Genomic DNA, 144,179 nt, shown 5'->3' with positions numbered 1-144,179 from the left:
TTCTCTGGCAGCTGAAGCCAGACTACGAACAGCAAGTGAATGATGGGAGAGGCAGCTGGGTGGGGGTAAGGAAGAGGGTGGGTCAGGTAAGGGGAGGGATAGCAGGGTAACAGGGGAATGGTAAAGTGCTGCTGCAGGAGTATGCAGGGATGAGGTGGAGAGAGGGTAGAACAGTTAGATCCAGTTGGGGGGTGAGACGGTGGGTGGCGGAGAGGGGGGGGGGGGGGGGGGGGAGCAGAAAAGTACGGAAGTGCAGGGTCCAGCAATAAAACATCACTCATTCCTCATTTTAACGATTTGTCACAGAAAAACTAAATATGATGGAGAAAAATTACTTTTATTTATGAAAAATACATACTTTGCCATTTTGGAGTATTCGGTTTTAAAAATTATATCTACTAAATGACATCCTCCTTTGCTGGCACAGTGATGAAGTCTGTCCCAAAAGTTCTCGATACAGCTTCATGTCATTTTTCTTGGATCGGCTGCCACTTCTTGGGTAATGGCCTCTTTAAGTGCTTGCAGTGTTGTGGGACGATGTTTGTACACTTATCCCCAAAGAAAAATTCACGAGGTGATAAATCAGGCGGCCTTGAGGGCCACATGATGTCTCCTCCTAAAGCAACAAGATGACCAGGAACCAATTCGTGCAACACTTCCATAGAATGCCTAGAGGTGTGGGATGTTGTTCCATTTTGCTGGAAACACACTTCTTGATCTTGATGATCTGCAATAAACTGGTTTAGCCTAGGTTGGAGGCAGTTGTCCAGCATGTGACTATAATGGTTCAAATAACTGTTACCATGTGGCCACCTTTTTCAAAAAAATATTATCCCCACACAAAACATTCAGCAATGGCACACCAAACTGTCACATGAGAGCTGTTTAGTGGCCGCTGATGAGGGTCTTCAGTAACCCAGTAGTGGAAATTCTGTTTGTTTACAGTTCCTGATAAGTGGAAATGGGCCTCATCCGAAAAAATAAATGAAGTGTCAGGTGGAATGTTTTGAAGAATTTCTTCACATGCAGCTCTGTGAGTTTCAAAATCTCTTTTGCTTAGTTCCTGGGCAACCATCATTTTGAAGGGGTGCATATGAAGTTCTCTATGAAGAATTCTTCTTACACTCCTATCAGATAATCCCAGGGCAGCTGCATGTTTAAGTGCTGAATGAGTTGGTGATTGTTGCACAGACACTCTCACACGCACATTTTCTGGCATTGTTGCAGTCCAAGGATGGCCAATAGGTTTTCTTTTCAGTGCTGAACCAGTCTTTCAAAAGTTTGACACCCACAGTTGAATAGTTTTTCTATCCAGGACACGATCATGTTGACTAAGTTCAAATCGTCTCCAAAGTGCACACTGAGTACTAATCACAGAACCACCATTACGAATAAATTCCTCCACAAAAAACGCTTGATGCTCACCAAGCCACAGTATGGTGCACACTGAAAATGGCATGTACGCTGCTTTCAAACAACATACACTCCACATCAGTATCCTCACTACAACTCACACGCTGGCTACATCAAATGCAGGAGGTTTTATTGCTGGACCCTGTAAAAAGACTGGATGTGTTGGTGGAATAGAGGGCTGTGTAGTGCTGGAATGGGAACGGGGAAGAAGCTAGATGGGTAAGGACAATGACTAACAAAGGTTGAGGCCTGCACGGTTGTGGGAACATAGGTTATGGGAACATAAGATATATGGCAGAGAGAGTTCCCACCTGCACAATTCAGAAAAGCTTTTCTGAATTCAACGTTTGTTAGTCATTGTCCTTACCTATGTATCTTCTTCCCTGTTCCCATTCCAGCACGAAACAGCCCTATATTCCACCAACGCACCCAGTCTTTTTACTTCTGTCCTTTTCTGCTGCCCCCCATCCTCTCTCCCCTATCCCCAGTCTAACCTCCTGACTGCACTTAGCTGCCCTACCCTCTCTCCTCCTCATCCCTGCATGCTCCCACAGCAGCACTTTGCCATCCCCCACCCTTACCCTGCTATCTCTCGCCCACCCCACCCTTGCCTCTTCCTTATCCCCACCCAGTTGCCTCTCCCATAATGCACTGCTTTTCATAGTCTGGCTCCAGCTGCCAGAGGCCATGGTCTTGTGTGTGTGAGTTGTGTCTTCATGAATGTGTGTGTGTGTGTGTGTGTGTGTGTGTGTGTGTGTGCATGTGTGTGTGTGTGTGTGTGGTGTCGTTTTTTGACAAAGGCTTTGTTAGCTGAAAGCTTATTGTGTGACAGTGTTTTTGTTGCGCCTATCTGCAACTCAGCATCTCCAGTATATAGCGAGTAGCAACTATCCTTATCATAACATTGTCACATTCCATCCTGGATGTTCCTGTTGGCTGGATGTTTTTCCCATTTACAACCTTCAGCACAATCCCTTTCATATCATGTAACGTAGCCTGCTTTAGCTAACATCGATAAACGTTTGACATTACAGAAAAGGAAGCCCAAGAGACAACTAGGTTGTGGACAGATTGGCTGTTGATGATGACATCAAAAAGTTTTCTTGGCATCTTGGTGACTTTTGTTCATGGAGCATTTTCATCTGTAGCAGCTTCACATCCATAGATGGTCACCTCATCCTGATTTCAGTGGCTAGGTGACGTGCTGGTACCTCTGTGTGGTGGTATGGAATGGCTATAGCATGCCAGAGCATGGCAATTGGCTTCATCCAACAGCTGACTATAATTGTCCAAAGTTAACCGGTGTGGATACAGCTGATGTAATGGTTGATGTTGTGTGGTATAACAGGCAATGAACACATGTCTTCTCTCTCTCCAGTAGTGTACATTTTGTTGGATTCTGTACAATTCAGTTTCACATTGTGGCATAGGGCCAAAACATTCTGTGTGTAGGACTGTGTCATTTACCAATCACACTGGGCACTGTTCTTCAGTTGATCTGCTAAGTGGACTTGGTGCTGATTGTCATCAAACTTTTCTTCTGCTTGGCCTGGTATTTGTTGCAGTGATTGAGCTTCACTTTTTTGTTCTAAAATCACTGCTGGGCTGTGCCATCCAAGTAAAAGTACACGTTTGCCAAACACATCATGTCATCCCATCCATTGTATTTGGCAACTTGGTCAAGACAGAACCATTGTCTCTGCAATACAGTGATGGATGTCTAATTTGCAGCTGACTTACTGCTGTTTTAGAATCCACTTGTCTCCTGAACATACTGATATTAAGAATAATGTACTTTTTGTACTTCAGTTCCTGTCCATGTAGGTTATCGCTTTTACATTATGTAGTTGGAGCCGTGGTGATGTAGATACTTTGAAATACCTGGCGTCCCCACCAAAGAATGTCCCATTGAAACCACACTCAAGTCCATGTCTGAAAGGGCCATCAATGAGATACAACACTTAGCACTGAAAGCATGTTTGATAGACCACCACCTCATACTCATCACAGAACTGAACTGCTGGGCTGAGGATGCAGCTATTTAGACAAACATAAAATATCCCAAGATGCTAGTGTGCATACAAAAATCAAATGTTGCAGGATATACAAACACTATGTACTTCAAGAACCTCCTAGGAATGGCAAATACAGAATCAAAAAATGATTGCTGGTGGTTGGGTTTATACTACCAACTCTCATCACACCAACCAATTGTGCTAACAACTCCACCACACTGCATGCACCATTGGTTGCAGCACTATTCCAAGATTCCTCATTTAAAACTTGTTCTTGAAACTTTTGCAAGTAAATTTTTATGGTATAGTGTCCACCTATCTTCAAATATCTGCCAGTTCAGTTGTTTTAGCATCTCTGTGGTTCTCTTCCAGAGGTCAAACAAATGATCATTCGTGCTGTGCTTCTTTGTAACTGTTCAGTATCCCCTGCTAGACCTATTTGACATGGGTACCATGCACTTGAACAATATTCTGGGATGGGTTGCACAAGTTCTTTGTGAGCTATCTATTCTGCAGACTGATTCCATTTCCCAAGTATTCTGCTTTACTTATGACAGCCTGATGTGATTGTGCCATGTAATATCACAACAGACTGTTGTGCCCAGGTATTTGTATGAGCTGGCAATTCCAATTGTGACTCATTGATATTGCAGTCATCAGATACAGCATTTTTTTTCTTTTTTTTGTGAAATGCACAGTTTTATATTTCTGAACAATTAAATGAACTTGCAGTTCTTCACACCACTTTGAAATTTTATCAAGATTTGACTCGATATTTGTCCAAGGTTTTTCTGACAGTATTTTATTATATATTACAGCACTATGTGTGAAAAGTCTGAGGTTGCTGTTAACCCTGTCTCCATCATACAACATGCACAACAAGTGTCCCAGCACACTTTCCTGGAGCATGCCTCTAAATAATTCTCCATCTGTTAATGAATCTCCATGAAATATAACATGCTACTTCCTTTCTAAAACTAAATCCTCAATCCAGTCACCGATTTTGGTTGATATCCCACACTGCTTTTATATATTCATGTCTGTAACTCATTTATCTGTGTCTACCTTTTAATGAATCACCAAATCATCTTTTTACATTTTAACTTATGCAACTGACAATCTGACTTTTTATTGCACAAAATGTATCCAGCTTTTATATTATGTCTTCAAAATTGATGCGTGGCAAATTGCACCCCCTGACAGCATATCCCCTGCCCATACAGGACAGAGAGGATGAAATAACAAAAAGGAAACTGTCAGATTAAAGCTTCCTATTTTGTAAGAAATGCATTCATGCCTTACCGTTTGGGCAGATACTGTGTTCATATAGTTTTGTCTTTGTGATGCCGGTGTCCCTTCTGTTACCACTATACATAAAGCAATGGTATAGATCATTTTTTACATGGATGCATCTGATCCAGTTGTAGATCATCCCTTCCTTTGGGTTCACCTACCTCTTCACTTTGCTACAATCATAATATGGTACAGACCATTATTTCCATGGATCCACCTGACCACGGATTAGACCATTCCCTTTCTACAGGTCCACCTATCCCCTACTGTCCAACACCTAATAGCTGGTTAAAGTCAGTAGGCTAATGGAAAACTTGGTCAGGCAAATTTGTAAGAACAAGAGTGTTAAGCTGTGCATACAGTTTCAAAGATTTTAGATAGGATGGACCTAATTTTATGCAAGTGGATGGAGTTCATGGTCAGGCCAGGGAAGGTGATTAAAGTTTCATTGGGAGAGGATGTGAAAGGAGTGGAGGTCTATTGTTGTGGGAATGTGAAAGTATAGTTGTGGTAGAGTACTGGAATCAGTGAGCAGGGGGAGAACTAGGGGGTGGGTAGTGTCAAGTTTATGGATATGTAGGATTTTCAGAAGTGTTCAAGGTGGAAGCGTAGGCTGAGAAATTTTATAGGTTGGTAGAGGATGTGGGTGGGGAAGGGTAAGCAGATCCAAAAGGCTAGGTGAAGTTCATGGCATTGAGGATCTGTAGGTTATGATAAAAGGGGGGTGGAGCAGAAGTCCATGCCACATTGTCACAGCAGAGGATGGTCCGAATCAGGGCTTTATTGATGTGGAGAATTGTGGAACTGTGCAGTCCTCATGTTTGGCTGGTTGGTGGGTCTAGTACTTTTAGTCTATTGTGGACTTTTTGTTGAATTTGAATGGTTAGTAGACGGGGCTTCTACATTAGTCAGCAATCAAATATTAGTCTGAGGTATATAGTGTGTTAGTTAACTGGATAGGATGGTCATAAATGGTAAGGCAATGGTGATGGGGGAGGGGGGGGGGGGGTGGTTTGGGTGGCTCAACCTGTAATTATTGCCTTGGTTTTGCTTTTGGCAGGGTTGATTTTGGGGAGCCACTGGTTCCACCAGGAAGTGAAGTGATTCAGGTGCAACTGGAGGGATTGTTGGGATTTCTGGAGGATAGGTAGAGGAAGGCAGTGTCATTGGCATACTGGATGAGATGACCAGGAGGAAGGGGCTTTGACGTATCGGCACTGTTGAGGAAATACAGGTGAGGTGAGAGGACAGAAACATTGGGGCATACCTATAGTGGGCTGCTAGGTATTGGAGTTGGTGTTGTTGATAGTGACATAAGATGGGCAGTTAGAGAGAAAGCATGTGATGAGGTGGACATAATTTTTGGGAGTTGCATAGATCTGGAGCTTAAAGAGGAGCCCAGAATGCCATATATGGTCATAAGCTTTCTCAAAATCTAGGGAGACAAAAATGATGGATTTCCAGTTGTTGATTCGGTGGGACAGGATATGAGTAAGGCACAGGAGCTGATAATCAGAGTAAAAATTGAGATGGAAGCCACATGATGGACAGGAATGGGTAGCCATTGTTGTAGGAATTAATTGATACGTCAGGATAGGGTAGACTCAAAGATATTGTTAAACACAGAAGTGAGTCTGATGAAATGGTAGGTGAAAATGTCAGTGGCAGGTTTATTAGGTTTGAGGAAGAGGAGGATTTGAGAGGTTTTCCATGGCTCAGGATAGAAACTCGTGTGAAGGATTATATTGTAAGTGGTAGGTAGGATTTCCAGGAACGACAGAGAACAGTCTTTCAGGTTTTCCATAGGTTATGCAGTTGAGCTGTGCTGAATTTGTGATGTAGTATACATTGAACGCCTTGTGTTATTATTAGAGAACTGAGTTCTGTCTGTGGGATATTGTTAAGGTACTGGAAGCTAGGAGTGAGGGGTGGGATGGCATACTGGTAAGCTCATGGACTGTCGGGAATAAGGCGTAATCAAAGGGGGGGGAGGGGTCTTCGGGGAGTCTTCTGTGATGGTGAAGGTGTCAGTGTCAGAAGAGAGGTGAGATGCAAAGTGTGGTCTGACGCCATATTTGTTTACAAATGTAACAGTATACATGTGATGTGTTACGACAGCGAAAGGAACCTGTGACCACTGGAGGCAGTGCCACTAAGTTCCTCCAAAAAATCATAACACAACACACATACAAATGTCATACTAACTAATGTAAATCCACCCAATGATGGAGGTTTAAACCTTTGAAATGCATCATGGAAATAAATAAAACGGTGACTGGTAGCAGTAATCTTGTTGTTTCGTTTAGTATTAACTTTTCAAAAATTGAATAACTTTAGGAATTCAAGTGTATAAGAGAACAAATCATTTATCCTATTATTTTCTGCATCCACATTAAATTTTGCTCTTTGTTGAGTGTTAGTTTTAGTCTAGTTACCCCTAATGCATTAATATTTACTTCACAGTTTTGTCTTAGTATAAGTACGAGAGCAGTTCAATAAGTAATGCAACACATTTCTTTTCTCGGCCAATTTTGGTTGAAAAAACCGGAAATTTCTTGTGGAATATTTTCAAACATTCCCGCTTCGTCTCGTATAGTTTCATTGACTTCCAACAGGTGGCAGCGCTGTACGGAGCTGTTAAAATGGCGTCTGTAACGGATGTGCGTTGCAAACAACGGGCAGTGATCGAGTTTCTTTTGGCGGAAAACCAGGGCATCTCAGATATTCGTAGGCGCTTGCAGAATGTCTACGGTCATCTGGCAGTGGACAAAAGCACAGTGAGTCGTTGGGCAAAGCGTGTGTCATCATCGCCGCAAGGTCAAGCAAGACTGTCTGATCTCCCGCGTGCGGGCCGGCCGTGCACAGCTGTGACTCCTGCAATGGCGGAGCGTGCGAACACACTCGTTCGAGATGATCGACGGATCACCGTCAAACAACTCAGTGCTCAACTTGACATCTCTGTTGGTAGTGCTGTCACAATTGTTCACCAGTTGGGATATTCAAAGGTTTGTTCCTGCTGGGTCCCTCGTTGTCTAACCGAACACCATAAAGAGCAAAGGAGAACCATCTGTGCGGTATTGCTTGCTCGTCATGTGGCTGAGGGTGACAATTTCTTGTCAAAGATTGTTACAGGCGATGAAACATGGGTTCATCACTTCGAACCTGAAACAAAACGGCAATCAATGGAGTGGCGCCACACCCACTCCCCTACCAAGAAAAAGTTTAAAGCCATACCCTCAACCGGTAAAGTCATGGTTACAGTCTTCTGGGACGCTGAAGGGGTTATTCTGTTCGATGTCCTTCCCCATGGTCAAACGATCAACTCTGAAGTGTATTGTGCTACTCTTCAGAAATTGAAGAAACGACTTCAGCGTGTTCATAGGCACAAAAATCTGAACGAACTTCTCCTTCTTCATGACAACGCAAGACCTCACACAAGTCTTCGCACCCGAGAGGAGCTCACAAAACTTCAGTGGACTGTTCTTCCTCATGCACCCTACAGCCCCGATCTCGCACCGTCGGATTTCCATATGTTTGGCCCAATGAAGGACGCAATCCGTGGGAGGCACTACGCGGATGATGAAGAGGTTATTGATGCAGTAAGACGTTGGCTCTGACATCGACCAGTGGAATGGTACCATGCAGGCATACAGGCCCTCATTTCAAGGTGGCTTGAAGGGACAAGAAACTTAGGGTTAAAAAGGTTTTGAAGGAAGGAAAGGAAAGATGTTGGGAAATATTCACCCAAAGCCTAGAGGAGGAGAGAAGTGGAAACAAGAAAATGCTATATGGATTGGTAAAAAGCAAAAGATCAGATAGAAAATGCATTAACATGATAGAAAGAAAAAATCTGAGTATAGTCCAGGATGCAGAAGGGATCAGAGAAGAGATGAAAAAATACGTCAACACATTACTGATTGGGGCAGAGATAATAGAAGAGAAACAGTAAATAAAATATTTACCAGAACCTTAAATGATAAAACCACCTTACAATGCCTTGAAGCAAATGTAAGGAAACATGTCAACTGGGTCAGATGAACCATGGTGCAGGGAAACAGTAGCACAACATAGACAACATATTTATTCATTTTTCATTATTAGACGGGCATTTTGTTAGAAAAGGGTGTATGGCCTTTCAGACCACGATTCACAGATGTTAACACTAAAGATTTTTGTACTCAAACAAATGTTATGTACAGTTACAGACTATATAGAAAAGCTAATCCAATAGCAATAGAGAGTGTTTTAAACCTCATTAAGGAATAAGAGCAGCAGGACATTTACAGTGCCAATAACATACGTGGATCATTCAATAATTAAAGAGACAAATTGGTCTGGGGAAAAAACTCTTAGTAGGGCAAGTTTTGTACCTCTATTGCTTTAAGTTGGCATCACTGTGCTAAACCCTGATCAGCTGATGTATCAACATTGTTACGTTAATAACCTCAAAAATACATTTCAAGACGACAAGTCCGCTTGAAGCGTTCACATTAGTTCAAAAATGTTCAGCTATTTGTTTTTTATTCGCTGAGTGTGAGAAACCAGTGACTGTATACTGTAGAATGTCTAATGTTTATGGTGAAGGTTGTATGAATTGTGCAAATTTTTACAAGTGGGTAGAGCAGTTCAAAAATGGTCACGACTCAGTGACTGACGAACACTGTTATGGCCGACCAGTTGCAGTTTCAACTCCCTCACTTGAAAGGCAAATTGATGACATTATTTATGCTGACTGCCATGTGACTGTGGAAATAATAGTTGATAAGGTTCAAGTTAGTACTGGTTCAGTTCGTAACATTATTTCTAACAAGCTGAAGTACTGTAAAACATGTGCAAGATGAGTCCCAAAGGAGTTGACACAGCTACACAAGGAAACTGGGTTGAGAGTGTGCACAGAGCCAAAGGAAAGAGAATGTGAGAACTTCCTCAACAAAATTTTAACTTGTTATGAAACTTTGGTTCACTATTATGAGCCAGAATCAAAAAGACAAAGCATGGAGTGGAAACACAGATGAACCAGGGTGCAGGGAAACACTACCACACACATATACAACATATGTATTCATTGTTCATTACTAGATGGGCATTTTGTTACAAAAGGGTTTATGGTCTTTCAGACCATGATGCACAGATTTTAACACTAAAGGTTTTTGTACTCAAACAAATTTTATATACAGTTAAAAAAAATTCAAATCCCAAGCCTCAGCAGGAAAAGTCATGTTGACAGGGTTTGGGGAGGCTGAAGGACCAGTTTGTTGTGATTATCTCTGAGAGCTTTTAAACAAGTTGAAGGCATCCATGAGAGAGAGGTGTGACTCCTTAGCAAGACAACGCACATCCTCATATTGCTCAACTAACCCATGAAACCGTCGACAAAGTAGGCTAAGAAGTACTGCCTCATCCTACTTACAGTCCTGATTTAGCGCCTAGTGATTTCCACTTGTTCGGTGCACTGAAGGAGGCATTACATGGGAGGAAATTCCAGGACAACGAGGACATGAAAAAGTTTGTGGGAAATTGGTTCAAACATCAAGATAAAGAGTTATTTGCACCCAGAATAAGAAAGCTTGTAGCCCATTGGAATGAGTGTATAAATGTTCAAGGGGATTATGTTGAAACGCAGAAAAAGTATTGTTTTATAAAAATAAATGGTTTTTTCTCCAGACCAATTCATCTCTTTACTTATTGAATGACCCTCGTAGATAACAAATATAAATCTTTCCTTAACACATTTCATATGCTCTTTGAGAGTTGCTTTCCATTAGAACATTTTAAACAGGGTACTAGCAGTAAAAGGCAGCCCATGTGGCTGACTAGTGGGATAAGGATATCATGTAGAACAAAGTGGGAATTTTATCAAACTGTTAGAAGTAGTCACAATTAAGCTACAGTGGCCCATTACAAACAGTACTGTAAGGTGCTGAGAAATGTTATGAGGAAGGCAAAGAGTATGTGGTATGCAAAGAAAATAGTAAATTCACAGGATAAAATTACAACCATATGGTCAGTTGGGAAGGGAGTGTCTGGTACGCAGCACAAGGTCGATGATATAAAGTCAGTTCATGGTAAAAATATTTCTTTTACTGATAAATCAGATATATGTACAGCATTTAACGATCATTTTCTAAGCATTGCTGGTGAATTAAATAAAAATTTAGTTTCTACAGGGAATCATATAACTCCCTTGGCAAATGTCTTTCTGAGATTGATGTCTAAAATGTCTGTGATACAGACAAGGGGGAGATTGAGTCAATAATTAAATCACTGAAGACTAAGGACCCTCATGGTTATGATGGAGTGCCTAGCAGAATATTAAAGTACTGTGCTGCACATGTTAGCTCAGTATTTAGCCATATTTGTAATGTTTCCTTTAAGAATGGTCAGTCTCCTGAACGATTAAAGTACTCAGTAGTAAAGTCATCTTATAAAAATGGAGAAAGAGATAATGCAGACAATTTTAGACCTATTTTTATGCCATCAGTGTTTGACAAAGTTATTGAAAAGGCTGTGTACATGAGAATAATTAATAATTTTATTTAACATAATTTGCTATCAAATGTACAATTCAGTTTTAGAAGAAATCCTATATTCTCTTTTCTCTGTGAAGTATTGGATGGATTAAACAAAAGGTTTCAAATGCTAGGCATCCTTTTTTGATTTAACTAAGGTGTTTGGTTGTGCTGATCACAAAATATTGCTCCAGAATTTGATCCATGTGGAATACGGGGAATAGCTCACAATTGGTTCACCTCTTACTTTAATAACAGACAGAAAAACATCATTCTCCACATAATGGCTATAATGTGAGGTTTGAGTGGGGTACGGTTAAATGGGGGAGGGGGAGGGGTTGCCGTAGGGATCATTGCTGGGGTCACTTCTGTTCCTTATTTATACAAATGATATGCCCTCTAGTATTTCAGATGATTCTAAAATATTTCTATTTGCTGATAACACTAGCTTAGTAGTAAAGGATGTTGTGTGCAAGATTGGCTTGGTTTCAAATAGTGCAGTTCATGACAAGTTCATGGCTTGTAGAAAATAAACTCAACTAAATCACAATAAAACTCAGTTTTTACACTCAACTCAACATAACCTGATATTTTAATTTTACAGAATGGGCATATTATTAGTGAAATTGAATAGTTCAGATTTCTAGGTGTTCAGGTATATAGTAAACTGTTGTGGAAAGCCCACATTCAGGATTTTGTTCAGAGACTTAATTCTGCCATTTTTGCTATTCGAATGTTGTCTGAAATAAGTGATAGTTCAACAAAAAAGTGTTCTTCATTTTCATTCACTTGTGACATATGGTATTATATTTTGGCATAACTCTTCCCATTCTCAGAGGATATTTTTGGCTCAGAAACAGACAGTTCATCCTGTAAGTGGTGTAAGTTCATGAACTTCTTGTTGACACCTGTTCATTAATCTAGGTAATCTGACAGTGGCCTCTCAATATATACATTCTTTACTATCATTTCTTGTTAACAATATCATCTTATTCCCATGAATTAGCAGATGTCACTCAGTTAATATGAGGCAGAAATCCAATTTGCATTTGGATCGCACTTCCTTGATTCTTGTGCAGAAAACCGTGCAGTATACCGCCTGCATCCATAATCAGTAAACTACCACAAGAATTCAAAAATAGTAGCAGTAATCCATTAACATTCAAATTGAAACTGAAGAGTTTCCTTGTGTGTCACTCCTTCTATTCCATCAAGGAGTTCTGTGAAAAATTAAGCTGATTCCTGTGTTAGATTGTTCATTGTGTTTACATAAATTTATGGATTGTTTTTTTAAGTTCATAAACATTTTATTAGATCTGTTATTACTCTTATGTTGTATTTTCATGTGCTGACACTTTCCATGCCCTTGGAGATTTACTCCTCAATTTGGTCCTGCAGAGCTAGATGTGAAAAGTAAAAAACATGATCAAGGTAGCAGGCATCCAAGGAATACAGTAACTACCTCTAACAGTGGGAGTCATTTGGAAGGAAATAAAGTCTCAAATGACTGGAACAAGGGGCTTGTAAAAACACTGATCATGAAAGGAAGTAGGAAAAGTGTTTTAATTACAGAGGAATCACCCTGTTATGACACTGTCTTAAGATAGTGGAAAAAATGATTGAAAAAAGATTAATTTTGTTGTTAGAAAACCAATTTGAAGAGGAACAACATGGATTCAGAACTACAGGAACAACAGACCTCATATTTGTACTGAGACAGTTAATGGAAAAGTATTGGGAAAAGAGTAAAGAGCCCTGGATTTGGAAGAAGCATATGACAGTGTGTTAAGGTGTTAAATCTGGGAGTGTTTAGAAAAACTAATGGTTCCAACTTCCTAACAAGGGAGATGAAACTGCTATATGAAGGCAAAAAAGTTGTGTGCAAGTGGGTACTGACAGAGCAAACTGGTTCAGGTCAGAGAGAGGAGTCCAACAGGCTAATGTACTTTCCCATTACTTTAATCCTCTTATGGATGTGATTATAAAGGAAATTGAGGAGATAGGAAATGGTGTTGTTGGTGTTTTACACTTTGCTGATGATGTAGCTATTTGGGGAGAAACAGGACTAGAGGTACCAGTACAGGGAAGATGATATGAATGGAACTCCAAGTTTAAAGAGTAGCAGCTGACAGAAAGCAAGAGCAAACATCTAGCAATGATTATGCACTGGACATATACCCAGGCAGCCTGATTCTGGATGGAGAGAAAATTGTATGGGTGGAAGCTTTCGATTACCTGTGAGACAGAATATCAATGAATGGAAATGGTGTATTAGAGGTACAAAACAAAGTAAGAAAGGTATCTAATTTTTTCATTAACTGGGGAACCTTGTGGGGGACAAGGGAGTTTCTGCTAGAGAAAATGTTTGAAACATACCTCCTGCCAATTATGCCATACAACTTGAGCATGCTGCAAAGTTAGCAAGACAGATTTGAGCAATTTACAAGTATGTGAAATGCAATTTCTGTGATCAGCCTTGCAGAAGATTAGGAGAGACAAAATTAGGAACGAAGACCTCTTTCAGTGAGAGACTGAGAACTGCATGGTTCAAGTGGTTAGGACATCTGAAGAGGATGAAGGATAACCACCTGCCAAAAAATACCTAGATAGAAATGTGCAAGGGAAAAGACCAATAGGGTGACCCAGAAAAAGTTGGCTGGATCAGATTAAGAAACATCTGAAGACTAGAGGAGGAAACTGGGAAACAATATCAAGACAACAAGTGTATCAAGATAGAGTAAAATGGAAGCAAATTGTTCCTAAATACCCTATCCTGCCCACTAGAAGGGTAAAAAGAAATAGAAGGATCTGAGTAGTGATTCTGTAGAGAAGTAGTAGAAAAGTGTAGTTTTAAGACTTTTCTAATAAATTTGCTTTAACTGTTCCGGTATATTTTATTTATGGTCTCATAGAAGTTACTTTCCAGTAATCCCTTATGTACTACGTATTTACAACCAGGATAATACATGATTAAAACTTCATTATAATGGACCTGTTGCTCCAGATTATCTTTCATTTTCTATTACTGTGTTTGTCATATGGTCTGTATATAACATTAAGCCAGTCTTTAAAAGTATATAGAAAGTGCATAGTGCTGTGATGGTGAAACTGGCTTGTTTGAAAGACCCAGTCAATTTCCCCTCCCAATCTGCGCTTGTGCTCCATCTCTGAAGACCTCATTATCAGCAGTATCAACAGGATACTGCTTCTCGCCTTACAGAATGTAAAGTCTGTGGTAGAGCCATGGGTGTCCAGCAGAAATTTGTCAAATGTGGGACAAGATTCTAAAATTGCCATTGTTTATATAACTGATTTAGTGAGTTTGAAGATGTGTCTTTACTGCAAAAATTAAGTTTGACAGAAAGTACACAAAACTTATTGTATCTCAAGTGCTGAGATTGATTCACACAATATGTTTTTGAAGGTTGACTACTGTCGTATCTGAAAAGTAAGCACATTTCATTATGTGACTCTTCAAGCTTTCCTGGCAGATGTGGTGTAAATGGTCTTCACATGTTTGCCACTGGATCATGTTGTGCAAATTCCACAATATTTTCTTGGAGCAACTGACGTCAGTCGTACCTAGCCACCAGCAAGGTTGAACCACCTGAAGATGTCGGAGGATACTTGCTCCGAGGAAATATTGTGCAATTTGCACAACATGATCCAGTAGTGAACCCGTGAAGACTATTTACCACATTTCATTAGTTTATGCAAGGTACACAAAAGCGTGTACAGTATTTGAGCTAGTGGTGAGAGGAAATCAAATTAGTTCCATGATGACTGGTGAAATAGTTTTAAGATTTCATGACACATAGTTCTGGGTACACTTACTGTTAGTCAGTATCCTCAACAGGTTGATGCTATTTTGCTCATGCTGTATACACTTATCAAAGTACATCTTTTTACATTATCAGTATCATTAAAGAAGGCACTTCTTTCAGATAATAATCTGAAATTACTTTCTCATCTGCTTATGTCCGATACATCATTTGAGCTAGGAAACGAAAGTTATGAATATTCAAAAAGATATTTTTATTCATATACTGGTCCAAATAGCCCGCCCAGTTGGCTGTGCAGTCTAACGCATGGCCTTCCAGGCGGGAAGGAGCGCCAGTCCCCGGCACGAATCTGCCTGGCGGATTTGTGTCGAGGCCCAGTGAGCCGGCAAGTCTGTGGATGGTTTTTAGGCAGTTTTCCATCTGCCTTGGCAAATGTGGACTAGTTCCCCTCATTCTGCCTCAGCTACAATATGTCATCAATTGCTGTGAAAACAAGTTCTTCACATACTCATACACTACCATAACAAACATAGGGGTTACACTTGTCTGGTGTGAGACGTTCCCCGGGGGGTCCACCGGGGGCTGAACCATACAATAACCCTGGGTTCGACGTGGGGCGGCGGAGAGGTGAAGTGGACTGCCGTAGCCATCGTGGGGTTGCGGACCACTGCGGCTGCGGCAGGGATGGAGTCTCTCCATCATTTCTAGGTCCCCGGTTAAAATAACATAACATAACTGGTCCAAATAATGTTACCTGAAATATTAAAAATATGAATGACCCAGAAAACACTGTTAAACATCAACAAGAAATGTGGAAAAGGTTCCTTTGATTAATATTTTTAAAAATTGTTAGGGGAAAAATGCTTATTCAACTATGCTGCCAAACTTCATTTGCTTACAAAACTACTCATCTGATCTTTTTACTGTTGACTGAAATATTGTAAGTTAAATATATATGTTATTTAACAGGATAAGGCTATATCATGATAGTCCTCCTGTCTACAATTTTGACACTTTACCACTCTGACTGTGTACAAGAATGACATATGTTAAACATTTAGCAAACTCATTAGCAAAGTATTTTCAGATTTTCAATGCTTTAACATGCTTCTAAGTTTCCTTCACACTACAATAACAACAAAAAACTTAACACACATAATTAAGACCTACTTTGTCAGTGGTCTTACAACACCATATGCTTGAGCAATGCAGACAAGGACTGTTGAGCCTACATCTGTGTATACAAGGATTCAACATAGATGAGCAGTATATAGCTCTTTATAAGCACAATAACTAACAACTCATGGCTTATTGGTGAATTATTTATTTTCACGGTAGATCTAAGCATCTGAAACTTGGGAGCAGCAAAAGTACTGGGTGGAGGGTGTAATGTAATAGATCAAGATGAATGAATAATGGGACACAACACATTTGATTTATAAACTGAATGATAAACTCTTTGTAACACATGTAAATGTTAATGAACACATTTTTATTTCCAAGTAACTTGTAAGTGACATTTTATGAACACAGCACAAAAAGGACTAAGTTCAGCATAATGTAGATTCGGATAGATACAACTGAAATGGATCCTCCTGATCTAGTATGAATGTGGTAAAGCAAGAGTCTGTTGTGATGAGGATCATGATGAAGTCATGATGTAGATAAAGACAGTAGTCTGCCATGACATAGGTCGTGACAGTAGGTGATGGATACAGGTTCACATAGAAGAATACCAGTTGTAGAAACACCAAATCGGGGGAAGGCCAGCGTCACAGGAGGCAAAGCCTTTGAGGGTGATAGCTAACTGATTAGTGCAGATTGTTCTGTGTATTTTTGATGGATGCCCACTGAGATGCCAAGAATGGTGAAGGCCATTGTCAAAGGAGGGAAAGGCTCCAATGGTGATACCTGGCAAGTTAGCATGACATGCCTAGTGTGAACTCTGGAAGAGCAGGCTGCTGGGTGCAACCAGAGATGCTCCCATGGATGGGCTACTGCTCACAGCTGGCACAAAGTGTGGAGTATGAGCCTGAGCTTATGCTGCCTGCTTGTTGTAAGTAGTGTCTCAAACAGGCAGCAGGTGGAAGGATGTGTGTGCAGCATTTGATGAGCATGTGCCCCGCAGGTGTAACATAGTGCAGTAATTGCAAAGCCATTATTGCCAGTGTGCACACTGATTGTCACTGAGGTTGGCACCTCTGGTGATGCCTTGAGTGGTTAATTTGTTAATAGCTGTGCTTATTTTTGTGGCCTGTGTGGTGCCAAACATGCTGTGTAATTGTGTTGCTCAGCATTTGTCCTGTCTCTAGTGCAGAATCACCAGAGGCTCTGGAGCAGACTACATGCTGATCACAAGTGTTGTGCCAGTAACAGAGGAGGAGGAGATTCGTGTTTTATGTCCCATCGACAATGAGACCATTACAGATGGGCCACTAACAGAAGTGGCCAGCTGTAGCTGGATATATAGCAATCCTTCCTGCTTAAGGAAAAGCTGGTGATGCCATCTTGGAATTAGCCACAGATCTTACGTCCCCTCCACCATGGGGGGAGGTGGAGGGGGAGGGGGGGGGGGGGAGAAAAGACTGCCAACCCAATGATGAGGAATGAGGAGCAGTGTTGATAGGCATCCACAAGAAAGCGTTGCCTGCCCACATCAATGTGGTGGATGGCAAAGTGTGTGGGGTCCTCTTCATGGCTGTAACCCTTTTCCTGAAATATGGGTTCCAGAGTTATGAAGCGGTTGTGGTTGTAGAGGAACCAGGTGTGGCTACAGAGGATATTGGTAAGATGCCTGAAATGAGAACAAAAATGCAGGAGTGTGGTTGCAGTGATGAGAATATGACATGCTGTGCCATCCTTGTGAAGAAGGCTGGCCATGGCTGCACCATTTTAATGAAGGCACGATGCTGTGGGAAGAGGATTGGATGCAGCTGGAGGAGGTGACAGGAGAATGATGGTGCTGGCAAGCTGGGTCTACCTGTGGTGTCCTGTACATCTTTTATGGACTGTGTGAACTGCCTGTCCAACATGTGAGAGGCCACATTGACATACATGCACTCCGTCTTTAGGCCACAAGCGGCCCATCGGGACCATCCAGCCGCTGTGTCATCCTCGGCTGAGGATGCAGATAGGAAGGGCTCTCCCAGTCGTTACGATGGTTTTCTTTGATCGGAGAAACTACTATTTGGTTGAGTAGCTCCTCAATTGGCATCATGAGGCTGAGTGCTCCCCAAAAAATTGCAACATCATCACATGGTGGCCCGGATGGTCACCCATCCAAGTGCCGGCCACGCCCAACAGCACTTAACTTCGGTGATCTGACAGGAACCGGATTATCCACTGCGACAAGGCCGTTACCCACATTCGCATGGATTCTTGTAAAGTCCATCCTTCCAGAGCATCAAATCATTTTTAGTGAAAACCAACAGTGCACTGTCTTTGGTGGAGGATGAAAAATCACATTTACTTAGTACTTGCTGAAGATTCATCCTATTTTGATGATAACCTTCCCACATATGGCAGGAAAGCAATGTATTTAAATCTTTTAGTACATTGCTTATGGCCACCTTTGGTTTCATTCATAGTGCCTTGTGTGTCTGCTGTGACAAATCTCCTTTGGCTTCAAAACACTCTCTTTAAGTATAGGAGTTTGTCCTGCAGACTGTTCTCATCAGAACAATGTATGCATTGTGAACTAAAGTTCTGAGAACACTCATTGTCTGCAGAGGATGGTGGCAGCTGTTTGCATGTAAATATAAATCTGTATGCATCAGATTCCAATACACTTATGTCCCAAGGTGCCATCATCTTTGTACTGAAGGAAAACATTTAAAAATGGAAGGCATCCCTCCTTTTTAATTTCCATTGTAAACTAGATTTGTGCATGGATAGAATTCAGATGTTTTAAAAATTCTTGTAATGTTTCTTCACCATGGGGCCACACTACAAATATGTCATCAAATTTGTCCAAAATATTGAGGGCTTTAAATAGCCTTTTCCTCAGTGTCTTCCCTAAATAAATCAGCCACCAAAGGAATAAGGGACTATGCATGGTGATACCACCATTCTGTTCAAAAATTCATTATTAAATAAAAAGTATGTTGAGGTCATTACATGTCTAAACAAAGCTCAAATACCTTTATTAGTACTTCTGTGATAATGATTCTAAAAGAAGAATCTTTGTGAACAAAAACATCACATCACAGCTGACTAATAAATCAGAACTGTTCAGTTTCAATGATTTTAGCTTGCCAATGAATTCCCAGAGTTCTGCAAGTGATTATTACATATTTCCATAAGAGGCCTTTATAACAGCGCCAAGTGTGTAACGCTTATAGTTTGGAGAGCCAATGTTACTCACTACTGGATGCGTAGGAACTTCTTTCTTATGGATGAAAATGAATGTGTGTTTGCATTGTTTGTCTTGTGCACTGTCTTAGGGGGAGAAGCACTGGAGGCTCTTGAGCAGACTGGATACTGTTCACTGGTATTGTGCCAGAAGTTGAAGTGGCTGGCCTATGACGGGATATATGCCACATTGATTGTTTATCATATAAATACATGTTGTATGCTTAATCTTTTTTATAATTTGAAGTAGAACAAAACACATGAAATGACAGTATACAAGGTGTGATTGGAAAGTTTTAAGAACAGATCTGCTACTGCTTACAGGTTTGGCGGACAGGTACACGGAGGGTGGGGAGTGAGTCATTGCCTTGTCCTTGAAACGCCCTCTGACAGGAAACTGTATTTCCTTTATTCAGTTCACTGTGGCAGCTGTTAAGGTGCGGGTCTGTTAGGGCTTGTTGCCAGATAGTGTCTTCATGAAAATGGACATAAAAATGGAGCAACGAGTTTGTGTGAAATTTTGTTTTAAAACTGGGAAGTCAGCTTCTGAAACTTACAAACTATTAAAAACAGATTTTGGAGATAATTGTATGAGCCCATCAAATGTTTTTGTCTATTTCAACAGATTTAAAAATGGCTGTGAATCATTTGAAGATGAACCACAGTCTGGTCGTCCTTCCACCTCAAAAACGAATGAAAATGTTGTAAAAGTTCGCCACTTAGTGCACTATGATCATAGACTTACAATTAGGGAGTTGGCTGATGAACTTAATTTAAGTTTCTATGGAGTTCAGTCAATTTTAACTGAAGATCTGAACATGCATCAAGCATCCACAAAATTCGTTTCAAAAGTGTTGTCAAGTGACTAGAGACAATACCGACTTGAAGTGTGCCAAGAATTGATTAATCAGACTAAAAACGACGCAGATTTGTTAAATAGGGTAATTACAGATGATGAATCATGGGCATATGGATATGATCCTGAAACCAAAGTGCAGTCTTCGCAGTGGAAGACTCTAGGTTCACGACAAAGTCACGACAAAGTCAGTCGACAGTGAAGACAGTGTTGGTGATTTTTTTTTTTTTTTTTTTTTTTTTTTTATTCACTGGTATTGTGCATCATGAATTTACCCCTGGAGGACAGACAATTAACCAGCAATACTACAGATGTGTCCTTGAGTGTTTGCACGAAAAGGTGCGGAAAGCCTACATTGTGGAAAGACAGGAGTTGGGTGCTACACCATGACAATGCTCTGGCTCATCATGCCTTCTCCATCATTGAATTTTTGACCAAATTCAAAATCCCTGTGCTTCCACAACCGCCATATTCCACTAATTTGGCCCCTGTGGACTTCTACCTGTTTCCTAAACCGAAATTTTCACTGAAAGGGAAGTGATTTGACTCGATTGAAGACATCCAGGCAAATACAGAGAGCGTCCTTAACACACTTCAGGAAAAAAATTTCCAGGAATGTTTCCAAAAGTGGAAACACCATTGGAGTCAGTGTGTTTAGTCAGAAGGGGACTATTTTGAAGGAGATGCATCACAGTAGCATGTAAGTACCACCATTGTAAAGTTACAAGCCCATTCTTAAAACTTTCCAGTCATACCTCGTATGATTGGAATTTCAGATACAAATGTTAGAAAAATGAAAGCTTAAATAATTATATCCCTAATTAAGAATTTATAATTTTAGTTATTAGAAAAACAATGTAAGAATTGATGAAATGCAAACTTATTAGATCTCACTAACATTCTATTATTTTAATTGTTAGTGATACACACAATGTGAGTTTTGGTTTGAAGAAATGCAAACTTACTAGATCTTATTATGGAAATTTTAATTTTTTATTACTATTTGTAATTATAAGAAAATTTAAATGTTTTTGTCAATAAAGCATGTACTTATTCACAGTGTTAAAATATTTTTATACTTCTGAGAGTGCATCTACCAACCAGTACCAGTATTTGCAGAAGAGTACAAGTCAATATAGGGCAGTGAATATCAGGTTGCATCTGTGTAATCTTTGTTTCACAGAAATGTGCTTAAAATTTTATGAAATGAGCATGTGAACTTATTTGAGATGTATAAGTCTTTATTTAAAAATTATCCAGTCACAAGTGACAAGTAGAGTGGTGGCAAAATTCAACAGGAATGGCTTCAGACCTATCTTATTGCAACAAACAGATACAAACAACTAATTTTCTCAACAACTGGATATACAAGTTAGTATTATTTTACTGGCTGCTTGAAGAGACTAACATTGCACAAAGTTTAATAATAATTTTGGAGCAACAGCAATTAATATGCTGATTTCATCCGTATTGTAAGCAGGGGATGTTACAAAAGACAAGTAAATTACATAGCCTCTCCAGCCTTTTTGCTTGTTTCCTCCATTGTCATGTCTTGCTCCACTTCTCTGTCAGCAGAAACCAGTAAAAATCAAAAGATTTTGGTCAAATAGGATATGTGCTTCAGGATCTGCTATCCAATCTCAGAGATCCTACAATACCATAGCAAAATAGCAGCAAGAATTTTATATTTTATTGTTGAATGTTAGTGAACTGTGTAGATGGCAGCTGCCTGAACTGAGAGCACTGCTGCCACACAAACCACATTAGCAATAGATCTCTGTTCAGAAGCAGAAGTTTCCTTAGGATGCTACTTGGACAAAATGACATTGTGACAACAGAATGCAGTTACATAGTCCAGGGAAAGGGTTGTTCTTATAGACAGAATATAGAAACATGAGAATAGAACTCCTGTACCTCTCCTGGTTGATTTTTAAACCATCTCTTTCTCCTGGTCAGTTTTTGCACCACCTCTTTGCCTTTGCCTCTGGCCAGGGGTCTATCCTCCTACCCATTTGATGCATCTACTCTCATGAGTCAGTTCTCTAGCTGTTTGAGGTAAGTTTAAGAAAAGATGTTCTGTACAATCTCATGCAAATATTTCTCCCTAGCCTCTATTTAATAACATGAATGTATAGCTGGCAAGTGGAAACCTCCTCCTATTAGTATAGCATGATTGGGAAGTTTACCTGCAATATTCTTCAGGTTTCTCTGAATCATTCTGCCACTGTAGCTGCTGAGACATATGTCTACAAAAACCCATATGCAATGTTTATCCTCACATTATTTGCATTCAAAAATTTGTAATAACTTCCCCACTTACTACTAAGTTTCCTACATCAAAAAATACATACCTTTGGTGTACAGCATAGCTTTGCAATACATTTTTCAATTAGAGTTTAAGATTTCACTATTATTTATTTCTGGTTTCTGTCAGCTTTCTATTCCTAATCTATATGGTTATTATTACTGTCAATAAATAGGAGTATTTATAATACCTTACCACAGACGCTCTTGCAGTTAAGTAATGCAATGCAAAAATTTTCTCTTTCTGATCTGTAAGGAGAAACCTTTTCATTTGCATGTAATTTGGCTCACCTACACCTTTCTTTGATTACAAAAGTTCATCATTGACATGTTGACTGCTGCACACACAGTGATGGGCTTTTCATCAGCGGGCTAGGCCAGGCTATGGCAACAGGCACGGAGCAGTACTGTGGCAGCTGGAGATTCCTCTAGACCAAAAAAGCAACCATGTGTAGACAACACACACTTTTGTATCTGAATAATCAGTTCCTTATCTAGTAAAGAGGGCCTTACAATTCTCCACATGATTTTAGATTGTCACAGAACTATCTGAGATTCTAATGTAAACCCTACATTAGGCTCAAAGCCAGTGGACCACAATAAAGTCTGAGTGTGATACTGCAATTTGAAGGTGGTGCTTCCATCTGTATGCAATGCTAGCTGCCTTGACTTATTAAGCCAGTGGTATAAAGGTATCAAGAATTGTCCTTGAATGCAGGTTGCAGGGGTCATGTGTGTCAACATGAGGTACTATGTCCAGTTGGTTGCACCGAGTGTATTCAATAGCTACCAACAGAGCCCCCCTCCCCTTATCATCTGAGGTGGGGTCTCTTAGCAGACAAGTGTCCAATGTCCTTCCTCTTCAACCAGTCAAATATTTTTCGGAAGTGCTCCTTTAGCCAACTAAAATTATAGATCCTCAGTGCTTGTCCAAACTTTACATGAAATTCACCCACAGGCCCTACAGACAAAGAATTTTGTGCTCAGTCTGATGTGCTTCTGTAAGTGAGCAGCTGTGGGTTTTCTCAGCCAACAATACCATACAACATTTATACCTTATATCTTTTGCTAAGGAATATGGGACATTAGTGCCACCAGTACCCTCATTTGCTTTCCACCCAGATATTTGTGAAGTTAGCATAGTCCAACATTTCCAGGAATGCTGAAGGTGCCATAGCTTTTGCCACTGTAACTTACGGGTATCTTGAACATGTTGATCTTGATCATCCCTGCTTTTAGTTGTTTCCAAACAGTGGACAACTATCCTTGTGTTAGCACATCAAAAGTACAGTATCTATCCATTCCTCACTGTTCAGAACCATGTGATTACATGAGATTTTGTGCTAATCAAAGCAATTAGAGAGTAACAGAGAAACTTCAAAAGCTCTACTTTGTGGTCCAGATGGGCCAGTTGGGGCCAACCAACTGCTGTGTCACCTTCTGCAAGCACCATCATTTGGACTGAGTATTGAGGGGCACAGGGTTACCATACTGCTCTCTTGGCCGTTGTTGGCTTTCTTGACCTCAAGCCACTACTTTCAGTAAAGTATCTTCTCAAATGGCATCATGGGGCTGAGTGTACCCTGTTCTATTCCTCCCACCAAGGACAAATCCCTGACAGTACCAGGAATTGAATCCAGATCCCCTGCATACAGCCAGACAAGTTGATCACTGAACTATGGAGTCATTCAGAGAAACTACAAGGAGACTGTTATAAGTAGAGATCAGACTGCAGGGCTGTTGCACTGTATGCAGTGCAAAGCTACACTGCTAAAATCATGATCTACAAAGAATTAATACAAGAAAATGGAAATGAACCATGATGCTTCTAGACAGCAGTAATGATAACACACTAAGTTCTTCTTTGAGAACTGAACCTGAAGTTACTGAGAATGACACTGACACTACTGCAATGCACACTGACTGTGCAGCTCTGTAGATTTCAGAAAAAAACTAGGTAAGAGTTTTCTGTTGCTTGCAGTATTTTTGGGGTGAATACAGGCAACTATCTTGAAGGAGTTTCATCGAATTTACAAAATTTCAGGTGAAATTTCAGTTAATGTGCAGTGTTGCTTATGTTACATTGCACACTAAAAGTCTGATTGTGTGCCCTCTGGTATGAGAAGGTGAATATTCTGAATGAATAGTATGTATGTAACTCTTTGAGCCGAGAGAACTAAAGTAAAAGAAATGAAGATTCTTGCAACCATCATTTCTACATCTACATCTGCATCTATCCTCTGAAAACCACTGCTGGAGGGTAAAATTCATTCTACCATTCCTGTATGGAGCATGGGAGGAATGCTTATCTGAATGCCTCTGCATGTGTAGTAATTATTCTAATCTTATCCTCATGGTCCCTGTGTGAGCAACACATAGGGGGTTGTAGTATAGGCCTAGAGTAATCATTTAAAGATGGTTCTTGAAACTTTGTTAATAGACTTTCTCAGTGTAGTTTATGCCTGTCTTCGAGAGTCCTCCAGTTCAGTTCCTTCAGTATCTCTGTGACACTCTCCCACAGATTAAATAAATCTATCATTCATGCTGCCCCTCTCTGTATACATTCAGTACCCCTGTTAGTCCTATCTGGTATGGGTTCCAGAATCAGTTGCACCAGTGATTTATAAGTAATCTCTTTTGTAGACTGATTGCACTTCCCCAGTTTTCTACCAATAAATTAAAGTCTACCACCTACTTTTTTCATGACTGAACCTATGTGCTCATTCCATTTCATATCCTTACGAAGTGTTATACCCAGGTATTAATATGAGTTGGCTGATTCCAACAGTGTCTTGTCGATATTTTAGTCATAGGATGCTACATTTTTTTCATGTTGTGAGGTATGAAATTTTAGATTTCTGAACATTTAGACAAGTTGCCAATCTCTGCACCCCATTTAAATCTTATCAAAATATTTATGCAGCTGCTTTCAGATAGTACTTGATTACAGATAACTGCATCATTTGCAAAAAGCATGATTTTTACTATTAATATTGTCTGCAAGGTCATTAATATACAACATGAACAGCAAGGGTCACAACACACTTCCCTGGGGCACATCTGAAGTTACTTCTACATCTGATGATGACTCTCCATTTCACTAAATTCCAATTACTCTGCTTCATCACATAAGACAACACACTCAACTTAAATATAATTAGCCTTTTTTTTTTTTTTTTTTTACCTCTAAAGCAGATTCATTTCCTGGATTTATCTTAGATGTCATTTTGTACTGCGTGCTGAGCATTTTTTATCTTTGGAGATGACTTTTGTTTTCTTAGAAATTTTGTAATGTACGTGAACTCTTGACCACCACTGTTTCTTGATATTATATGTAGTCTTCTCTTGGCTGTATAAAATATTTTTAGCTCTTAAACCCAAGGTTTGGACACAGTTAAAATACTTACCTGGCTGATTATTTACCATATCAACTTTTAAGTCCTCATATAACTTTAAGCTATGCATACACACACACACACACACACACACACACACACACACACACACATATATATATATATATATATATATATATATATATATATACAGTTCATTTTTTATACTTGCCATTTTAGCATCATAACTTGTAATAACTTGTTTGGCAAACAAGCTGATCAATATATTAATACTGATTCTGTTTGTTTCAACAGTGAATTGTAGGGAAAATGTGGTTAGCTATAATGCTTTGGATGTTTCACAAACTCAGTTACTTCATAAGCTAAGTCAACAAATAAGACTTCGCTCATTAAGTATGAGGGCCATTTGGAAAGTAAGGAACAATAGGTCACAAAATGGAAATCACAGCGAAAATCAAAACTGTTTTATTTGCAATGGTTAGCTACACTTTCCAGCTACTTCTCTACACAGTCGCCACTCAGACTTAGACATCTGTTGTAGCATTGTACCAGCTTTTCAATTCCCTCATTATAGAAGATAGTCACCAGTGCTTTTTGACAATTTTCTACTCTGGACTGCAGCTCGTTGTCTGTGTCAAAATATTGTCTTCATAGCCAGTGGTTCATTAAAGCAGATATGCACCTCAGGGGTAGCCAATCTGTGCAAAGCTTCATCAGATCGTTCCTTACTTTCTGAATAACCTTCGTATTTTTAAGGCCATATATAGACTTGTATGACAAATATGACTACATGATCTTTTAGATGTGTGAGTCCTCTACTGCTTATGACAGTATTGTGGGTGATCAAACACTTCCCATCGAAAACACTGCAGGAGCATCTTCATTGCCCCTATAGAGTACGGCCGAGAATTGTCATATAGAATGAACCGCATGACAGTTATGTTATGTGGATGGCATAGCTTCAGGTGAAATCTTTCGCCAGGCCCTCATACATGACAGGAGACACTAATTTCTAGCCATATTTATGTTCTCACTGTGAGTTCAGAATGGAAAAGAGTGACACGAAGCAATCGATGGGTGTACTAGACACAGTGTCCAATGCATCTGTGCTAAGCTTTATCAGATTTTCACTGTATTTTCCATTTCGTTACCAATTTTTCCTTACTTTCCGAATAACCTTCATTATTTTTAAGGCCTTATATAGACTTGTATGACAAATATGACTAAATGATCTTTTAGATGTGTGAATTCTCTTCTGCTGATGACAGTATTAAGTTATCTTCCAGTTTTATTTAACTAAGAAATAGTTTACAAAATTGATACTGAATTTTCTTAACATTTATTGTAGACTCTTGCCTGATATAAATTACAATATTTGCCAGATACAAATTATCATGGCATTTGCAACTAGTAATAGAGGAATTCATCAATCCACAGTTGAACGATGGCATTCTAGAGGAGAATGATAGTGCATGGGGAGCAGCCATTGTTATCATGCCAAAGAAATCTGATGATGACGGGGGTGAAGAAATATAGGTTTTGTTGCAATTACCAACAACTGAATGCAAGAACAGTGGCAGGTGCATATCCTACATTGAATATAATGGAAACATTGGACAACCTAGGTCAATTTAAATACTTCTCCATGATGAATTTAAAAAGTGAATATCGACAGTTGAAAGTTGTTCCAGAAGACTGGGTGAAGACTGTGTATACCAGTCCATGGGGTCACTATCAGTGTTGACAGATGTTTGGACTTAAGGATACACCAGCTATCTTTCAAAGATTATCAGACAGAGTGCTAAGGTGATTAAAGCCTTGTCAGTGTATGATCTACTTAGATAATATTATTATGTTTTTTAAAGATTTAGAGGAACACACACAATGGCTGGAAGAAGTTTTTAAGAGATTTTGTTTGGCATATTTAAGTTATATGTAGAAGAGTGTCATTTCATGTCCACAAAGTTAAACCATGTAGGTCAAGCGATTAGCCAAGACAGTGTGAAGACTGACATAAGATTAATATGGGCTGTCCATCATTTCTTATGTCTGCAAATAATGAAACAACTCAAATCATTTTAGGTCTATGTAATTATTATAGAAAACTTGTCAAGGGATTTTCTGAAATCTTTAAACTGTTAATTTCCTTGTTAAAAAAGGTCTGAAATTCTAATGGACAACCAAATGCCAAACTGCATTCAAGAAATTGAAAGAGATGCTAACAACTAGCCTGGTATTAACATTTCCAATTTATGGAAACAAATTTAGCCTATCCTGTGATGCAAGTAACAGATAATTGAATGTATTCTGAGTCTGGACATAAATGGCAAGGAAAATCCAGTAGCATATGCATCAAGGCAGCTGAATAAAGCTAAACAGAATTACTCAACCACAGAGAAAGATATGTTGAGTGTCATATATGGTATTACCTATTACTGTTGTTATCTGTACAGTAGGGAATTCAAAGTTATAAGAGATCAGGCAGCATTAAAGCAAACCACAACAGGCATACATTTTCAGGAAAATCTATGTGTTTCTCCATTTACTTGTCAATAGTTATAAACATGTTTGCCCTAATAATTAAATTTAATTAAAATTAGTAAGTAGTCAAATAACATGAAATTCACTAAAACTTCTTGCAAATACAGATGGTTTTTCAAAATTGTATTATCTCTCAAATGTCATATAAAAATACGATCAGTGATAAAAAACAAGAAAAGAAAAAAAAAAATTGCAGCAGGAGCCAAGCCGTCACCTAACAAATGTTTGTCTTACTATGCTCGAACCCTTATCGCTTGACCTCCAGAAAAGCTGACCAATGGCCTTCACTCCTTTCGTGACAACACCACCGTACCTAACATGAATAAAAGTCTAATTCTTTGAGGGATGTCTTACTAGTGGTCTGCTGCTTGATTCCAGTCACCATCACCACTATCAGTGCACATTGAGGAAAAGGACCTTCTTACAGTTGTTTCTTCCCTCACTGACGAGGTTCGCCTACCAGCCCCAACAATGTTAACATGCTTCTCTTTTTCAGAAAAGAATTTATTGTTGTTGCAAGTCTGTGTATTTTATGTACTGTACATCTGCTACCATCAGTTATTTTGCTGTTCAAATACTAAATCTCATCTACTACTTTTAGTGTCTCTTCTCTAACCTAATTTCCTTATAGCTATAGAATTAAAATGCCTGATTTATTTTGTCTGTATCCAATATCCTTGTTTCACTTTTCTTGATATTCATCCTATTATCTATTTTAAAAATGATACCCAGTCTAAACATCCTGTGAATGTTGAAGTTCTTTTTATTACTGTGCGTTGTTAATATAAATTGGAGGGAAATTTCATTTTATGCAAGACACAATAATTTTATAGTTTTTCCTTCACTCATACATGTTTCACCATTATTTGTGCTATCTTCAGTGGGTTTATTTGTTTATTTCCTTTCTGAAAAATTGGTGTTTCATGTTAACCTTTACAGAAACTTCTGATACAAAATATTTACATTTGTAAAATGAGCTCTTATTATCAAGTATTTTAAAGTAGTGCACATACAGTACTGAGTTGAGACATATATAAATCAGCCAAGGCATTCTATACTGTTATTTTACAACAAGACTAAATGTTCTAGTTTTATAGTAAATTTTGAAATCAAGTAGGTGTATGCATTTCTTTACACACCACACATGAAACTGTTGGTTGTTTATGCTGGTAATTTTAGATCGGCTACACAATTTACAGCTTGTCATCTGCAAACAAACATGCTGCAAGACAAATGGACACCACACAACCATAAACATAACAACATGTAATGGTGGCAGAAACTCTATGCTTGGTGAACAAAAGCATATATAATGACAGCAGCAAAAGAAATAAGCATACTACTTTGGCACAAATACAAGAAAACACACCACAACATCAAAAAAATGTAAGCAACATGCTAAAGAATCTGATATATAACAATTCTCAGTTTTAAATGCATAAAAACAGAAAATAAACAAAATATTTTGCTGTTTGCAGATGACAAGCTGTAAATTGTGCAGTGGATCTAAAGCTACCAGCATGAACAACCAGTAGCTTTGTGTGAAGTGTGTAAAAATATATATAGATTCACTTCATTTTGAAATTTAGTGTAAGAATAGAACCTTTAGACATACCATAAATGAACACCATAGATTGACTCAACTCACCGATACATATCTCAGCTGTGTACTGTATACAGATTAATGTAAAATATTTGACAATAGTCACTCGTGTTACAAATGTAAATATTTTATACAAGTTTCTTTAGAGGTTAACATGTAACAAAAGTTTTGCAGAAAGAAAATGAACAATAAACCCATAGGAGACAGCAATAAAGTGTTGAAACAAGTCTGGGTGAAAGCAAAAACTACAGAATGGGTTCCCATCTAAGATGGAATTCCTCTCCAGTTTCACTAAGCAGTTTGTTTGTTCTATTGATTTTCCAACCATTTTACCATCTCTGACAGTACTACAATGTCATTGGAAAATCTCAAAGTTTTTATTTCTTCTAACTGAAAAAAATTCTTATTCCAGATTTCCCCCTGATGTCTTGTAGTGTTTGCTCAATGCACAGATTGAATAACATGGGAGATAGGCTACAAAAGTATGACTTTTAATATGTCTGTTCATCCTAAATATGTAATGATGAGCTTTATGTAGTTTAACATCCATATGTACCAAACTTTTAAAGTGTTTTAAATGTCAGGATTGCGAACATGTTGCACTAGCATGGAAGGGTCAGACAAATTGTGGTGAAGCCACCCACGAATTTGGCAGTACACACAAATTTCCACTATCATCTATAAATTTTGGGGAGTCACCCAGTCTGGAGGTGAGATTTTTCTATTTACTTGAAGGAGAAGACAACTCAGGAAATTAGTGTGACCAAATGAGCACCATGTAGTGAAGCAGAAAAGACTTAAAAGGCACACCAGACACATATCTTTACAACATCAAATGCTGACACAGGAAGTTAGCAAGCTGACAGACTGAGACCAGTGATGGAGAAGAAAATGCACTTGATGAGGCACAAAGCAAATTACTTCCTTGAAGCAAATGCCAAAGGTCACAAACAGTGTACTGCAAACTGCTCCTAAGGAATGAACAAAGACTGAATAATCATCATATGTACAATAGTTAAATATCCATCCCATCTTTGAAAGTTATGAATGGTGCAAAAAGCAGTACATCTAAAAGACTGAACCCACAGGTACGAAATTTCTCATTCCAATTTTGTCTGACAACTGAACAGGTGCTGTGGAATATAAAGTTTGTCTCTTGGACCACTGAGCTCTTCATTCAACCCATCATCTGGTTTAGGTTCCCAAACACAGTGGAAGGATAAAGTGAAAGACAAAGAAAAAGCTCTCCACTATGATGGCTCCCATACTGCAGTGGAACAGAAATGATTCAGGTCCCATGTAGACGGACTGAAACTCCTAGCTAAGCTTGTGTTTCCAAGAAACAATTTTTAGCTCACTGACATGCCTTGCTAAAGGGATTTCCACCCACAACAGTAATGGCCTTACTGGTGAAAGGGCCAAAGAGGGGGAGGGGGGGTGGTTGTGTTTGTGAGTAACACATATCACTCCTCTAATAAACTGATAGTTACTGACCTCTAAGCAGTTACTGTTGAAAATCATGGGGCTCTTTACTTACCGCTATAAGAGACACAGGATTACAAAGCTCTCAAAGATAATACAACTCCCCCAATCATTCATCATATGTTATGGAGTTCATCCTCTACCTGTCCAAGGGTTTTAGTTTTAGAAGGTCTCATAATTTACCAGAAGCTGCGTATCCTCAATAATGTCAACCACATATATTTGTCCTTTTTGAATGTCTCCAGCCTAATGGCCTGACATCTAGATTAGATAAATGTAGTTTCCTTGAGGCAAAAGTGCTGCATATAGGTAATATATTAAGCAAAGAAGCTCACTAGTCTATGCTGGTACATATAGATACTGTAGATGGTCTACCACCTCTCAAAACTGTCAAAGAATTGGAATAATTTCCAGGCAGATTCAATTACTACACAAAATTCATCCTCAATGAAGCTGACATTGTGCATCCAATTAACTATCTGTGGGAGAAAGGTGTCAAATGTTGTTAGTCAGCAGCCTGCCAGACATCTTTTCTGCATCTAAAGCAGTGACTGAAATCTGTGATACTGGTACAGTCTTGACATATTAAAATGCCAGCAGTTAAATTGTTACCTAAGTTGCTATAAGGGGCTCAGGTAAACTACTCCAGATAGAGAAAAAAGTCTTAGCTGTAGTTTATTGAGTCAGGAAATACCATGTATATATCTTTACAGTGCCCATTTTCTACTGACAAGAAACTGCTAAACATGTCGTTCAGTTGGAAAGACTGGGCAGCACTTACAACAGTCACCTTATGCCTCACCAATTACCATTATGATATTTACTAAAGACTCATCTATCAGTATGCCAGTGCTAGTTACCAATGTGTTCAGATGATGAATTCAACATGAATGAGGCCACATATTTGTCACAGACAAATTTCCAATCACTGACCATAAACTAGCCCCAATAATGCATTGGATACATCTTTGGCCATGTATTGTTCAGTTTCTCCATCAAAGGCACAGTGGAATGTCACACATTTAGGCACTAACTCATCACAATGTGTGTAGGTGAGGTACTGACACTGACATTGAATGGATGTTGTGGACCTGCTATGCATTCACAAAATACCCTGTCCTAAACCTGAGTACCCTTTGCAACCTGTTCAAGGGTGGAATGAGACTGCTGATTATAATAACAGTGCCAAGATGTACTACAATTCAGGCAATTTCAGTTATCTTTACACTTGGGAGAACATTCCACACAATAACATCTGACAACAAGCATTAATTTATTAGCATACTGTTCAGGTACTCCTGTCAGTGCAAAGGCACCCAACATCCAAACACTTCTCCTTCCTTTGCAGTTTGTATAGTATCTAATTCCAAGATGAAATGGTGGTTCACAAGATTTCAGATAAAATCTTGATGAAAATGTTCTTTACATGGCTTTACAATCACTTTTTTCTGTTTGCAACACTTCAATTGTAACAAATAGATAGGAAATGTATACCTTTGGCACAACAGGTAACTTTTCGAACTAAAGGATAGTTACACTGTGGGAAGAATTTGTAGAAGTGAATCATTCAAAGAGATGAGTAGAGAAGAAAATATTTTTATAAAATCTGCCTCATAATTAATATCCCATCCCCATGTTTGTATGTGGTTGCTCTCTTGATTCAGAGCTCTCTTCCTCCCTTCTCTGTCTGCCATCACCATTTTATAAATTAACCTACACATCCAATACATCAAAATTGATCTGTTGCTGTTGTATCCACCCACTTTGCTTCCTTTCGGCTTGTATTGTAAGTAACATTTAACTACTGTATCTCAGTAAGATGTATATACACTATATATTTATTTACATCTAATTGCATTTACATTGCAAAATAATTTATTGTTTAATAAGACAGTTAGTTACATAAATGAAACACACATTGCAGCTGTTTCTCAATATATTTGCTTTCAGTAAGAATGTTAGCTATGTAACAGTGATATTTAAATAAAATGAAAAATATGATGCAAAAGCTGAATGATTGTAGATGATATGTTAGTGATTCGATGAACAGTTTCCACCAAGCTACTTCTTGCCAGTGGCATCATCATATTGTTTCTTAAATAGCATAACGTGTTGACGATAATTTTCTTCATATGACTTCACTGCTGTCTTTGCTCGTTTGAACCATGCATCAACATTAGGATATTTCTTGATGTTAAAACCAACAGCCTGTAAACAGTAAACTCAAATTAATTAGTTAATGCATTTGTATAACTAAAAAAGGATACCTTGCAGATATACTAATGAGCAATCAACTAAATTTCAAAAATTTCTGCTCAGATTTATGTTTTGAACAGACTGCTTTACAGTTTTTAGACTAAATATAATTATTATTTCTGTATACCACTTGGCACATAGAAATTTTGAAAACATTATCGCACAAACAGAATATTGTTTATGTAACCTGGCACTTCTCATGCCAACAGTACCATTCTGAGATGATTTTAGTGTACATGTAGAGGACAGAAGGACAAAAGGGAGAGTTCCTTGAATTTAGTAAACACTTATGAGCTACTTCCAACAACTGGTGATCCCTATCTGAAACCATTATCACAAACATAGATAGCAGGAATTTACAAATTAAGTGTAGCTATTCAAAGTTAGCAGATTACAGTGCACTAATTATGGAACTACACACAAAGGCTATGAGCAATCAGCAGTGAAATATACGGCAATCAAATTATGAGTTCCACAGAAGAGTTGTTACAAAGGGAAAACTAGTTGCACTCAGCACTGCACAGTCTGAGATTGACTGTGGACAGAAAATTGAAGAAATGGTACCTAATGAAACATTAAATTGCTGTTCCAGAGACTTGAAAACCTAGTTAATGATGTGTTTGCACTGATACCTAAAAAAGTCATATGGTCAAATCAAAAGAAAGACAGAAAATTATCAAAGAAAATATGGGATGACTATAATTAAAGTGCAACTGCTCACATAGGTCCGGTGTGGGCTGTAATTATCATATGACAATGAAATTAGGTAGACATCTACCGTGTTCGAGTGGAACTAACTGCAGATCTGGCACTGTGCGCTGTCTGTATGACAGTATGACATCTATACTCTCAGTTGACAAGCCATAGTGTGAGTGAACAGCATGGCTGATGAGAAGAGGGACTGTGCACTGTTAGTGAAACTACACACATCAAAAAGTTTTGCATCACCCTGGTTCCCAGAACTCCTGAAGGTAGACATTGACTGTCGATATTGTATCACAGACACAGTCCCTTTGACTGTCCAGAGATGTCACTAAAACCACCCAAAGATGTAAACAACCATGCATGAGCAGCGGCTATTAGACGGAGGGGGTCCGACAGCTGATCAGTTCCAGTCATTCCAACAGGAAGGAAGTACACGGCTCCTGTTGTCTGTAGTTCAACCATGCCTAGATAGTCAATACTGTGGTTTGATCATGTCTGCACTGTTACTTTGTGCAACGAAACGCGCTCAACAAGGGAAGTGTTCAGTTATCTCATAGTGAATCAAAGCGATGTTGTTCGGACGTGGAGATGATACATAGAGACAGGTACTATCGATGACATGCCTTGCTCAGGCCACCCAAGAGCTACTACTGCAGTGGATGACCACTACCTATGGATTATGGCTTGAATGAACCGCGACAGCAATGCTACCATGGTGAATAACACTTTTCGTGCAGCCACAGGACATCAAGTTACGACTCAAACTGTGCGAAATAGGCTGCATGATGCACAACTTCACTCCCTATGTCCACGGCAAGGGACATGTTTGGAGGCAACCTGCTCAGGCTGAACGCCTTAGACATGCTGTCCAGTGAGTGCAGCAAGGTCAAGGTTCCCTGTTGTTTTGGGATGGCATTATGTGGGACCGACGTATGCCGCTGGTGGTCATGGAAGGCACCGTAATGGCTGTACGACACATAAATGCCATACTCCAACCAACAATGCATTCATATCAGCAGCATATTGCCATGGCATTTGTCTTCATGGATGACAATTCACACCCCCATTGTGTACATCTTAAGAATGACTTCCTTCAGGATAAAAACATCACTCGACTAGAGTAGCCAGCATGTTCTTCAGACTTGAACCCTATCGAACATGCCTGGGATGGATTGAAAAGGGCTGTTTATGGAACAACGTGACCCACCAACCACTTTGAGGGATCTATGCTGAATTGCCATTGAGGAGTGGGACAATCTGGACCAACATTGCCTTGATGAACTTGTGGATAGTATGCCATGACGAATACAGGCATGCATCAAAGCAAGAGGACGTGCTGCTGGGTATTACAGGTACCAGTGTGTACAGCAGTCTGGACCACCACCTCTGAAGGTCTCACTGTATGGTAGTATAACATGCAATGTGTGGTTTTCATGAGCAATATAAAGGGCAGAAATAAAGTTTATGTTGATCTTGATTCCAATTTTCTGTACAGGTTGCGGACCTCTCAGAACCAAGGCAACACAAAACTTTTTTTTGATGTGTGTATTTTATGTGAACAGCAGCAGTTGCATTATTAGATTGAGAAAGATCACCAAATGAAATGTATGAAGAGAAACATGATGTCATTATTGGGTTTAAACAAGACAATAATGAAATTTGAGAACACAGGTGAGCGTAGTGTAGAGGAAGGCACTCTATCCCAGTGGAAGTTATGGACAAGGCTGCTGTTGCTGTAACTGATCGTACAGTAGGTGCTGCAGGTACTACTAGTGTTCAAGCAGTGTCAGGAGGTTGTCCATCCAATGGTCAACAGCACAGAAAGTTTTCTGGTCTATTTTACACTGGTACCCATACAAAATCCAGACAGTCTGGCAACTGAAAACTCAGGACTCTTAGCAGCATTCTGAATTTCCTCTTTGGTTGCCACTTTAACAATATGGATCTTCATTATATTAACATTAATTATTATAGACGTAATATTTCTTTAAAAATACTGAAACTATAAAGATATATCTAAAAACAAAGATGATGTGACTTACCAAACGAAAGCACTGGCACGTTGATAGACACACAAACAAACACAAACATACACACAAAATTCTAGCTTTCGCAACCAACGGTTGCTTCATCAGGAAAGAGGGAAGGAGAGGGAAAGATGAAAGGATGTGGGTTTTAAGGGAGAGGGTAAGGAGTCATTCCAATCCCGGGAGCGGAAAGACTTACCTTAGGGGGAAAAAAGGACGGGTATACACTCGCACACACACATATCCATCCACACATATACAGGTGTCTGTATATGTGTGGATGGATATGTGTGTGTGTGTGCAAGTGTATACCCATCCTTTCTTGAACCAAGTGTTGGCGATGATTAAGTGGTGCTCTGTGCAAAATTCTACCAGGTGGCTTCCTCTTTCATTTCTTACCCCCAATCCATATTCACCTACTATGTTTCCTTCTCCCCCTTTCCCTACTACCGAATTCCAGTCACCCATGACTATTAAATTTTCGTCTCCCTTCACTATCTGAATAATTTCTTTTTTTTCGTCATACATTTCTTCAATTTCTTCATCATATGCAGAGCTAGTTGGCATATAAACTTGTACTACTGTAGTAGGCGTGGGTTTTGTGTCTATCTTGGCCACAATAATGTGTTCATTATGCTGTTTGTAGTAGCTTACCCGCATTCCTATTTTTTTATTCATTATTAAACCTACTCCTGCATTACCTCTATTTGACTTTTTATTTATAACCCTGTATTTGCCTGACCAAAAGTCTTGTTCCTCCTGCCACCAAACTTCACTAATTCCCACTATATCTTGTTTTAACCTATCCATTTCCCTTTTTAAATTTTCTAACCTACCTGCCCGATTAAGGGATCTGACATTCCACGCTCCGATCCGTAGAACGCCAGTTTTCTTTCTCCTGATAATGATGTCCTCTTGAGTAGTCCCCGCCGTAGATCCGAATGGGGGACTATTTTACCTCTGGAATATTTTACCCAAGAGGACGCCATCATCATTTGTCCATACAGTAAAGCTGCATGCCCTCGGGAAAAATTACGGCTGTAGTTTCCCCTTGCTTTCAGCCGTTCGCAGTACCAGCACAGCAAGGCTGTTTTGGTTACTGTTACAAGGCCAGATCAGTCAATCATCCAGACTGTTGCCCCTGCAACTACTGAAAAGGCTGCTGCCCCTCTTCAGGAACCACACATTTGTCTGACCTCTCAACAGATACCCCTCCATTGTGGTTGCACCTACGGTATGGCTATTCATTTAGCCAATTTCCAAAACATGGTAGAAACATCAACATTTGATTAGTTTCCAGATAACTTACACTTTTGTGGGTGGTGTTGTTTAGTTAGCTATTTTTGCAGTTTTCATCATCAAGGCTTACTTCAGTCGAAACTCTTATTGTAACATAAAGTTCACACCAAAACCAATTTTTCTGCACTACTCAATTAATTTCTAATTGTATTATTGAAATTGTTTATTTAACAATGTGAAACTTTAGTAGCCATTTTTGCAAAGCTATATAAGCACTGGACCTGAAGCCATTTTTAAAGTCAGTCTGTTCTGAGAGTGGAATCTGTGTCAGCCACAACAGCAATAAGGTAATGATGCAATGACATGTTGTTATGAATAAGAAGACAGACAGTGACAGGGATAATAAACAATGACTGCTGATTAACTGTAATATAAAAGTGCTGCATGTATTGTTCATTGGAGTGAGACTGCTGTTGGTTGGTTAGGTTATAATGCATAGTGACTATTGATGTGTAATTAGAAGGTGCAGTATGTGCATGCTTTGTAAACTAGATCTACCTGCATAATTAAGACACAGACTGGCCATAATTATTTTAGTGAAGGGTCTGACATATATGGAAGTAAAACTGGTAGAACCAAATGTGTGTGTGTTGATCACATTATTGGATACAGACAGTGCTGTACCCAACCATAATTACAGCCAATTTCTCACCATGACTGCTGCCACCAAGGAATTACAAGCTGATTTTTGACCAGGTATGTTGCAAACTGTCCTCAGATACAGAAGAAGAGCTTAGATCATGCATAGCTACAAAAATACTAGCACCAATGATCCACATAACAATCCTCCATTATCAGTCATCTTTATCTGTACCAGTATTACACATCATACTCTGAGTACAGACATAACGGCCAATATGAAAATAGTGATGATCACTGTCAAAACCTCTACTGATTCTGTAAACATAAATCACGTAAAGCCAGCTTGCATTCTTCACGCTTGATGCCTTAAGTGCTAAGGATAGAGGTATGAAGGTGGGTTTGTTATTTCTGCTCTCTCAGAGCTTGTGATGCAACACCACGCAAGTGCCTAATAAATGAAACATAATGCATAGTGCTGGATGGAGAGCCATCCACCAACACAGAAGTAATATCTGGTGTGGTTCAGGGATTTGTAACAGGACAGTCCTGTTCAGGTAATAATACTTGCAGTCCCAGACTCCTTGCAGATGATTGGTTGTCTGTAAGGATGAATTATTTAATAAGAGTTGTGGCATTGTACAGTTATTTCTTGAGAAAATATCAGCTGGATGTAAAAGCTGCCATCTATCTATAAATGTGGAGAAATGTAAACTTCTGCAGTTTACAAAATATAAAAATTGTAGCAGCCTTATATTATGTGATTAATGAATGTCATTTAGTCTGACATATTATAAAAGTAGCTGGGAATAGCAATATATAAAGGTATTATCAAAACCAGTAAATAAATTTAGTTTTGTTAGACGTGGGATTACTTGTAAGATACTGAAAAAAGAACAGTTTGTCTATAAACAAGGTTTATTATAGAACAGTTATATGCCTTATACAGAATACTGCTCAAGTGTGCAGTATCTACTTTAGTTCAGATTAAAAGGTGACCTCAAACATATACAATGTAGGATGGGGCAAATAGTCACAGACATGTTTGAATAGTGTGAGAGAACAGAAATATTGACAAATTGCAGCTGAGAGATGTTAGAAGAATGTACAGTGAGTATCAAGAAAACCTCCTTACAAATTCAAAGAATGAGGTTTTGGGATGGAAACTATGAATACTGAATGTACGGTTCTTGGGTCTGACACTAGATCACTTTTTGTGGATTTGATAGTATTTATCTGAGGCAATTGGTTGACATACTTAGATGGTTGCTGCTGATTAACCATCAAGGGAATATAGTGGAATTTATATAGTGTGCTCCAGCAACTGTTCTAAGAGCAGTATATTCAACAGAAGTGTCACAAAATACAAATTTTCTTCAGCTCCCTTTGCATTTATCTACTAGAGGTATGCTGACAAAACAGGAGTAATAACGGCTTGATCAGAGGTACACAAGCAGCTGTTCTGGCACTAGTCATAGTATTATTCATCTGAAGATCACGTTTGCAAGAACAGCAGTAATAGAGTGTGCACTGAAAGTTGCCTTCAAAGCATTGTGGCACATGATACAGCAATATTGAAACTGCATGCATTGCCATAGCCCAAGGGTGGTACTGAAATGAAATGATTGCATGGCATTGTTGGCCAGTATGTCCCAGTTAGGTTCGGCTGTCAAATGTAAGTCTTATTTCAGTCGGCACCACAATGGGTGACTTGCGGCCAATGATGAGGATTAATTGATGATGAGGACAACACAACACCCAGTCCCTGAATGGAGAAAATCTCCAACCTGGCTGGGAATTGAACCTGGGCCCAATGCATGGGAGGCAAGCATGTAACCACCCAGCTAAGCAGGCGAATTAAGGGTGGTACTTATCATGTACGAATCCTTTTACTAAAGAAGAGGCATAAAGGACATCAATAGATGTTGTGTGATGCCTTCACATAGCAATTCAACTTGCACAGTGACTCATATTACTACAGACCAGACAACTCAGTATGAGTAATGCATCCCATTGGCCATTGCTTGACAAGCATCAGCTGGAGACCAGAATCATACTTGCTAGGGTGTGTGGGTTGAAATCCTTTAACCTAGAGTGTCCCATGAATGTTTAATTGGATGTAAGTTTGGAAAGCAAGATAGTCAGTCTAGATACATGATGTCTTCATGGATACAGGTGCTTTTCCTTTGGGTCGATGCTGTGTTATCTGTCAGGAAAAACGTGCTGTGGCACACATGCTCATAATGTGATTTTGAAGCTGTCATATCTGTCCATATGACTTAAATACTGGTATGCCAAACACAAACAATATACAGTCACAACCAGTTGATCAAGACATCTGTGCACACATACTGTTGTCTGCACTCATAAGTCTGGCTTCAGCTGCCAGAGACTCTGGTGATGTGTGTGAGAGTTGTGTCTGCATTTATGTGTATGTGTGTTTTTTGTCTGTTTTTGACAAAGGCCTTGTTGGTTGAAAGGTCATTAAGTGACAGTATTTTTGTTGTGCTTATCTGTGACTCAGCAGCTCCAGTATATGGTGAGTAGCAATTAACCTTTTCATAATATTGTTACATTCCATCCTGGTTTTTCCATTGTTTGATATAGTAATGGTAGATGTTTGTAGGAGAAGTGGCTTATCATCCATATGAGATAGCTGAGTGTATTATGTGAAATGTTAACACTATTGTATGTGTAAGAGCAGTGCAATACATGTTATGGCATGTAGTTTCTTTAGCAACCTGTCAGTATTTAGATTTCACCTTAGTTTACAATCGCTGTGATTATAAAAGAATTCATTTAAATGATAAACTCTAGAACACATAGTATTATTCACAATGTTTTCACAAACAGTACTTACATCTGCAGTACTAACTGATGTCAAAATTGCATAATCAGCAATGGTCATTGATGTACCAGCTACCCACTGCTGTCCCTCAAGAAATGTATTCAAGAATTCATAGGCTGTCTCCAATTCCTTTAGTTTCACAGGATCAAATTGTTTTGCTCCCCAGAACATTACAGGATACTGTTAACAAAATGATTTGTATTATTCCAAATGAAGAATAATTTAAATTAGAGACAAATACACTATAAAAACTCTACACCATCATCATCATCATAATAAGTCATTTGTCATCTTACTGGGGTCATTCTGTTAGTTTTCAACACTTTATTTCTAATGTACTAAAACAATAAATATAATAACTTTTGAACTGATTATGTGACTTAGTTGTTAAATTTGTTCAGTTTTCTTTCTGATGGGTTGATTATACATTATTACGATCTTCAAATCAAGTTTGACTCCTTCTTTCGCTACTAAGCTCTTCCATTAGTTGTACTTGTTTGACTGAAGCAGAGGCAAATAGTGCAGTGCCATCAGCAAACTGAAGGTGATTCAAGTATACTGCTTTGAAATGTATTTGTTTTTTGTTTTTTTTTTTCAATTTATGGGTGTGAAGACATCCCCTAGGTCTATTGACAATATGTTTCATTATATGGAATATCCTCACCTGACTATTCCATCTTCTGAATTTCCTATTATAATTATGAAATCTGATGGAAACCATAACAGCACTGATCAGTTTTGGGGTAATTGTGTACCTCTAACAACATTGTGTACATAATTTTATAAACTCCTTTTGTATCACTTTGCCTTCAGCTTTAATCATTTCTAGTGAAACACCATCCTCTTGAGGCACCTTCATCTCATGATATCTCCAATAGTTTTCTACATTTCACTTTAATTACTAATTGCCTTTGTCCCTTGATTACCTCTTGAGCTTTAAAAACATTTACAGAAATCTTCAAATTCTTGTTCAGATTTCCCTCTGTTGGTGGCTTCTGTGACATTTCCCACATTAACTCTTTGAACATGATGTCTATCCAAAATAGTTTTCTGTTTTTAGTTTTAATTCTCTAAATGTTTTCAGTTGGTCCTCTAATCAAAGTTGCCTTACACCTTTTCATACCATCTTGAAGATACTATACAATTTTTTTAAATTTAATTCTCCATATTCTATGTCAGTATTATCACTTGTGTGTAATTCTTGTCACCTCTTTAATAGGTACCTTGTTACATTTGAGATTTTCTTTTGTTTAACCTTCTTGCTACTTGCCAACTCTTTTGCTATGTGCCTAAGTAACTCTGTTAAATAATATCACATACATCTCTATTATCTTTTAAATTATGAGACAAAACTGATGGCCACTACTTAAAGAGGCAATATTTGTAGTACTGCTGATAGACACATACAAAAGTAAAGGTGATAACAGTACACTAGCTTTTAGAATTATTAGTGCTGCCCTCAGGGAGGGGAGGGGGTGGTTTGGGCAAGATAAATAAGGGAACACATACCAATGAGAGCAAGGAGCAAAAGAACACACCCATAGTGAAAAGGAAGATAGGCCAATAAACTGCATTTTCCAAGATGATGGAGTTGTCATTTAATGTAGTCTAATATATCTCCCTATTTTTATTGTAAATTTTCATAATCTACATTTCTCATTTTCTGCCTGATGATATATTTTCTATCCAGCTTTTTATGTAATTTCATTGTGCATCTAACTAGTCTATGATCATTTGGAAATTGAAATAGTTTCAGTTGACTTGAGTGGACTACGTTACATTATTTTTGTAATAATCAGTCAATGATTCAGGACATATCTTTTTGGCATTCTTAAAGATGCTGTACTAAACCTACATAAAAACTGCAGAAAAGTGAATCACCTTTAAGTAGAGCCCTCTTCACTTCTCTTGGTGTTTTCAAAAGTTTTTGAGGGATTGTTCTAGAATATTGACTCATGTTTCTGAGCATAACTTGTTAATTGCTTCTCTCTTTGGTTTCTGTGAAGAATTCTCTATGGAGGAAGTCATATAGTAACTAACATACAAAGTCCGGGTAGAGATAAACAAGAAAAAATATCCTGTTAGGATGCTCTGTGATTTTGCCAAAGCCATTGATTGCAAGGAGCACAAAATTCTATTTGGAAATAGTAAAATATTGTGTTATCAAAGGCATCCTTCTAGCATCAAGAAGTATTACCTTAAATGTAGAAAGCAGAAGGCTGTATTTGTAGACTGTCACATACATGGAACTGACAGCAGAAAAGGAAACAAAAATATACATTGGACCACATGGGACAGTACTGAGTACACTCTTTTACTTAATCTTTACAATCAGTCATCCAGTGATTTTAAAAAAATGTCCAACTGTAATGTTTGTTGGTAGCATAAGCATGTGACTCAGAGATCCATACTGAAACTTAGCTCTCAAGTGCTAGTCCCATAATGACTTGCAATGTGTAATTCTAAACATGCAAAAATTGATCTGCAAACACCAGAAATAGACACTAATGTCCATATATTAAATGATACACCATAAGTAATGTTTCTTTGATGTCCAGTTGGATAACAAGGGAAAATAGTCAACACATAGAAAAACTAATCAAAAAGCCCAGTTCACCAAGTTTCTCTGTTGTGGAAGTAGTCTATCTCTCACTCAATTGATGTAAAGGCAAGGGTGTTGGCCCATTTTGTATATTTTAATTTTTTGTTGTTCCATGGAAGTATTTTCTGGTGCAGTGCACCTCCAGCAAATACAGTATGTATTCATCAGAAGTGAACAGTGAGAATATTGTGTAAAGTGCACAAATGTTCATCTTGCAGAGATCATTTCAATGATATTGGTATTCGTACATTCACTTCCCAGTACATTTACTTTGCAATAGTTTCTGCTGTTGAAAATAAAAATAAGTTTCAACCAAAATGTGATTTCACCGTTAGAATAGAAGACACAGTACAGCAGTGGTATTCTAGTGTAAAAGAATCCAGCAAACTATTATCTAACATAAAGCATGAAGCCAAATATCCCCACCAATTCAAAATAAATTTAAAAATGTGCCTCATAAATGAAAATTCTTATTAACTACTCTTCTCATTGATAGTACCTAAACAGAAGCTTTTAGAAATGTTTGCATTCCTAAGGTCACTATTATTTCTGTTTTAACCTAAGACACTCTTTCTCATACCAGCCTGTAAGTCTTTCCTGACTCAGGGTTCTGGGTGATTTTTCCATAACTCTCTCAATTTTCTAAATGTCACCAGTCCTTTTCCTTTATCCATCGTCCTTCTCATTCAACCCTTCTGCCAAAACAAGGAGCCACTGGCTCCAAAAGCTTGCACATTTCCTTAACTTCTGTATGTTTCTGCTCCTCATTGTAAATGTGGTGAAGGGAAGTCCTGGGAGAAATACAAAAAGTGGAAGGAGTAAAGGTAACAACTCACTGTTTAGTTAAGGGGTGAGCAGTCAAAAATCACATGAAAAAGATGGGAAACTTTCAACCAATATCTTCCGTTGGAGTTAACTAAATCAGAAAACTCTCTCTCTCTCTCTCTCTCTCTCTCTGACACACACACAGACCTATATCGTCCCATCTAACTACGAGGTGCATTCAAGTTCTAAGGCCTCCGATTTTTTTTCTCCAGACTGGAAAGAGATAGAAACATGCGCATTGTTTTAAAATGAGGTCGTGTTCATTGTCAATACATCCCAGAGATGGCAGCACCATATGGCAGATCGAATTTTACCGCCAGCGGCGAGAATGAGAACTGTTTTAAATACTTAAAATGGCGACGTTTTCCTTACTTGAACAGCATGCAATCATTTGTTTTCTGAATTTGCATGGTGTGAAACCAATTGAAATTCATGGACAGTTGAAGGAGACATGTGGTGATGGAGTTATGGATGTGTCAAAAGTGTGTTCATGGGTGCGACAGTTTAATGAAGGCAGAACATCGTGTGACAACAAACCGAAACAACCTCGGGCTCACACAAACCGGTCTGACGACATGATCGAGAAAGTGGAGAGAATTGTTTTGGGGGATTGCCGAATGACTGTTGAACAGATCGCCTCCAGAGTTGGCATTTCTGAGGATTCTGTGCACACAATCCTGCATGACGACCTGAAAATGCGAAAAGTGTCATCCAGGTGGGTGCCATGAATGCTGACGGATGACCACATGGCTGCCTGTGTGGCATGTTGCCAAGCAATGTTGATGCGCAATGACAGCATGAATGGGACTTTCTTTTCGTCGGTTGTGACAATGGATGAGACATGGATGCCATTTTTCAATCCCAAAACAAAGCGCCAGTCAGCTCAATGGAAGCACACAGATTCACCGCCACCAAAAACATTTCGGGTAACCGCCAATGCTGAAAAAATGATGGTGTCCATGTTCTAGGACAGCGAGGGCGTAATCCTTACCCATTGCATACCAAAGGGCACTACGGTAACAGGTGCATCCTACGAAAATGTTTTGAAGAACAAATTCCTTCCTGCACTGCAACAAAAACGTCCGGGAAGGGCTGCGCGTGTGCTGTTTCACCAAGACAACGCACCCGCACATCGAGCTAACGTTACGCAACTGTTTCTTCATGATAACAACTTTGAAGCAATTCCTCATGCTCCCTACTCACCTGACCTGGCTCCTAGTGACTTTTGCCTTTTTCCAACAATGAAAGACACTCTCCATGGCCGCACATTCACCAGCCGTGCTGCTATTGCCTCAGCAATTTTCCAGTGGTCAAAACAGACTCCTAAAGAAGCCTTCGCTGCTTCCATGGAATCATGGCGTCAGCGTTGTGAAAAATGTGTACATCTGCAGGGCGATTACATCGAGAAGTAACACCAGTTTCATCGATTTCGGGTGAGTAGTTAATTAGAAAAAAAATCGGAGGCCTTAGAACTTGAATGCACCTTGTACATTGCACTGATAATGCAGCTTGACTGCAGTGAGGCATTGTTTCTGGTGGAATGCGTGAGAGGAGAAAAGAGGTGGGGGAAGGGGGAGGGGCACAAGGGTGGTGACAAAGATAGCTGATGGATGAGAGAGTGAGATAGCCGGAAGATGGATAGAAATGTGGCATGGTGAACTCGCTCTGGCACAGGCATGAAGGGAGCTGTGTGTGGCACATAGAAAGTATAGAAATGTAGCTCTGCATGTGTGTGTGTGGTTTTTTTTCTGCATCAGTTAGCACTAAAGAAGGGGTTTTCTTCTGGAGGTTGAAGTGCCTATGTTTACTTACAAATATGTTGTTTTTGGATGGGCTCCAACTTGAGCAAACACAATTTTTTCTTATTTTACCAAGCCATATTTCATTGTAGTTACAGCATTGTCAGTGGATTTCATTTTCTTTCTATTAACAGAGAAATTGTTCTTTGAAGCAGGAGACTGTCTGATAGCTTAGCAACATTTTTGACCTTGTTTATGTGCTTCTTGATTGCTTGATACCTCAAATATGAGGGGTGCTCATAAGTCATATGTTTGAAAAAAATTAATCCTGCTTTTCTGTTTGGGTCCATATGACCCAAAATGGTTATACATTTCATTTCTTATTATTTAAGTATCAAAATAACTTTATGAAATTTGGTGATTTTGTCTGAAAGTGCAAGGACACTATGTAGTTAAATAAGATTTAAAATATTTTAAGTCATCTGGTCATAAACCTAAAGAGTTATATATGTAATGTTTGGGTCAATAAGACACAATATTAAAATGGCTATTCTAAAGTTAAATACTTTCTGGTTGCCTTATATTTTTATAGTAGTAATGACTTTCATTGTTCATACTTAGTCTCAACATTCAACAAGTTAACAAAGGCGCTGCATCTACTACAATGGACTAGTTATTATGACTTTTCAACTCATCGAATTATCCATTGTTTCTGCTCAGGTTGTGTTCTCTATTGTTTGTGATCAGTCTGAATTGTGACATTGTGGCGATTACATCATTGACTGATGCTGAGTTGGAAGAATTAGTAAATAGCTCAACAGACAAAGGATCACTTTCCAAGTTCGAAGATCATGTCAGTAATGCATCTGAAAGTGAGTGTTCTGATGACATTGACGAAAGTCCACAGCCTATTCAAAGTAGTGTACAGGCTCTATTTCTAAAAACAGGAATACAGAATGGCAGTTGCAACCACTAGCACAACACGACTGCCTACCTGCTTTGAATGTCATCAGGAGTACCCCAGGAGTTATCCAGGTATGCAAGCAGTAGAATAAATGATGTAAAAAGTTCATTTGAAGTATTATTTTCTACAGCACTTCAGAGTGAAATAACAGATATGTCAAATATTGAGGGGCAATGAGTTTATGGTAAACAGTCAACAAACATTGATGATTCCCTTTTTCACGCATACTTTTAGGGCTCCTATTCCTTGCAGGTGTGTATCATCACTTGAGGCATCCACAAAAAGTTTGTGGGATAAGGATACTGGGCAGAACGTATTGTAAGCCACCATGTCCCTACAAACATTCTGTAAAATATTACACATCTTGCGATTTGATAAGAAATCTGCAAGAGAGGGAAGATGACATACTGAAAAACTCACTGCAATTCACAGTGTCTGGCAGAAGTGGTTAGAAGTCTTTCCTAAACTGTACAATCCAGGGGAAAATTTCATCATCAACGAGCAGCTGGTAGCATTTAGAGGCTGCTGTCCATTCAAGCAGTAAATCCCAAGCAAATGGGCAAAATATGGGAAAAGGATATGGACTTTGTGTGACAGCAAATCTTCATATGTACTGAAAGCCCAGATTTATACAGGAAAGGAGAGTGGAGTGGCACCAGAAAAAAATCAGGGAATGAGAGTAGTTGCTGATCTTATCTCTGATTTGCAAGGTCAAAATGTAACATGTGACAATTTTTCACATCATACAAGTTGGGACAGTTGCTTCTGAAAAGGAAACTGACAATGTTAGCAACCATACATAAAAATAAGCCAGAGCTTCTACAAAATATGGCCAACAAGGAATTTCACAAATGACACTATGGCACTCAATTATATTCCTAAGAGAAATAAGAAAGTTGTACTAATGAGCACTCTCCACCATGGTGGGCAAATAAGTGACAGGGCTGATAACAAGTCAGAAATGATTTTAGATTATAATTCAACCAAAGAGGCTGTAGACACTTTCAATCAGCTAAAAGGTACATATACATGCAAATGAAAAATCAATAGATGGTCCATTATAGTTTTCTACAATATTCTTGATGTTGCTGCTGATAATGCATGTCTCTTGTGGACTTCAATTGACCCTAACTGGAGTGCTTGAAAACTGACTAGAAGGAGAATATTTTTGGAGGTAGGTGGAAAGTTACTGATTCCAGAGCACATTGCATTGAGGAAGCATTGTCCAAGAACAGAAGGTTCTTTGAGAATGGTCAGGAGCATCCAGAATCCTGAAGGAATGGCAGATGTGTCTAAATCAGTAACAACAAGAAACTCTACTAAATCTGCACACTGTAAGTTCTGTCCTTCAAGCAATAACAATAAAAATAACATGTTGTGCGGAAAGTGTAATAAACATGTATGCAAAACACGTCCTCTACTTGTGTCCAAACTGCAGTGAATAAGAAGGAAAGAAAGTGATATGGGCCAACAGGAAGATGGTTGTTGAGAATGATTTTTTGGTGGAATGTCTGTTGATCCTAATATACCTTGCATGAATATTAAAATAATAGATTTTCTTAGTGACATTCTGTGTATTATTAATATTCTTTCCTTTCTCAGATGTTAAAAATGGCAAGTGACACGGACCTTGATCAAGCATGACTTCCTTTTAATTGTACGGTATATGTTACATTGCATTTAGGAACTTTCAGGTAATTGAACATGTATCAATAATTACAGATTTCTGTAGTTGTATACATATGTTTTGATGTAGCTGTATTGTGTTGATGTACTGGTGGATATTGTGTGGTATGACTCCAGTAGTTGATAGTATAGCTCGTATAACGTCAACTTTATCCTGATGCCACATGTCCTTGACTTCCTCAGCCAGTTGGATGTATTTTTCAATTTTTTATCCTATTATCTTCTGTATATTTGTTGTATTGGGTATGGATATTTCAATTATTGGTGAGTATGATGTTTTATCTGCTATAATGGTTCTGTTCCAGTATAATTTATATTCATCATTCACCAGTACAGTGTTGCATACTTGTATGTGGGAACATGTTGTTTTATTAGTTTATGTTGTATGGCAAGCTGTTGATGTATTATTTTTGCTACATTGTCATGTCTTCTGGGGTATTCTGTATTTGCTAGTATTGTACATCCGCTTGTGATGTGATTTACTGTTTCTATTTGTGGTTTGCAAAGTCTGCATTTATCTGTTGTGGTATTGGGATCTTTAATAATATGCTTGCTGTAATATCTGGTGTTTATTGTTTGATCCTGTATTGCAATCATGAATCCTTCCGTCTCACTGTGTATATTGCCTTTTCTTAGCCATGTGTTGGATGCATCTTGATCAATGTGTGGCTGTGTTAGATGATATGTGTGCTTGCCATGTAGTGTTTTCTTTTTCCAATTTACTTTCTTCGTATCTGTTGATGTTATGTGATCTAAAGGGTTGTAGAAGTGGTTATGAACTTGCAGTGGTGTAGCCAATGTATTTATATGAGTGATTGCTTTGTGTGTTTTGCTAGTTTCTGCTCATTCTATGAAGAATTTTCTTAAATTGTCTACCTGTCCATAATGTAGGTTTTTTATGTCAATAAATCCCCTTCCTCCTTCCTTTCTGCTTAATGTGAATCCATCTGTTGCTGAATGTATGTGATGTATTCTATATTTATGGCACTGTGATCGAATAAGTGTATTGAGTACTTCTAGGTCTGTGTTACTCCATTTGATTACTCCAAATGAGTAGGTCAATGTTGGTATAGCATAGGTATTTATAGCTTTTGTCTTGTTTCTTGCTGTCAATTCTGTTTTCAGTATTTTTGTTAGTCTTTGTCTATATTTTTCTTTTAGTTCTTCTTTAATATTTGTATTATCTATTCCTATTTTTTGTCTGTATCCTAGATATTTATAGGCATCTGTTTTTTCCATCGCTTCTATGCAGTCGTTGTGGTTATCCAATATGCAATCTTCTTGTTTAGTGTGTTTTCCCTTGACTATGCTATTTTCTTACATTTGTCTGTTCCAAAAGCCATATTTATATCATTGCTGAATACTTCTGTTATCTTTAGTAATTGGTTGAGTTGTTGATTTGTTGCTGCCAGTAGTTTTAGATCATCCATGTATAGCAAATGTGTGATTTTGTGTTGGTATGTTCCAGTAATATTGTATCCATAATTTGTATTATTTAGCATGTTGGATAGTGGGTTCAGAGCAAGGCAGAACCAGAAAGGACTTAATGAGTCTCCTTGGTATATTCCACGCTTAATCTGTATTGGCTGTGATGTGATATTATTTGAATTTGTTTGGATATTAAGTGTGGTTTTGCAATTTTTCATTACTATGTTTAGGAACTGTATCAATTTAGGATCTACTTTGTATATTTCCAATATTTGTAGTAACCATGAGTGGGGTACACTATCAAAAGCTTTTTGGTAATCAATGTATGTGTAGTGTAGCGACCTTTGTTTAGTTTTAGCTTGATATGTCACCTCTGCATCTATTATCAGTTGCTCTTTACATCCTCGTGCTGCTTTGCAACAGCCTTTTTGTTCTTCATTTATAATTTTGTTCTGTGTTGTATGTGTTATTAATTTCTGTGTAATGACTGAAGTTAATATTTTGTATATTGTTGGTAGGCATGTTATGGGGCGATATTTAGCTGGGTTTGCTTTGTCTGCTTGATCTTTAGGTTTCAGATAAGTTATTCCATGTGTAAGTGTATCAGGGAATGTGTATGGGTCTGCAATGTAACAGTTAAATAATTTAGTTGGATGTGAATGTGTTGAGGTGAACTTCTTTAGCCAGAAATTTGCTATTTTATCTTTTCCAGGGGCTTTCCAATTGTGCGTAGAATTAATTGCTCGGGTGACTTCATGTTGCAAAATTATCACTTCAGGAATTTGTGGTATCATCTTGTATGTGTCTGTTTCTGCTTGTATCCACTGTGCATGCCTGTTATGTTGTACCAGGTTTGACCATATGTCGCTCCAGAAGTGTTCCATGTCTGTTATGTTTGGTGGGTTGTCTATTTTAATGTGTGTGTTATCTATTGTCTGATAAAATTTCTTTTGGTTTGTGTTGAATGTTTGGTTTTGTTTCCTTCTATTTTCACTTTTTTTGTATCTTCTAAGTTGTTTGGCCAATGCTGGTAATTTCTGCTTCTTTTCATCTAATTGCTCTATCGCTTTTTGTTGTGAGATTTTACCTAACCTTTTTTGTTTTTTTTCTGACATTTCATTCCTTATAAATTGTGTTAGCTGTCAGATGTATTTTCTCAGCTTTTCTATTCTGATCTGTAGCCTGTGTTGCCATGCTGGTTTTGTGGGTTTCTTCTGTGTGTTGGTTGGTTCTCATCTCTGCCTAGTGTGTATATTTAGTGTAGTGAGTGCTTCTATATAAACCAGTAGTTGTAACTTTTCCATAGTTGTATTTTCATTTATTTTGTTGTGTATGATTGTGTTGATAGTTTTTATTGTTGTTTCGACTTGTGGGTTATATGGTGGTCTATGCAAGAATGGCCTAATGTCTGTATTTGTGTCTTTGTATTCTATATATGTCAGCTGAAATTTCTCTTCTGTATCTAACATGTGCGTCACTTTGTGTTCTTTTTGTGCTTGTACTGGTGGCTGTCTTAAGATTTCGTTTTCCTCTGATTGTTTAATTGATGCGTGTTGGTCTTTGTTTGTTTGCTCTGGGATGTTTGAGTCCATTACTGTATTTTCTTCTTTTTCTGATTGCACATTATTTTGTTCCAGTATTTGTTGTACTTGTTGTTTGATGTTTTCTAATTCTGACTGGGGTATCCTGTTATTTTTGATTATTACACTGATCTGATCAGCTAGTCGCTGTTCTGTTAAAAATTTTAATTCTGGGTATCTGGTAATAAATGTTGTGTATACTTGTGATCTGTATCCAGTTGTGTTGGTTCCTAGGTTTGTTGCTTGGTAATAACAGAACATGAGGTGTTGATTAACTTCATCTGACCATCTCATCCTCTGTCTTTTTTTCCTTCTAGGGTGGTTGCAGGAAGCATATCCTGCAAAACACCTCTATTAGGATTTAAATCATTTTCCAGTTGGCTAGCAGTGTCGTTACCATTGTGGGCGGGCATAGGGTTCAAGCGTCATCCCCGACCATGACGGCGCTTGTCTGAGGCTTCTTTAGTTCTGTCCTGAACCAAATAATCACCCTAAAAGGGGGGTTAGCCCTATTAGTGGTTTGTTCTTTTCGTCGCCTTTTACAACTGGCAGAACATACCGGAGGCCTATTCTTTTCCCGGGCCTCCACAGGGTTTATTATTATTATTATTATTATTATTATTATTATTACTATTATTATTATTATTGCTTTGATCATTAACAACGTACTGTAATATAACAACAATGCCTTTGGCATATAACAGTATGGAAAATACATGTGAGTAGAAGTTTTTTTCAGCTTTTTATTATGTCGGGTCGTATTGACCCAAACAGTACATTTGTTTAGTAAATGTGAAGAGAACAGCGGAGTTAAATACTCAATGGATTTCTTGTTGAGCTGAACACATTTGTGGCATCTTTCTTCCAGCATCATTAACCCACCTAAAAGTCTTACAGAAACAAGATTTTATTCTCAACTTTCCTTTGCATTTGGAGATCAGTTATTGCTTGAATTTGTTGAGAAGTTGTACTTTGCCATTATGGTTTTATCATGTTGTAAGTAATCAATAAGCAGGATTCCATCTCTATCCCAAGAGGCACATGAGAGCATCTCGCCTACTGATCTTAGTGTTCTGAACTTCTTTGGATGTTGTTAGCCACTGTGTCTCTCCATTATACAGGCTTTCTTTGGTCTCTGGATCATTCTTGTATATCCAAGTTTCATCCACTGTGATGAGAAAATCCAAAAACCCCACAGGATCCCGGTAAAACTTGACAACATGGACTGTGAAGCAACCATTCATTCAAGCTTTTGGTCTGTATTGAAACATTGTGGAACCCATTTGGCTGAGAGCTTTCTCATATCCAAAATGTCACAAATAATATGACCCCCATATTCTCAGGATATTCCCAGGGTCTCTTCTATCTTTTTAGCCATTATCCTCTGGACATCCAGGATCACAGAATTAACAGCATCTACAGTTTCCAGAACTGTGACTTGAGTTGGCCTTCCAGGATGCTTATCCTCTTCACTTTTCAAATGCCCTGTTTTATAAGTAGCAACCCAATTCTTGATAGCAGAGTAAGAAGGGCAGTTGCTGCCCAATGTACCAGACATATCATCATAAATTTGTTTGGCCATATCCCCTTTTAAATAAGATGATCACAGCATGACTCTCTTTCACTGTGAATTCTCTATTTTCTTGCAACATATTTATTTCAAACCTGCACAGGAAGAGAGAGAGAGAGAGAGAGAGGGGGGGGGGGGGGGGGATCGTTACTGCTATGCAATTACTGTCACATGTAATGTAAAAAACAACATTTAACACAAAAACATTGGAATGAGCCTATACCTATTTTAGCTAGGAAAAGCCAAAGACTTATCAGCACCCACTCATAATCTCTGTGTGTTCTGAGAGTAAATCATCATCAGTGTACTCATTGCTGAGTGTCATGATCCCATTATCCAAGTGTCTCCATCTTGGGTGGTTACCCACTTTCTCTTAGATTCTGCTGAAGATGTAGATTGAAGAGCTTCTTGATATGATCCATCATCCCGCTCTTCCCTTCAGTCTTGTGTTGTCAGTCTTTCCTTCCATAAGTATTTTTTCTAGACTTTCTGCATTTCTTCTCAGAGTATAGCCAAAGAACTGGAGAATATTTTGGTTCAATGAGTGGAAAGCCACCAGGAGATTAAGTTACTTAATAGTGTACATATTAGTTCTTATTTTTTTCTGTTTTATATGCAGCATCCTGCACCAGCACCAAAGCTAAAATCTGTCAATATGCTGCTTGTCTTTGCCCTTGAGGGTACACGTTTCATATCCATAAAAAAAGACAGAAAAAAACAAGTATTTTGACAAGCTGGATCTTTGTAATGTTCCTTGTCACTGTCCTGCCAGATATCGGAGAACTTCTTCATAGCCCTCACCCTAGCATAATCAACCATCTTTATCATCATTGCAATTTCCTGTATGGTAGGTGGCTGTTGCAAAACAGCTCCAAGAATGTCCAGCATCCAAATCCTTTAACTAACCTGTAAGTTGAAGAGGGGCAGCAGCCTTTTCAGTAGTTGCAGGGGCAACAGTCTGGATGATTGACTGACCTGGCCTTCCAACATTAACCAAAACAGCCTTTCTGTGCTGGTACTGCGAACGGCTGAAAGCAAGGGGAAACTACAGCCGTAATTTTTCCTGATGGCATGCAGCTTTACTGTATGGACAAATGATGATGGCGTCCTCTTGGGTAAAATATTCCAGAGGTAAAATAGTCCCCCATTCGGATCTACGGTGGGGACTACTCAAGAGGACATCATTATCAGGAACAAGAAAACTGGCGTTCTACGGATCGGAGCGTGGAATGTCAGATCCCTTAACGGTTAAAGTTAGATATAGTGGGAATTACTGAAGTTCGATGGCAGGAGGAACAAGAATTTTGGTCAGGTGAATACAGGGTTATAAATACAAAATCAAATAGGGGTAATGCAGGAGTAGGTTTAATAATGAATAAAAAAATAGGAATGCGGGTAAGCTACTACAAACAGCATAGTGAACGCATTATTGTGGCCAAGATAGACACAAAGCCCATGCCTACTACAGTAGTACAAGTTTATATGCCAACTAGCACTGCAGATGATGAAGAAATTGATGAAATGTATGATGAGATAAAAGAAATTATTCAGGTAGTGAAGGGAGACGAAAATTTAATAGTCATGGGTGACTGGAATTCGAGAGTAGGAAAAGGGAGAGAAGGAAACATAGTAGGTGAATATGGATTGGGGTTAAGAAATGAAAGAGGAAGCCGCCTGGTAGAGTTTTACACAGAGCATAACTTAATCATAACTAACACTTGGTTCAAGAATCATGAAAGAAGGTTGTATACATGGAAGAATCCTGGAGATACTAGAAGTTATCAGATAGATTATATAATGGTAAGACAGAGATTTAGGGACCAGATTTTAAATTGTAAGACATTTCCAAGGGCAGATGTGGACTCTGACCACAATCTATTGGTTATGAACTGTAGATTAAAACTGAAGAAGCTGCAAAAAGGTGGGAATTTAAGGATATGGGACCTGGATAAACTGATTAAACCAGAGGTTGTACAGAGTTTCAGGGAGAGCATAAGGGAACAATTGACAGGAATGGGGGAAAGAAGTACAGTAGAAGAAGAATGGGGAGCTCTGAGGGATGAAGTAGTGAAGGCAGCAGAGAATCAAGTAGGTAAAAAGATGAGGGCTAGTAGAACTCCTTGGGTAACAGAAGAAATATTGAATTTAATTGATGAAAGGAGAAAATATAAAAATGCAGTAAATGAAGCAGGCAAAAAGGAATACAGATGTCTCAAAAATGAGATCGACAGGAAGTGCAAAATGGCTAAGCAGGGATGGCTAGAGGACAAATGTAAGGATGTAGAGGCTTATCTCACTAGGGGTAATATAGATACTGCCTACAGGAAAATTAAAGGGACCTTTGGAGAAAAGAGAACCACTTGCATGAATATCAAGAGCTCAGATGAAAACCCAGTTCTAAGCAAAGAAGGGAAAGCAGAAAGGTGGAAGGAGTATATAGAGGGTCTATACAAGGGCGATGTACTTGGGGACAATATTATGGAAATGGAAGAGGATGTAGATGAAGATGAAATGGGAGATACGATACTGCGTGAAGAGTTCGACAGAGCACTGAAAGACCTGAGTCGAAACAAGGCCCCGGGAGTAGACAACATTCCATTAGAATTACTGATGGCCTTGAGAGAGCCAGTCCTGACAAAACTCTACCATCTGGTGAGCAAGATGTACGAGACAGGCAAAATACCTTCAGACTTCAAGAAGAATATAATAATTCCAATCCCAAAGAAAGCAGGTGTTGACAGATGTGAAAATTATCGAACTATCAGTTTAATAAGTCACGGCTGCAAAATACTAATGCGAATTCCTTACAGACGAATGGAAAAACTGGTAGAAGCCGACCTCGGGGAAGATCAGTTTGGATTCCGTAGAAATACTGGAACATGTGAGGCAATACTGACCTTATGACTTATCTTAGAAGAAAGATTAAGGAACGGCAAACCTACGTTTCTTGCATTTGTAGACTTAGAGAAAGCCTTTGACAATGTTGACTGGAATACTCTCTTTCAAATTCTAAAGGTGGCAGGGGTAAAATACAGGGAGTAAAAGGCTATTTACAATTTGTACAGAAAGCAGATGGCAGTTATAAGAGTCGAGGGGTATGGAAGGGAAGCAGTGGTTGGGAAGGGAGTGAGACAGGGTTGTAGCCTCTCCCTGATGTTATTCAATCTGTATATTGAGCAAGCACTAAAGGAAACAAAAGAAAAATTTGGAGTAGGTATTAAAATCCATGTAGAAGAAATAAAAACTTTGAGGTTTGCCGATGACATTGTAATTCTATCAGAGACAGCAAAGGGCTTGGAAGAGCAGTTGAATGGAATGGACAGTGTCTTGAAAGGAGGATATAAGATGAACAGCAACAAAAGCAAAACGAGGATAATGGAATGTAGTCGAATTAAGTCAGGTGATGCTGAGAGAATTAGATTAGGAAATGAGACACTTAAAGTAGTAAAGGAGTTTTGCTATTTGGGGAGCAAAATAACTGATGATGGTCGAAGTAGAGAAGACATAAAATGTAGACTGGCAATGGCGAGGAAAGAGTTTCTGAAGAAGAGAAATTTGTTAACATCGAGTATAGATTTAAGTGTCAGGAAGTCGTTTCTGAAAGTATTTGTATGGAGTGTAGCCATGTATGGAAGTGAAACGTGGATGATAAATAGTTTGGACAGGAAGAGAATAGAAGCTTTTGAAATGTGGTGCTACAGGAGAATGCTGAAGATTAGATGGGTAGATCACATAACTAATGATGAAGTATTGAATAAAATTGGGGAGAAGATGAGTATGTGGCACAACTTGACAAAAAGAAGGGACCGGTTAGTAGGACATGTTCTGAGGCATCAAGGGATCACAAATTTAGCATTGGAGGGCAGCGTGGAGGGTAAAAATCGTAGAGGGAGACAAAGAGATGAATACACTAAGCAGATTCAGAAGGATGTGGGTTGCAGCAAGTACTGGGAGATGAAGAAGCTTGCACAGGATAGGGTAGCATGGAGAGCTGCATCAAACCAGTCTCAGGACTGAAGACCACAACGAACAAAGTTGTAATCATGCTCCTCAATAATTATCTTGGATTTGGACATGATGAGATTGATGTCTAATCCCCATGATAGACTAACCCCCTTTACTTTTGTCAGTAGCCTAGTAAGTTCACCTTCGCTGCTTACTAAAGGCATGGTGTCATATGCAAATCAGAGTTTGTTAACAGTTCTTCCACCAACTGACACATTTTAGAGCTTCCCTAATGAGTTTCTGGCATATATGTTGTACTGTTAGGTGATATGACACTTTTAGATACTTTGGAGAAATCAAATGTTTCAGCACTGGAGCACTGGTCTTCACAGTTGTGAGGCTATCAGTGTATGGAATTCTGACCAGTGCTATCAAGTGCAGTGGGACATTGAATATTCTTAGATGTCTTTGTCACCTTTATGTGTGTATATGAGAGAGAAAGTAAGTCACAAAATTAACAGACTCAGACCCTTGCTTTAGAAATGTCATACACAACAATGAGCAGACTTACTAAAATCATTGTAACAATGAGAGGAATTCATTGCCACTAATACAATAACTGTAGAATTATTATTATGGAAATTCATATTGCCAAATATTATACTGTTATTGACATATACAGTTTTACTACTGCATTTACATAATATGCAGAAAAACGTCCATAAAGTGTTGACACATTAAAGAAGAGTCGCTGGTTCACTAGAGCCCGTTTCTTAGCATCTTTAGGATACAGAGAGTCATCTTTTGCATACTGATCCACCAAGTATGCAATAATAACATGGCTGTTAAAGTAATGGAGTGTTATTAGAATTATTTTAATAACATAGAAAAAGTTAAATATTCATCAAAATCACACAAAAAATAGACAAAATGGGTGACAGAACGAGACTGAATGAACAGTTCATTTCAATTTTATTTTAAACAGTACATAAAAAAATCCTTATCATTCTAGGTACATCTCAAGTAACTAAAGTATGATATTATTCAGAAGAGGGGAGCAAACAGTACATTGCATAAAATAGATAATCACACTTCTTACAGTGGTCTCTCTAAGGATTTTGGAATACTTACATACTTCTCAGTACACTTTCTTCTGAAAATTCTTTGTTGCCAACAACAAATATCAGTTTTAGCTAAACTATGATTTACAAATTATAATACCAACCAAAAAAATGATTTTCTTACAGGCTTCACCATTTGTGTAAGATTTAGACTGGAGTTATTAACTCTGCTGCAAAGGTGTTCAACAAGCTCTCAACTCACATGAAGCAAGAAACTGGGAGTCAATATAACACGTATCATTAGCCACTTAGTATAAAAATTATATGATTATCTGCATTCAAGGAGTAAAATTTCGAGGTAGCTACATGGCAAGTCGCAATGTTTATTCTAAAGTAGTAGTCTTTTTTAAACATACCTTTGCAGTTAAAATACAGTGTTTATTTTCATTGAAAAATACCAGTACAATCCAGTAAATATTATGCTATCAATCGATAAAAAATAATATTTATTTAATACAAGTTAGGAAGCAGATGCTTTAACAAAAATAGTGGCTTTCTCTCTAATTTACTAGGTTACATTTAGCTGATGTGATCAAATTCACATATAGTATTAATGCAGTGTACAGATTAAGTTTCTATGAACTTTGTACAGTAGGAACCAACTGAATGAGGCAGTGTAGTTGTTAAGACACTGACTCCATATGTGGGAGGATAGAGTTTGGTCTGACTCGGCATCCTGATTTAGGTTTCCTGAATCATTTTGGACAAATATCATAATTATTATTTCAGTAAGGTATCAGCTGACCACTTGTTCTATCCTCATATATATACTTATATATTCTGTAAGTTGATGATACCTCCCAAGGGGATCACAACACTTCGGTGAGTTCATATTTGGCTACCATGGGGGCCCAGCTTTTGCAGCACGTCTTCTCTTTCTGCGCTACATGTCTACCTTCTTGCTATTCTTTTTTCCCTTGGGAAACATGTCTTGCATTTTTTCAGGAATGTGTGTTGCAGCTTGATAGCCCAGCATTGTAACCTGTTTTTCTTTCTTTCTTCATTCTCCATCTCCTCTCCTTCCTTCCTTTTGGCATTTGAGGTTTCTCTTCGTTTCTTCTTCCTCCCTGTGAGCTGGCTGCTACGTCTGATGTGTAACAGGTGACTGTGTGTGATGTGTGATTTCCAGCCCAGGTTGCACATACCCCCTGGTACAGGTCAGGCCGAGGGAGGGGTGATAGCCTGTGCTGTTACCTTCCCAACTGCCAATTGGTCCCTCTGTCAGGAGTTCGAAAAGTGTGACCTTCTGAGGTGTAACAATCAACTAAGACTTGTGAGTCCCTCTCTGAGGGAGGCCCCCAGTTGGAAGGAGCTTGCCATCAGAGATGCTGGCAATCATGGTGGCTATTTTTGCAATGAGCCAATAACAATCTCAGTCTATGTCTGCTAAATTTAAACAGAATGAGGCTAAAGATCCAAAGACTCTCCCAGCTGCATGTTGCTTCCTCACAGTATGACGTACTGAAGATAGTCCTTATCTGTAGTTAATACGTTTATTACTCAGGAAGGTGTTGATGCAGTTGCAGGCTGTGTGAAATCCTGTTCTCACTTAGGTAATGGGACTTTGCTTCTGGAGACCAATTGTGATTCTGAAGCCCAACAGCTTCACTTGTCCATGGCTATCTGGTTCGTGTAGAGGCCCAGCAAACACTGATTTCTTCACATGGTGTTATTTACATTTGGCTGCTTGATGGCCTGACAGAGGGAGAAATCCAAACTTACTCTTTGATCAGTGTGTCACTGTGCTCCATGGAAAATGTTAATGCAACCTTGGTTCCTACATGCACTGTTTTTCGTATGATTGATCGAGTAGTGCTTTCATCAGAGAGCAAAGCAGGCTATGAAGTTATCACAGTCTGATTATACTTTCCAAACTTGAGTTTCCCACCAGAGTCAGCGTTACTACCACACTCATGTGTCCTGTCAAAACATGGTCAAATTTGTTACTTGTGGTAGGGACACTCTCGAGGGTGAGGGCCCACTTCCTACTCCCTGCTGTATCAATTGTAATGGTGACCATACCACCTCATCCGTTGAATGTCCCATATGTCTTAATGAACGAGCCATCTATGAGATCTGGATAAAGGAAAAAGTACCTTACCCTGTCACTAGCAAGTTATTGCTATTCGAAATACCTGCATTTTATCATCCGGCAATTTTAGTACTGTTCTTGCTATGCCTTGCCTGCTGAAGGATGTGGTCAGCCAGGTTTACAACTTCCATTTCAGCACTGCAGTTGTCAAATCACTCAGTATCATGGTAGCATCCCCACCTCCTTCTGCAGTTGCACAAAAAGCCACCAAATCTTTGCCCCCAGTAGCAAAAACAGCTGCTACACAACTGGAAGGACAGAAAGGATAAAAGGAATGCTCCTGCAATGACTTTTTACATCCCTCCAGCCAAAAACTATCTGAATCTTTGTCTGCCAACCAGGAAGGCTTTAAGAAATCGAATAAAGTCAAATGGTCATCTCCTTCCTTGACTCAGAGATCCTTTTCAATGGTGTCACCGCATGATACCCTCACCCGGCTGCTCTCCATTTTGCCAGTAAGCACTGCCTATCATTTTTCTTCCCTGGAATCCGCAGTCTGACCCAGAGAGAAAGCCAATGCCTCTGCAAATTTCTTGGAACAGGGTCCTCCAGCCTCTGAATTCTGTAGCAATGCATCTTCGATGGCTGGCTCTTGGCAGCCCTTTCCTTTGTTCCCTCCTCCCCATTCCCCTTTGTGACTCCTCTCCAATGGAATGTTTGTGGCATTATATCCAACAAGGAGGAATTATGGCTGCTCTTGGAATCACAGCATCTGGTTGTTTTCTGTCTCCAAGGAACAAAATCACATCTTCGCAACCACTTTGATCTCCCATGTTTCTTTCCAGTTTGCTTTGACCTTCCTCCCAATGACAACATTCCATCTCATGGGGGAGTTATGCTGCTCATCCAGGATGATCTCCATAGCCAAACCATCTCACTGAACACTGACTGCAAACTGTTGCAGTCTGCATTTTCCTTTCTTGCTTCAACTTTTTTCTTTGAAATGTCTACATCCCTCTGTCATTCACTGTCACTAGGGCAGACTTCCTCCAGATTATTGGTCGACTTCCTCAACCCTTTTTTGCCCCCTGGTGACTTTAACATGCACCATCCCCTCTGGGGCTCTTCAAGATCCTGTTTGAGAGGTGCCTTCTTGGCTGACCTTTCTAATCAACTCAACCTCATCTGTCTTAGCACTGGAGCTCCCACATTCTCTCCAGACTCCATGTACACTTATTCCAATCTGGACCTCTCATTCTGCCCTGCCCAGCTTGCCTGTCATCTCAAGTGGCCCATTCTCTCTGACACGTACTCAAGTGACCATTTTGCCATGTGCTCTCCATTTGCTGACTCCTACCACACCTATGTACAAATCAAACCGACAGCTTTCTAAGGCCAACTAGGGCTTCACTCCTGTCTCGCGACCTTCAATGAACAACAAAATGGTTCAAATAGCTCTGAGCACTATGGGACCTAACTTCTGAGGTCATCAGTCCCCTAGAACGTAGAACTACTTAAACCTAACTAACCTAAGGACATCACACACATCCATGCCTGAGGCAGGATTCGAACCTGCGACCGTAGCAGTCATGTGGTTCCAGACTGTAGCACCTAGAACCGCTTGGCCACACTGTCCGGCTCAACGAACAACATTCTCCCAGCATTCATGACTAGGTAGAGTACCTTACGAACATTATCCTTAATGCCGCGGAGCATTCCATACCTGGCACTTCATCTTTACCGCCCCTTGTCCCGCTCCCCTGGTGGACTAAGGAGTTCCGTGATGCGATTTGCATGTGGAGATGTGCTCTCTGCATTTTTTATTGTCATCCTATGATAGCAAACTGTATTTGATATAAAGAGTTGCGTGGACAGTGTCATCACATTCTTTGGGATAACGAAGAAGCTCGCTGGATTTCATTTACTAATTCCTTTAACAGTTTCACTCTCTCTTCTATCATGTGGGGCAATCTCCATTGGCTATCTGTGATCAAGTTCATTCTCTGATTTCTGGCCTGACCATAGCAGATAATGACATTGTGGACACTATTGCTTTCCCAAACACCTTAGACCGCTATTTTGCGGAGATTTCAAGCTCCACACACTAACACCTCACCTTCCTTCCTCAGAAAGGTGTGCAGGGGGCTCAGGTGATACCATTCTCCTCCCAGAATCGTGAATGTACAAAGCTGCCTTTACTTTGAGGGAGTTAGTCATTGTCTCCTTCTTGTTGTACCTACAGTAGAAGCACCTTTTTGCCACCATCCCTGACAATCAGACTCAACCAAAGACCAATGCTGAATCCTGCCTGACTCAGTTCACTACTTCATCCAACTGTGATCCACCCCCACTGCCCCCTAAATGCTGCCATTAACTTTCCACATTTCTTAAACTCAAACCTTGCCTCATCATCAATCCCTAAATCCCTTGACATGCAAGCTAACCTTACACTGTTCTGAACCACAGAGATTACTTGGCAGAAGGACTCCGCCAGCTGTCATTAAGCCATCTACAAATCCTGCCATAGTGAGCTCATTTGAGAAGTCCAGTGGGATCTTCAGTCTTTCCTCAAATCCTAAGGCCCATCCCAGGACCTCTCCCAGGAGTACATCTCTCTCCTCACTCCTATCAGTCCCCTCACTCCTTTTACATGCTTCTTAAAGTCCATACATGCAACCACCCAGGATGCCCCATGGCAGCTGGTTACTGTGCCCCAAATGAGAGAATTTCTTCAGCCTGTCATCCACAACCTACTCTCCTACATAAAAGATACCAACCATTCCCTCCACTGACTCTCCGCAGTTCCTGTTCCTTTACCACAAGCTGCCCTACTTGTCATTATTGATGCCACCTCTCTTTACACTAACATCCCTAATGACCATTGCCTTGCTGCTGTTGAATATTACCTCTCACAGTGCCCAATGGATTCCAAACCTACAAATTCTTTCCTAGCCATGATCAACTACCATATATCATCACCCTAATTACTTTTACCTTGACAGCATCACCTACAATGAAATCCAGGGTACAGCAATGGACACTCGTATGGCATCATCCTATGCCAACCTATTCATGGGCCATCTAGAGGAATCCTTTCTAACCACCCAGAACCTGAAACCCTCACATGGTTCAGATTCATTGATGACACCTTTGTGATCTGAATTGAGGGTACGGACACCATATCCACAGTCTTCCAGAACCTCAATGCCTTCTCCCCAATATGCTTCACCTGGTCCTCTTTAACCCAACAAGCCATCTTCCTTGATGTTGATTTCTACCCCAAAGACAGTTACATCAGTACCTCTGTCCATATCAAACCTACCAACCACCAGTAATACCTCCACTTCAACAGCTTTCACCCATTCCATACCAAGATGCCCCTTCCATGCAGCCATGGTCATTGCATCTGCAGTGACAATCAGTCCCATTTGAAATACATTGAAGGTCTCACTGGGACCTTCACAGACCGTAATTACCCTGACAAACTTGTAGAGAAACAGATCCCCCATGTCCAATGCTTTATATCTCCAGCCACCACCCCCACTTCCCAAAGTACCACTGTCTGCCCATAGATAGTGGGAATTCCCATCATGACTCAGCACCACCCAGGACTGGAGCAACTAAATCACATTCTCCACCAGGGTTTCAACTAACTCTGAAATGAGGAATGTTCTACTCAGTATCCTTCCCACCCCTCCCACAGTGGTATTGTGTCGCCTACCAAACCTACACAATATCCTTGTACAACCCTACCCTGCTTCCAGACCCCTTGCCTCATGGCTCATATCCTTGTAATAGAAGTAGATGCAAGACCTGTCACTTACATCCTCACACCAGCACCTACTCCAGTCTTGTCACAAGCATCACATATCCTACCTGTACCTGTGAGATGAGTCATGTGATCGACAAGCTAAGCTGCAACCACTGTACTGAATTCCATCTGGGCAGGACAACCAACAAACTGTCTGTCTGCATGAATGGCCACCAACATACTGTGGTCAAGAAACAGCTGGACCACCCAGTTGCTAAGCACCTTGGCCAACCCAGTGTTCTCCATTTTAATGACTGCTTCACAGCCTGCACCATCTGGATCCTTCATATCAACACCAACTTTCCTGAACTTCAAGGTGGAAACTCTCCCTGCAGTATATCCTACGTCCCTACAACCTTCCTGGCCTCAACTTTTGCTAGTATTGTCATACACCCACCTATCCCATTCCTGTTCACACTCTGGCACTACACAGTCCTCTATTCCATCTGCATATCAGTTTTGTGACAAAGCTGCCTGACTTATGACTGTGGAAGACAACTAGAAAACCATTATGGAACTCAACCTCCAGGTATTGATTGTACCTCACAATCCACCAACCTATGAAGGGAGGGTCAGAGCAATGTCAAATGTTGATGTCACTTTACCAAATATGCAGCAGCATGCTGTGTGAAAGGCTGGAAGGATGCGAGTGGAATGACATTGAGTGACCACAATATCATACACTATACCATCACTGGAATGGAAATCCAAGACTCCACAGAAAACACGCTTAAAAGGCCCACATAAAAGCTCGAGGACACTAACTGGGAAGAACTAAGAAGAATTTTTCAGTGTCCAGGAAGTATATCACTGGGTGATAACGTAGACGTTAAAGCCCAAGAATTGACACTGGCTCTTCATAGAGTGATGGAGGCATCGATAACTGTCAGCAGAGGTCTTCTAAAGGAGTACTTTGCATCTGGACCGAGGTGCTGCATAAATTAAGATGCTAAACATGAAGAGTCAGGGAGCTATAACAGAACACCATAACCCAAGAAGAAAAAGTCCAAAGGTTGCATAGATACACATATGTCAAACAAGATTTTAAGGAATATTTGTGGAAAACAAAAAATGGAGTGATGGAAGCAATTTGTGGAGGCTAACTTAGAAATCGATCCCTGGGTGTACAATATAACATAGTCTGGGAGAAAGTACAATCACCAACAGTCTCATCCATGCTCGGAAGGAATGATGGGCTGATATCAGAAAGTTGGGAAGTCAGCTGCCCTGCTAGGGGAAACACTACTTCCTGATGATGAAGAAGAAGGCAATAGCGTAAGTTACAGAAAATGTTGTGGGAAGAATATAGAAACAATAAACTTGTGTACCCCTTTGCACAAGAAAAAATTAGATAAATAATTTTAAGACTGAAAAAGGCAAAATTTCCAGGACCAGACAGCATCCCTGCCGAAGTAATACTAGTCTTATGTGACCAATTAGATAGTTACCTCTGTGATATGACAATGAGTGTCTCTGGCAAGGAAGGGTCCCTACACCATGGAAGAATGCTGAAGTGGTAATGATTAGTAAAGGGAAAAATAAGGATCCAATGAAATCCGAATCCTACATACCAATTTGTCTTTTGAATGTTCTTGGCAAGATATTTGAAAAACTATTATGCGAAAGATTACACTACGGGTCTAGAAGAGGCAAGTGAACTGAAGACAGAATTAGTAAGTCAATTTCACTAGTGACAGGCACTCATTCTATGTGTGCTCTAGAGATAACCTACAATGGCCGTCCTTCTTTGGTCGCCCTAGAGATTTGGAGTGTCCAGAAGCGCCGTATAATTGCCTGAGAGATTACTGCCACAGATGATATGCTTCTTTAGCATGCCCAGGAAAGAAAGTAACGATGACAATAACAAAAGGCTGCCCACAGGATCAGTGTGCGGTCCAGAGTTTTGGGATGTAGCACTGGAGTCTGCACTGCAGAAGTTACATGACAGCTGTAACATAAGTGGACTGGTGGCATTAGCAGATGACGTGCTGTTCATTGTAAGTGGTGACTCTGCAAGAATCATAGAAGACAAATGTAATGCGGCGCTCCACGAACTTGGAGGCTGGTGTTAAAGTGTTAAATTGTCACTAGTACCACATAAAATAACGTAACTCTTGCTGAAAGGGAACTTAATAAGAAACCCTAAAATAAAATTAAATGATGTAACCGCTAGGAGAAGCGCAGCAATGAGATATCTAGGGGTATTTCTGGATGAACGTTGTAACTTTGCACATCTTGTAGAAGAAGCAGGCAGAAAAGGTACAAACATGATGAATAAAATTATATCCATTGCAAATACGCAATTTCGGCTACCCTTGAAGACAGAGTATACCACCAGACCTGTATATGTTAGCATCAGTCATGGGGTATGGTGAGAGCGTTTGGGCTCATAGATTGAAGCTAGTGAAGCCAGCCTCAGTAGTGAGAATAGTTGAATGAGGTGTGCTACTAAGATTAACGGCCGCCTACTGCAAAAGACGCTTTGTTAGTAATTCTGGGAATATGCCCACTGGACTTGGAAATTAGGAAAAGGGGAGCCTTCAACTGGCTAAAGAATGGTAATCAAATGGAAGTATGAAGGGTGCTTTGAACTGAGGCCAGTTCAAAAAAGGCAATTAAAGATTACGAATTACAACTGTGGCAGGGATGAATGGGACACTTCAGGCACAGGCAGGAGAATTTAAAATTTCTCCCTAACTTCAGGGTGAGATTAAAAGCGATATTTCTTAATCCATAGAGTGTTTGATACATTACCTGACTGCCCATGGCCCTTAAGTCATGTATCTATCGAAAATCATAAGACAAATGAATGATAGCTGTGCCTGCGCCAGTGTTGGGACACCAGAACACACACTGTGGAACTGCATTCTCTATGAAGATGCAAAGGGTATTAAGGATGTTGGATCCCATAGCAGCACCAAGGAGGGAGTCGACCTGATGCATCTTGGATGATATTGCAGCCGCAGTATCCAGGAAAGCCAAGGAAGACTTCACGAGGCGTCCAACCACAAGTTATCATACTGCCATCCGGCTAGACACATACTCTGCAGATAGAGGGAAGATAATTGATGTCGGCGACCACCGACTTAAATACTGTCCCAAGAATGAATACTGTATCATGGAAGTGTGGACTTTAAGAAGTAACAGTGATGGTGGTTTGCTTGCAGTAGTGGAAGCGGTGCTGACATGCTGCCTGAATCCCACGGAATCCGGCAGACTATGGTAGTTGACTGGGACAGTATGAAAGCAGATCCAGTAGTGGAGACAACCATCTATAAGCTAAATGCACCAAAATAAATGAACAAACAGAGAAAAAATTTTGTAGTCAGAATGAAATTTTCACTCTGCAGCCGCGAGTGCACAGATATGAGACTTCCTGGCAGATTAAAACTGTGTGCCGCATTGAGACTCGAACTTGGGACCTTTTCCTTTAGTGGGCAAGTACTCTACCAACTGAGCTATCCCAGCACAACTCACGACCCATCATCAGGCCTTCAATTCTGCCAGTACTTTGTCTCCTACCTTCCAAATTTCACAGAAGCTCTTCTGTGAACCTTGCAGAACTAGCACTTCTGGAAGAAAGGATATTGCGGGGGCATTGCTTAGCCAAAGCATTGGGGGGTGTTTCCAGACTGAAATTTTCACTCTGAAGCCGAGTGTGTGCTGATGTGAAACTTCCTGGCAGATTAAAACTGCCTGCCACACTGAGACTCGAACTCGGGACCTTTTCCTTTAGCGGGCAAGTACTCTACCAACTGACCTATCCAAGCACGACTCACGACCCATCATCAGAGCTCCAGTTCCGCCAGCACCTTGTCTCCTACCTTCCAAACTGCACAGAAGCTCTTCTGCGAACCTTGCACTCCCCTAAGAAAGGATACTGCAGAGACACGGCTTAGCCACAGCCTGGAGGATGTTTCCAAATTGGAATTTTTACTCTGTAGCGGAGTGTGCACTGATATGAAACTTCCTGACAGATTGAAACTGTGAGCCAGACTGAAACTCGAACTCGGGACTTTGCCTTTCAGAGGGCAAGTGCTCTACCAATTGAGCTACCCAAGCAAGTTTCATATCTGCACACACTCCACAGAAGAATGAAAATTTCATTCTGGAAACATCCCCTAGGCTATGACTAAGCCATGTGCACACAATATCCTTTCTTCCAGGAGTGCTAGTTCTGCAAGGTTCGCAGGAGAGCTTCTGTGAAGTTTCGAAGGTAGAAGACGAGGTACTGGCAGAACTGAAGCTGTGATGGCGGGTCGTGTGTCGTGCTTGGGTAGCTCGGTTGGTAGAGCACTTGTCTGCGAAATGCAAAGGTCCTGAGTTTGAGTCTAGGTCTGACACACAGTTTTAATTTGCAAGGAAGTTTCAAATTCTGTAGTGCTTGTAGTAGATTAGTAACTAGGTAATTGGTTAAGGGTTTTAACGTAGTTTTGTAGTAGTAGAAGTAGTATTTTTTAAACTAATTTGTTACCATCCAAGGAAATGTGATTTGTATGACCTATTTTAGCTTTTCAGATAATAGGCTGTAATTATGAAGAATAAATAAATAACTAATACACACCCACAGTCTTTTTACTTCTCTCCTTTTCCATCTGATGAAGCTCTAGCATACTTCTTTGCTTTGTACATATACAACTCCATACACAGTCAGCCTATCTGAAATGGGGCATGGACAGTGGTATGGTACCATTATTGATCTCCTGGGGTTACCCAGTGATCTCTGTAGTGGACACTCACACTTATGACATACACTGGAGTGTACTCTAGTAGTCATCACTGGTAGGAGTGGACATATAATTTTTGAAATAGCAACCATACAAGAGCACTTCATGTGACACTGCAGTCAGCTCAGGGTGCACTAGCTAACTGATATTCGCTCACTATCTGAGCTCACCTTGGCCTAAGTAATCACCCAAGACTGCCACCATTGCCAACTAAACCTCCCAGTCAGCCCAGCTCCTGACTCTATTTCCCAGACTTCCACATGCTGCTCACCAGCAATCTTCTACTTTGTGCCCAGCTTGGTTTAGGTGTGACTTCTGCACACACCAACATCCATCATGACAAGACCACAACTGCCAATGGACTTTATGGCACTTATAGAGTCTGAGCCACTGCTAACAATTGTGAAAGTTGACACGTCGCAGGAGGAAGATATCCCTGAGGTCCTGCCATTGTCACTAGTTGTTAACGAGCCATTGGTTGGGATGCCCGTCTCCTCTGCTCCCTGCATAGTTGTTCATGAATCCAACCTAGGCACCCCTGTTCCTATGGATGAGTAAAACGAGAAGGTATTTAATACCATATCACTCCAATAATGTGGAGAGGAACACAAAGAATGACCACAATATTATCTGTATGGCTCTCAGTTCTGCCTTTGGCAACCAAACGTTTAGGAGACATGGCAGACATATCACGCAGAGATGACTATTAGCCCTCTATGAGAAACAAGTACCATGCACAGTGGGTGATCTTACAGATCATATTTCACTACTGGAGCTACTGTTACACCAATTCTCAAATACAGATTTGACCTTGCTTTCTGTACCTGGACTTTGATTTGGATCACTGTGTGGTGTTGTGTAAGACAAATCTGATTTTCATTCATCAGAGCTGAGTTGGACTTGTGACAGTCATTTGTTATCAGTCAGAGAGAGAAGTCTGATTGTGGGATGTGGTTCAAGGCCACCCGCATGGCAGCCGGTGAGGCCGGCGGCGGAAGATGGTGAGCATTTGGTCAGCGGCAGATCGCTCCACGTGGACCACTCAGTTTCAAGCGGCTGGCAGTTCCGTGACTTCATGAGGGTTTACCCCATTCCAGCACATGGCTTGAAGACAATGCTTAATCCACGCTTGCATTGACTGCACACAAACGCAAACTAGTACAACAAAGTACGATACGGGAAATGAAAGGGGAATTGAGACGAATCATCCACAATGCTGATATGATTTATACGAATTTTACATCAAAAGATATTAAGTAAACAAGTCTGCAACATGTTTTGTTTATGTTTTGAATCAGTGTAGGTACAGAGTAAAGTGGGCACTCGTTTTAAAGATCTTGTCGAAACGCAACAATTGACAGACATGTATAATTTGCAGCATTAATACATCACTGGTAAAACACCAATTATATTAATTTGCTGCTAATAATTAATTAAAACAAATAATACAAGACAGATACACGAACAACAAGGTAGTGTATGGTAGCGGGTGTCATTATACACATTTCAACATGATTCGTTTATGATATTTGCAATTACTATGATGTGTTGCCCTTTTTATTAATAAATCTTGCATAGTTTTGGCCATTTTTGTTTAACCTTTGGATACATGTAAATTATGATCAGCATTCAGAAAGAGTGCTTAGAATCCATGCAGAAGAATAATATTGTTTAGTGGCGCAAATGGGCAAAAACTATTTTCGCACTCTGCAAAGATAATTGCAAAACATTAAAACATTAATTCTGGGCAAACTATTGCAGCTACAAATTTCTGTAACATGTGTTTAGTGATGGGAATTTGAGGAGGCATATAATGGTGCAAACATAATTAAGATTGCTCTTCTATGTAAAATATTATGCAAAGAAGTGGTGATCAATGGAAAGCAGTTAGGTGACGTAGCTTGAGGAATTTCGGATTGAGGGTATTTAATCGGAGCTGAGACAAATCTCCAGGTCAGAGCCCTGCGCACACTGCACACCTTTGCTGACGTCGGACCTGTGTTGCTCGACACGACAGTATGGTGACGCTTTTAGGATTCCAGAAGTGTTGAACTTAGCTGAATTTCGCGTGTGCAACCAAATGGGAGATATAATTATCACAAAGAATCTGGATTTAGGATATTTTCAATATAGAGTACAGTAGGGACTGGATTTTTTCATGCGATGTGTCTTTTGGTGATTGTTTTTGTAGGCAAATGGAACTTTGCTCCAAAATCGTACCTGTGGGACTCTGTTTACATTCGATTGCTGAAGCGCTACTGTAGGACTCTATTTTTGAGGATTTCGAATTGTGTTTTGGGATACCAACGGGACTTAGTTTCCACGTTAGACTCTAATTATTTTCACCAGGTTTAGGTGGTGGATTCTGAAATAGTACCATTGGACTTTAACGGTGTTTAAACGAGTCGCATCTTTGAATATTTTGTGGCATCCGACACTTATGCTTTTGGGCCAATGTCAAGTGAATTTTAAATCATCGGCATTAGGCCATGTTTGAGTGAACTGATCGTTTGCTAAATTTCAATCGACGTTATTCAGCATTCAGCAATTTTTATTGAAATAAGCTTGTTCAGTATCGCTATTAGAAGATCGAGCAATAGTTGAAATGGCACGTATCAGTTTGGAAGATACCACAAGTGAAGGTAACACATTCGTTCGATTCGTCATTCGACTTCAGTCTCATTTGCTTACAAAAACAATCACCAAAAGACACAATGCATGAAAAAACCCTGTCTCCAGGACCTATTGAAATAAGCTTGTTCAGTATCACTATTAGAAGATTGAGCAATAGTTAAAATGGCACGTATCAGTTTGGGAGATACCAACAGTGAACGTAACACATGCGTTCGATTCATCATTCGACTTCAGTCTCCAAGACTTGTACATTTGTACTTGTCAGACAGCAGAGATCATACCTGAGTTGCATGACAAGAGTCAGAGAGAAAAAGCATTTACAGCCCCATTCCCACTCCGCCAACTATCTCAGTTGGGGGCTCATCCCATATTGAAGCATTTGCAACCCTAGTCCCATTCCACCGACCATCGTAGACTCAAGCTACTTCTGATCTTAACATTCACTTTTGATTGTATTTTTGGTTATCAATGTATAGTTGCTCTTTGTGGCCGAGCGGTTCTAGGTGCTTCAGTCTGGAACCGCGCTGCTGCTATGGTCGCAGGTTCGATTCCTTTCTTGGGCATGGATGTGTACGATGTCCTTAGGTTAGTTAGGTTTAAGTAGTTCTAAGTCTAGGGGACTGATGACTTCAGATGTTAAGTCCTATAGTGCTCAGAGCCATTTAAACCATTTTTTTATAGTCGCTCTTGGATTCCATGTCATAAATGTTTTATAGCTGCTATTTGCCTAGTTATCATAGGACTATGACACATAAATAATCATTTTGTTACTTACCATATACCCTCATCTATAACTCAAAGTGTTGTCTGTAATGACTAGTACTATTAATCACATAGCTAATATGAAGGAAGACCTCAGCGGACTGGCAGTTGTCGCAAATGGTAAATAAATGTATTTTTTTTCTTGCAAATAGGTGGAAAGACCATTTCTTATTCAGTTATATGACCGGTAAATAAATACTGAAAATATAATACTTGTAAAATGTCTACAAATATGTGTCCAGAGTGACATAAAGTAGAATGTCTAGCTGCAGGAAAAGCACATACGGGACACTGATTCAGTGGAAAAATCCTAAGAAAATGAAATCCACACATCAAAGAGGTAGCTTAGTTAAAATAGCCCTGCTTAACCAATTCCTCAGTATTGCTCAGCAGTCTTGAACTTTACCAGGCAAGATTAGATGAGAGGATACAGGAGATCCAAAGAAGAGTCATGATTTTGTCGACGGTTCATTTAGTCAGCACAAAAGTATCATGATGAAGCTCATCAAACTCAAGTGGTAGCACTAGAAGAGCGGTGTTTTATATTGTAGAAAAGTATATGAGTAAAATTCCAATAACATTTGTTTGTGATTATGAATGATAGTTACAGTGGTGACATATACCAGAATAACAGTGTTATTTATCTACAAATCCTTGGTAAAAGCCTTCTGATATGGCCTGACTCATACAGTTTACTGGCTCATTTTGACTACTTTCCAGTCACATCACCACAACATGTTAATAGCTATCAGTATGTCAAAGGTAGTTTGTTAATAATTAAATTTTGCCAGAAGTGTGCTCTATCTCTATATACATTCTCGCATAACATGATAAGTTGTCTTTATTGGTTAATTCAAACATAGAATTCAAACAAGAGACAAGCCTGGCAACTTTTCTCCCACTGGTATGAATCATATGAAATTAAGATCATTGCAATTTGGCATTGAAATTTACAACACCCATTTTGCTGTATTTCCACATACTGTAATATTTTACACATGCACAATCAAATACAGAATATCTCAGTGAAGTGCAAATTATCTCACCTCTCTGAAAGACAGAAACCATTATCATTTAATGTTGGGACTGTATGTTGAGGATTCATTTTCAAAAACTCTGGTTTCAGATGGTCACCTGCTCGAAGATTGGTGAACTTTATGTTCAGCTTCACACCTATATCCTGAGCCACCATTTGAACTGCCATGCAAGGAGCACTGCCTGGCCAGTAGTAAAAGTCCATGGATGCCATTGTGAGTCTGTAAAAGTGAAAAAAAGACTTCAAAGAACATAAAACTATGACGAAGCTGCTAATAGTTTTTGTACTGGGAAGACATGTGTGAGATCAATTTGGAGAGTGGACTTCTTCATAAATTGAATCTTTTCTAGAAAATTGTTGCAGGAGTATTTTTCATCCCAAAAAATCAGAGTGTTTTCATGCATCGCTCATTTATTCATTGTGTTCCATAGGTTCAATAAAGAATGATAACCTTCAGGGATGGGGTCACTCTTTGCTGCTTTGGATCACGTTCAGATTCCATCATATTGTTTCAAACGGTCCCTAGTGGTTCCATCCTTTACACAAGGGCAAAGGTTTTGGTCATACTACACTCCAGAGGACAATCAATTTGAATAGATGGCAGGTTCATCGTGTCCTTAGAGAATGGATGAATCATCCAGAGTGTGTCATCAATGTCAACATTTTCCAACACAATCGGCCCATTGTTCATTGCACTCTAAACCGTCATTTTCATCTGTGAAATATGTGTGAGAATCAAAGCCCCAAGGGAAGGGATGGTTTATTAACATCTTTGATGCCACCCCCTGAGGCCTTTTTGTGTTGATTCTGGGTGGTGGTGTGTCTGAAATGTTTTTCTCCTCTCCCTCCCCCCCCCCCCCCCCCCTCCTCCCATTAAGAAAACCACGTGATTTCAAAGCTGGGCATCACGGTTCTGACTTCTATCACAAAGGAATCAAGAGAAGGGGTGAAATATAGGTAAGAAGGATTGTGACAACCTTCCCATCAAGTGACATAGCCACAGTGCTGTTGGACAAACTTTGATGAAATTTGATGCTATGTGAGATTAGTAAGCCACCTCACATGAAATTCTGATCTCTGGTGTCTTTTTCTGTATGTGTCAACACACTGCTGTCCAAAGCATTGTCAAGCTGGAGGGTGATGTTGTATGGCACCACACCTTTGCACGATTGTGGAGAAAGGTTGTAGACACCTTTGATACAAATTTCAACCTTCCGCATTGCAATGGGAGACAAGTATGGGGTTTCTATAAACTGACACTTTAATTCTGTTGCACATTGTATATGATCAAACAATTTGTGGCAGTGGCTAATAAAGTATATTTTTAATTCACTTGTGAATGGCTTAGAATTACCAATTTCATGTTTTGTATTACTTGGTAGTTTGTTGAATATCTTTGTACCAGACTACTTAATTCCACTTTGAAACCAACATAATTAGCTGAAGATCACATGAAACTTCTTTGTCTCTTATTCCAATTGTAGAAATTACATTTTGGCCAAAACTGATGTTTATTATCAGTTTCAGTAATAGAAAGTTATAAGGAGTAAAACTTCTGGGAAGTGGGTGTAAGAATTCCAAGATAGTTAAAGAGACCTCTGCAAGATGTCCACTTATCTACTTTACACAATATTCTCATAATTGCTCATTTCTGTTGAATAAACACTATTCTTGCTTTATGTTCCCTACACCAGAAGACAATTCCATAAGACAATGTGGAGTAAAAATAAACATAGTGAGCCAAAACCTTCATCTTTACATCAATACAATGAGAGATAATTCTTAGTGTAAAAGATGCTGAACTGAGTTTCTTCTTTAGTTTCCATTTTAGCTTTTCCTCCATTTGGACTCTTAAGAAAATTTACACAAAATTGTAATGTGGCTCATCAACAATTCTAATCTGAAATTCTTTTTTAGCTTTAGTAAATGGTATAGTACATGATGATACAAATTTTCAGTGAATTATCTGACAGTGAAAAAATTTACAGTACTGGTATTCAGTAAGTATTTATTTTTTGAACCACACTGACATGTTGATCAATTTGCACTTCAAAATAGTACATTGTTGGTTAAAAAATAGATGCCCAGTAGCATATGAGGGGGTACCCCAAAAAAATGGAATTACTTATAAAAACAAATTATTTTCAAATTGTGTACAAAACAACTTTATCCTTTTCAAAATACTCTCCATTACAACTAATAGATTTGTCCCGGATCTTGGGCATATCTTCCTCAATCGACTTCGAAGCTCTTGCTCGAGCGCAAACAAATGGTGACTCCTTGGCGAGCCTTTTATCTGAGAATAATCACTCTCTGCGCCTGGCGCACAAGATGATCACCGGCACATGCTCGGAGCTATGATGTAACACTTCCACTGGCGTGCCACGCCCCCTCGTCCCCTCCTCTTTGTATGGCTCGGTGTTTGACGCACTGCACAGTCTCGGCCACCCGAGCATTTGCGCAACTACGCACATCATCATCATCAGCGTTTCGTAGGGCCTTCGCTTCGCAAAGACTGTCGCGACTGGTGTCACACTTGTTTTTCGTGCCAGTGGTCCAAAGTCGGACGCCACTCCACACCCCCCCCTCAGGCGTCTTCCACTCTCCTTCTGGAAGACTCCATCATATCCACATCGACATTGTCGGCCCCCTTCCCCAGGTGGATGGTTACCGATACTTGCTTACTTTTATCGACAGAACAACTAGATGGTTCAGGGAACCCCTCTAGCCGATATTTCGGCCGAAACAGTTGCCAACGCTGTCCTCTCCACATGGGTCACACGTTTTGGCTGCCCCAAAACCATTACTACATACCAAGGTCGTCAATTCGAGGCTGTCCTCTTCACAAAAATATGCGAGCTCTTCGGCGTTGGCCGCATTCGCACGTCAGCCTACCACCCCAAATCAAATGGCTTAGTGGAGCGATGGCACCGCACATTAAAGACAGCGCTAATGTGCCACGAGGAACGGTGGTTACAGGCTCTCCCGTGGGTACTACTAGGCCTCCGTTCTGTATATAAAGTTGGCCTGCAGTGCTCAGTGGCCGAACTGCTCTATGGCGAGCCGTTGACCCTACCAGCCGAGTTTGTCGAGCCTTCACCACTCCAAGATACCATCGAATACCCAGTGCTAATCTAGAACATACAGCAGACGATATGAGCACAGAGAGCACCCACTCCGAAAGCACATACTCCGCCTAAAACATTTGTGCACGCCAATGCTTAGGGACGATACAGTGCATATCGCTCTGCAACCCCCATACACAGGCCCTTACAGGGTACTTAGGCACTCGTTGAATACATTTGACATCTGTATCAAAGGCAAACCCTCGATAGTGTCAGTGTCTCGACTAAAGCCGCCGTGGGTCACTGCAGACAACACCTCCAGCGACCCGATGCCACCGACCACGACGGACGATGACCTCCACACCGCCGCCTCCTCAAGGGACGACACGCCGGCCATGGCCCCTTCCCCAACGCCGGGAACCCTCACTGGGCAGAGATCAGGGTCCACACCCTTCACCCCACCCTCTCCTGCTATGCCCGTCACACACTTCTCACCAGACATTCAACAACCCACTATCATCCCCATCGACATCTCACACTTTGCACCATCTGACATCTGTGACATCTGTATAACTACCACAAATGATTTTCTCTTAAACATCCACGCTCCCCCCCCCCCCCCCCCCCTCCCTTCCGCCGATGATGAGACACCAACTTTCCGTTCTCCACTCCTCACCAATCCCCAATTCCTTAGATCCTTCCTTCCCACATTCAACCTTTCATTGAAGCCATGGGGACACTGTACGTGTTGTACCCCGTGTCTCCGTCTATTCTCCCCACCCCCTCTGTCATCACCTCACGAACCGGTCGCCACATACTCCCACTGGTGTGGCACCGTGATTACATTTTTCCACCCAAACGGCTCGAAGCCCGGCCCCGGCCCGCCCGTTTCCCCCTCCGGACGAAGACAGCGCAACACGTGCACCATCCCCCCACCACAACCCCCACAAGAGCCAGAGCCTCGTGCTCCGCACTGCAAGGGGGGGGGGGGGGGGGGCTCTGTGGCAACACTGATGTGCCATAACATCTCTGGCGCACAAAAACTCTTCGGGCCAAGGCAGCCATTATGTTCTGTCTATGTGATACTTTCGATGTATATCTGAAGTGTGACAATAAATATGCTCATTGTTTTAACAAGTGGATCAACGGGTTGTTATTTATAGCGATAAGGACCCAAAATTCCACAGGCTGATTTCCAAAACAACTCAGTTTTTTAATCACAAATACGGAAGAACGAAAAGAGGAGCTTCAAATCTTAGTGAAATGAGTATATAAAGAACCAATTACAAAAAGGTTATGTGCATGCCTTATTCTATGTACAGTAGTATAAGCTTTAAACGTACATCAGTGATCAAATTTGTGCTAATAAGTGTATGTTTCAACATTTAAACCATTTATATACACATGTGGCGTCTCTGGTGCAGAGTGCTCTATCTTTGGCACCTTCCTTTTTTGGACTGGTTGTTCTTGTGTAAACTTTCAGCATGTAGATGTGTAACAGCCATTCTTTGTTATATGTACAAGTGACCAGTAAATGTGGATTCAATATTAAGTGTGTTATCTCTCAACTAATCTTCCGTGATAATCACAGTGGTGGCCCTGGCATGATCATCGTCTCGTGTTATTTGTGCTTGTTTTCGTCATTCTCAAACATCATGTACCAGACTGCATTTTTTCCACCACAATGGATGTACCAATGTCTTTCAGTGCAAGGGTAATGGGTCCCATCAACTATGCCGCTTGCGACCATGAGTGGACAAGTGTACCACCTGCTTCGAACTCGGTTAAAAGTAAATAGTTATCTATCCCTGGCCACGCCAGCAGCCACCTAACCTTACCCAGTTCAACATGGCCACCGCCTGGTGTGGCAGCACAACAGCCACAACATGGACAGTGCCTGCCACCTAACCACAATATGAACGACCTTCCAGTTAAAGACACTGTGGTTTATCCTTCACATACATCATTACCTTTGGGATGGCTTGACGCGCCAACAAAGTTCCAGGACTGTGAATCGAACATTTCTATACATGGTGTAGCACATTCTAATTTACATAGTATCACAGCACCTCCCCCCGCACACTGTTTCAGTGACGACGGTTGTCTTGACTGTATTGGTTTCTGTGACTGTCACATCGTGGTTGCACCACGACTGCCTTCCGCTCACTTCCGTAACAGCACCAGCCATTCCACCCATGCTGGTTACCGGGTCCGCCACCCCATTACTCCACCATAACTGCCCCCCCCTCTCTCTGTTGCATTGGTCCTGGCTGTTACACCTGCACTGTGTTCTTTGTCAGACTTGCCAATTGGACACACCTTGCCAGTTTATATGCCCACTCCCTCCATATCATGTGCTGCATATGGCCACTACCCCACCCAGACCTCAGGCAATGCACTGTTCACCACTACTGCACTCCCAGTGTCAGAGGCATCCTGCTCTGCCCGCATCAATCATCTGCCAGAGCTGCCTCAACATGTGTTACCAGGCAGGTTCCCTAAGCTTCCTGCATTGCAAAAAGACAACCCAAAAACTTGGTTCGCCTTGGTAGACCACCACCTGGACATCCATAGCATTTCCAATGACGGCGCAAGTTTTGTCTGCCTGGTGAGCCATCTCCATGCACATACGGACTCATCAGCGACTTGCTCCTCTCACAGCGCACCTCGCACAAATATTCGATGGCTAAATCACTGCTTATTGAATGCCTTTCCTGCCCTCCAGCAGTGGCTATCCATCACATCATCCAAGAGGAGCATCTCAATTACCGCACTCCTTCACAATTTTGGCAGCACCTATGTGCATTAATCGACGACCAAGCATTGTTTGACACTGCCCTTTGGACGTTGTGGATGGTCAAAATGCCTTTGGATCTGCAGCTTCATCTACTGTCTCACATCACTGATCCACTCAAGGTTTGGTTACACAAGGCGGATCAGGCTTATGCCATCATTCGTCAATGATGCTGCCTGTCACTACCGACATCTTGTCCACCCTCAATTGGCTCACCTGTGCCTCTGGTTCTGCACTCTGCTGGCAGATGCTGGTGCGCTCACCTTGGCGCCTCAGATGCCCTTCAGGAGCTGCCACCTAGCAGCCTACAGGATCTACTGTCAGTGGCCTCCTGACAGCCTCCGACCTCGCCCGAGCAGTGGCCCAATCGGCTACTGGCCCCACTGCAGTCAGCTGCAACCCCCACCTACACTGCATCGTCTTCCAAACTGGCCTACCCACTGTGCTGGTTCCACGCTACTTACGGGGATGCCGCTTGCAACTGCCGTGCGCCCTGCACCTATCCAAACAAGACTAGCAGGCACGTTTAAGTGCCACATCCCACCATGTACCTTCACGGTGCCTATCTTCTGACGCTGCACCACTCACTTCAGCGACTTCACGCCTCTATGCCACAGATGTCTCGACTGGCATCCGCGTTCTCGTCAACACTGGTGGGTGACGTTAACATCATACCACCCAAGCACGATGTCGACGCGCTGTCCCCCTCTACCCTCACCTTGATCGCCGCCATCCATTCTCCTACTGCATTCCAAGCCTCCATCAAGATGTCACTCCACCTCTCACCAGTTCACGCCTTACCTTGGACCTTCCACACTGCCGATGTCGATAAACTGGTGATTGGGTTGGCCTTTCTACACCATTACGAACTTTCACCAGACCTGCAGGCCACTGCACTCCACCACGTGTCTGGCTCTACAGTTCCATGCACACCTGAGTTCAGCACCACTCCACTCTCTGCCTCCTTGGCTACACTTTCCATGTGTAGGGACCGATGACCGTTGCAGTCTGGTCCCTTCAATCCCACAAACCAACCAACCTTTCCATGTGTGGTTCCCTGGTCAAGTGCATAACCACACAGCTCTCTGATTTGTTGTATGTGCACTCCCAGATTGATGAACTCTGCACCCAGAAAGATGACTTAATTGTCCTCATCACCTCTGACAAATTGTCACATGCACAGCATACCATACATCGCCTATCTGCAGGCCCACAGTGAGGCGGCCCTGCACATGCCTCTGCAGCGTCTTCTCGCCAACCTGCTCCAATGTCGAGCATTCCACTGACTGTTGTTTTCTTCGCATCACTGTGGATGAATCTCCAAGATGCTCCTGTGTGCGCCCCTCCAGATCCTTCACACTGCTTCACTCCTGCATCGCGCCTTCTGTTGCCAACTGGAGCTGACGCCCTGCCTATGTCACCCTGATTCATCAAGGAGAGTGAACTAATGTTGCCTGTGGGTACCTTCTTGGTCCCTCATGTTGACTTCCCTACGCGATTATCGGCCATCAATAATGGCACTTGCTGTAAGATATGCACCACTGCCACTGATGGCCGACCTGTTCGTTATAAGGCCAGGTGCCTTAACACTTCCAAACTTTTGCACACTATGGAGATCATTCGGGCATCCTCCATTCCCCCGATAGCAACTGGTCTTCCCATGTTCACCTTGTTCCCAAAAACGACGGCTCCTTATGCATGTGTGGGGACTACAAGTCCCTTAATGTCAGCACCATTATCAATAACTACCCCATACCATACATCCAAGATTTCGCACAGTTGCTTCATGGTTCTACCTTTTTCTCTGTATTAGATTGTTCCAAAGCATATCACCAGATTCCTGTGCGTTCACCGAATATTCTGAAGATGGCCATCACCACACCCTTCGGCCTATTTGAATACTGTTACATGCCTTATGGATTGAAAAATGTTGCGCTCCCTCTGTATTTTGCTTACGCTTACTTAGACAACATCCTTACCTTTTCCTCCTCTGCTGAGGAGCATCAAGTTCACCTCGCTTCAGTCCGTTCGGACCTCACTGCCAATGGCGTGGTGATCAACCATGATAAATCTTAACTATGTTCCGCATCTGTTACCTTCATTGGCCATTCCATCTCTGCCGACGGCCTCCAACTGACGAGTTCTCGTGTCGAATTCCCTCTCCCTGACAGCTCTATCATTTTCTGAGTATGGCAAACTTTTACCACCGCCATATTCCTGAAACTGCCTTCGTCCAAATGGCCCTCACCGACACTCTCTCTGCCAAGCACACCACTGGAAAATGGAAGTTGGAGTGGACACAGCCTATGTTTGACGCTTTTGGTAACCTTAAAACTGCCCTAGCCAAATCCGTAACACTCACCCACCCTGACCCTGAGGCCCGTGTCTCGATCATGACTAATGCCACTGTCTCAGCTGTGGGTGCTTTTTTTACAGCAGCACACTGCCAACTCCACCCAGCCCCTCCGCTTCTTTTCCAAGAAACTGACTAAGAGCCTGTGCAAGTGGTCAGCATTTGACCGTGAGCTGCTCACAGTGTATGAGGCTATTAAACATTTTCATAGTGACCTTGAGAAGCGACCCTATACCGATCACAAGCCACTCGTGGATGCTGCTTCTAATCCTGTTGAAGACCTTCCACCCAGGCGTTTCCGCCATTTGAACTAAATCTGTCAGCACTCTTCTGACGCATGATATATCTGTGACATGGAGAACATTGTGGCAGACTACCTTTCCTGCATCTGCGTGTTGATCGCATCACTGGACCTAGAGGAGCTCGCCTGACTACAAGCTGATGACGACGATATACAGCAACTAAGGTCAGACAATGGCTCATCTCTCTCTGTCCAGCCCCATATATTGTTACCTGATTCAGCAATCCCTGTCCTTTGTGACACATCTATAGGCGCATTTCGCCCCCTGGTCCCCACCACCCTTTGTCACTGGGTCTTTACCACCTTGCATGGCTTAACTTACTCTGGGACACAGGCCATGATGTGGCTGGTTACGGAGTGCTTTGCCTGGCCTGGTGTGAAGCAAGACTGTTTCACTTGGAGCCATGCATGCGTTCCGTGCCAGTGCAGCAAGGTTGGCAGGCGAGCCCAACCTCCTCTGGACATGTTTAACATCTTGAACAGGCATTTTCAACATGTCCATATTGACGTCATTGGTCCCCTTCCTCTGTCTGAGGGCTACAGATATATCCTATCAGTTATCAACCGTGTGACCCGTTGGGTTGAGGTGGTCCCCCCTTACTGACATCACGGCCGAGTCTGTCGCCCATTCCTTCAACAACGTGGGTTGCTCACTTCGGCTGTCCCCTATCTCTTACCAATTTGAGTCCACCCTGTTTGCACGACTCTGTGTACTCTGTGGCATCGCCAAGTTTCATACCACAGCTTACCACCAGCAGGCGAACGGCCTTTTTGAGTGGTGGCACCGAAGACTACCCTAATGTGCCACGGGGGCCTATGGTCAGAAGCATACTCTTAGGAACTTTCAAGCACCTAAAACAAATAAGGTAGTTCTAATTAAACACATATTTTCGGTGGACAAGTATTTGTTCCACATATTTACGTGATGTTGTTGATCAGCTTTAACATCAAACTGTCTAAGTTACAATGTAGTATTGTATGAAAGCTATGAGAGAAGACATTATAGAGCAGAAAGATCTTGGGTCTCTTATAGCACTGCTGCTGATAAATAGCTTATAACACCATTTCCGTCTATTAAACAAATGAAACTCCAGGTAAGAATATCAACAATATAGGAAAAGAGAGATTACTACTTACTGTAAAGAAGACACATTAAGTTGCAGACAGGAACAATTAAAAGACACTTGCATAAAGCTTTTGGGCACAGCCTTCATCAGCAAAAAAGAAACACATGCCACCCATACAAACAAGCAAGCACATCTCATGCACACAGGACCGGGCATTCTGAGCTGAGGTGCTGGAGTTGGTGCTCATGTGTGCAAGATGTGTACTTTCTTATTTATGTCAATTCCAATTCCTTCAGATATATTCCAAATTTAACACTGTTTCAAGAAATTTTTATTAATTTACGTCTTTTGAACAAGATTTTTTGTTATGAGATCTCAGGCTCTGGATACAAGATTTTTTGTATTTTTAAACTATGTTCAGTGTAAAGCGTGCAGTAATTACTGATGCCATTGGTTAGTTCACACTATTATCACACATGTGTGGTTTAGTTAGTCACCTTATTTGTTTTGTGTACATAAGCTTTTAAAACTATAAAATAATAAATAAAATGACAAAGCATATGAATTATAAAATAAAGTTAATACATGTTGTTAGTCCATCTGACATGTAATCCATCATACTAGATTAGTATGTCATACACTGAAACCAGCTCCACTATGCCTATTTATAGATTCATGTAGGATAGTATTAAAAAATTATTCACAAAATAATAAAATACAGGTCACTTACGTTAAAAAAACACAAGAAATTAATTACAAACTGATGTTATTTTGTTTGACTGTTTTGTCGATTTCTTAGTGAGGTTTTGTACTGGGTTGTACATGTATGGGTGGTTTTTAAACACTGAAATTTCTCATATGTTTCCTATCAAAGCCCACCAAAATACTCCCAGAAACAATTTTTTTCAGTTGAAATATTTGGTTAAAACATAACCTTACAGCAATAATATACCTCTTTAGACATTGAAACATCAGAGAAAGAGTAATGAGACTACTGAGTTTCTGAAGACTTATGGTATAATTGCAATCTCATTTTTCTTACAATACGTTTTTGAACAGCAATATTTCCTAATTTGCAACATTTTGGGAGAAGATAAAGTGCTCTTTTTATTGGGAACTTTAAAATGCAGCATATTATTTCTGTGACATATACTTATTAGTCAGGTCAAAATATTGAGTGTATGTGGTCTTATAAATCTGAATATTTATTCGAATACAACATTTGTGTGAAAATTTTTGTATCGTGGTAATCAAAGAAATGTTAATTTTATTTTAACCTAGAAGAACAAGAAAAATACATTTTGAAGGTTGCTCTTCCAATTTCATGTAACTATTGTGATAGACTAGAGAGTAAAGGGACAAAAATGCGTTTGTGTTAGGAGTGATACTGAAGCAAGTGCGTTGTTGCACCTTGTTTCACCATGTTCCATTTAGTGCACTTTCGCACTGACACCTGTTTCTGAGACAGGCATTATGCACTGCCCCCTCTCCCCCCCCCCCCCCCTCCCCGCGTGCTCCAAATAACATTTTCACAAAAGCATGTACATTTTTACAAGTACAAAGCAAACACACAGAACATTATCAAGCCCTATATTCCCTACCTAAGAAAGGAACAATATACTTTGCAGAAGCCACCACAATCAGAGAAGCACCAAAAAAAAGTAAAAAGAAAGCCAGCTTCCTGCCTTCTGCCTGCGAAAGGAAGGCTTTCCTCAACTGTGAATATGCGTTATTGGCAAAGTGTCATTTCTACAGTTGTATTTCATCCTAGTAGCAAAGTCAATTACGGAACAGTTGTGTATTGTCAAAATCGCTCAGGTGGCGACATTACGTTTGAATCACACAAGGACTGCTGATATTTTTAAAAACATCAGGAATCCGATATATAGATTTTCAAGAAAATATCGCTACTAGCCCTCGATGTCTCGGAAGAAGCTTCGATATATTTCGTTAAATCAATGTACCATCTTATGAAAATATCGGCGCGCATTGTAAATATACGTCCGAGTTTAGAGCTGTATATTTATGTATTGCATTATTATTATATGTTCCTTACATCAAACAGCTAGCAGCCTGTTTATCCCCCTCAGAGCAAGGATTTCAAGGAAACCGGTGCACGTTCACGCTTAGTGATAACCACTTTGCTAACAGTGGTAACTGCATCAAAGTGGCACAATAAAAGTTGTCCGATGTATATGTCGTTTGGTTTCGCCACGTATCGGATTTACCCAGAACACCTCATGTCGACTTCCCTGTTTTATCATTTCTGTAAATTCTGGCGACCTAGCAGTCGTAACGTCAAAATGGCATGAATGTTGCAGTTTCTGCCAGTAGCGCCAAGTGCGGATTGCATCAGCATTTCCCCTCACACGTCTCGCCCCATCGCAAAGACCAATCCTGTCATTTAGATTTTTGTTCATCATTTTCAGCAAGTGTTTCTGGTCGGCCTTCAGCGTTGGTAGCATCCATCTGTAGGACAATTTTCGCATTTTGAAGCCTTCGTGCAGGATTGTGTACACAGATCAAACGGAATATCAGCTTTGGAGGCGGTTTGTATCACATTCATTCGGCGATCCTCCAAAGCAACTTTCTCCACTTGCTAAATCATGTCGTCACACTGGGTGGTGCGACCTCGAGATTGTCTTGGTTTGTTGTCACATGACGTTCTGCTTTCTTTGAACTATCACATCCGTCAATACACATTAGACACATCCATTTATGACCCAACTGGTGGGAAATTTCAGTCGGTGTCACACTACACAAATGGAGAAAAAGATTTATTACACACTTTTCTTGTAATGAAAACGTTACCATCTTCGACAGAAAAACCAGTCATCACTCTCGCCACTGTCCCTAGTTTCCCTCCCTGCTCACTGATCCTTGTCCTCTGCCGCTCCTCCACCACCATATTGCCCTGTCAGGGCTCTCTTCCCCTTCCAATTCTCTCCATACATTCCCTAAGTCTTGATTCGAAACTGGATCCCACTCCACTCTTCCCCCATCCATCATCGAAACATTCGCCCAAACACACCATCTCTCACATACTACCTTTAAATGCTACGTTCTCATGATACCCTTCCCCCTGGCATTCTATACCCACTCATCTTCAGTCATCTATGTATCTCTTTTAATTAGTCACTCATCGACCTTCCTGATTAATTTCCTGCCACTGTCTACCGTTTTTTTATCTTTGTGTACGACTCTCATTTTCATTCATGTGTATCCATATTTAAATTCATCACTGAGTCAATCTTCTACGTTTTAACTGATGTAACTGGCGTTCTGTCTTGTCAAATGCCATGTCCAACTCTTTTTTTTTTTTTTAATTTTCGTCTCATGTGGCTGAAGAGCGGAAAATTGTATCCATTAGCAGCCTCCCTCCCCGCCCTGCCCATATGGCGACAATAAGGAAAAAAAATCTCGCCACTGTTGCTAGAGTTTTGTGTGCCATACAGTGCTGCAATCTGCGTCACGCATTCACAAAGATTGTGTACGTATTGTAAAACAAACCACATGTTTCTATCTGAGAAAAATCAGAGGTTTTATAACTGGAATGCAAATCGTATATGTTCTGTACCCATTAGTCATATTTGGTACTGGTTCCACGCACTTGCAGGGATTCGAAAATGGGATGCAAAAATTATTTGTAAGCCATCTCCTTTGCAGACTGACTATTTTCCCTCTATCCTGCCAATGCACCGATGACTCCAACATGCTTTACGTATGACTGAGGCTATGGGACCATTCCACTTCATGTTTCTACGAATTATTAAGCTCATGTGTTTATATAAGTTGACTGATTACAATTGTGAATACACTGATATTTCTGTCCTAGAATACTTTGATTTTACATTCCGAAAAGCCTCAGTTTTGAATTTCTGGCCATTTGAAATAAACTGGTAGTCTCTGCGTCACGTTGAAGTCTTATCAAGATCTGACAGAAATTTTTTGCTGTTTTATTCAGATACGAGGGTAAGTCCATTATTATCCGCAATTTAGTTATATTTTTGTTTATTTTGGTAGTACTGTCGTTTTACGTTGATAAGCATGCATATTTGTTGTTAATCTTTGCAATTTTCAAGCTGCTTGGTTAGTTTCGTTACCGCTGTCGTGCTGTTAATCATGACTACTCCTCTGTCTATTTGCACCAAAGAAGAGCAACGTTCAGTGATGCGTTTTTTGTGGTCGGAAGGCGTATCAGGGGCCGAAATTCATCGCAGACTTTCGGTAGAGTATGGGAACAGTGTTTTGCCACAACGGAGTGTCTACGAATGGATTGAAAAATTCCGAAATGGTCGCACAAGTTTTACACTCAATGAAGGAGCCGGACGACCATTTACCGCCACAAATGAAGACATCATTGAGCGTTCACGTGAAATGATTCTCTTCGACAGACGATTAGCATTGACAAATTGGCACATCGTCTCCAAATTAGTTACGGTGCTGCCTACGAAATCATCCACAACAGACTTGGGTTTCATAAAGTTTGTGCAAGATGTGTCCCAAAACAACTCACACAGTTGTATAAACAAACACGCTTGAACATCTGTAAAAAAACATTTGGATCGCTATGGTAACGAAGGGGACAACTTCTTATACAGGATATTTACTGGTAACGAAACATGGATCCATCATTACGAGCCGGTGAGTAAACGGCAGAGTATGGAACGGAAACATCCAAATTCGCTGTGCAAAAGGCTCAAATGGCTCTGGGCACTATGGGATTTAACATCTGAGGTCATCAGTCCCCTAGAACTTAGAACTACTTTAAACATAACTAACCTAAGGACATCACCCACATCCATGCCCAAGGCAGGATTCGAACCTGCGACCGTAGCGGTCGCGCGGTTCCAGACTGAAGCGCCTAGAACCGCTCGGCCACATCGACCGGCCAAATTCACTGTGCAAGAAAAAGTTCAAGACCCAACTGTCAGCAGGAAAACTGATGCTTACGGTTTTTGGGATGCACAAGGTCCAGTACTGGAACATCATGGGGAAAGGGGCACAACAATAAACAGTGTACGTTACAGTGAGATGCTTACTGCCAGGCCGAAGCCTGTAACTTGAAGCAAACGCCGAGGATTGCTGTCAAATCTGTTGTTGTTGCACGACAACGCCCGTCCGCATACTGCTGCCCACACTGCTGAAACGCTCCAGGAACTCAAATTTGAAGTACTAGATCATCCTCCATATAGTCCCGATCTTGCCACTTCTGAAAAATGGCCCTGAGCACTATGGGACTTAACATCTGAGGTCATCAGTCCCCTAGAACTTAGAACTACTTAAACCTAACTAACCTGAGGAGATCACACACATCCATGCTCGAGACAGGATTCGAACCTGCGACCGTAGCGATCACGCGGTTCCAGACTGAAGCACCTAGAACCGCACGGCCACAAGGTCGGCCGCCACTTCCGACTGTCACTTGTTTGGCCCACTCAAACAGGCATTAAGGGGCCGTTGATTTGCTCGGACGAAGCAGTGAAAGAAGCGGTGCATTCCTGGCTCGTAGCTCAACCGAGAACCTTCTTTTACGAGGGCATCAGGAAGCTTGTACAACAATGGACCAAGTGCCTTGAAACGCAAGGAGACTATGTCAAAAAGTAATGTTCTTGTAAGTTTCCTATTTGATTGTTGTTGTTGTTGTGGTCTTCAGTCCTGAGACTGATTTGATGCAGCTCTCCATGCTACTCTATCCTGTGCAAGCTTCTTCATCTCCCAGTAACTACTGCAACCTACATCCTTCTGAATCTGCTTAGTGTATTCATTTCTTGGTCTCCCTCTACGATTTTTACCCTCCACGCCGCCCTCCAATACTAAATTGGTGATCCCTTGATGCCTCAGAACATGTCCTACCAACCGATTCCTTCTTCTGGTCAAGTTGTGCCACAAACTTCTCTTCTCCCCAATCCTATTCAATACTTCCTCATTAGTTATGTGATCGACCCATCTATTCTTCAGCATTCTTCTGTAGCACCACATCTCGAAAGCTTCGATTCTCTTCTTGTCCAAACTAATTATCGTCCATGTTTCACTTCCATACATGGCTACATTCCATACAAATACTTTCAGAAAAGACTTCCTGACACTTAAATCTATACTCGATGTTAACAAATTTCTCTTCTTCAGAAACGCTTTCCTTGCCATTGCCAGTCTACATTTTATATCCTCTCTACTTCGATCATCATAAGTTATTTTGCTTCCCAAATAGCAAAACTCCTTTACTACTTTAAGTGTCTCATTTCCTAATCTAATTCCCTCAGCATCACCCGACTTAATTCGACTACATTCCATTAACCTCGTTTTGCTTTTGTTGATGTTCATCTTATATACTCCTCTCAAGACACTTTCCATTCCATTCAACTGCTCTTCCAAGTCCTTTGCTGTCTCTGACAGAATTACAATATCATCGGCGAACCTCAAAGTTTTTATTTCTTCTCCATGGATTTTAATACCTACTTCGAACTTTTCTTTTGTTTCCTTTACTGCTTGCTCAATATACAGATTGAATAACATCGGGGAGAGGCTACAACCCTGTCTTACTCCCTTCCCAACCACTGCTTCCCTTTCATGTCGCTCGACTCTTATAACTGCCATCTGGTTTCTGTACAAATTGTAAATAGCCTTTCGCTCCCTGTATTTTACCCCTGCCACCTTTACAATTTGAAAGAGAGTATTCCAGTCAACATTGTCAAGAGCTTTCTTTAAGTCTACAAATGCTAGAAACGTAGGTCTGCCTTTCCTTAATCTTTCTTCTAAGATAAGTCGTAAGGTCAGTATTGCCTCACGTGTTCCAATATTTCTACGGAATCCGAACTGATCTTCCCCGAGGTTGGCTTCTACTAGTTTTTCCATTCGTCTGTAAAGAATTCGTGTTAGTATTTTGCAGCTGTGGCTTATTAAACTGATTGTTCGGTAATTTTCACATCTGTCAACACCTGCTTTCTTTGGGATTGGAATTATTATTTGATTACAATAAAATTTTATAACTACTTTGCGGATAATAATTGACTTACCCTCGTAGTATTTCATTAGATTACATTAGATTTACTTTTCCGTCCAACTTACCTATAGTGAGGGGGTCCTCATGCATGTAGAATATGTCGAGAACCACAACATACAATCGACATCGACATTTACAAAGTAGAAAAGATATGTCAATGTACCTCCCATAGACCCCAAGTGAAACGGCGTGCGGAATAAGTCAGAACCGAGCGGTCTTGGGCGCTGCAGTCATGGACTGTGCAGCTGGTCCCGGCGGAGGTTCGAGTCCTCCCTCGGGCTTGGGTGTGTGTGTTTGTCCTTAGGATAATTTAGGTTAAGTAGTGTGCAAACTTAGGGACTGATGACCTTAGCAGTTAAGTCCCATAAGATTTCACACACATTTGAACATTTTTGAATAAGTCAAAACACCTTAAACATATTTTCAGTTAAAAGTTAGCAATCAGTTAGTCACAAAACATGTAAAATGTACAATACATTGAGGTGCATATCATAATTCTTAGGCTATTGTAGCCACGCATCATCGAAGAGGTAAATCAGTCTACATCACTTGTTTTCATTCAACACATTACTGCACTGGAGATGAACATAAGTCAGATTACACATCATACTCAGATTATTTCATATTATGAATACAGGGGTTGGACAAAAATATAGAAACACCGTGAGAAACGAATACTTGAGCGTAACTGGAGATGCTAGCCATGTCTGCAGTTGGCACTGTTCTATTTTATCGCGAACGGCACCTTTGCAATGCCCTGAATACTTTGCAATTATCAGTGGTGGTTAGAATAATGTTCTGTGTACTTGGGAGTGCGCTATGTCGGAGCTAAGTGGATTCCAACGTGGGCAAATTAGTGGAGCTTGTGTGGTGGATGCTTCTGTAACCACGGTAACGAAGTGTTTGGTGTTTCAAGAACCACCAAGAGCAGATTTATATCGCATACAGGAAAACTGAAAAACCAGAATAGCAGGGCGGGCTGAAATTCTTCCCCTAACAGGAAAACGTGCTGCCGAAGCCATAAGCCATGAATCTTAGACAATAGACCAATGGAGGAAACCTACTTGTCGAATGAGGCTTGTTTCTCACTTTCTTCAACTTCTGGTAGAGTTTACGTATGGAGTACGCCGTTTCAATCCTGCGATGCAAACTGCTTGCTGCCAAGAATGAAACTTGGTAGAGATTCGGTGATGATTTGAGCAGCCTTGTCATGGTATTCCATGAGGCCCAGGGTTACTATGCAAGGTCGCATTACTACTAACAACTACGTGATCATTTTGGCTAATCAGATTCGTCCCATGGTACAACAGTTGTTCCCCATGCAGTGTTCCAAGACGACAGGACCCTGTTCACACAGCTCGCATCGTCCAGGGCTGGTTGTTTGAGCACAAGGATGAACTGTCCCATCTTCCATGCCCCCATGGTCACGAGATCTCAATATTATTGAGCCTTTGTGTTCTACTTTGGCGAGAAGGGTGTGTGGTCGTAATCCACCACCATCATAATTACACTATGTGATCAAAAGTATCCGGACACCTCGCTGAAAATGATTTACAAGTTCGTGGCGCCCTCCATCGGTAATGCTGGAATTCAATATGATGTTGGCCCACCCTTAGCCTTCATAACGGCGTCCACTCTCGTAGGCATACGTTCAATCAGATGCTGGAAGGTTTCTTGGGGAATGGTAGCCCATTCTTCACGGAGCGCTGCGCAGAGAAGAGGTATCGATGTCGGTCTGTGAGGCCTTTCACAAAGCTGGCGTTCCAAAATATCCCAAAGGTGTTCTATAGGATTCAGGTCAGGACTCTGTGCAGGACAGTCCATTACAGGGTTGTTATTGCCGTGTAACCACCCTGCCACAGGCAGTGCATTATTAACATGTACTCGATCGTGTTGAAAGATGCAATCACCATCCCTGAATTACTCTTCAACAGTGGAAAGCAAGAAAGTGCTTAAAACATCAATGTAGGCCTGCGCTGTGATAATGCTACGCAAAACAGCAAGGGGTGCAAACCCCCTCCATGAAAAACACGACCACACCATGACACCATCGCCTCTGAATTTTACTGTTGGCACTACACACGCTGGCAGGTGATGTTCACCAAACATTCGCCATACCCACGCCCTGCCATCGGATCGCCACATTGTGTACTGTGATTCGTCACTCCACATAACGTTCTTCCACCGTTCAATCGTCCAATGTTTACGCTCCTTACACCAAGCAAGGCGTCGTTTGGCATTTACTGGCGTGATGTGTGGCTTATGAGCAGTGGCTCGACCATGAAATCCAAGTTTTCTCACCTCCCACCTCACTGTCATAATATTTACAATGGATCCTGATGCAGTTTGGAATTCCTGTGTGATGGTTTGGATAGATATCTGCCTATTAAACATGACGACCCTCTTCAACTGTCGGCTGTCTCTGTCAGTCAACAGACGAGGTCGGTCTGTACGCTTTCGTGCTGTACGTGTCCCTTGACGTTTCCACTTCACTATCACATATGAAACAGTGGACCTAGGGATGTTAAGGAGTGTGGAACTCTCGCGTAACGCGTATGACACAAGTAATATCCCAATCAACTGACCACGTTCGAAGTCCGTGAGTTCCGTGGAGCGCCCCATTCTGCTCTCTGACGATGTCTAATAACTACTGAGGTCGCTGATATGGAGTACCTGGAAGTAAGTGGCAACACAATGCACCTAATATGATAAATGTATATTTTTGGGGGTGTCTGGATACTTTTGACCACATAGTGTTCTATTTTGCAGGAATAATGGTATAATATTCCATTGAAAACCATACAGGATCTGTATTTATCCATTCCGAGACGACTGGAAGCTGTTTAGAATGCCAAAGATTTTCCTACTCCGTGTGAAGTATGGCAATACGCTATCTTTTGGTATCTCATACCTTTGTCCACCCATTGCATACAAATCTGTCGGTTCTACTAAATTCATTAGTAGAGTGGAAGAAGTTGGCAACCAATAAATCCTTTAGGCTTCACTGAAACTGAACTTTACTAGTAGTTAAACTTGGCTGCTAGCAAGTTACTGAACATGTTTTCCTAAATAACACACGCTTTTCTGGACCAAAGGAAGTGATTTTAGATCTTTGTGAAGTTTAGTGTTGTTTCTACTACCGATTCCACGAACTGAGCTGTTGGTTTTAAAAAAAGAGATTTAGTACTTTCGATAAATTTCAGTAAGGAATAAATATATTGGGGAGCAGTAGTTAGTATTCCTGTTTCCTAGAAAAGGGCCCTGCAGGACGTTTCTGCGTCCGCTGCACAAAGCAAGTACGCTAGCGTTTTTATTTTTATATCCCTTGTGTCTGACAGCATTCCCATCGCAAATAAAAATTTGTTCAGACGATTCAGCTGTTGAGTGTTGTCCTTCTCCAAGGTGAAATTTTAGAAGCTGTGCTCCTAAGAGCTTAACATTGCCAATCTCTTCTATTTGCTTATCGTCATATTTTAGGTATATGCTGGAGGGGGGGGGGGGGAGGGGGGGAAGTGGACTTCTCACAAGTTCTGGACCAAGTTTTGAATTGTATATACTATGTATTTTCAAAGTTTAGTCACAATGAACCGACTAGGAACCATTCATTAACGTTCTTGAAAATTTCAGTAATGGTCTTTCTAAAACTCAACTTTACATTCTATATATTGTGATGTTTATATCGCCTAGAAACGAAAAAAATTTGGCATCTAATAATGTTACTGATGATAGATAGTTGATTGTTGTTGTTGTTGTGGTCTTCAGTCCTGAGACTGGTTTGATGCAGCTCTCCATGCTACTCTATCCTGTGCAAGCTTCTTCATCTCCCAGTACCTACTGCAACCTACATCCTTCTGAATCTGCTTAGTGTATTCATCTCTTGGTCTCCCCCTACGATTTTTACCCTCCATGCTGCCCTCCAATACTAAATTGGTGATCCCTTGATGCCTCAGAACATGTCCTACCAACCGATCCCTTCTTCTGGTCAAGTTGTGCCACAAACTCCTCTTCTCCCCAATCCTATTCAGTACCTCCTCATTAGTTATGTGATCTACCCATCTAATCTTCAGCATTCTTCTGTAGCACCACATTTCGAAAGCTTCTATTCTCTTCTTGTCCAAACTATTTACCGTCCATGTTTCACTTCCATACATGGCTACATTCCATACAAATACTTTCAGAAAAGACTTCCTAACACTTAAATCTATACTCGATGTTAACAAATTTCTCTTCTTCAGAAACTCTTTCCTTGCCATTGCCAGTCTACATTTTATATCCTCTCTACTTCGACCATCATCAGTTATTTTGCTCCCCAAATAGCAAAACTCCTTTACTACTTTAAGTGTCTCATTTCCTAATCTAATACCCTCAACATCACCCGACTTAATTCGACTACATTCCATTATCCTTGTTTTGCTTTTGTTGATGTTCATCTTATATCCTTCCTTCAAGACACCATCCATTCCGTTCAACTGCTCTTCCAAGTCCTTTGCTGTCTCTGACCGAATTACAATGTCATCGGCGAACCTCAAAGTTTTATTTCTTCTCCATGGATTTTAATACCTACTCCAAATTTTTCTTTTGTTTCCTTTACTGCTTGCTCAATATACAGATTGAATAACATCGGGGAGAGGCTACAACCCTGTCTTACTCCCTTCCCAACCACTGCTTCCCTTTCATGTCCCTCAACTCTTATAACTGCCATCTGGTTTCTGTTGATATTCACAATAAAAAGTAAAGATCTCAAGATGGACGTGGAATACCATGATTCCTGACAACTTATACAGGACTCTTTCCTACTGACACTCTTTGTTTCGTGGCACAGAGATACAGCCTGAACCATTTTGCATCATTTCCTGTTATGCTACAGAATTCTGATTTACTTAAGAGGCTATTATGTCTTATACAGTCAAATGCTTTTGACATGTCACAGAATATACGAATAACTTGTAAGTTATTGTCCAAAGAATTAAGTATATTCTCCCTGTATGTGTTATTACCCTTCGAATTGTCAGAACCCTTTAGAATTCCAAACTGTGGCTTTTACAATATATTATTTGAAGTGAGGTGGTTAAGGAACCGCTTATGTATTACCGCTTTCCAAAATTTTATACAGTGCTGGCAAAAGAGAAATTGGACGGAAGATTGGCGGTATTTCCCTGTCTCCTTTCCTATACAGACGCTTAACTTCAGCATATTTCAGCCAAACAGGAAAAACGATAAATTTCTGGTTACATAAATAACTGAATGTGTTACTAAATTCTGAAGAATATTTTTAATTCACTTTGTTGATATTTTATCGTAACCACCACACTTATTTGATTTTAACTATTTATGGTGAACCTTACTTGCAACGGTGTAGTAAAGATCATATTCATATTGCTGGAGTTATCTGTAATGGTTGGTCTGCGATATTCCGTGGAAACATCTACAAACAACTCCATCTTTTCAGTAACAGTTGTGAAATGCTTTTTAAACTGTTTTGCATTGTTGCATACTTCTGTTATCAATGTATCATCTGCTCTTAGTACTATGCGTCCCTCTTCATCTCCGATTCTACCAGCCACCGCTTTTACCATTCCCTACATTGTTTGAATTTTGTTACATTATGTGACTATTTTATTCTCACCATGCATTTGCTTTAATGTCTGTATTTTCGTGTTCAATATTTTGTAGAATTTGCCCCTAATGAGCTATAGCATTTATATCAGAATTATTTCGGATTCGGATTGACAGATACAGCTTCCTCTTTGTCATACAAGATAAATATATTCCTTGAGTAATCGGTGGCTTCTTAGTAGACTTTGGTCTAATCTGGGTGACTTTTGGCGCAAAAAAGCTTTCAAATAAAGTAAGAACATTATTAATGAAAGTACTGTACTTTAGATTCAAGTCATTAGCATTGTATACGTCACACTAGCTCCTTTTTTAGTGGAATTTTCTAAAATAATTTTTGACTTAGGTCTTTACTACCCTTTTGAACTCTGATATAGCAGATTTTGTATTCTGATCAGTAACATTAACGACAGGAACTGTATGTCATGATCTGAGAAGCAATTGAATATTATTTCTGTAATGTAATTTTGTTCATTAGCCCATTATATATGGATATCATCAATGGCTGGTTTTGAGCGATTATCTAACCTAGTTGAAAAGTTTACCGTAGAAATAAGATTGAATGATAAAGTTACTGACGGAAATAAATTCTAAGTGGAAGAATTTTAAGAAAATCGATACTAAACCCACCAGAAAGTACGATTTTTTTTACTGTACATTGGGCTCTTGAGCTTCGAGGTGATTGAAGAACAGATTAAAATTACCTGTTGGCGCCCTATACACTTACTATTATAAAGGATTCATCATAGATTTATTGCAGACAACTATACCTACTGCAAAAAATCTTAGGTAACTATTAACTTCCAAGCTATTAATATACAATAAGAACAACAAAGCTCCCAACACACTTCCCTAGTGTACACGTGAAGTTACTTCTACATTTGGCGACGACTCTCCATCCAAGACAACATCCTGCGTCCTTCATACCAAGAAATCCTCAATTCAATCACAAATTTCTCTTGATACACCATAAGTTCGTACTGTCGATAGTAGGCTTAGGTGTGATACTGAGTTAAATGATTTTCGGATGTCAAGAAATATTGCATCTACCTGCCGGCTTTGATCCATGGCATTCAGGATGCTATTTGACAAAAGTGCAAGTTGGGTTTCACATAATTGATGTTAACGGAATCCAAGATGTTTGATTTGGAGGAGGTTTTTCTGTTCGAGGCATGTCATTATGTTTACGGTCAGAATACGTTCTAAAATTCTACAACAAATAAATGTCAAGAACACTGTACGGTAGTTTTTCAGATCACTTCTGCTATCCTTGTAAACGAGTGTTACATGTACTTTTTTCCAATCATATGGCATAGTTTTTTGCTCAGGTGATAATGGTACGAGGGTCACTCCAAAAGAAATGCACACTATTTTTGTAAAAATACAGTTTTCATTCTGCATATGTGAAAGTTTTACAGTGTGTAGATACATCCTTCCCGTTTGTTTTCAAACTTAGTTCAACCTGTTCCCGTGAGTGGCACCATCACAGGATGTCTTCAAGATGGCTGCTGCGCTTGACGTTCGTCAGAAGCAACGTTCTGTCATAGACTTCCTGTGCTGTGAAAACTAGACAGTGGGAAATATCCACAAGAGGTTGAAAAAGGTGTATGGAGATGCTGCTGTCAATAGTAGTACAGTTAGTCGGTGGGCAAGCAGGTTACATGATGAAAGCAGGCACAGCAATATTGAGGATTGTCTTCGCAGCAGCAGGCTCAATGGAGTGGCATCAATGCAAACTCACCCAAGAAAAAAAAATTCACAAACACACACCTTCTGCTTGAAAAGTTATGACTACCGTGTTTTTCGGTTCCGAAGGACTCTTGCATTTGGAAATCATGCCAAGTGGAACCACCATAAATTCTGATGCATATGTGACGATACTGAAGAAACTTCAAGCTCGACTGAGTCATGTTCGACCACATCGGCAAAAGCAGGATGTTTTGCTGTTGCACGACAATGCACGGCCACATGTCAGTCAAAAACCCATGGAAGTGATCACAAAACTCGGATGGACAACACTGAAACACCCGCATTACAATCCTGATCTGGCTCCATGTGACTATCATCTCTTTGGGAAACTGAAAGACTCTCTTAGTGGAACAAAGTTAGAAGATGATGACTCCCTTGTGCACGCCGCCAAACAGTGGCTCCAACAGGCTGGTCCAGAATTTTACCGTGCGGGTATACAGGCGCTGGTTCCAAGATGGCGTAAGGCAGTTGAGAGGGATGAAAATTATGTGGAGAAATGAAAATATTGTTCCTAAATCTTTCAAACATGTAGAATAAAAAACAGATTAAAAAAAATAGTGTGCATTTCTTTTGGAGCGACCCTCGTATATTGTAGTTAAAACGAGGGCTAACTGAAATCCAAATTCTTTGTAGAATAACACAGGGATTTCATCGGGTCCTGGAGCCTTGTTCAGTTCTACTATTTTAGCTATTTTCGACGCCACTGATACTAATGTCTACAGCACTCTCGGCAGCGATGCGTGAAGTACAATGTGGCAGTACTTCTGCGTCTCCCTTAGCATAGGAATATTTAAAACCAGTGATCAACATTTCACATCTTGCTTTGATATCGCCATTGTGTCACTTGACATAGAGCCAGAATGTCTTTGGCTTTTGTAAGAGATCCATTGCTAATATTCTGTCATGGTAATTGTCTATGGCTTCAGGCATTGCCCTCTTGACGGCGAAACGATTTTCATTCAGTATCTCCTGATCTGTAGCACTTTGTTTTGCACGTATTGCGCTGTAGTGTCTGTTTTTCTAGAAGCTGCTTTGTAAGGACTGTATACCGTTTAGGGTCCGTCTCATCACAAACCATTCTTCTAGGTACTTATCTGTCAAGTGCATGGTCAATTATTCTTCAAAACCTATCCACTGTTCTTCTACATGCTCTTCTCTACAGCTGAATGTTTGGAGTCACTCAGTGAGATAGAACGGTACTGTTCTTGGTGAGCATATAAAACCTTCTACTGGGTTAACTGCCGTTTATACTTTGATAATGGTTGCTGCTCATGGGCACTGATAGCAGTTTCGTCTTCAAAGACGTCTGGTCTATTTGATGCATTAGGGGTAATATGTTTTTATCGTGAGTGGGCATCCGAAGTCTCTGTTGTAAGACAGTTTTCAGAGAACGCATTTAGTAATGTTTCGTAGAAGGTCTTTTCACGCCCAACACTTACAAAACTGCAATCGTCCCAAGCGATTGTTGGATGATTAAGGACTTTAGTGTATGTGTGTTTAATGTTTTCAGTTGTATTACATACGAATAAATCATTGAAAAGTGTGCATTTTGATCCATTGTAAAGTCGTGTTGATTTGAATAAACGAATTAACAGATTAAGCAGCGCTAATGATTAAACAAAAAATGATAAGACTTTGGCAGGAGGGGAAGGGAGAGGAGTGCGGAAATGGCAATGTCGAAGTTGTCGTCGACACCTTTTACCGCTGTTCCTATCCCATTCACAGTATAATGCTTTCAACTATGTCTTTTATATCCTAAAGCGAACCAAGCAAATATGGTGTTTTTACGAGACGACTTTAGACATATCTCGTTTTCATTAGTACTAGCGATGAAAGAAGACTGTCAGTTCAGCATATTCTTCTTAATAAAGGCATGTTTCTCTCTACGTTTACGATGTGAATGATTGCTTACCTAATAGGAGGAACGGCTGCTGCAACTGCTGCTTGGGCGCTAGTGTTAACTGATGGGTCACTCTTCTCTGCACTCATTTTAAGTTCACCTACTATCAGTTTGCGAATGTATGATACCGCGTTATCATTGCGTCATTGTTATGAAGCTGAGGTTTGTCATTCGACTGATAGCCAACGGAGTAAACACGTAATTTTTACACAGAAAGAGATAAGATTCGTGGAACTGTCACCAACCACTACCTGGCGACGGTGCGTTACCTAAAACCAGCTGACGTCTAAGTGCGCCGCCGCTTGTGGAGAAGACGTTGACGTGTTATTTGCCGTAATGGAGTTTCTGCGATCCACAGCCTATCCATTAAAGCTCGTTTACGATCACTCACAACATTTCACTAATTTGGAAAATTTGAGCCCTTCTCTGACAAGTTGGGTGGAAGATCAGTAATTTAATGGTGGATAACCAAGAACGCACAACTCTACAATAATGATGGACGCAACTTATGTTTGCATTGGGTACTGGCACTGATGAAATTTCTGCATAATTGCTGAAAAATTTGGGCAACAACAAAAAAGAACAATTATTCAGTGTAATGCAAATGCAAATGAGCGTTTGGCGTCATTGGCCGGGAGGCCCCTTGCGGAGCAGGTCCATCCGCCTTGGTGCAGGTCTTATTACATTCGACGCCACATTGGGCGACCTGCGTGTCGGATGGGGATGAAATGATGATGAAGACAGCACAACACCCAGTCCCTGAGCGGAGAAAATCCCCGACCCAGCCGGGAATCGAACCCGGGCCCATAGGACGGGAATCCGTCGCACTGACCACTCAGCGATCGGGGCGGACATTCAGTGCAATAAATGACTGCTGCGAAAGAGGAGTCAGGCCACAGGACTTCACACAGTGTAGAACTGTTACCATATCTAAAATGGGAAATGCAGGTGATTGCACCACTTATAAAACACTAACAATTTAAGCACATGCCTCCAGTACATTCATTAACACATTTAAAAGGAGGATAAAAGGAAAAGTAGATAAGTATATTGAAGAAGACCAATTTGGATTTAGATAAGGCAGAGGAACAAGAGATGCAATTTTAGACTTGTGCGAGCTATTGGAGAAGATGATGGATATAAACAGAAGAACTTACCTTACCGTCATTGATTTAGAAAAAGCTTTTGACAATGTGAACTTGGAGCTACTATGAAAATCATGGGACTTGACTGGAAGGACAAACGAACGATTAATCAACTGCTACAGACCAGAGAACAACAATGAACATCAATAAGGAAGAGGCCAGGATTAGAAAAGAAGTTAAACAACGTTTTTCTCTATAAAAGTCAATGATGATAGTTTCGTTATATTTGCTGTGACATCATGATAGTTGTAAACCCCGAATAAAACATTAATGGAATGTTGCAAGTCCTATCAGACACTCTTAAAATATGGAAATTAAAAGAGAAGAAACGGAAGAGAAAAATAATGGTAATACGGAAAAATATGGAAGAAATTAAAACCAGTATAAAAACTGATAATGTCAGAACTGATTGGGTGAAACAGTTTTATTATCTCGGAAGTGCGATCACAGAGGAGAATACAATGAGATGACGAAACTCACGGGCTACCTCCTAACCTCGTGTCGGACCTCCTTTTGCCCGTCGTAGTGCAGAAACTCGACGTGTCATGGACTCCGCAAGTCGTTGGAAGTCTCCTGAAGAAATGTTGAGCCATGCTGCCTCTATATGCTATCCTTAGTTCTGTGTTCCACTGCTCACGTAGAACTAATAGGGGTGGAAAAACAAACCTGAGACGGAACTGAGCTGTACTGAATGCAAGTTCGAAAGAGAATAGTAAGATTGGCAATATGTTGCTAACAGCAAGTACTGTTAATGAATGGAACAGGTTTGCTTCCAAACAAGACATAGCAGACATCATTTTTATTGGCAGAGTTGTTCTGATGTATTCAGTACATCCGAAATACTGAACTGTGTGTAATTTGCACCTATATCTATTAATTATTTGCCTAGTTCTTTGAAAACTTCACCAGAAACAGCATTACGAGGACTCATGTCCTTGGCACACATTGCAACACACTTACATGGTCGGCCGAGGTGGTCGAGCGGTTCTAGGCGCTACAGTCTGGAACCGCGCGACCGCTACGGTCGCAGGTTTGAATCCTGCCTCGGGCATGGATGTGTGTGATGTCCTTAGGTTAGGTTTAAGTAGTTCTAAGTTCTAGGGGACTGATGACCTCAGATGTTAAGTCCCATAGTGCTCAGAGCCATTTGAACAATACTTCCATGTTATACTGTTATTCATTACTTCCAGTTTCCTTGAAAGAGCTGTGTCAGTGAGGGTTTTCTTACAGATGTGTTGCTTTAAATGAGTGGTTCCTGACTGGAAACACGATAATGCAAAGCAGTATATGTACAATATGTACCTGCTGGACTTGATGTTTCCATCCACAACCAATCAAAATTTATTCTACACTTCACTGATTAAAACCCCCCTATTTACTTACTCAGTGTGTATGCATTGGTTTCAGTCTTACTCCTCATTGCATTGGCTTTCTCATGCTGCAAGATTATTTTACATAAATGAGAAGACATTGCTGAATGTAGCCAAGCACTATAGATACGAGGGCAGTTCAATAAGTAATGCAACACATTTTTTTTCTGAAACAGGGGTTGTTTTATTCAGCATTGTAATACACCAGGTTATTCCCCAATCTTTTAGCTACACAACACTATTTTTCAACGTAATCTCCATTCAATGCTACGGCCTTACGCCACCTTGAAATGAGGGCCTGTATGCCTGCACGGTACCATTCCACTGGTCGATGTCGGAGCCAACGTCGTACTGCATCAATAACTTCTTCATCATCCGCGTAGTGCCTCCCACGGATTGCGTCCTTCATTGGGCCAAACATATGGAAATCCGACGGTGCGAGATCGGGGCTGTAGGGTGCATGAGGAAGAACAGTCCACTGAAGTTTTGTGAGCTCCTCTCGGGTGCGAAGACTTGTGTGAGGTCTCGCGTTGTCATGAAGAAGAAGTTCGTTCAGATTTTTGTGCCTACGAACACGCTCAAGTCGTTTCTTCAATTTCTGAAGAGTAGCACAATACACTTCAGAGTTGATCGTTTGACCATGGGGAAGGACATCGAACATAATAACCCCTTCAGCGTCCCAGAAGACTGTAACCATGACTTTACCGGCTGAGGGTAGGGCTTTAAACTTTTTCTTGGTAGGGGAGTGGGTGTGGCGCCACTCCATTGATTGCCGTTTTGTTTCAGGTTCGAAGTGATGAACCCATGTTTCATCGCCTGTAACAATCTTTGACAAGAAATTGTCACCCTCAGCCACATGACGAGCAAGCAATTCCGCACAGATGGTTCTCCTTTGCTCTTTATGGTGTTCGGTTAGACAACGAGGGACCCAGCGGGAACAAACCGTTGAATATCCCAACTGGTGAACAATTGTGACAGCACTACCAACAGAGATGTCAAGTTGAGCACTGAGTTGTTTGATGGTGATCCGTCGATCATCTCGAACGAGTGTGTTCGCACGCTCCGCCATTGCAGGAGTCACAGCTGTGCACGACCGGCCCGCACGCGGGAGATCAGACAGTCTCGCTTGACCTTGCGGCGATGATGACACACGCTTTGCCCAACGACTCATCGTGCTTTTGTCCACTGCCAGATCACCGTAGACATTCCGCAAGCGCCTATGAATATCTGAGATGCCCTGGTTTTCCGCCAAAAGAAACTCGATCACTGCCCGTTGTTTGCAACGCACATCCGTTACAGACGCCATTTTAACAGCTCCGTACAGCGCTGCCACCTGTCGGAAGTCAATGAAACTTAACGAGACGAAGCGGGAATGTTTGAAAATATTCCACAAGAAATTTCCGGTTTTTTCAACCAAAATTGGCCGAGAAAAAAAATGTGTTGCATTACTTATTGAACTGCCCTCGTATGTTGAATTTCTCTGGAATGAAACATTATCTAGGGCTGATGAACGAAACTTCTGACTTCTACTTGAATAGGGCATTGCGCAACTGAATAGTGTAGGATTTTGTACACTAACTGACCTCTCGATTATGTCCCATAAACGTTCGATGGGATTCATGTTGGGCGATCTGGGTGGCCAAATCATTCGCACAATTGTCGAGAAAGTTCTCCAGGCCAGCGCGAACAGCTGTGACCCGGCGACATGGTGCATTGTCTACCATAAAAAATCCATCGTTGTTCGGTAACATGAAATTCATGAACGGCTGCAAATGGTCTCTAGGCAGCCGAACATAACCATTTCGGGTCCTTGGCTTCGCGGAGTCTGCGCCACACCCTAAACCTACCATCAGCTCTTACCAATTGAAATCGGGACTCACGTGACCAGGCCACTATCGTCCAGTCATCTAGGGTCCCATGGATATGGTCACGAACCAAGGAGAGGCAAATTTCGCCACACTGTACTAACCGATACATTCGTCGTACATGCCACATTGATTTGTGCGGTTATTTTACTCAGTGTTGCTTGTCTGTTAGCACTGACAACTCTTCGAAAACGCCGCTCTTCTCTTAAGTGAAGGCCGTTGGCCACTGCATTACCCGTGGTGAGTGGTAATGCCTGAAATTTGGTATTCTCGGCACACTCTTGACACTAAGAATCTCGGAATATTGAATGCCCTAACGACTGCCGAAAGTGAATGTCCCGTGCGTCTAGCTCCAACTATCATTCCCCTTTCAAAGTCTGTTAATTCCCTTCGTGCGGCCATCATCACGTCGGAAACCTTTTCACGTGAATCACCTGAGTACAAACGACAGCTCCGCCAATGTGCCCTTTTATACCCTGTGTAATCCCATGACTATTGTCACCTCAGTATATACATTAAGGGAAGTGAAGAGATGGACTGCATTGGCAAGAGACTAAGAGAAGCATTTTAACTGGTAAACATATCAACATAGACGCCAGAAAATCCTTTGCAAAAATCTTTTGTATTGAATACACTTGAGAGTGGCACGCCACTCTCACACACTAACAACACTGTCACTTTTTATGCTTTCAATGATATTCGTAGGAAGTCTGTAGCGTAGATCTTCAGTATGTGTAAGATTTTCTTTTCGTTCGCTGTATTACAGCAATTGCATGCAGAGATGGGCCAAATGCTAGAGCTGCAGCTTATGCAACTTTTGGTAATTCGGTAGACAGAGAAGGGACAACTGAACAGCGATCCTCTCACAACACTGATTTAATTGAGACAGATAGGATAGTGCCTTACAGGATTGATCAGGGTAATTTTTCGGTGTCAAACATGGAACAAGAAAGTACAGTTGGGGATTCTGACAGCGAGTCTTTAGGATGTAATTTGTTACAACAGTCAGCTGCACCCACAGCTGTTAATCAAACTGGGACAGTCTCTACTCCTTCCAGCAGTAATGCCAAAGATGAGCACAAAGATCTTTTGCAGATACTATTATCAGAGTTTAAAAGCATTAAGGAAGGCAATAAAAGTTTTAGAGAAGAGATGAAAGAAAGTGTTAGGGAAGAGATTAAGCGCTTCAAGGATAAGAAGACACAATTTAGGCAAGATATAAGTGAGCAGTTCAACCCTTTAATACATAATCTACAGTAGAGAGTTGAACATATTCAAACGGCCGAAATCTTACGGTTAAAAAAGCAGGCAGCCAGTTTGGAAATCAGATACAAGGCCTTCGAGAGCAATGTGCATCATTTAAGCCTAAAGAAATAGTTATCTTAGAATAGTTAAATACAGTTACCAAATAGGCAGACGAACTTTCTGTAACCGTGACCCAAATTACAAGCAGTAGACAAAAATTCTGATGTTACACAACCTATTCTCTTTGCAGAGTCGGATTAATATCTTTCTCTTCATCGTTTCAAATAGGGGAAGATGATCATTAATGAACGGCACAAGTCTGATGTAAGGAAACTACACAACCGGCTGTCCGGATTGAACGGAAAATCAGTCACGGGCATACTTCGCTGGCCGAGCGGTTCTAGGCGCTACAGTCTGGAACAGTGCGATCGCTACGGTCGCAGGTTCGAATCCTGCCTCGGACATGGATGTGTGTGATGTCCTTAGGTTAGTTAGGTTTAAGTAGTTCTAAGTTCTAGGGGACTGATGACCTCAGAAGTTAAGTTTCATAGTGCTCAGAGCTATTTGAACCAATTATTTGAACCATACTTCGCGTTTCAGTACTCCTGCCTACTCCTGGCGAACTTTCTTATTTGTTCCATGTAGGTGCACTGACACGCGAACACAGTGCATTACGCAGACAAAATCGCGCAGATGTCTCACATAGCACGAAAAATAATTTGCCCTCTCACTACGCTGACTCATTTGATTACAAATACTTTCTTACAGTTCGAAAGTTTAAAGTTTTTCGAAATTCTGCCAATGACACACACCCCAAAGAGTGGCTCCATCAATTCCAATATCATCTCCATCCTTCATGACCAATTGGTCATAAACATGAATACATGTGTGGTGATTTCGAATCTGAACCAGCCGCAAGCAATCTCACAAGAATGCCAAACGGAAGTTGAATTTTATCACGTATTTTTGTCGGAATACTGGTCTGAAGCAACACAAGGCAAGAAGCAAAACAGTAACATTATCCTAAAGAATTTTGAACAGACTGTTCCAGCCCGGCAAACTATTTGCAGCACATGATAACGCAAGAATCGCTTCGTATCGAGTCCATACAGTCCCTCTGAATTAATAAGAATTTGAAACTTCCTGGCAGATTAAAACTGTGTGCCGGATCGAGACTCGAACTTAATAAGAATTTGTTTGACTAAACTATCGACACGCTTGTGGCACATTGTTTTGGCAGGACGCTGTCAAGATGACAGCGAGGATTTTCTAAATTTACTGCAAAAACTCGAAGTTGATAGCGAGCAATTTTACTCGCTAAATAAATGCAGAGACGGTAACGGACAAAATTTCTAATCACAATGAAACAGGTCAGATGATGGGTATTCTGAGAAACGGAACAATTATGAACAGAATAATGATTTTTCTAATAGTCACGATCAAAATTATTAAACCATTGGTATTCAAGAGATCAGTCGTACAATCGCAGCCATTTCACTCAGAGGTCGTGATTTTAGTAACCAAAGAAGTTACGGCAATAATGGTGATTGAAGCAGAAATCATTATAAAGAAAGAAATAACAGTTTGGCATGAAAGACGAAACTTTAATTCCAATCGAAAAACTGAGAATGCTGATTTCAGACCAGATGACTATCATTACAACCAAACACTAGACAGTTCGTGTGATCGTCACAGTTATTGCGGAAGAAATAATCAGTAGAGGAGCGATCGTGGAAATTTCAGTCGTGAACGATAAGCTGAAGTAGTTCAGATTAGAGCACATGACACTAATGATAATGTTAGACGTGACGAGCCATCACAGTTATGACTGATGGCACAAACGGCAAACAATTCCTTTGTCGATACAGAGAATTCCTCCAGTCGTACCAAAAAGCATACATTGTGAACCCATTAGTGAACAAAATGAACAATGTGAGCTTATTAGTAACCAAGATGAGGAATAGATGTTAGATGAAACCGTCCATAATCCTGTTATAGAGGCTGTTGAAGACCAAGCACTAAACGTAAGTGAAATCAGTGTTTTTGACTGGATAACTAAGTACATGCCTTGATCAAATGATAGTGAATGTGAAACAGAAGTACATCTACAAATAGTAGGGAACATAACTAATGATACTGTAGTGGATTTTGTTGACACTTCCTTAGGAAAAACATTTTCTGACATGGATTCAGAGCAGAGGCGAATAAATTTTGTCCAGTTTGATGATATCAGGGACACCTTGTTGGAAGAGAAGATAGACAATCAGAATATCTTAATCCATCGTATAGTGTCAGTTTATGTTGGACAGGTTTCCTTATTAGCGGTAGTCCTTTTTCGTTTATCAATGAGTAGCTTTCAGTAAATGTCAGGGATCAACTGTTTGTCCAACATTTCCACTGCAACGAACCAAAATTAAGGGTGTAATTACTACTAAAACTGTAGAGGTCAGAAACCAAACACGTTTGGATTTCATTTGCCAAGGTCATCACTTCTCTGCTAACTTCTTAACTGTGCCACTTCTTACTACACGAATCTACATCTACATAAACCCCACAAGGCACTTGATGGAGTGTGGCGGAGGGTACTTTTTGCACCACTAACTGACCCCTCCAACCCTCTTCCACTCAAGAATAGCGCGTGGGAAGAATGATTGTCGGCAAGCCTTTGTATTGTCTTCAATTTCTCGAATTTTCGAATTTTCTCCTCATGGCCATTACGCGTGACGAATGTAGGGGGAAGTAATGTGTTGTCCGACTATTCCCGGAAAATCCTCTCTCGAAATTTCAATAGCAAAACTCCCCGTGATGTACAACGCCTCTCTTGTAACGTCTGCCAATGGATTTCGTTGAGCACGTCCGTAACGCTCTCGTGCCGACTAAGCGATCCCGTGGCGGCATGTGCCGCTCTTCGTTGCATCTTCTCTGTCTCTTCTATCAGTCCTGTCTGGCAAGTATCCTAGATAGATGACCAATACTCAAGAATGGGTCGAACAACCGCCTTGGATGAGTTAAATACCCTTAAGATTCTTCCTATGAAGCCGAGTCTGGCATCCGCTTTTCCCACTATTTTATGTGGTCATTACACTTACGGTCGCTCCGGATAGTTACTCACAGATATTTTACGGCAGATACTGTTTCCAGAGGTTTGTCATCAATAGTTTTGCTATACATTAGTGGATTTCTTTTCCTATGTATGCGCAATATGTTACGTTTATTTACGTGCTGGGTCAACTGCCAGAGCCTGCACCATTCACCAGTTCTCTGGAGGTCATTCTGCAAATCATTACTATCTTCTGGCGTGGCTATTTTCTTATACACAACCGCATCATCTGCGAGCAGCGTTAGAGAACATCTGACGCTTTCTACTAGATCAATTATACAGGGTGTTACAAAAAGGTACGGCCAAACTTTCAGGAAACATTCCTCACACACAAATAAAGAAAAGATGTTATGTGGACATGTGTCCGGAAACGCTTAATTTCCATGTTAGAGCTCATTTTAGTTTCGTCAGTATGTACTGTACTTCCTCGATTCACCGCCAGTTGGCCCAATTGAAGGAAGGTAATGTTGACTTCGGTGCTTGTGTTGACATGCGACTCATTGCTCTACAGTACTAGCATCAAGCACATCAGTACGTAGCATCAACAGGTTAGTGTTCATCACGAACGTGGTTTTGCAGTCAGTGCAATGTTTACAAATTGTTGGTTGTTTGGGGGAAGAGACCAAACAGCGAGGTCATCGGTCTCATCGGATTAGGGAAGGATGCGGAAGGAAGTCGGCCGTGCCCTTTCAAAGGAACCATCCCGGCATTTGCCTGGAGAGATTTAGGGAAATCACGGAAAACCTAAATCAGGATGGCCGGACGCGGGATTGAACCGTCGTCCTCCCGAATGCGAGTCCAGTGTGCTAACCACTGCGCCACCTCGCTCGGTAATGTTTACAAATGCGGTGCTGGCAGATGCCCATTTGATGTATGGATTAGCACGGAGCAATAGCCGTGGCGCGGTACGTTCGTATCGAGACAGATTTCCAGAACGAAGGTGTCCCGACAGGAAGACGTTCGAAGCAATTGATCGGCGTCTTAGGGAGCACGGAACATTCCAGCCTACGACTCGCGACTGGGGAAGACCTAGAACAACGACGACACCTGCAATGGACGAGGCAGTTCTTCGTGCAGTTGACGATAACCCTAATGTCAGCGTCAGAGAAGTTGCTCCTGTACAAGGTAACGTTGACCACGTCACTGTATGGAGAGTGCTACGGGAGAACCAGTTGTTTCCGTACCATGTACAGCGTGTGCAGGCACTATCAGCAGCTGATTGGCCTCCACGGGTACATTTCTGCGAATGGTTCATCGAACAACGTGTCAATCCTCATTTCAGTGCAAATGTTCTCTTTACGGATGAGGCTTCATTCCAACGTGATCAAATTGTAAATTTTCACAATCAACATGTGTGGGCTGACGAGGATCCGCACGCAATTGTGCAATCACGTCATCAACACAGATTTTCTGTGAACGTCTGGGCAGGCATTGTTGGTGATGTCTTGATGTTCTTCCACCTACGCTCAATGGAGCACGTTACCACGATTTCATATGGGATACTCTACCTGTGCTGCTAGAACATGTGCCTTTACAAGTACGACACAACATGTGGTTCATGGGCGATGGAGCTCCTGCACATTTCAGTCGAAGTGTTGGTACGCTTCTCAACAACAGATTCGGTGACCGATGGATTGGTAGAGGTGGACCAATTCCATGGCCTCCACGCTCTCCTGACCTCAACCCTCTTGACTTTCATTTATGGGGGCATTTGAAAGCTCCTGTCTACGCAACCCCGGTACCAAATGTAGAGACTCTTCGTGCTCGTATTGTGGACGGCTTTGATACAATACGCCATTCTCCAGGGCTACATCAGGCATCATGGATTGCATGCGACGGAGGCTTGATGCATGTATCCTCGCTAACGGAGGACATTTTGAACATTTCCTGTAACAAAGTGTTTGAAGTCACGCTGGTACGTTCTGTTGCTGTGTGTCTCCATTCCATGATTAATGTGATTTGAAGAGAAGTAATAAAATGAGCTCTAACATGGAAAGTAAGCGTTTCCGGACACATGTCCACATAACATATTTTCTTTCTTTGTGGGTGAGGAATGTTTCCTGAAAGTTTGGCGGTACCTTTTTGTAACACCCTGTATACGAGGGCTGGAACTTAAGTAGTGCAACTATTTATTCACAACCGATACAAAAGAGTTACATGTTTGCACCTATTACTGTCCTTCAAAGTAGTCACCAGCGTTGTATAAAACCCGTTGCCAGCGATGTGGAAGGCGTAGTATACCGCTAGCAGAGCCTGTTCTGTTGATGGTGCGAATGGAGTGGTCTACGGCCTGTCGAATCTCTGGAACAGTTCTGAAGCGAATGCCACGAAGTGGTTCCTTCATCTTCGGAATCAAATCAAAGTCACAAGGACTTAAGTCCGGGGAGTATGGTGGGTGGTACAGCACTTCCCAGTCCCATCGACCGAACAGAGCAGCCACAGCTTGCGCTGTAGGCGGCCGAGCATTGTCGTGCAAAATGATGGGTGGGTTCTTCAGCAAAGCTGGTCGCAGGTGATGCTCCAAAAACGAACAGTAATACTGTGCATTGACGGTCTGCCGTGGAGGCACATAACGCGTTAGGATAACACCATCACAGTCGTACACGAGACTCACCATAACTTTCACCATATTCTGATGCACTTTCGACTTTCGCGGCGACCCATACAGACGCCATTCGTTGGATTTGCGTTTCAGTTTTGGTCGTACGGTGTGGCCCATGTGTCATCCAGTGTTACGATACGGCGTAAGAAAGCCTCTCCTTTGCGCTCATAGCGCTCCAAGCGCGTCTGAGCAGCGTCTTAACGCATCCATTTCTGCATTTCCGTCAAGTCATGCGGAACCCATCGTGATGCAGTTTTTCGCATGCCCAGGCTTCCTTCAGGATGCGAAGCACAGTCGTATGCGCTAAACCGGTTTCGTGGGCGAGCTCACGAATCGTACGGCGTCGATCGCTGTCCACTATCGCGGCAACAGCATGCAGGGACGACTGCCCGATGCATGTCTAACACAGATTGCCGACCTTCGTTGAAGGCTTTAGTCAACGTGCCACTGTTCTGTACGGCAATGCCGATTCTCCGCATGCCTCTTGAAGACCTTGATGACACTGTCATGCTGTATGACCTCTGGCACATTCAATCTTGATCCAACTCCGTGGTTCCTGTTTCAAAAACATAGTGACACCGTTACGTTAAACCGCTCGCTCACAATTGACCCGAACCGCGGGACTGCTACGGTCGCAGGTTCGAATCCTGCCTCGGGCATGGATGTGTGTGATGTCCTTAGGTTAGTTAGGTTTAAGTAGTTCTAAGTTCTAGGGGACTGATGACCACGCCGGGTGGACACGCCGGTGACGTGGGACTGGTAGTCCATTTGCTCGGAGGAAAGGTAGGTATGTCAGCAACGTGTGCTATCAGCGACACTAGTAGATTCCATAGCATAGTGTCTCCACAACAGTGTTGCCACTATTTAAGTTCCAAACTACGTGTATTTTAAACAGGAATGGTCCTATCACACTTCCTTGGAGTACACCAGAAATTACCGTTAGAGGTCGATTTTGTTCCGTTAAGAGCGACGTGTTGAGTTCTATCCACAAGGAAATCTTGAATCCAGTCTCAAATCTGCTCCAATACTCAAAACAGGAGATTTTCCCTCTCCAAGAACGTCATAATTCTTGAGCATAAAACATGTTCAATAATTCTATGACAGACTGACGTCAACAATATAGGTCTATAATTGTGTGCATTTCTCCTACGGTCCTTCCTAAAAACGGGAATGACCTGCGCTTTCATCCAGACGCTAGGTACCCTTCGTTATTCAAGCGATCATCGATAAATTATTGCTAGAAGGGAAGCAAGTTCTTTCACATAATGTTTGTAGAATATTATAGGTATCTCATCTGGTCCTGACTCTTTTTGACTACTAAGCGATAATAGTTGTTCTTCTATTTCGCGATCGGTTATCTCAATACCTGCCATTTCGACGTTCCTACGACGATTGAAAGGAGGGTACGTGCTACGATCTTCCGCGGTGAAACAATTTTGGAAGACCTAATACAGTATTTCTGCCTTCTCTCTGTCATCTTCCGTTTCGATGAATCTGAGGTGAAGTTCTCTTCGTTTTCGTATCTGTTTTCAAACACGGCTATTATACCGTGGTGAGGCCTTTCCCATCCCTTAAGACCTTACTCTGAACATATTTGTCTGTGGCACATTGCACGATTTCTTTGAATTTTTTCCATTTGTTTTCCACATGCTCGTTATCATCCCTGAATATATGATGCTGACTGCTCAGATACTCTGAAATTAGTGTCCTGTCACTCTTGCTAAGCAAAAATATCTTCCTACCTTTCTCAACATTCCTTGTCAGACTCGTTGTCATGGACCCTGTCACAGCCTTATAATCACTGTTACCTTCGATAGTTTCAGGTCAGTTTGTTGCCAGGAGGTCTTAGTCATTAACCTCACGAGTTGGTTTTCCGACTATGTGCTCAAAGTAATTTTCGGACAATACATCTTCTATACCTGGCAAGTTCAAACCACCCCCTGTTACAACGGTATGATCAGGAAAATTACTAACGATATTCTGCAAGTTCTGTCTGAAGTACTCTACCACTACAGCTCCAGACTCAGGAGTTCTATAAAAGGATACGATTATCATTTTTGACCGGTCTTTGATACTTACCTTCACCCAGGTTAATTCACAGTCGAAATCCGTGATAACTTTGCTAGATTTTACCTAATTCTTTACTGAAATAAACACACCGCCACCATTGGCGACTAACCTATCTTACGACAAAAATTCCAATTTGAACTTGGGATTTCGTTGTCATTAACGTTCGGTTTCAACCGACTTTCTGTTCCTAATACTGTCTGTGCTTTATAACCTTCAGTAAGCGATACTAATTCCGGAACCTTTCCCTGGATGCTCCTGCAGTTTCCTAAAATCATATTAATCTTCTCTATCTCTGATCTGCGAAGACGAACGTTCCCTGGGAACATTCTGGCCAATTTATCAGGCAAATCGTCTTTGATCCCAATGGAGGGTTTCTCTAACCTAAAAAAGCCCCATGTGCACACCACACGTACCCTGCTACCCTAGTAGCCGCTTCCTGCTTGTAGTGCACCCTTGACCTATTAAGGGGAACCTTACAGTTCTGTACCCGATAGCGGAGCTCGCGAAATTCGCATCCGATACCGTCGCAGAATCGTCTGAGCCTCTAGTCTAGACCTTCCACTCTGCTCCAAACCAGAGGACCTCGATCAGCCCTGGGAACGATGCTACAAATAGACAGCTTGCGATGCTAGTTGCCTTCACTAAATCAGCCGCCCACTTAAGGAAGCCGATGATGCCCTCAGAATCCAAGCGCCAGGCGTCATTCGTGCCGACGTGTGCCACTATATGCAGCTGGTTGCACCCAGTGCGCTAGATAGTTGCTGGCAGCGCCTCTTCCACATTACAGACGAGACCCCCTGACAAACGTAACGAGTGCATGCTGGTACTCTTTCCCGCCTTGCCTGCTGTTTCCCTGAGGGTCTCCATCACCTGCCTAACGTTGGAGCTCCCAATGACAACGTACCTACCCTCTGCACTTTTCGGGACTGGGCAAGAAATCGGCCGCTGGCTAACAGGAGAGGCATCTGGCGCTGGGTCAGAGTTATCATCAACACAGGGTAGCATCTCATACCTGTTGCTAAGGGGTAGGGACCCAGCCATGTGACATGCTCCCTCTTTCGCCTTCCGTTCAGCGACACGCCAACCCGCCACTGCCTGCCACCCGCCCTTGAGTGAGAACGGAGCGATCAAATGTTGCATATCAGAAGATGCAGTGACACCCAGGTCATCAGCGGATTCCGAAGCACCAGAGATGTGGCAGGTTTCGTCCCCAGCGCACTGATGCCGCCGCAAGTTTGAACGTAAGCCAGAAGCACATCGACAGTAGCAACTGCTGCTTCCAGCCGTTTATGGACAGCAGCCAATTCTCCTTGTGTCCACTCACAACAAGCACAGTTCCTAGTCATGTTGTAGTTTGTAAAAATAGATATAAGATCTCAAATGGCGCTACTGAGTTTGGAACATACGCAAAATATAAAGAGGAGAATAAAGAAACTGCTCTGCAGAGTTCTCACTATGCCCTGAGACGGCAAACTCTTAATCATAAATAATTTTCTCTACTGAAAGTGATGTATCTACAATTACCTGTTACTAGAAACTCTGCTTACCGAAACCTTACACAAGGATATGCACACAAAAACAAAAATTTACAATATGATAATGGGTCGATTTGTTGACTAAATACAAGGCCAGACTGAATTTAAATGTTCTCAGGCGAAAGCTGTACTTGATGGCAAGTCAATATATTTGCAGTTCGAGGACTCTGTTACAAGACAGGAAGTTCGAAATTTTTATCTTCATCAAAATCACAACCTTCCACTGAAGCTATTGGTCAAAGATGAAGTACTTCTCAGGAAATGTAACAGCCTTTTGATGTGTCTGAAATCATACTTGATAAAGTAGACAGTGTAGAGGATACTTCTGAAGTAGATAGGCAAGAGTTATTCGTTATCTTCCAGTCACATTCAAAATCTTTGTCAACAAACCTGGTACCATACGAGATTTTCTGTATGATTTTAAAGTCAAGGGACATACAAAGTTTTTTGTTCCACCTCACGCTATTCCACTGGTATACAGGGAAAGAGTAAAGAATCAGATACAGTCCATATTAGCTCAAGGTCTCATTGTACCTGCCATGTTTTTACAGCACTGCACTTCATGTTATAGAAAAACGAGATGAGTCAATACGTTTGGTGTTAAGATTCCAGAGAAATCAATGCCATTGCTCTTCCTGAAACAGACCATCCTCAAACATTGGAGGAATTGTTACAGAAATTTCATGGTGTAAAGATGTTATCTACTTTAGATCTCAGATCCAACTTTTGGCAAGTATGACTGGACTCTGCTTGTAGGAAATATACATCTTTTCTTCGCTTTGGTACCTATTACCAACTTCGTAAATTGCCCTTTGGATTTAAAATTTCATCTTCTGGCTTTATTCGTGGATTAAACTCTATTATTACCGATGTTGATGATATCTCCATTTCCGAAAAGTCATGCTTAGAACATAACAGTCTTCTTAATTCACTGCTACAAAGTATTTTCTGGGTTTGGCATCACAGTTAATTTGGGAAATTCACAGCTTGGCAAATCTCAAATTAAATTTCTTTATCTGAAAAAATGCCTGTACCTACAATTAAACATCAACTCAGAAGGTTCCTAGGACTCTTTAATTTCTACCATTGCTTCATTAATCTGAACTTGACCACTTACAGATTGTGTGCGTTGACTGGTAAGAATATTGCGTGGCACTGGGACAAGATAGCTTAGGATGAATTTCAAAGTTTGAAGGGTGCACTTCTTGTTGCACCTATATTATATCACACAGATCTGTCATGTGACTTTTGTATTTTTACCAACAGCTCCAAATTTGGACTTGACATGCACGTTTCTCATCAGTGTGGAACATGATATCATTACACAAAGGACTATTGCACTTGCCAGTCACATTTTATCTAAATCGGAACATAATTACTCTTTGACCGAAATTGAGGCATTAGCAGTGTTCTCGTCTGTTGATAAATTCCGTTACTTCTTGTATGGCAGCCACACCAAGGTATTTACTTATCACCATGTCCTTCAGTTTCTGATAACTGCTAAGTTAAATCATGATTGTCTCAAACGTTGGACCTTTGCCGGAGTTCCATTTTGCCATTGTTTTCATTCCAGGAACACAAAACACAGTAGCTGACACTGTGTCTCATTCAGCTGTTGCTCTTGTCAAAACAACTGAAGAATATTGTCAGAAAAATAGCCTCAGTATCTTTTACACTCAGACAGTTGCATTTGATTATTACATTTCACTAACATTTGCTGACCTCGCTAAGGAAGAAGATAAGGATCCTGTATAGAGGGAATCAAAGAGAAATAGGTTGACAGAGACAGTACAGCTGTGAGACAACTTTATCTGATGCAGAACAATATTCTTTTCAAATGTAAGAATCTTAAGAGTGAATTATGGGTAGTATGCGTTCCTGATGACTTGTTGAACAAACTTGTGTGGTATATACACCTTAATTACGCCCATTTTTGGGCCCAAATAGGTTTTTTCAAGTTTTGTGGTCCATGTTCTTTTTTACAATTTGGAGAAAAGAAAGTGTAGCTATGTCCAAAGGCAAAACCTCCTACTATATCCCACTCTGCTCCACTGTTTGCCATAATCCCTAGTAATTTAAAACAACTTGCAGCTGTTGATTTATTTGGATCCCTTCCCAGAATAAAAAAAAGTTTTTGTGGCAGTAGAACTTACGTCAAAATATGTGTCATTTACCCCAATACTTAGGGCAACAGCAAAGACTGTGTCTACATAATTTGGTAAACAGTTTTTGGAGAAAGTTGGTCACGCAGAAAAAGTAATATCTGATAGTGGACCTCCGTTCTGATCCCAGCATTGGTTGCGTACATAACGTCAGAAGAAAATTAAGCATCTTCAGACCCCTGTGAACACCTAGTGAAGGAGCTTAGGAAACTCTTTTGATTGTATTGTCACTGCAACCACAACGCTTCGGATACATATCTTCATTTGTTTCAGAAGGTACTGAATGAGTTACCACATAATTCTATACGTTTGTCCCCTCTTCTGGTTTCAATGAACAAGCAGCCACCTGACAGAATCAGAGAAATTGTACCATTACCCAAACAGAGAAGCCTACATCATCATGAGGTGATTCATTTAGTCTCAGCCAAGATTAAGGGAGCTGCAGAAAATAGGAAGAAATTGCAATGATGCAAGAATATCGAACGATTTTATACAAGAAAAAAAAGGTTTCCGGTGAAGTCTCACCACCTTTTCCGCAAGGGAAAATGACTGTATCATAAGTTATTTCTTCTATGTAATGGAACATTTCTCATACGTCACATTATTCACGAAAATGCTGTGGAAGTGGAAATGATGAGTATATTAGCTAGCAACTGATGTCTCCTCGAGCTGGATGTTAACTATTTCTCTCTTATTTCATGGTGCACTCCACTTCTTTTACTGTCCTATTCAGGTAATATGTGTAAATAAATTTCTCTTTCTATCCTGGTGTAAGTATAGTAAAGTAATTTTTGAGACTGGTTGGTCTTTCACTGCAAGAAACTATTTTTCTAACTGGTGTTAAATGTAATTTGCTATGAACTTTTGGTAATTTGTGAATGATGTTTCAGAAGTCTTTTTGAGATGTTTGAAAATAGTTACATGAAGCTAACAATCTTCAGCTATTGACTGCAGTATGGAGAAATGACCTTTCAGCTTCAAATGGATATGTATATTGCACGAAACTGGACACAGTGCAAAGATTGACAGATAAGGGTTATAGTATGACATTTATGTGAAAAATACTGAGACCAAAAGGTTAAATGTGATGTGCTTGTGATGTAGCTGTACTTGTGTGACGAAATAAGATGTTCATATTACACAATAAGTTAAATGGTACTTATGCAGTGCAGTACTGAAGGGATTGTATGTACTGATGAGATGTTCTTAAGAATAAGTATTTCAGGAAGCCAATGAGCAGTAGATGATGATGTCATTTCAGTAGTGGTGATGTACGTCATTGTTTTTATGGATTATTTTTTCAGGTAGCCAATGAGGGGTAAGGGAAGATTTTTGTCTCGGTAATGACGTTTTATGCGCTTTAATATTAACTTTACAGGTGCACTGTGTAGCCGTGGAAACAAGAACCAAAATACATTTGACATCAACATTTTCTTTCGAAACTGTGCTTTGTATGTATGTCTTTATGAGGAATTTACTCAAAAGATAATAGAGCTACTACATGCTTGACACCCGATCTTTGAATTTTCGGGAACTTGTAGCTTGTTATTGAAAATATAATTAACATGTTACTCTTTTATCACCAGGAATGACAACTGTTTTGTGGTGGTAATGATACCAGTGAATTTGACACATCCTAAGATGATGCACTTTTTTGCTCCAATAGTATAAGCTGTTGACTGGTCCATGAATGGCACTACTTGTACTCTAGTAAGATTTTCTATTCTAAGAGTGTGTATTCAATACTTAGCTATTTTGTTGATCATCATACATATTCCTGATTTTATTGTACATGAGATATGTGGTAATTACCATTCTGACCAGATAGATAAATGTATGTAACTTAAGAAACCGTAACCAAGTCTTTTCATTTATGTGAGGTATCTCAAAAATGGAGATACGTATTGAAGATTGAGATTTGATACTAGATTGATGATTAACTGTTTACTTGTCTAAGCAGTTGCTTGAATGACACTAGAACATTACTGTGAAGCCTTGCAAGCAATTTATATGATGCCCATGTTATAAGATAATCATTTCTACTGTATATATATCAGATAAGAATTTTTGAATAAGCACATGTAACCACTCTGTCTACAGGCCACAAGTGGCCCAGCGGGACCATCCGAACGCCGTGTCATCCTCAGTGGAGGATGTGGATAGGAGGGGTGTGTGGTCGGCACACCGCTCTCGCGGTCGAGTAGCTCCTCAATTGGCATCTCGAGGCTGAGTGCACCCTGAAAAATGGCAACAGCCCATGGAGGCCTGGATGGTCACCCATCCAAGTGCTGGCCACGCCCGACAGCGCTGATCTTCGATGATCTCACGGGAACCAGTGTATCCACTGTGGCAAGGCCGTTGCCATTGAAAAAGGCACATGTACAGAAAATTATCATTTCTTTCAGGACAATTCATTTTGGCACTAACATGTATGTAAACTTTCTGTCGAATTCATTTATAAATTTGTTTCATGTTTTCTGGACACACGTGAGTTATGATCTTATTAACGTGCACACACTAAGCTTAATGGAAAGAATTATGCTGGATGGCTTCATGAAACAGGCTGTGGCACTATGTTGAGTGTCATACCACGTCTCAGCTAATGAAAGATGGATCAATGGAAACACTGTTCATTATTGCAGTTCTACAGCAATGATTTTAGCCCTTCAGATTCTGGGTTGTCAGTGGATGTTGTGACAAGACACATCATCCTCCCAGAGTCTGCCTGGATAACATACTTTTTTTGAGCTCTGTGGATTTTCAGTGAAGAAACTGAGGGCAAAGTACTATTCTCCCTGAGTCTGACCCAGGAATATGTTCATGCTACCATATTGGTGCTACTGTGATATGTGTGTGTCTCACTAAACAGTGAGGTATGTGACATTTTTCGGTGATTTTTTTCCTCCTATTGCATGAGCTTGCCCTCATAGGTTTTCTCAACAGTTTTGAACAGAAAATTGTAAACACTTTTGTACCGTAACATTAATGTGTATGAGAATATTCACTTGTCTTTAGAAAATTTTTTGAAAGATTTGAACAAACAAGTGTAACTGCTTTGTAACGTTTTGTACCGTGTTGCAGGAAATGTGTGTATGTTTCTTACTTCATTTGAATGGGCAGGAGTTCTTACTTGTCCTTATTGGTCTTTTTAAACAGTTGTAGGGCCTATTGTAATGACTACGTAATGCTTTATACCTTATTGTAAAACTGTATGTATCTGTGCTAATGTATCTGACTAGATTACTCATTTACCACAGCAAGCATTTTTGTACCATACTGTAAATGTGCTTATTTTTCTTGATTTATTTGAACTGTTAAGAATATTCACTTGTCTTTATAAGATTTTCTGAAAGATTTGAACAATTTTGTACCTGTTCACTGATACTTTGAATACTTTTCCATCCGCCCCAGGTACTTGTAACTACACATATTGCACCATGCTTTTGTGATTGCTTCTTTTGGAGAATTTTTTGAGTACCTCCTGCTATTGTATCAGAAAAAAAACATTGTGCAAAATTCTTGTTTAATGGGGGAGGGGTGATGAAAGGGGGCTGTCCTGTTTGCCATGACGATTTTCAGTAAGGTTTGGCCATAAATGTAAATGAAGTTGCGAATTTGATAAATGTACTCAACCTCTGTAATACTGGCATACTCATATGCTTTGTAAGACTATATTTGAGACCAGAGAAATGGATCAGAGAGGTTAACTTAGCTTTGTCAGACTAAGAGTGTAGCAGTAGCAGTGTGTGTTGGACAGTCTGGCAATGTCCTTGTTTTTTAAAAAAGAATGGAAGCTGGCCTGATGTGTGGTGGAGGCAGCATTATTTAAAAAGGATTTTATGATAATATGTTTTGAGGAACAATATTGAGCAAATGAGGTTATATTAATGGAAGGATGATAAAAGTCAACTTTTAAGGTAATCCAGTTTATATATATATATATATATATATATATATATATATATATATATATATATATATATTGGGAAAAATATATCTGAAAACAAAGATGATGAGACTTACCAAACAAAAGCGCTGGCAGGTCGATAGACACACAAACAAACACACACACAAAATTCAAGCTTTCGCAACAAACAGTTGCTTCATCAGGAAAGAGGGAAGGAGAGGGAAAGACGAAAGGACGTGGGTTTTAATGGAGAGGGTAAGGAGTCATTCCAATCCCAGGAGCGGAAAGACTTACCTTAGGGGGAAAAAAGGACAGGTATACACTCACTCACACACACACACACGTATCCATCCGCACATACACAGATACAAGCAGACATTGGAATGACTCCTTACCCTCTTCCTTAAAACCCACATCCTTTCGTCTTTCCCTCTCCTTCCGTCTTTCCTGATGAAGCAACTGTTTGTTGCGAAAGCTTGAATTTTGTGAGTATGTTTGTGTGTCTATCGACCTGCCAGCGCTTTTGTTTGGTAAGTCTCATCATCTTTGTATATATATACATATATATATATATATATATATATATATATATATATATATACACACACACAAAATTCAAGCTTTCGCAACAAACAGCTGCTTCATCAGGAAAGGGGGAAGGAGAGGGAAAGACGAAAGGATGTGGGTTTTAAGGGAGAGGGTAAGGAGTCATACCAATCCTGGGAGTGGAAAGACTTACCTTGGGGGCGAAAAAAGGACAGGTATACACCAGCACATACAAACATATCCATCCGCACATACACAGACACAAGCAGACATTGGAATGACTCCTTACCCTCTCCCTTAAAACCCACATCCTTTCGTCTTTCCCTCTCCTTCCCTCTTTCCTGATGAAGCAACCGTTTGTTGCGAAAGCTTGAATTTTGTGTGTATGTTTGTGTTTGTTTGTGTGTCTATCGACCTGCCAGCACTTGCGTTTGGTAAGTCACATCATCTTTGTTTTTAGATATATTTTTCCCACGTGGAATGTTTCCCTCTATTATATTCATATATATGAGGGACACATTCCACGTGGGAAAAATATATCTAAAAACGAAGATAATTTAACTTACCAAACGAAAGCGTTGGTATATTGATAGACACACAAATAAACACAAACACACACACAAAATTCAAGCTTTCACAACCCACAGTTTCTTCATCAGGAAAGAGGGAAACAGAGGGAAAGTCGAAAGGATGTGGGTTTTAAGGGAGAGGGTAAGGAGTCATTCTAATCCCGGGAGCGGAAAGACTTACCTTGGGGGCAAAAAAGGACAGGTATACACTCGCACACACACATATATCCATCCGCACATATACAGACACAAGCAGACATTTGTGAAGGCAAAGAGTTTGGGCAGAGATGTCAGTCGAGGCGGAAGTACAGAGGGAAAGATGTTGTTGAATGACAGGTAAGGTATGAGCGGCGGCAACTTGAAATTAGCAGAGGTTGAGGCCTGGTGGGTAACGGGAAGAGAGGATATACTGAAGGGCAAGTTCCCATCTCCGGAGTTCTGATAGGTTGGTGTTTGTGGGAAGTATCCAGATAACCCGGACGGTGTAACACTGTGCCAAGATGTGCTGGCCGTGCACCAAGGCATGTTTAGCCACAAGGTGATCCTCATTACCAACAAACACTGTCTGGCTGTGTGCATTCATGCGAATGGACAGTTTGTTGTTGGTCATTCCCACATAGAAAGCTTCACAGTGTAGGCAGGTCAGTTGGTAAATCACATGGGTGCTTACACACGTGGCTCTGCCTTTGATCGTGTACACCTTCCGTCCACCTAACCTTCGTAACCTCTTGGTTCATCCCTATGAAATCCCCAAACCACCTTCCCTACCCTCTGGCTCCTACCCTTGTAACTGCCCCCGGTCTAAAACCTACCCCATGCACCCTCCCACCACCACCTACTCTAGTCCTGTAACCTGGAAGGTGTACACAATCAAAGGCAGAGCCACGTGTGAAAGCACCCATGTGATTTACCAACTGACCTGCCTACACTGTGCAACTTTCTATGTGGGAATGACCAACAACAAACTGTCCATTCGCATGAATGGACACAGGCAGACAGTGTTTGTTGGTAATGAGGATCACCCTGTGGCTAAACATGCCTTGGTGCACGGCCAGCACATCTTGGCACAGTGTTACACCGTCTGGGTTATCTTGATACTTCCTACTAACGCCAACCTATCAGAACTCCGGAGATAGGAACTTGCCCTTTAGTATATCCTCTCTTCCCGTTACCCACCAGGCCTCAACCTCTGCTAATTTCAAGTTGCTGCCGCTCATACCTCATCTGTCATTCAACAACATCTTTGCCTCTGTACTTCCGCCTCGACTGACATCTCTGCCCAGACTCTTTGCCTTTACAAATGTCTGCTTGTGTCTGTATATGTGCGGATGGATATGTGTGTGTATGCGAGTGTATACCTGTCCTTTTTTCCCCCTAAGGTAAGTCTTTCCGTTCCCGGGATTGGAATGACTCCTTACCCTCTCCCTTAAAACCCACATCCTCTCGACTTTCCCTCTGTTTCCCTCTTTCCTGATGAAGCAACCGTGGGTTGCGAAAGTTTGAATTTTGTGTGTGTGTTTGTGTTTATTTGTGTGTCTACCAACATACCAACGCTTTCGTTTGGTAAGTTACATCATCTTTGTTTATACATATATTTGTAACTTCGTAGCTTCCCACTGTCAGACTATCGTGTATGGTTGAAGTTTACTATAGAAATGGTCTTATCTTATAGTTGAAACAAGCGTCAAGGGTGACAAATTGTACACAGGAGGGTTAGTAAGAAATATTTTGCTCACTTGTCTGTGTGTGAGAACTTTATGGAAAGGTGTATTGTTGTTATGGCTTAATGAAGCACAGTTCAACTTTGATCTTTCTTCTCATTTATCAGTCGTTAGGATTAGTTCACCATTTCCATTTACTTTTTTGACTCTGTTCACTGGCCCCAATTGAACCGCTCTGTCAGGAGGGTCAATAGGGAGCTAGATCAGCTGCTTCAGGCAGCTACTTTGTGAAGCATAGGTTTGGTTCCTGTTGTTGGTATTGGTAGGTGGGACTCCACAAGACATGGGCTGCATCTCAATAGGAAAGGGAAGGGTAAACTGACTGGGATGATAGCAAAATCTTTAAAGGGGGGCACTGAAACTCAAGGGATGACTTTTTTAGGCTAAGATCAGTACCCAGTCATCCTACATTGATTGAAATTAAGCTTAATGAAAAGTTCAGACAAGCAGGTACTAGTGATGTGAAAATATCACAAGATTCTCATAACAGTACAGTGAAAAATAATGTTAATATGTGACAAGATTCACATAAAAGTACAATAAAAAATAATGTTAATATATTGCATCAGAATATCAGGGGATTAAAAAACAAAGTAGATGAGCTTCTTGTTTCAATTCAATTCAATTTATTATCATCCATTTTATCATGTACATGATATAGGAATTGTCATATAGAAGGAAAGAAAGAGAGATAAAGAGAGAGAGCATGATTTATATTTTTAACAATTAAGGGAAATAACATTTTGTTAGTTACACTTTACATATTTTGTCGTCTTTTTACATGAAAGATGAGAAAAATATTTACAAGGTTTATACAAAGAAAAATTCATTAAGGGGAATAAAATTTTCTTAATTACACTTTAATATTTTTGTTAGTTAAACTTCATATATTTTGTCTTCTATTTACATGCAAGTTGGAAAAAACGAAGGATTATGCAGAAAAATCAAAGGGTTATCACATATCGTACTGCCTCAGTGCGAAACACGACTTACCCTTTATCACCAACGACTGGCTCTGCTGTGAATAAAATTAATTGTTGGAAAGGCGGGTGCCAGGTTGAGATTCATTGGGAGAGTCCTTAGAAAAAGTAGTCCATCAACAAAGGAGGTGGCTTACAAAACACTCGTTCGACCTATACTTGAGCATTGCTCATCAGTGTGGGATCCGTACCAGGTCGGGTTGACGGAGGAGATAGAGAAGATCCAAAGAAGAGCGGCGCGTTTCGTCACAGGGTTATTTGGTAAGCGTGATAGCGTAACAGAGATGTTTAGCAAACTCAAGTGGCAGACTTGCAAGAGAGGCGCTCTGCATAGCGCTGTAGCTTGCTGTCCAGCTTTCGAGAGGGTGCGTTTCTGGATGAGGTGTCGAATATATTGCTTCCCCTTACTCATACTTCCCGAGGAGATCATAAATGTAAAATTAGAGAGATTCGAGCGCGCACGGAGGGTTTCCGGCAGTCTTTCTTCCCGCAAACCATACACGACTGGTACAGGAAAGGGAGGTAATGACAGTGGCACGTAAAGTGCCCTCCGCCCCACGCCGTTGTGTGGCTTGTGGAGTATAAATGTGGATGTAGATGTTGGAAGAACACGAAAACTTCTCAGTCGGAACGAATCATGCATGAAAGAAGATAGACGAGTAACGAAACGTTATCTTTTTTCTGAGTCCATTGAGGATAACACATTGGAGAAACACAAAATCTTCCTTATCCGCTTGAATCAGGAACAAACTGCGTGTGGGAACGCTACACATGTGAATAAGAAAACTTTTCAGACAGTAATGGAACCGTACTTGCAGTCTCACAGAATATTCGTCACTCAGTTAATGGATACGTACGATATGCAATAGCCCTGCCTCAGAGCATCATGGTATGTGGAATCGTACCATACAGTGCCTTCACTTTTCTAGCGTCAGGTGGTATGTACGTAAGAAGATGGGTAGTGAGGGGATGGACAATGGCAAGGGGCAGTTTACCACGTGTGGATCAGCCCAAGACATGGTAAAGGTATATAGCCACAGTAAGGTTCATTATGGGTGACATGAAGCAGACATGTGAAGTACAACATACGTTTTTGTAGGGAGACTCAGAAGTCGGAAGAGTGGCCCTATGTGGCGTTCATCCTGGCGTCGCCAGATAGGGTAGGAAACAGTAGGAGCATATGGCATCAGACAGCGGCAATGGCGCCAAGTTCTGGCTGTTTCAAAAGGATTCATATGATATGTCAAGGCTACATCTTCTACATGAATGAAGATACTGGGTGGTTACAATTAAACTGCAGTTACTCACAGACGTCCAGTGTGGGCTGTAATTATCATATGATACGATATTCTAGTGAGTTAATGTAGAACCAACTTATACTGAAAAAAATAAGTTCTAATTTTAGCCACCAGGTGCAAATCTGGCACTGTGAATGCGAGAAAGACGTGTAGAAATGTTCCCATATACAAGGTATATATATAGTCTGGGACCACTTTCAATTACTTATTACACAAGAACCAAACATTGTACAGATATCATACATATGTCATTTTGAAGAGAAACCCTGAAAGTTTTTTTTTGTCATGTGTACCGCCACAGCGTAGTTTGGTAATTTGCCGTTACTCAGTGCAAGTCGCAAACATGGCGAGTTCAGGAGCGGAGCGAACTTTCTGTGTCTTGGAGTTCGACAAAAAACAAGTGTGCTACAGCTGTTCAACGGATGTTTAGAACCAAGTACGGTAAGAAGCCACCAACAAGGAAGGCCATTTACCACTGGTACAACAGATTTGATACGACGGGTTGCTTGTGCCTGGCAAAGAGAAGCGGAAGTCCCAGTGTGAGTGAAGTGAAGGTGGAGCGCGTAAGAGAAACATTCATGAGTCCAAAGAAATTGGTGCATAGTGCATCCCGTGAACCCGAAATGGCTCAATGACAGTGTGGAAAGTCCTGTGACAGAAGCTGCTTATGAAACCATTCAAATTGGAGCTAGTGCAGAAGCTCAATTACGACGACAAAGACAAGCGTTTTGAGTTTTGTTCAAAGTTGCAACAATTTAATGAGGATGGAGATGGCATTGTTGATAGCCTAATTTTTAGGGACGAACGTCAACAGGCATAATTGTCGAATCTGAGATACAAAGCATCCACACAAATGCACCGAATTTGAGCGTGATTCTCCAAAGGTAGATGTTTTTTGTGCCTTGTCACTTCGAAACTGTATGGCCATTCTTCTTCGCCAGAGCAGTCACTGGATATTCCTACTTGGACATGTTGCAGCAATGGCTGATGCCTCAAATGCAAACGGACTCCTCGTTCATCTTTCAGCAGGATAGGGCTCCATCCTATTTTCACTGTGAAGTTCGTGGGTACATGAACACGGAGCTGCCTCATCGACGGATCGGCTGTGCTACAGAATGGGACAGCTGTTTCATGAAATGGCCTCCCCGATCACCAGATCTCACTCTGTGTGACTTTGTTCTGTGGGGACACATTAAAGATCTGGTGTATGTACCGCCTCTACCACGTAATGTAGCAAAGCTCTGGGAGAGCATATGGGAATCGACTTCCACAGTCGAGGATGCCATGCTGGGACGGGTACGGCAAGATTTGGATTACCGTATTGATGTCGAATGTTTGTAAATAAATAAATAAATAAAATCAGTTCAATATGTATGGCATCTGTACGATGTTTAGTTCTTGTGCAATAAATAACTGAAAGTGTTCCTGGACCTTATGTACACCCTATATAATGGATTAGGAATGGAACATCAACAGAAAGAAGCAAACAAGTGACGAATAAATAATGTTGATTGCTGTTTAACACAGTTTATTCAATATGAGCACCAGAGACATCAGTGAGATGCTGCATCCATAAAACGACATGATGAACAGTTGCTCATAGCAATTCTGGTGGGATCTGAGCAATGTGGTCCTGTATACTGGCCTTCAGATCAGGTATAGGCCAAAGATGACTCTGGTAAATGCATTCTTGTAGATATCCCCAGAGCCAAAAGTTGCATGGGTTCAGATCAGGGGAACTTGTTAAACATGCATCTGGAAAAACTCTGGAGTTAACACATTCATGGAAGGATGCATAAGCAGATTTTTCTCAGGTTGAGTGACTTGAGGTGTTACCCCACCTTGCATGGAAACAGTGGTTTCTGCACAGTTGCGCTCTTCCAAAGCAGAAGTCACTTGCTGCATAAGGAGTTCTTGATAATCTGCAGACGTCACGGTACTCCTGGCAGATTCTCTACTTGTATTAACTTCAAAGCAGAATGGAGAAAGAACAAAAACGCTTGTGAATCCACACCTTGCAGTGACATATGAAGAGTGCAATGGTTCTCTGTCCACAACACACGATTTAACAGTATCTCAAATTTGTAAGTTCTGTGTATTCACTGCTCCCTGTAGTGTACAATGTGCCTCATCACTCCACACAATGATGCCTGGGCACATGTCATCACTTGAATCTGTGCCAGAAACCGAAGAGCAAGTTCAGATTGTTGCTGTGGAACATGAGATTTCAGTTGCTGCACCATCTGGACCTTGTATTAGAACCAGTGTAAATAGACAAGAAAATATCCATACTGTTGACCATGGGATGGGCAATATTCGTGACACTGCAAGAGCACTAGCACCGTCTGGGGAAATGTGCTGCATGGTCAGTTACAACAACAGCAGTCTCATAACCAGCTTCCACCAGGATAGGACGCCTTCCCCTTCCAGGGGATACATCAAGCTCATCTATGTTTTTGAATTTCATTATTACCTTCTTTAAACCATTTAATGAAACCGGGGCTCTCCTTAGACCTTTTAGTCGGCGATACTCTCGCAATGCAGCACTGTAATTGCTGCCATTTACATAAAATACTTTTACCAACAATGCAGGTTACTCTTTTGTCAATAACCATACTGTTAACTCACGGCATGGCTTATCAAATAACGGTGCTGATGTAGTACCAGCATACAAATAATGTACGATGTCAAATTGGCACCTGTTGGTCATAATTGGAGCTAATTTTTTTCAGCGTAAATTGACATAATTGCAGCCCACACTGGACCTACATGCGCAACTGCACTTTAATTATAGCCTCCTGTAGAAACTGGAGGGTGAATTTTAAGTTTCACATGGGACTACAGAGCTTTCAATTCCAAAACATCCATTTGACTTGACAATCGCAACTAATATCTTTTATATCCATGCACATACACTAAACGTACTTTCTAGAACTACATTTGGGATCAAAGTTTTCATTTAAATTTCACAAATGTTCAGTGTACCCTCCACCAGATGCATGACCAACACCCTGGTGACAATCAAACTCATCTCACATTTTTGTTAGCATGACTGGAATTATTGCTTTCCCTGCTGTTGGTGAGTTGCATTGCAGTCCACCCAAAGTTGTTGAAATGGGGGGTATGTAAACAGAGTCTTTCACAAGCCCCCACAAAAAAAGACAAACTGTGAGATCAAGCCACCTTAGTGTTCAATAGTGCTAGGCAAGAACTGCATGTAAATTACTGCAATAGCCGACCCTGGGGATGGAGGGCTGGCTATGATGTCACGATGGCAGGCAGCAGAGGTTTCACATGGGGTAGCAGGCTAGTGGAGACCCAGGGAGGTGCAAATTCATATTTTATTTTCTACTCATACATTAGTGCTCATCTGTGTGGGGTAGCAACCATGCAGCAACTTCACTGAAGAAGACCGAGTGGCTGTTGAAATATCAGCTAGTGTTCAGCCAGCTGGTTGCAATATGTGCATACCAACTGTTTTTAACGCCTGAGCTCAGTGCAGGGCGATCCCATTGCGCAAGTCTTACAACAAATACTCAGCACATGTGGCACATTAAGATAGTCAGGAGTCTTGCTTTGGTAGCCGTCTCTGAGGTGGATAACTGCATTCTGACAGTTATTGGTGCACAGTGCTGAGGCGCGCCCATAGTGATGGCAGAAGATGACTGCCATGTACGGAAGGTGACCTGTTGCTCCCTCAGGCAGTAGTTAGTCACTGATGGAGTGAGCCTGGAAGGTCCACTAAGCTATGGTACTAAGTCTGGAAGGCGGAATTAGTGATGGACGCTGGTACTGCAACAAAGACTCGAACTCGTGCCTGATGCTTGTGGCTCCATGTCATCTGCTCGCCTAGCGTAGCCCCACACAGCCTGGTAGAACTGCTCGGCTGTGAATGAAACTGCTAAGAAAATAATAGCTATTTACAGAAGATAGCAATGAACATGTTACCCTTCTAGACACATTCTCGGTAACACCAGAGAAATATCGTGATGGAGAAAACCCCTTGCATGTTCTGGGCATTAACATTGCACTGGCAGGTTTCGCCAAGCAAATTCGGCCCATCTCACAACAATTCAGTAGCTCTGTTGCTATAACAAACATGACAACACCATGTGCTCACAAACTACCAGTGGCTCCTACAATACTATACCACATATTCTCACAGATTTGCCCATAAAATGGTAGCAGCACTACACGACCAATCGACCAATACGTCACTGAGATGTTCTAATTGAATTTTACCTACTGAAATTGCTATTTTACTATTTATCTATAATCGACTCAATGAAATTTTGTGTAATGAATGTGTGACCAAGTTAGCTCGACCAGGGAGTCCGTTATCGACAGCCACATAAATCGGCAACTTACAACATGTGCTTAGGTAAATATTGCGTAAGGTTAAAACTACCCTAGGTTTATAACATCACTGATGTAGATGATACAGTCTTGTGAAGTCAAAGTGACGATTTTGAAACATGTCATGCAATTAGCTTCGTACTTGCACACACACTAGTAGAGGCAACACTGAGTAATGTTGGGTATGTCTACAACATAATATAACACATTCTGTTGGCGTTAGTAGTGGGCTAAACAGAGTTCTAGAGGTCTTTTGACATCAAATTCAAATGCTAACTAATGAAACTGAGCAATTAAACCAATCCTTCACCCCCCTTAACCTATTGTTATGCTAATTGATTTATGACCCCCTGGGGATTGATTTATGACCCTTTAACATTTTTTAATGTTTAGATAATAAGTTGCCGTCTCTTTATCTAAGAATAGATGATGAATGCAGCTAGCTGCTAACTCTGTGTAATGTCTTGTCTGTATAGACGTGTATCTGTTGCCTTTAAGATCCCTTCACCTTCACACATAAATCTATACAGTAGAGTAAGGGCCTCCCATTTCTTGGCTGATCCGTGATAAGACAGGCGAAAAGTTAGACTAATGGAGGATTATTAGTATTATCTCTGTTTTCATTCGCTCTCTCTCTTTCTCTCCTTTATCTATGTACAGTTTTTAATATAATATTTCATTACTTGAAATCAGCAAAATAGAATCTTTGGTGGAGTCCTTCGTCTTGGTAATCAGCGGCTGGCTTGCGTAAGAGATCTTTAAATTTATTATTACTGTTAAACACTGCAGTCAGTCAGGAGAATCAATTGTATGGACAATTTGTTCCTTTTACGAAATATTGCGAATTCCAGATGTGTACGAAGCCTTTTTGGACGATTTAACACAGACTCAGTGATTGCAGGCTCTCTTCGACACAGCTGAAACTTCCCCACTAATTACAGGGCCAACGTGATCATCAAATGATTCAGAAAAAACTCATTCGTTCATTCACTCCAGAACAAAAAAGTCACAAACCTTATTTATGAAGGAAATTGTGTATTAAATCCATTTCCATTACATATCCAGATCTCCGGTGATTCCATGCCTTAATTGTTTTCCTTTTACAGTCTCTTCAAACAAACCACTAGCAGCACAAATGTTAATTGGCTCGCTTTAGCGAGAAGGAAAGCAGAATATGTATCTCTCAGAAACACGTCAATCCCTCAACAGATACTACAGAAGCTGTCCTAGTTACCCCTCTAACAACCATGGAGAATGCATATATGCATCTCTGTTATTTCAAAGAATAAACGCACTAGAAAATACTTTGGCGTCGTCGAGCTGTCGCCGCATATGTTACGAGAAAATCAGATCAGATAACTTTTCCAAAGTGAATGAATGTGGATGGTTTGATTGAAAATGATTAATTGGTGCGTGGTAGAGGGTATTTTCTGTGGGGACATTACAATCCTCTGGGAATAACGCAAATTTCTGAGAAACCCTCAACCCCTTCCCTTCCTCCTCCTCCTCCACCCCTCATGGAAAAGGGGCACTTTTTTGTCACCTCTACATTTCAGTTCTGAGCCACGTTTGCCCTCTAGGGAAATCCCCAAGCGCTCCCCTCCCTCCCCCACTTCCTCCCTCCCCTCCCTCACATGGAAACTGGTGGGAAAAAGACTCAATCTGTGCTGAGCTGCTGCAGAGGAAGGATTTCGCGACACGAAACTCAAATCAGTGTCAACTGATGTAATAATATATTGTTCAATTCAATTCTTTATTTAATCAATTTATGAAAGACAGAGCTCCTCCCCTCCCCACTACAACTTTGGTAGAGCTCACATCTCCACCCACACCCCCCACTACTTTCCATGATGTAATAATTGAAAGCAACAAGGAATGGAATGAAATGTGATATATTATACGCCATTTTGGGTCTCCCACGTGTGTGTCATCCACGTCTGCTGGCTGGGTCACTGAACACCAAGTCCACACATCTGCATACTTTAGAGATCAAAAACTGGACAATGTTCTAATTACAGATTATGATACTAAATACTGTTTGAATATCACAAAACTAGTCCTCACATTTACACAGTGTTAGAAACGATACTAAATACCGATTGCATATGTAGGAAGATCATAACAGGCCCTTCATGACATGAAAGTGCTGACAGCTCCGTTTCCTGGGGAAGCCTTTGGGCTAATGGTAAGTCATGAGATTACAAGTGTCAGCATCTGCCACTACCATCGCCACATGGTAGCCAGCAGAACTACCAGGAGACTGCACGTGTATGAAGCTCCTGTCATCTGCACCAAATATGCACAGAGAAATCACTGTCGGGACCACACAGCACACTACAGAGAAACTGCTGTCAGGGATCACACAGCCTGCCACCACTGGACCACAAACACCAATACTGGTCCGACTTTTTGTGTGCCTACCCGCCCAAGTGACATTAATTTGTTCTTGTGACCCCAAAACAGAGCATCAAGAGGTGGCATTCCTTTGATTAAGATATTCCACACTCGTTTCCTGTCTCTGTATCTCTCAAGTGGTTACTTCTTGTTTGTGAGAACACCTGCATGACCCAATGTTTCCATCCCTCATCAGAATACGGTTTTGATATTGGCAAATGCTGAATCAGTGAATGTATATAAAGCCTCCACCCTCCTCTTTCATTCTCATTGTGTGATCATCCATGTCAGCATCATGTGGTTCCATCTTATTGGCGTTCCCAGTCTTTGTTGTGCCTGTTGCTTGTGTACTATTTGTTAACATTACAAGATGAAACGTTCAGCCAGCAACAGCAGCGGTGCTAGTGGTAAACGCTCTGGGGAAGGAGAATTACCAGATAAGAACATATTCAAATAGCACAGCATTGACAATACTCACACATGGTGGGGATACATTTATTTACACACACACACACACACACACACACACATTTACACTAAAATATTTATATTACTGGTATTACAAATGAGTCACGTTATTCCACAGACATATATACACATCTTCATCTTCTCTCATTCACACGCCACTCTCATCAAGTTAGTAAGGGATAGTTTCAACCCTATCATCACAAGTGACTTGTTTATCATCATGAGCTGACAAGCGGATTTTAGACTGCAGTACAGTGCACATCTTATACTGTCGAGACTGAATAATAATTAGCTGCAGCATGTGCAGTGGCTGTGGTGACACACCACAAACACCTCTGCACAGGCACTGAAAATAGTCTTCTGACTGAAGGGCCCTTGGTCTGTCGCGCTGACCACTCAACTACCGGGGGCGGACTACCGATCACAACTATGCGATGTCAGCTAATAAATGCCTTGCAGAATAGTTGCTGCATTGTTTTTAAAAATGTTCTGCTGTATGTCTATTGAGGTGATAGGGATACATACAAGTTGACTGGTGTCTTTGATGTTTTCCTGGAAAAGAGAACCAACTGCCTCTAAATTGACATGGATCTATCTTAAAGGATGATAAGAAGTAGATGGAGTGATCGGCTGAGAGGCGTTGTAACAAGGTATGATTTAATGGTGGACTGATGATGCGTTCTAGAGAGAGGGAGGTGTTGCGACAGGTCATTTATCACACATTCAACCATTTTTTGTGTGGTTCTATTGGGGTGTATCAGTTGTGTGATATAACCTGCATTTGACTCGTATACAAATTCATGTTCTGTGTGTGACTTGGAGCACTATCTACCTGCGATTGTTAGCAGCTGACCTCTCCATAGCAAACTCAGCAAAGGATTTCCAACGTACTACGTGTGATAAATCGTGTTCACCAGACTGATAGAAAACCTATTTTGGCACCCTCCTCTAGACAAACAAAGATTTATGTAGGGTAGTCCGTTCCCCTGCTGCACCTTGGATATAAACGGAGCCTTCATTTCATAACTGCGGTGATTCTAAGTTAGTGGCAGCAGTTTGTGTGATATAACAGTTATGTGATATAGACTGTGTAACAGGGTTCATGACATGTGCACATATGTATGACCCTCACAAGGTAATAGAGGGGGTGTTTAGCAATGTTACAGAAATTGAGAACCATGCTGCAATGTCACTGGCTGATAGAATCAAGAGATTGATGCGATGAGATGTTTTGTTGCCATGACAACTCATCAACAGTGGTGGTATGAACCTCGAGTAATTGATTAAAACGTATTGAAATCATGGAGAACTTGATGAAGTTGCGAAAATTGATGGGAAATACGTAAAACTGATAAAAATACCACAAAAAATGTGAAGGGATGAAGGTATTTACATGCTCACCTGAATTTATGAGCCGGCCGCTATGGCCAAGCGGTTCTAGGCGCTTCAGTCCGGAACCACGCGACTGCTACGGTTGCAGGTTCGAATCCTGCCTCGGGCATGGATGTGTGTGATGTCCTTAGGTTAGTTAGGTTTAAGTAGTCCTAAGTTCTAGGGGACTGATGACCTCTTAAGTTGAGTCCCATGGTGCTCAGAGCCATTTGAACCTTTTTTTTTTTTTTTAATTTATGAAAATCATTCCATTCCTCCATCGATGGGATTGACAACTGATGGTGCATACTGTCCATGCTCTATGGGATTACCTGCAGGAAACCCCCTTGTGCCGCATGTGATTATACACTGTAACTCATAAAGATGAAAGATGCAGTGTCCCAAGATTTGGGACTGTCATGCTGACTACCACCTAGGACACTGAAACAGTGGTCATATAGCTGGGTGCAATATGCACCACCAACAGCATGAATCAATGCTCAGGGTCTCTTCAAAAACCGAAAAAATGAGACATCTGCTACCCCTGTCACTATGGAAGATGAGATTAAATGTAGAAGTCTTCGCCTTCAGACAGCTGTTTGGAAACGCTCTAAAATGCCGCAAACTCTCCCAGTTTCCATGTGTTCCGATGTTCTGCACATTTTTGTCAATAAGAAACACTGCCTTTGTCTTTTATCTCAAGCATTGTGTGAGGTATGAGAGCAGCATAGATTACACCGTGTGATGTCCACCTTTCTGTGAGGGCCAATGGATCTAAACATGGTAATGTCAGTTTAGCACCTGACACAGATCTCGAAGTCATGGTGGAAAAGCAAAACGTGTACAAAGTTGTAATCATTCACTACTTGGATGTGCTACAGCAGAAAAATAATGTATCAAACTGGTTATGAAAGAACAAGCTGGAACACTCTCTTGTGATTGATAGTTTGTGGAGTATGGTCCTCCTACAATATGGGCGACAACGTTTTTCACTGGTCTGTGCAAGCTACTTCAATCACTAGCCACCTGCTCCAATGGGCCAATCAATACCTGTATATTTAATAGGATCACCACATACGCTCGATGTCAACACACAGACGGTATTTGTTTCCGGTGTATCAGAAGAGAGGGACATGGTAATATCTTATTGAGTTCTCTACTGGGTGCCATTAGCAAAGTTTTTCTAGTTTGTAGTTTTACCCCATTGGATGTTATAAAAATAATGAGGAGAGAGATAGAGAGCCGCCCAGGGTGGCCGAGCGGTTCTAGTCGCTACAGTCTGGAACCGCGCGACCGCTACGGTCGCAGATTCGAATCCTGCCACGGGCATGGATGTGTGTAACGTCCTTAGGTTAGTTAGGTTTATGTAGTTCTAAGTTCTAGGGGGCTGATGACCTCAGCAGTTAAGTCACATAGTACTCAGAGCCATTTGAACCATTTTTGAGAGAGATAGAGAGAGAGACTGTGCTGTCAAGGCAGTCTCTGTCACTATTACACTGTTATATTTCTAACATAGTAACCATGGGAAATTGATAAAAGAGATCAGGACATATACAGAGTGATATCAATAGACTGTCATTCGATATCGATGAATTGTAGGTGTTATGCTTCTGAATTTCTTTGTGTAGTCCATGCATACATTGCATGATTGTGAATTTCATTCTGTACATTAGTGTGCTATTTTTCTTGTTATGATAGCTCTGAACCTAGTCAGCCTTCTAAATAAATGCACAATGCTGTCAGAAGATGATGCAATGTTTGGAGGGGTCTGTGACTTGGTGAGGAACATCCCTTACTCATGGAAATCATTTGAATTCAAACATTGTTTATCGAAGGCAGAAGATTCATGAGAATATGGTAGGTAGGAGATACTCTGACGAAAGAGGAGTTAAGAAGTGAGCTTTATACTGCCTGCTCTAAGTGCTCATATTAAAACCTCTCATATACGTCTCACAAAGTGATTGCACTGAAAAAATTAGGAGCTAATATGAAGATTTTTACCAACATACAATCAGCAGTAGAAGTCCTGTCCTTTGTTTTCTTGATAAACAAGAGCCAACATTCTTCTGTGAGTCTTGTGTTCCTATAAATGGGTGGAGTGACATCTTAATAGGTACACTAAATTTACATTTACATCTATATGCTTGCTTTGCAAGCCATCATACAATGTGTGGCATAGGTTACCCTGTACCACTACTAATCATCTAATCCTTGCCTTTTCTATTCCATTCACAAAAGTATTGGGGGAAAGAGACTACCTATATGCCAATAGTGGAGCTAGGCCAGCGCCAGTGCATTTTGTTAGTGTAGTTTTCCTACATCAGGGGCAGGTATGCACTCAGGGGCAAATCTATTGTTCTCCTTTGATTGACAGGTACTTAACCTATTGTTCTGTTAAGTGGTTTTCCAAGTTACTGCACTTAACCTATTGTCCCCCCACCCCCTCCCCTCCCCCTTCAGAAAACCTCCCCTTGCTGCTACAAGTACACTTTCAGGTCTGAGTTATTGGAATACCCCCTGTCACTACTATCAGTTTGATTGACTACTTAATTGAATTGATCAGTTAATTAACCTGTCCCCTTCTGGTAAACCCCTCCCCTCCCACCCTCTCCTCCCTCCCGGAAAATGGCGGGAAAAACACTCAGTTGATTGGTCATTTGGAGGGAAATCGATCGCTCTGTATGGAATATTGTTTAAATAATTTAGACAATCTATGGAATATATGGAAAGGTATAGTGTTTATTTATTTATAAAAAGTTCAGTTTGTAGGGGTTGGATTTCTCTTGCTCATCATTCTCTGCTGTTTGGAAACATCTAGGTCTTACAAGAAGCAGTTACATGGAGCAAACATATTGTATAACCTAATGTTTGGCACTGTACTTTGGGTGTCTTAACCTAATTTTGGGCCTTTCTCAGCACTTAACCTATTGTTCTGTTAAGTGGTTTTCCATGTCACCCCCATGTTATTAAAATACTGTACCACCTTTGGTACCAAATTAAGTAATTAGTTATCTCCTCCCACCATTTCCTGGTACACTTTTCGAATTTAACATGCTTTTGAATACCATTTCTCGTGCATTCTTCTCTGTCATCCACCCCTATAAACTATTGTACTGCGTTTTACATACAAATTATTCAAATTAACTTAGTGTTCTGCACTTAAGCTGCTGTTCTGCTCCATGTCACCCACTCACACACAGCCTCCCCTTAACTACTGTACCGCTAACACCACGTTGATATAAAAAATTTATGCAGATTAATTAAATCGATATTTTTCACATGTATGTGGTAGGTTTTTTTTTAATTTGCAGCATCCTATTGGTCTTAGAGTATTGTTCGTCTGTATGACTGGGGTGGGGGGGTGGGGGGGGGGGGGGAGGGGCCTTACCAGTTGGGTCTGATTCAAGTGATTGAGAAGGTCCTAAGAAGAACCGCAAGATTCGTGACTGGTACAGTTAGCCATCGCAAAAGCGTTACAAATCTCATTGACAGTTTGAAATGGGACACACTTGCAGATAGACGACACGCTAAATGGAAGGGGCTGCTCACTAAATTCCAAAATTCGCTGAGGATGTAGAGCATATATTATTACCACCAACTTTCATATCGCGCAATGATCACCATTCAAAGATAAGGGAAATTATAGTTCATATTGAGGGATACTTCGAAAACACATCTCAGAATGTTTCGGTTTGCAGTAAGGATGAGAGGAGACATATTGTTCAGCATCCTAGTATTTACCCCAGCGACATTTAAGAGCCGAGTCCTTCTAAGAAGGATAGGATAACTTCTGCGAGTCTGCTGTCCAGCACGGCGAGCGGTGGATTGGTGGACACGAGTGGTGCAGCCCTGACATGTGGGTGGAGGTTTGCAACCCAGTGGCAGCTGTTCACATGCGACCTTGAGGCGAAGACATCATGCGTTTGGAGAAGAGAGTGAAACATTCTACACCATTCCCCCCCGACCGACAGGTCTCAGCAAGATTAGTTCAGGAGCAGAGGTGATGTTTGGTGTGTGGCGTGCTCAATTGAGCGGTCATCAGGGCCCATACAGAGTCCCAATTTTTACAGAGTCCCAATTTTTACGTAGCCCAATTTTTACGCAGTCCAAACTTGCCATGATGATGATGATGACGATGATAATGATATGATGAGGACAGCACAAACACCCAGTCCCCGGGCAGAGAAAATCCCCAACCCGGCCGGGAATTGAACCAGGGACCCTATGATCCGGAGGCAGCAACACTAGCCACTAGACAGTTCAGGAGCAGTATACCAGAATTCTAAGTGACTTACTTACACCAGCATGACAAGACAAGTGAGATACGGAACCCAGTTAGCGTTGGATGTCTTCCGACATTTGACGGTGGTTACTACCAATTTTGCTATCGGAGGAAGCCTCGAGAGACGTAATGGAAGCATCTGTAACGGTTATATGGCGAGTGCAATCCGACTGCAGGAAAAAATTACTTATCATGCAAGGGGGCTCTCATGGTCAATTTAATTAATTATCTTATCAATTTGACATCAATGATGTGCTGCCAGGAGGGTGGAAGCGAGGGCGAGAATACCACAGATATGATTCGAGAGCTGTAGCGGTAATCAGGCATTTCTTTGTTGCAGCAGCATCTTTTATCGAAATTTTAATCTCCCGCCTACACATGGTGAGATAACCATTGTAACAAAATCAGCTATATTACTGAGTTTATAATATATTACGACTTTTCTGTGCTGTTAGAGTGAGAGACTAAATACGTGACAAGCATTTGTTTACTTTAAGAGAGTTCGAAATTGACAGCTGTTCTATGACAGACGTAGAGCATGCTATCAGCACTCCATCTAGAGCCAAAGTTGAGTTTAATGTTCTACCCCTATGATACAGGACGTGGCAGACATTAAGAAGATAAAATATATTTTTATACCTGATGAGAGAATTCTTAGAAGGAAGATACCCTACGCCATAGCGTTGAACAGGATTTTCACAACAAGTACCGATACATGAGCGATGTGAAAACGTGTGCATGGCCTGATTTCTTCTGTCTGCGAAAGTAACTCGTACAAGAGGGAGGAACCTACATTTCTCGTGATAAATTGACAAAATAACATCCCCATTTCGGATTTTTTAAACCGAGGAGTCTGTATCAAAGGTGGAACTGCAATTAGTCCAAGTCGCGCAGCATTGTGCCATGGTCGGCAGCATGAGTGGTCATGAGGGGGTCGGGCGACCTTAAAGGCTGTCGCAAACAGCGGTTTCTCGGCTGGCTGGCTCTCCAGTTATACAGTACATGACGCTGGATTAGACTGGAGGTGGCTGGTCAATTTATTCTTTCGTCTTCAAGTAAGATAATGAGCACTACAATTGTAAAGAATATCGTAAGATATTTTTTCCATGCTTCTGTTGGCTAAGATGTGACTTGCGGCTCGTAAATAAGAATGTGTTTCATTTCCAAATGATGTTGCTACAGGAGTCCTGTATCTAGGGGAGGGTGTTACAGGCGCTCTGGCACAGTGGGTCGCTGTTCTGGGTCGCTGTTCTAACATTATTAGCCATCCTAATGTTCCTCCCAGGAGCTATTCATTTGTAGATCGGCAGGAGGCTATTCTCCTGTACTTCAGTGATAGCTTGCTGTCCTATTATTATTACCCATCCTTCTCATGAATGGCAATTGTCTAAACTGGCTGGAGCAACACTGTAGTGGTACACTAACAGCGAAAATATCCTCTCCACGTCCAGCAGGTATTGACGAGACTAGATGGAGCTATTGTCTATTGTTCGATCAATTCCAACTACCCCTGGCCAACTAAAATTGTTTAAATAAACAATATTCGACACTGAATACAAAAAAAACTCATGTCCGTCCTATCCGGCAGCTCAGCACAGACTGAAACTCCCTCACAAGCGGAGGGGGAGAGGGGAAGTGGGGATGGCCCACTGTGGTGATGGTGGTGTTATGAACGAGGACAGTTGGTCCCCAAACCTCACAGTGAATACAAAAAATTTGATATTTCCAGCAATAAATTTGAATTTCCCATAATTTTTTCTGATAGGAGTGGAATGTCCTCTGTTGGTGACATTCCTAACTGTTTAAATAAATAAACAGGGTGAAATTGTTTAAATAAATACCATATTGATCCTCCCAGTCCAGCAGCTCAACACAGACTGAGTTTCCCTCCATTTCCAGGGGTGGGGGTAGGTGCGGGAGAGGAGGGAGGAGGGGGAAGGGGTGGGTGAGGGGTGGTGGGAATAGGGACCCACATGCTGCTGGCGAAAACCCATGCCATTATCAGGGGTTGGGAGTAATTAATCGATCAATTAATTAATTTGCATAATTAATTTGATATCAATTAGATATTGTATGTAGCATCTTAGCTCCTTTGGCATGTTCATTTTAATACAGATTTTAAAATTTGTCCATTTTATTACTATTTGTTTTTAAATAAGCTGTGATTCCTCATGACTTTTGTATCCGTATCACAGATGTTCTGAAGATAAGTTTACTATAAACATGTAAATAGAATTGAGTTGCTAAATATCTTGTGTTTAGTAAAAATTTATTTATCCAGTGACCACAGTAGCGGCGTTTAATATATATAATTTAAAGATAATGCTTACTTTTTTCCCTCAGAAACAGGATATTCGTCAATCGCACTTAACCGTCACCATAAAGTGGAAGGCAGGTAGTGCTTGCAAGAAAATTTTTATCGATATTTACTGGAATTTGTAGGCTCAATATTTGAGATGAGAATTAGGTCGCATGCTGCAGTAACATAACAAGAACTACATCAGAACTACTTCTTCAGCCACTAAGTAATGGGTGTTACCACATCACCCTTATCATCTAGACGTAGACATACACACCATTTTGTTTCCAGAACTACGTCTATAGTCTGCAAACCGCTGTGAAGTGCATGGCAGAGGCTACGTCCCATTATACTAATTATAGTGTTCCTGTCCCATAAACCTAAGGACTGCGGAAAGAATGATTGTTTGAATGCCTTTGTGAATGCTGTAATTGTTCTAATCTTATCCTCACAATCCTATATGGGCGATACAATGGGGGTCGTAGTATATTCCTAGAGTCATCATTTACAGAACTCAATTTTTCCTGGATGAAAAAATGTTTTCTTTTATGCTATAATGCCTTTATGTAATTTTGTAATGATTTTATATGCAAGATTTATACAAAATAGGTACCTGTTTCCAAAGTATACTTCTTTTAATTTTGAAATATTTACTGTTGTAATAAATAAACTGGCCATTCAATAATTACAATGCAATATAACAATAGCAGTAACAGTCATTTATAGAATGGAATATAGCTAAGCAACCATTTTCGTACAGTTTGGCAATTACAAGCTACTATGTACTGCTATACTGAATAGTTGTTACTTTTATAGTGAAGCACTTGCACTTGCACATCGTAAAAAGATTGAACATTAAGTTTACATGAGGTTTGCATTAGGGAAAAATATTTTTGTTCCAACTTAGAAACAGTAAAATTTTATGTACACAATTGTTGCGAATGGGTCTGAAAGGGTTAAAGCCGGTTCTTGAAACTTTGTTAGTAGATTTTGTCATGATAGTTTACGTCTATCTTCAATTGTCTGGCAGTTCAGTTTCTTCAATATCTCTGTGAAACTCTCTCACAGATCAAAAAAAACCAGTGACCATTCGTGCTGAGCTTCACTGTATACGTTCAGTATCTCCTGTTAGTGCTATCTGGTACATGTCCCACACAGTTGAGCAATATTCTAGAATGGGCTGCATGAATGATCTGTACGCAGTCTCCCTTGCAGACTAATTGTACTTCCGCAGTATTCTACCAATAAACCGTAGTCTACCACCTGCTTTACGCACTACTGAGCCTATTTCATATCCCTACAAAGTGTTACACCCAGCTATTTCTATGAACTGGCCGAATCCAGCTGTGATTCATTGATATTATAGTCATAGGATTCTACGTTTTTTCGTTTTGTGAAGTGCACAGTTTTATATTTTTGGTCATTTAAAGCAAGCTGCCTATTTTTTCACCACTTTAAATCTTATCGAGATCTGACTGAACGTTTATGCATCTTTTTTCAAACAGTACTTCACTACAGATAACTGCATCATTTGCTGAAAGTCTGAGGTTACCACTAATATAGTCTGCAATGTTGTTGATATACACCATGAATAGGAAGAGTCGCAACACAATACACTTGGGCACATCCGAAGCTATTTCTACATCTGATGGTGACTCTCCATACAAGATAATATGCTGCGTCCTTCCTATCAATACGTCTTAACCCAGTCATAAATTTCGCTTGATACCCCATATGATCGTACTATTGACAATAAGCATAGGTGTGGTACTGAGTCAAATGCTTTTCGGAAATCGAGAAATACTGCATTTACCTGCCTGCCTTGATCCAAAGCTTTCAGCGTGTCGCGTGAGAAAAGTGTGAGGTGGGTTTCACATGATCGATGTTTTCGGAATCCGTGCTGGTTGGCGTGCAGGAGGTCATTCTGTTCAAGATACCTCATTATGTTTGAGCTCTAAACTTATTCTAGGATTCTACAACAAATCGATGTCAAGTATACAGGACGGTAGTTTTGTGGATCACTTCTACTACCCTTATTGTAGATGGGTGTGATCTGTGCTTCTTTCCAACAACGGGACACGTTTTTTGTTCGATAACCTACAATAGATTATAGTTACAAGAGGGGCTAACTCAGCCGCAAATTCAGTACCTAATCCGACAGGAATTCAATCGGGCCCCGGAACTTTGCTCAGTTTTAATGATTTTAGTTGTTTCTCAACACCACTCACGCCAATAAATATTCACTTCACTCATCGTTTCAGTGGTACGAGGATTAAATTGGGACAGTTCTCCTAGGTTTTCCTTTGTGAAGGAACATTTAGAAATGGATTAAGCATTTAAGCTTTTCCTTTGCTACCCTCAAGTTCAGTTTTGGTCTCATTCGCTAGGAAATGGACAGTAACTTTGGTGGCACTATGACTTTATATACGATCAGGATTGGTTGGTTAGTTGCTTTGTGGGATTAAAGGGAACAGACTGCGATGGTCATCGGTCCCTTTTTCCAAAAAATTAAAACCGCTCAAAGAGAATAAAAACGAACAGCAAGAAAGACGTCAGACGACACGGGACAAGAAAGACTCCGACAGAGATCAGACAAAGCAAATTAAAACACACAGAGAGTGACGGTGGTTGGCCGACCATAGAGAAAAAAAAGAGGAAAAGCCAACCACCAAGAACACATGAAAAACTCAGTTTAAAATCAGAGGCTAAAAGCCAGAATCAACATTAAAAAACATAAACACTCAGATGAAACGATAAAAAAACCCTGCCCGAATAAAACGCATAACTAAGTCCACCATGGCAGAGTCATCTAGTAAAAGGGCAGGGAGCGTATCAGGCAGCGCAAATGTCTGCCTGAGCATAGTTAAAAGCGGACAAGTTAATAAAATGTGCACCACCGTCAAAACCGCCCCACAGCGACAGAGAGGCGGGTCCTCACGACGCAATAAATAAATGTGAGACAGTCGGGTGTGGTCAATGCGGAGCCGACAAAGAACAACTGAATCTCTGCAAGTGGCTCGCATGGATGACTGCCACACACGCGTCGTCGCCTTGAGAGAACGGAGTTTGTTTGGCGTGGGCAGATTGCGCCATTCAGTGTCCCAAAGCGAGAGAACTTCGCGGCGGAAGACTGCCCGCAAATCAGTCTCCGGGAGGCCAATGTCCAGGGGGGTTCACTGGTGGCCTGTTTGGCCAGGCGGTCAACATGTTCATTGCCCGGGATACCGACATGACCGGGGGTCCACACAAAGACCACAGAGCGGCCGCAACGGCAAGAGAATGCAGGGACTCGTGGATAGCCATCACCAGACGAGAACCAGGGAAACACTGGTCGAGAGCTCGTAAACCGCTCAGGGAATCGCTACAGAT

At 40.9% G+C, this 144,179-nt stretch overlaps 1 protein-coding gene across 1 annotated transcript; it reads right to left on the bottom strand.

Annotated features, from left to right (window-relative positions):
• Positions 1-33,319: 33,319 nt before the first annotated feature.
• Positions 33,320-99,581, bottom strand: LOC124545337 (glutathione S-transferase 1-1-like). The gene is made up of 5 exons (XM_047124235.1): positions 99,538-99,581; positions 73,691-73,900; positions 58,258-58,399; positions 41,231-41,398; positions 33,320-33,712 (listed from the first exon to the last, which is right to left on the bottom strand). Exons 2-5 carry the CDS (start codon positions 73,891-73,893, stop codon positions 33,566-33,568), a joined length of 660 nt encoding a protein of 219 aa, XP_046980191.1. The 5' UTR covers positions 73,894-73,900; positions 99,538-99,581; the 3' UTR covers positions 33,320-33,565.
• Positions 99,582-144,179: the final 44,598 nt, after the last annotated feature.

This window comes from Schistocerca americana, chromosome 8, assembly GCF_021461395.2.
Source record: "Schistocerca americana isolate TAMUIC-IGC-003095 chromosome 8, iqSchAmer2.1, whole genome shotgun sequence".
Lineage (NCBI taxonomy): Eukaryota > Metazoa > Arthropoda > Insecta > Orthoptera > Acrididae > Schistocerca > Schistocerca americana.
This window is presented reverse-complemented; position numbering and strand designations above follow the sequence as displayed.

Coding starts and splice junctions, on each gene's coding strand:
- LOC124545337 (XM_047124235.1), bottom strand. CDS start 73,893: ATGGCATCCATGGACTTTTACTACTGGCCAGGCAGTGCTCCTTGCATG. Junction 58,400..73,690: donor GGTTTCTGTCTTTCAGAGAG/GTGAGATAATTT, acceptor TTACTTTAACAG/CCATGTTATTATTGCATACT. Junction 33,713..41,230: donor CATCAGTTAGTACTGCAGAT/GTAAGTACTGTT, acceptor TACTGTTTACAG/GCTGTTGGTTTTAACATCAA.